At 39.6% G+C, this 115393-nt stretch overlaps 3 protein-coding genes across 7 annotated transcripts; 2 read left to right on the top strand and 1 right to left on the bottom strand.

Annotated features, from left to right (window-relative positions):
- The first annotated feature begins 3497 nt into the window (after positions 1–3497).
- Positions 3498–7421, top strand: NEUROD1 (neuronal differentiation 1). Its single transcript, XM_080400299.1, has 2 exons — positions 3498–3634; positions 4865–7421. The coding sequence occupies exon 2, from the start codon at positions 4874–4876 to the stop codon at positions 5969–5971; it is 1098 nt and encodes a 365-aa protein (XP_080256425.1). The 5' UTR covers positions 3498–3634; positions 4865–4873; the 3' UTR covers positions 5972–7421.
- A 6953-nt stretch (positions 7422–14374) lies between these two features.
- CERKL (CERK like autophagy regulator) lies at positions 14375–74283 on the top strand. Of its 5 annotated transcripts, XM_080400273.1 has the most exons (15): positions 15316–32802; positions 32888–35110; positions 36110–36198; positions 39822–40064; positions 48227–48358; positions 53846–53909; positions 58207–58349; positions 64231–64305; positions 65752–65929; positions 66201–66269; positions 66594–66622; positions 66707–66815; positions 69799–69895; positions 71116–71291; positions 72069–74283. In XM_080400273.1, the coding sequence occupies exons 3-15, from the start codon at positions 36135–36137 to the stop codon at positions 72148–72150; spliced, it is 1461 nt and encodes a 486-aa protein (XP_080256399.1). In that variant the 5' UTR covers positions 15316–32802; positions 32888–35110; positions 36110–36134; the 3' UTR covers positions 72151–74283. The 5 variants fall into 5 exon arrangements, with proteins under 5 accessions (XP_080256400.1, XP_080256397.1, XP_080256396.1 ...); XM_080400272.1 differs by having other exon boundaries at positions 32888–36198; XM_080400270.1 differs by lacking the exons at positions 15316–32802; positions 32888–35110; positions 36110–36198 and adding an exon at positions 14606–15302.
- Positions 73941–114105, bottom strand: ITGA4 (integrin subunit alpha 4). The gene is made up of 28 exons (XM_080400258.1): positions 113142–114105; positions 112915–113036; positions 105859–105965; positions 105634–105763; positions 104240–104307; positions 103502–103631; positions 99927–100012; positions 99534–99593; positions 99306–99443; positions 98194–98305; positions 95074–95168; positions 94655–94745; positions 93250–93295; positions 92711–92865; positions 90598–90752; positions 87217–87366; positions 85866–85942; positions 83009–83159; positions 82169–82267; positions 81656–81735; positions 81237–81323; positions 80586–80676; positions 79776–79883; positions 79383–79502; positions 77890–78009; positions 77291–77389; positions 76969–77088; positions 73941–76126 (listed from the first exon to the last, which is right to left on the bottom strand). Exons 1-28 carry the CDS (start codon positions 113324–113326, stop codon positions 76034–76036), a joined length of 3075 nt encoding a protein of 1024 aa, XP_080256384.1. The 5' UTR covers positions 113327–114105; the 3' UTR covers positions 73941–76033.
- Positions 114106–115393: the final 1288 nt, after the last annotated feature.

The following is a 115393-nucleotide window of genomic DNA, read 5'->3' on the forward strand; positions in this document are numbered from 1 at the left end:
TTATCAATATTTAATTCAAATGGAAATGCATTTGTTCAAGAGGAAAGAAAACACTTTATTTAAACAAGGTGGGACTCTGGGGGTAAATGCCTGGATCAAAAATAATTAGATTTTGCAGTTATAACAGCATCTAAATCCCGTCTGATAAGAATCCTTTTTCCTAATAACAGAGGTGGTTTGACACCGATAGTAAAGACTGCTGATGTTATTTAAACTCTAGCTCAGGCCTACCAATACAATTTAGACATTTGCTTTAATGGTACGTACTTCTCTGATTTATTTTTTTTAATCAATTTGAATTATATTTTAAATCTATTGTGATTTCATAATTGTGTGCACTTGACTAAGAGAGTAATTTAAAAAGCTGATAATTAAACCTCGGTGGCGATGTATTTTCCATTAACTAAATAGAAGTTTACATTTGTAGAATTAAAACAACAACAGCATTTATCTAACGGGGAAAGGCCCAATAAAATTAATACACTGAGTCTTAAGAGAAAAAAAAGAGCGGAAAAGGCACCTTAACCACCCGCATCCGCTCGGAGCCCAGCTGTACGCGCACCCCAGGGGGACGCTGGGAGCGCCCGCCCGGTACCGGGGCGCGGTTGGGGGGCGCCGCGCTCCGCCGGCGGTGCCGAGCCGGGGTGCGCTCCGCGCTGCGGTGCGGCGTGGTGCGGTGCCCGCTGATGCCATCCCCGCTCTCGCCGCAGCCCTCCGAGAGGGGCGAGCGGCGCAGCCCCGCCACCGGGCCGGCCGGGCGAGCGCAAGCCGGCGGTCCCGGCTCCGCGGTGTGGCTGGGATGGGGTGGAGGGGCCGTGCCGAGCGGGGCCGGGGGACAAGGAAGCCGCTTAGGGACACTTTCCTTCCTCTTTTTATTCCCCTCAGGCTTTGTGCGGGTGCCTGGCTGGAGACGGAGGGAGCGGGAGACGTGACAGCGAAGGGAGAGAGCCCGAAGAGCCCGGGCTGCCCGGGCAGTAAATCACTCGCTAAATTGCGAGCGCGGCTTCCCCTCTCCAATAGCTTTAAGCTATTTGGGGAGGCTTCCTTCTCCCGCACTCTCGCAGGTGCAATATGAATCAATTATCTTAATTAAGATAATGCCGCAAACCCAAGAGATTTCCTCGGGAGCGGATTTCGCGCTCCGGACAACTGTATGGCGTTTCCCCAGCGTTGCTCCCCCGGCAGCAAACCCCACTCCCGCCCCGTCGTGCCAGGGCTCAGCCCCGGCGGCGCCCCGCGGAGGGGCCGCGCCCCCGCCGCGGCACCGGGCCCCAGCCGGCCCCGGGGCACCAGCTGAGGCGGGAGCCGGCGGGGCAGGGCCGCAGCTTTGTTGGGACGCGTGCGGTTCGCGTGCCGCGCCGCGGGGCGGGGGGAGGCAGGGCGGAGAGGAGAAGAAAGAGAAAAAGGGAGTTAAAAAAAAAAAAAAAGGGATTCGGGAGGAAAAATAAGCAGAAGCCGAATTAGGAGCCAGATGGAGAAGGAGGAGTCTGTAGGTCAGAGAGGAAAAAAAAAAAAAAGGCTTGGCGCGATAAAATCAAGCTGCTGGGGAAGAGGAGAGGCAGGGAAGGTGGGAAACCGCAGCCGCGGAGCCGGGGGACGGCCCGCGGGGGGATGGCAGAGCCGGCCGCCTGCGCGATGTGGGGGGAGAAGCGGTGCCGGAGCAGCGGCAGGAGCGGGCGGGACGCAGCCCGAGTCCCGCTACACGCCGCGCTCGCCCCGTCCGCCGCCCCGACGGGCCGGCCCCGGGAGCGCCCCGCGCCTCCGCGGACACGCGTGTCCCCGCGCCGGGCTCGGCGGGCTGTAAGCCTCTCTGTCCGACGGCCTGCCCCTTCACTTGTCTGTCTCCTCAGCTGCCTACCGACAATTTGTTGGCTTTATTTTGCTGTCGGGGAAGCTGCCTGTGCTGAACGCGCTCGGAGGCACACGGGCACCCCCAAAGCCCTCACCGCTCCCCGGCGCTCCGCTTTCCGCCATCGCCCTCCCCCCGGGGGGGTTGCCGGTGCTTCCCCCCGCGCCCCACGCTCCCGGCTGCATTCCCAGCCGGTCCCATGCAAACGCGGGTGACATTTTCCAGCAGCCCAGGCACGGCTGACCCAGCCCCATCCCTCTCCCGCGCCCTCAAAACCTGTTGGAAACCGAATCGCTTCCGAACCGCGTCCGTTAACGGGGTGGCGCTCCCGAGGGGGCGGCCGGCTCGGCGGGACGCAGTGCCCAGCCGCCCGGGGCACGGCCATCCCCGCCCCGGGCCCTGCCTTGAAGGCTCCTCCGCGGCCCGACAGGGGCTCGCCACCGGCCGGGGCTGCCCTCGGGCCGCTGCCGGCGGGCGGGCGCGTGGGCACCGGCGCTGCCCCTCGGCCGTGCCCCGGGGAAGGGCCGCAGCCTCCCGGTGACCCCGGCGGGCCCCGCTCGGCCGGCCCGGAGGCACACGCCGCGCTGCCGGCCCTCGCTCCGCACCGGGAATCGGCCAGCTCGGAAATAACACAAGGCAGCCGGTGGCCCTTCGTATTCGATTACCGAGAAGGCAAACATCCCCCGGCGCTCCTCCTGCCGCCCCGCCAGCCCCACGGCTATGTAGGTCACGGACAGGAGAGAAACATTTTAAAAATAACCCGACCTGGAAAAATACCTTTCGAATCTGCCTCGGCAGGGGGGAATTATTGGATTCGCATTTAAAGCCCAACATGGCGAAAATAAATTATGTTTTTTTCTTTTTTTCTTATGGATTAAATCTCCGGATAACGCGTGCCGGTAGCAAAGCTCCCCGTGTTACCGGGGTGGGGGGGCAGACCTCCCTCGTTAGAGCGCGTTTCTGACGTTTGGGTTTGCAAACTGTGCCGAGGCGTTTAGAGACTCCGCAGCCATCGCTCGGCGCCTGTCTCTGCCGCCCGCCGTTAACCGGCGTGTTCCCACCAAACAGCCGGGCGAAGCCCAGCGGCGTTTGCTCCAGGCGCCGGGGCGGACCCCGGGGCACAGCAGCCCCGGGACGCCATTTCCGCCAGCACCGGAGCAAGCCGCGGGGGGCGGCGGCGGGGGAGGCTCCGGGGGTCAGCGGCGCCCGTTGGGGATGCTCGGGGGGGGCAGCGGGGACCCGCGGAGGCCGCACCGCGGAACAATGGGAACAATGCGGCTCCGCGGGACGGCGCCCCCCGCCCCCGCCCCGGCGGCGGCGGAGCGGGCGCGGTGCGCAGAGGAGATGCCGCTCCGCACCGCTCCGCTCCGCCGCCGGGGGTTGGGGGGGGTGGGCGCCCGGTGACAGATGGCGGCCGCCCGGCGGGCCACAAAGGGCGTGGCGGCTCAACGGGCGGGCGCGCGGCCGCATACAAATAAGGGGTGTCACGTGGCGGGGGGGGCCGGGACGCCGCCGCGCCTGACGTGGGCGGCCATATGGCGCGTGCCACCGGGCGGGGCGGGGCGCGGGGCGGGGCGCAGGCGCGCTGGGCGGTGGCGATCGCCGCGGTACCCAGGTCCCGGTGCCGGCCCCCCGCCGCGCATCCTCGGTCCCGCTATATAACGGGGGAGCCCGGCGCTGCGCAACGTCGGGAAAAAAAAACAGCACCACGCGGCGCCCCCTCGCACGGAGAGCTGTGCCGGGGTTATGAGACCGTCACCGCGCAGGAGAGGCTGAGCAACGGAGGTAACGGGAAACCGGGTTTCTACCCCGCCGGGAAAGGGGGTTGGCGGCGGCTACCGGGCTCGGGGCGGGCGGGACGGACCAGCCTCTGCCGGAGCGGCTTCGGTTTATGTTGCGGGCACGGGAACCGGCGGTCGTGCCTGCCGGTGCGCGCAGGCAGCTGTGTGCGTGCACACCTGTATCCATCCATCCACGCGCACACACACATATATATGTACGCACACGCACATATGTGCGTGTACATATATCTGCAAATGTATACGTGCGTCCGTACACACACGTATATACATGTAAATATACCCCTGTACACACACATATTAAATATATATATATGTGCTCCCACCTATGCGCCTCCCAACTTCCCGCTCCCTCTCCTCCGCGGAGGGCAGCCGCCGCGGTCCCACGGCAGGCTGCGCCCCGGCGGCATTGTTCCTCCCCGCTGTACCCGGTGCCACCGGGGGACGGTCGCAGCCCCTGACGAAAGGCCCCCGCGGGAGGCGGAGGGACGATGCCCGTCGGAAAGCGGGGGCCCGTCCCGCACCTGTTACCGCGGGCGGGGGCCGCGCAGCCACGCCGGTCGCCAGCCCGCCGCGGGCACCCAGTGGCGGGAGTCGGCTCCGGGGGAGGGTCGCCGGGAGGGGTCGGGCAGGGCCGGTCGGGGGAGCAGGGTCGGTCGGGGGAGCAGGTGCCCGGCGCCCGTCGGGCGGTGCGAGAGCCCCGTGCAAGGAGGCGGCGAGGGGGGAGCCGCCGGGACAGGCGTCACGGGCGGCCATCCGTCCCTGTGGGGGTCTTGGGTGTCCGTCCGCCAACCCCCCCACCCCCACCCCGCCTTTCCCCCTCCTCTGTTCGGTAAAAGTGCTGCCGTTTGGGGATTTTGTTTTGTTTTGTTCTGGTGGGTTTTTTTGTTTGTTTGTTTTTTAACTCGCTCGGTCTGGTCGCGGCGTGCCGCCCGGGCTGCATCCCGCACGCGTAATCTTCTTATATTCCCGCTAATATCGGCGAGTTACATAATGGCATGTGAGCATATGTCAACTTAATTATAAAGCAGGAGTGCGGAGACAATTAAAAGTTTGCGCTGGCACCGTGCGGCAGCCGGGGCTTCCCTGGGGAGGGGCCGGGGGGAGCGGGGGGCCGGGGGGGGCGCGGGCGGTTTCTCCCCGCGGGTGGCTGCGCGGGGCCGCGGCCGCTGGCCCGGTGCTGACCCGGCTCTTTTCTGTCCCCTCGGCGGCGCAGAGGCTCACCATGACCAAGTCGTACAGCGAGAGCGGGCTGATGGGCGAGCCCCAGCCGCAAGGCCCCCCCAGCTGGACGGACGAGTGCCTGAGCTCCCAGGACGAGGAGCACGAGGTGGACAAGAAGGAGGAGGACCTGGAGGGTTTGCACGCCGAGGCCGAGGAGGACTCGCTGCGGAACGGCGAGGAGGAGGACGAGGAGGACGACCTGGACGAAGAGGAGGAGGAGGAGGAGGAGGACGACGACGACGACCAGAAGCCCAAGAGGCGCGGCCCCAAGAAGAAGAAGATGACCAAGGCGCGCATGGAGCGGTTCAAGCTGCGGCGCATGAAGGCCAATGCCCGGGAGCGCAACCGCATGCACGGCCTGAACGCGGCCCTGGACAACCTGCGCAAGGTGGTGCCCTGCTACTCCAAGACGCAGAAGCTCTCCAAGATCGAGACCCTGCGCCTGGCCAAGAACTACATCTGGGCGCTCTCCGAGATCCTGCGCTCGGGCAAGAGCCCCGACCTGGTCTCCTTCGTGCAGACGCTCTGCAAGGGCCTGTCGCAGCCCACCACCAACCTGGTGGCCGGCTGCCTGCAGCTCAACCCGCGGACTTTCCTCCCCGAGCAGAGCCAGGAGGTGCCGCCCCACGTGGCGGCGGCGGCGGCGAGCGCGCCCTTCCCGGCCCACCCGTACCCCTACCAGTCGCCCGGGCTGCCCAGCCCGCCCTACGGCACCATGGACAGCTCCCACCTCTTCCACCTCAAGCCGCCGCACGCCTACGGCGCCGCGCTCGAGCCCTTCTTCGAGAGCGGCCTGGCCGAGGGCGCCAGCCCCGCCTTCGACGGCCCGCTCAGCCCGCCCCTCAGCGTCAACGGCAACTTCTCCTTCAAGCACGAGCCGGCCGCCGACTTCGACAAGGGCTACGCCTTCACCATGCACTACCCCGCCGCCGCCGCCGCCGCCGCCGCCGCGCTGGCCGCCGCGCCCGCCCACGCCGCCATCTTCCCGGCCGCCGCCTCCCGCTGCGAGATCCCGGTCGACGGCCTGGCGCCCTACGAGGGCCACCCGCACCACGAGCGGGTCCTCAGCGCCCAGCTCAACGCCATCTTCCACGACTGAGCCTCCCCGTCGCGGGAGGGGAGCGGGGAAGGGCCGAGCCCGGCCGCCCGCCGGCGGCCACCGCCTTGTTTACAGGGGGCTGCGCCGCCGCCCTCGGGGGGCGGCCCTGCGCGCCCCGTCCGGCCGCCGCCCGGCGGAGCGACGCCCTCGGCGCGGGGTGGGGGCACCGGCATCGCGCCCAGTACCTGATCGGGATGACAAAATCACAAGCAATAATTAGGATCTATGCAATTTTTAAACTAGCGATGGGCCAATTACAAAATATATATGAGATCTCTATTTTTCAACCAACGTTTTACTACTTGTTACCTTTCCCATGCTGAATTATTTTGTTGTGATTTTGTACAGAATTTTTAATGACTTTTTATAACGTGAATTTCCTATTTTAAACCATGCAGCTTCATCAATTTTTATACATATTGGAAAGGTAGAATTATATCTAATTTATACAAAATAATTTAACTAATTTAAACCAGCAGAAAAGTGCTTAGAGAAGTTATGTTGCCTTAGCACTTCTTTCCTTTCAAATAGTTGAAGAAGAAAAAACCAACAACACAACAACAAAAATGCACAATCCGGGCAATTTCTTTCCCATGAAAGTCTTTTTTTTTTTCTTTTGGTTTTTTTTTCTTTTCTTTTCTTTTCTTTTTTTTTTTCCTTCCCCCCTTACGACAAGAACCAGATCCCCTAGGTCTTGAGAAGATTTAAGAACGAGAGACTTATTTTCTATTAAAACATATCAATTCAACACATTACTTGCACAAACTTGTATATAAAGATTATAAGCAAATGCCAACATCCTTTTTAAATCGAAAGCTGCTTGACTATCACATACAATTTGCACTGTTTCTTTTTAGTCTTTGAACCCCTTGGCATTCCGTGGTTTGGTTATGGTTTTTTTTTTCTGTTTGGGTTTTTTGTTTGGTTGGGTTTTTTTAAGAGAACTTGAAGATGTTAATGTTTCCAGGCGATATAAATGCATGATTTTATACATGTTCACACAATCCGTGGTTGTCATATGCTCATCTTATAAATCGGAACCTAAAACTAATCAGGTTGTTAAAGTCGGGCTATATACCTATTGTAGTCGATTAGTACGGTAGTTTGAAACAAATTGAAACCATTTAATCCGTAATTAGAACAATAGCTATTGCATGTACAATGCAGTCCAGAATAAGTGCTGTTTGAAATGTAACGCTGGTTCAACTGGAATCAATCTGTACTGTAATTTTGTTTGTAATCCTGTATATTATGGTGTAATGCACACTGGGATTTTAGAAGAAACATCCGTCCTTTGGCAACGACATAGTATTGAACATTTGGTCGAATGTTGCATTTCTCCTTAAATGTGATTATTACTTTTTTTTTTTTTCTTAGTGTAAGTAATTCCTATGGGATTATTGTTTTATTCGGATAGCTCATGAAAGGTGCAAGACTTATTATTTGTAGAATAAAATTGGACTAAAAAAAAAGACGCGGATTCTTTGCTTACCTTGAGGGGGTTCCGGGGGAAGGATTTTGTTCGTTAGCTTACAGCGAAACCGGCTGTCTGCAACGCGCCGTTGCTGAATCAGGGAAGCGGGGGCAGGACGGCCGAGCGCTGCGGCTGCGGGTCCGCGCTGCGCCGAGCGCCCCCGCCCCGCACCGGCTGCGGCGCCCCCCGGGCAGCCCAGCCCAGCACCACCGCTGCCGCCCGCCGCGTCTCTCCCCTCCCGCCGGGCCGGCGGGGGTCCCTCTGACCGGCACCCCGGCAAAACGCCGTTTCGGCCCCGCCGGCCAGCCCGGGACCCGGCGGCGCCGGTTCGCCGTCTGTCCCGCTTCCCAGACGGGAGACGCGTGTGTGCCCTCGTCTGCGCCGCTCGCTCTGGGGCTTGAGGCTCCCGGCGGCGCAGCCTACGGGAGAGCCCTTCCCCTTTACGACCGGAGCAGCTACCAACAGGTCTTTGCCTCCGACCGCTGGGCACGTATTTCAGACGTTCCCTGAAACACCTCGTAGGAAGTCTGTCGCAAAGCGCAGGTATCATAAATAAATGCTTCTCCTGAATCCAGCAGAACGCTAACAGGCTCCTCACCCTGTGGGCGAGTGCGTTTTTCCCCAGGAGAAATCAAGCTCTTGACGTCTATTTTAAAGGTGGTTATAGTTACGGAACCCCCAGCGCTCCGAGGCCGTAGGGGCGGCACCCCCCGCTCCGGGGCTGCTGCTGAACCCCAAAAGCAAGAAAGCAAAAGGCAACTTTTCAAGCACCCGATTAACCTTTCCCCATCAGTGGCGACACAGCTAAATACACCCCAGCTAACCCGAGGGGGGTGGGGGGTGGGGGGTGGGTGGGCCGGGAATTAATGACAGTTTTTCCAATAACATGGAGCAAGCCGACCCAGCCTTGCTCGCCTTTGGTTACACACCTTCTTCTCCGGCACAAGGATTCTTCTAGTCAGTCAAGGGGCAACTCACATGCCACCATCTTTTATTCAAAGGCAGGCACAGATGTTCCTTCTGCAGGGGAGGTTTTAATTTATGAAAATGATATTGTTTATGCATGAATGCACTCTGCATAACACACAGTACTTCCATCTGATGAGAGAAATGCCACAGAACCAGTGCCAATGTCAGGAACATATTCTGCAAATTTAGTCGCTTAAATGTTTAATGAATATTTGGAAGGCATTTCCAAACCACAAGAAACCTTTTCAATTACCTTTTCTTTTTCCACAGTTAATAACAAAATTCAAAACCTCTAGCCAATGCAATTTACTTAAAAGAGCTATCTAGGTTATCTGAATGTTTGCTACTGTGGTACTTTAGAGAAAATAATATTTTAATGTTATGAGCAACCCAATAAGGAAAATTAATTAGGCATTTTGGTAACTAGAGGCTCCATTTTACAAATCACTTGTGAGATTTGTTATTTCAATTAGTTTAGGGTTTTTCCCCCTACCACTCTTATAAAAAAAATATTGGAGATCTTCCCCTCCACCATCCCTTTGCTGCTGCTTATGATGCCTCCCTGATATTTATTTTTTCTTACTGTTAATATTATGCCAGATCTTGAAATCTCCATTCACGTCTCCCACAGGAAGGTCTGTCAAGGTCTCTTTCAAAGGAAAGAATTGCTCACACTGTTCCTCTCCTATGAACACATTGCTAGTTAACTAAGGCTAGAGTGGGATTATCTAATTTACATGTGGAAGAAACTCTGGCTTTGAGTCATACCCACACATATACTGGGTCATTCCAGCACAGGCCTACGACTATTTTTATGGCTTGTTGGGACCAGTGGCCTTTCCCTTCTTTATGCTGTACTTGTGACAGCAGAAATTGTTCTGCCACCAGTACGCTTGAGAAGACACCGGTGAGGTCTCTGCGGGCACAGTGCATGAGTAACAACCATGATTTGCAGCTTTTCCCTTCTTGGTTTTCTGAGTCAAGAGCAGAGGGTCTGGGGGCTGTGGACCCATCGCTGCCTGTGAGACAGCTGAGACCCCAGCTGCGGCAGAGGGATCTGAAACAGTGGCACTCCAGGTTACATCCACAGGATATCTGAGGGACTGAAGCCTCAGGTTTTACCTCACCCCAATGAAAAACTTGCCTGAACAAGATCAGGCTTTGGCCCAGTGTCTTCAGGAGGTCTTCTCAAGTGAAGAGAAGTAGATTCAAGGAGAACCAAGAATCCTGAATTCACCAGAAGAAAACATAGTGTTGCTTTCTCCAGAAGATACTGTTCCAGAATTTTAATAAACTAATATTAAAAAGCAATACACAATTCCAGAGGTAATAGGAATTAATAGAAATAATTCTAAACTAAGTCTTGAGAGCAAGTAAACCAAATCTTTTCTATCATCTGTAACAGCAAAAATTCTTGCAACCATTTTAGTATTGTAACTGATCAAAACTGGATCCACCATGACCTGAACAATTGCTTTGGACATATTAAAAATATGATGAGTCTCCTTTTTTAAAAAAAAAACCAACAACAAAACAACCAGCAAACCAAACACAACACAGTACTTCTGTACAAAGAACCATCTTGTCAAATAGTTTTAGAAATTACAGAGTCAAAATCCATTCTCTTGTTTATATATAAAGTACCTAAAGATAAAAAAACACCCAAGTAAAACTGGCTCACTTCTTGCTCATTCGTAGCGAGGAAGAGCCCACAGAAATGAAACTTGGAGATCTGCCTGGTATAGTATCAGTGAAAACATGCAGAAATTGGTCTTTTGTTTTTATTGACCAAGATGGGCTGTGTGGTAATTATTTCAGAAATTATAATGGTCTACACTCCGCCCTTTGCTGAAAATCCCATACGACAAAAAGCTTTGAAAAACACAGTACATGAATACATGTCGAAATAGTGAGCTGAAGATCTACAAATAGACGGCTATTTAAATAAGTACATAAGCGTTTCTTAAATAATTCATATTGTGTATTTAAGAAACTGTCAGAAGCTATGCAATACAGAATTAAAACTGACAATGCTCTGAAAGCATTCTCGTAAGTATTTAGGTTGCCTACAGGGTATGTAAAACATAGGATACCAGCTCTGGCTTTCAGTTCCCTAGCTTGTAGTAGTTTGCAGCATAGAGTTAACAGCATTTTCTATTAATAAAATAGAAGCAACTGAAATTTACACTATTTGCCAACATTTTGGTGACAGAAAAACAGAAAACAAGATTCAGAGTAAAACTTAATTACCTTAAAAAGATAGCATATCAGCCTTAATGCAAAGAAAAAAATGAAGTGTCCTCTAATCAACACATTCTGGTTTTATAGTCCTTCCCATTACCACATTTTCTTCTATTGTTCTGATTAAGATCAGTTTCAGCTTGTGGAAGTTTCAGCTTCAGACTTCATTCTCACAGCTTCTTACTCCTGCATAATAATTTCACTCGTTCCTGTTCTCTTTTTTTGCAGAGACGTGTCCATCTCCACAACTTCAGACTTTATTTTCCTTACTTGCTCTTCTTTTTATGCTTTCCTTCTCAGACATATAGAAAGATGTACAGTAATAGTAATGCTCTTTTCTACAGACTATTGATGCCATTTTTCTTTAGAATAATTTATGACTTTGTAAAAGGTTCAGTGTTCTGCTTGATGTCTCTTCTTCGAAGTCAAGGTAAACCAACAAAACAGAGCTGAATTAATAATGAGAGCTACAAAAGATTCTTTTTTAGAGCAGCAATGTAAGAAGGGAATGTACTAATGTACAACATAAGAAGGGAGAGCTAATATTTGGGAATGAACAGCTGAAGTATAACTGACTACACACTAAACCTTCATTGTATAAACAGGCACTGTAGCCAGAAAAACATACAAGCCAAGACTATGCTGCCAATATCAGAATTCAGGTTGCTTCAGAAGTAAATCCCCATTAGCTGCTGAAACAAGCCAGCTACTAGAAACGGCCAGTTGAATCCTCCAGACTGGGTGTAAGGAATTTTCCTCGCAGCATCTCTTCCCATCTTAAATCCCATTCCTTAACTTCAGCATCACATTATTCATGAATCAAAAACTGGCTTTCTCATTTCTTGCCTGTTGACATTGTTGCATTTTTCTACCCATTTTTCTTGAGGTAAGAGGATTTATTTTCCAATAGCATGTTCTACCTGCCTGCTCTCTTTCCGTAAACACTAGCTGTACTTCCCTCACTTGCTGTTTTCTGCCAGAGATTACCCTACATCTTCTCTTTCTTCCCTTCATGAGGTTCTTCTGGAAAAGACTTCTGAGACTCCCACTACTTCTTAGCATCTAGACAGCAAGAGATTATTCCTTCAGCCAGAGAAAAACACTGCTAGTTAAGGAGAGGTTAGCTCACCTCCTTATTTTCTACTGCCTCTTCACCAGACCCAGAGGATGCTCCCCTCTCCTAGCTCATCCACCTGCGCTCAAGGCCAGCACCCTGGCATGGAGCAACACCTCCTCCAGGTCCAGACTGCTGAGAACAAGTTCTAAGAAACCACAAGGACTGTTTAAGAAGAGGCTCTCACCCCTGGTACCTGCCTTCATGATATTGCAGCCATGTCTGTACCTGGCCATACCCAAACCCTCACTCTTAGGCCTTGTGCTATCCTTGCTTGACCTTGGACCTGCTTTGACAGTATAGCTTCCCTAGTGGCTGCTAGGCTAGCACTGACGCTGGTTACTGTCGCCAGACCTGACTCACTGCTTTTCAGCTTCATGTAGGATTTACCTCATTGCAACAGGTTTATCTAGCTATCTGGACCCTCATGTGAGCTTGACTACACACAGCTCTGTTCACCTTGGCCGGGCACAGACAGCTCTGACTCATGGTGGCTCCCAGCTCCACTTCCTTTATAAAGAGACCTGCCCTTACTGCTCCTTAGCATTTCTCCTTCTGTGCTTCTCACTGCTAAGGTTCCAAGGGGCACTACTGAGCCTGAAAAACCCTGACAAGCCCACCTGCAACTCCCCCACCCCAACTCCGCCCCAGGACCTGGAACTATTTAAGCTCAGATGCTGTAGGATGCTGGGTTTCTATTCTGCCATGGTCCTGATCTGGCTGTGACCATGGCTGGTCCAGATCTGCCCTATTGCTGTGATCCTGCCTGATAATTTGGATTCTTGGGGGAGTTAAGCAGTCTTCCCTGGGCTTCCTTGCTTGGGTACCACCAGGTGAGTCCTAGGCAGGAAGGTCCCTGACTTGCTAGCTGTGGGTAGCTGTAGTAGATAAACCTGTTGTTTTTATCTACTACCTTTTATTATCTAAACAGATACTGATATAAAACACCTTTCAAGTAACATCAATAAAAGGGTATTAGAAGTTTTAATGATATCAGTTGAAGGATATTACAAGTCTCTTAGGAACTGTAATAGTCTTCCACTGATGGTACTGAAAATAGTATTATTTTATGGTTCTAAGACAGTTATCAGCTTTTGTCTTCCTGTACCTTATGAAACATTATCTGGTGACGATAAATACTATACATAGATGAGACAGGCTAATAAATTGTCCCAGAAATAAACACTATGACTGCAGAGGATTATAAAGGGTATACAGCCTCAAAACTGATTCAACTATATCCAGTTCCATGTTGTGCTTTATCTCCTAGTTAATGATTGAGCTTTCCTTTTGAATGACATCAGTGCAAACACATTAAAATCACCGATGCCAAATAACAGACACAAGTATAATTGGTCCATCTACTGTTGTACCAGAATGATAAATTGGTAAAGCAAGCTTGTTTGTTTGGCTTGCAGTTTTTCCTGCCTTGTCACTCAGTTATGTTTAAAGGAAAATAAAATAAAAAAAAGAATTTTGCACAAAGCTTCCACAGTTTACACATAATTTCCATTATTTGTACTTTATTTTACCTGATTACCCTACAGTCCAGATATTTATATCCCAACAAAGAAGATCTAAGGAATAAAAAATTTTGACACAAAATTGGAATAAGACTATTGACATTAACAGCTTTGAGCAAGCAGAAACTTTACATGGTCATGTTATGATTCAGGAAGGCAAACTGGTGAAGGCTACATTTCAGGGAAAGCTGTGTCAATGCTTTGATACAAACTGAAAAGCACTTATGGGTTGCATATTTAACAAATATCCAGAGCATGCTTTAAATGTGGCAAAGCGATAGATGGAAATAAATATCAAAAAGCTGTACCATAGTGACTTTTTAAATGTGTCTTAAAACTGTCTTCTCAGCTACATAATTAGCAGTTTGGTACAAGTTTTTATGGAACTGTTATGGAAAGCAGCTTACCAGTTGTGAAATCATGTATCATCTCATGGAGTCATCTGTTGGTTTGGCTGCAGAAATCAGGTTTCCTTACCTGCAACATCATTTCTCTTCTAGAGAGGCGAACATCACTGGAAGAGCCTTGGATATTTTGACATGTGGTTTGAACTGTAATTTGTATCAATCAGCAAAAGGCAGTATTTTTAATTTATTGCTTTATTTCTCAGAGGAACATTGTATATTTGTCTCATTACAAATACTAAAGATAAAATCACTAAACCACTTGTCTAAAAACATCCTTTTTCACGCACTGATAAGCCTCCATGACATTACATGGAGCTAAAAAAGCCCTTGCTGTTTTCCATCAAGTTAAGCCCTTACAGGCTCAGGAGCACCTTACAAGTTGGAGCTGATGCTGGAGCTCCAACACGATTGTCATCAGTGAATCTTACAGCACTTGTGAGTAAAGCCGTCATACCTCTGAACTGTAAAACCTGTACTTCACAGAGCAGGAATAAAGCAGCCGTCTGCCCCTTCTGCAGTTAAGGTTTGAGGGCAAGGAATAACGGTACAACCTGCTGGGCAGGCCTCCTGCCTTGGCCCACCTGCTACAGACCCCTGCCACACCAGTGTGGGCCTGATGCCCGGCTGCCCTGCTCCGTGGCCGCCGGTGGGCACCCCGGGTGGGCACCCCGGGTGGGCACCCCGGGCTTACGGCAACAATGCTCCAGCTTGCAGCACCAGTGCCAACGTGGCGTCTATCTCCAGGCTGTGCGAGGGACCCAACACTTGGCCTTTTTAGCTCGGAAGGGCTACCGCAACTTCACGTCATGGTTTCCCAGAGCTAAGTAACAGTAATATTACTGCTTGATAATGGAAAGGCGGCAGACGCGTGGGGCTCTGGCGCACGCTATGCGCTCCCGCGGCTGGGGCGCTCCCCCGTGGCTCTCCCCGGGGCGGTAAGGGTAACGTGGGAGGGGGAGCCCGCCTGCTGCCCGCCCTCGCTGCCGGCTCAGGAGGCGCCGTACCTCAGCCCGGGCCCCGGGCATGTGCCGGTACCCAGCGCGGCCCGGCTCCAGGCGCCCCGGCGGCCTCCGGCAGCGCGGGGGTCCCCTCGGCGCTGGCAGGGGCTCGGCCTGAGGGCTCCTCTGCCACCGCTGCCCGCGGGGATGCGGCGGCGGCGGGCGGCCAGGCACCGGGGCCCTCCCGCCGGGGGGCCGCGGCTCCGCCCGCGGGGCGGGGCGGGCGCTGCCCTGGCAGCCGCCGGGACGCCGAGCGCGGCCGGTGGTGCGGGGCGGCGGTGCTGCCGCCATGCTGGGCGACGCGGCCCCGTTCCTCCGCCCGCAGGGACGGCCCGGGCCCGAGTGCCCGCCCGGCCGCCCCCCGCGGCGGGAGCAGCGCGCGCAGCCGGTGGCCGCCGGCGCCGCTCGCTCCTTAGCGGCGGCGCCCGAGGAGCGGCGGCAGCAGCGGCGGCGGAGGGTGGCCCCGCTGGCGGCGGCCCCGCCGGCCGAGGCGGGAGAGAAGCCGCTCCTCAGGGGCATCTTCGAGATCAGCAAGAGGAGCTGCGACGTGGTGCTGAGCGCCCGGCGGCTCCGCTGGAGCCCCATCCTGCCCGAGAGCCCCACAGGTGGGACGGGGCGGGGCAGGGGGCGTCCGCCGCGGGGCCGGGGCGCGGGAGCCGGGCCTGGGCCTAGGCCGGCCCCGGGAGCGGGAGCGGCGCCAACCGGGGCGGGCTGGGCCTGCCCGCGGCGCTGTCTGGGCCGGGGCCTTGCGGGCCGGGCGGCGGGGAGGCGCCGTGACACGGGTTTGCAGTGAGCTAAAGTCCGTGGTGTCGGGCGTGCCTCTTCCCCTTCCAGGTGACTCTGGTGATTAAAAAAATAATTGTTCATAAGGCGAGGGCTGTCTTGTACCTGAAACAGGCTCTCGCCAGGAAGTGCTGGACTACTTGGCGGGCGGTATGAAAAAGATGAAATGTAAGTGGTAGCGGTGTTATGGTTTCTTAGCCCCAGGCGCAGCAGTAAGAGGATTTGGTTTTGTTTCTGCTGCATCGTCTTTTCTCGGCTTACTCTCTGTGACAGATATGCAAACATACAGGCAGGTATGTTTTTGCGAGAAGTGCCTGAGTTTTGGGATGAGGCTTCTGTGGCAGGTTGTCCTTGTGCTGTGCTTTTCCCATAAAGCAACACACTGTGAGAAAGTGCTGTTACGAAGGATTTAATCCAGTGAAACAAATCATGCACAAAAGTTTTAGAAGGAAAGGAATGCTCCTTAAATTATCCAAATAGTCTTTTTTTCTCCTAGAAACTGTGAAAACATAAACTTGCTTTCAAAACTACATACTCTTAAAAGTGTTTGTTTACTGCAGTGACCTCCCAGTGGTCACGTGAAGGGGAAATCAAAGTGGCATTCAGGAACGCAGAGTTTCCGGACAGCATAGTTGCCTTCTGGTATGGCTCAATTAGCCTGTCCAGGTCTAAAATACCAGTTTTTTTTCAGTATTATTTTGGACAGAATTTAAAACATCATATGGGTTAAGATCCAGCACCCATAAATTCAGCATACAGAGAAACAAAATTTCTTCTGTGTACCAGTTTTTCTGTGTTAGGATAATCTGTTCCTCTTCAAGGTGGTCTGTTGCACTGCAGAGGCTCAAGAGCAGTGTGGAAACCTGTGATTCCAGTGCTGCTGCTGCAGAGAAATACTCAGATGTTCACAGCGAAGTAGTTACGTTTCATTTCATGTAACCGTTACCAAAATCAAACTAATATGGTTCCGTGCACAGCTGTTGACTCATATCTTCCAAATAGTGTTGCTGTGTTAATGCGGTGCTGTGCTAGGACTTAGATTCCTGCTTTTCATCAGGATGGTTGAGTTGTGATGATGGCCGCACTGATGTGCATACGGTCCTTCCTCTTGTGGAGCTAGTCTGGGTGCCTTAGCAGACTATGCAATACTCTGGCCTCTCTTCCTTCCCTTTTGGGATAAGCTACAGGTCTCTGTGTATGTGTTCTGAAGTGTGTTTTATTTACTGTTTAGTTCTATGTGTGGTACTCTAATTTGATTGCCACTTTATGTTCTGACTGCTTTAATGTAGCTTGAATTGCCATGTATCAGGAACTAGGGTCCATGATTGTCTTTTAATTGTCACCAGTGAAAGATTTTAAGGTACAAACAGGAAGAATGAATTTCAGTACATACTGCTCCATGCTTCCAGGGACAGGAATATATTCTGGGGTGGTTTTTTTTTTGGTTGTTTTTTTTTTTTTTCCTAGGAAAAATCCACCACCCCAAATTGCTACTTTTGCGTAAGAGCTTTTTATCCTTCAATTACTCATACAGACATCAGGAGCTTTTCTGTCTTAGTTCCTGTGAGGTAATAAAGTATGCAGTGCTTAAAGTCAAGCATACTGCAGGTGGCAGAACTTCAGGAGTCTTACGGAAAGCAGCACTGACAAGTCAGTGTCAATTATGTCAGTATTTGGGCTTTCACTGCATATGTTTTAAATATATGCTGATATGTCTTTGTTCCTGACAATTAGGTTTTGTACTATGTAGTATTGAGCTGATGAATATTTTGGTTTCTGAGAAGCTCTTAATATCCTTCTTCTTTACTAGCTTCAGTGGAAAAGGCAGTGGTGTCTTCCCAATGCTGGGTTTTTCCTGAAGTCTGTGGTAGGCTATGAGTTTTTACAAAAGAATTTCTGAATTCTTAAATGTTGAGTAGTGAGATTGAAGATAAAGGGGTATTCAGTTCCTCTGTTGGTATAGATGCCATCTCTCTGTCATCTGTGGCTGTTCCAGGATCTCTTTGAGAATGCAATAATTTTAACAGGAAAAACTATTAGGTTGTTTCTGAGACCTTTCTATCCTTCTGGCCACAATGTCGTGGGAACACAACAGTCTACCCGAGCAGCATTCAGAAGAATACTTGTGACTCCTTCCTTTGGGTCAGTGTGGCTCTACATGTGCCTGTCTGGGACTGCAGAAGTGCTAAGTAGGAGCTGAAAATTTCACAGCCTAGGGCTTATTGCCCTCGCAGGGATGAATACAACACAGCTCTTGCCTGTTTTTCCTTCCATCTTGAATACAGTAGGCCAGGATGGTTTTACCTTTCCAGTTGCAGAGGTCAGACAGGAATTTCAGAGCTTGAATGTTTTTTTCTCTCCCACATTCGTGGATCCCAGTAGCGATTACCCTGGGACCTTGCAAGTGTGTGACCTGTACTGGTGCTGGGGGGAGCTGTCTGTGTTATGGCCTCATTCGGTGTAACAGAAGTACAGGAGTGCAGTGCTTGGGCTGAGCTGTCAGTAGGTACAGGAGGTGGTCAATGGCTGTCTGGACAAGTCTATTCCACTGGGATTTGGCTTAAGTGTGCTTTCTCTGAACCAAAAGCTTTATAACATAGTTTGCCTTAGGCTCTAAAAGGTCAGGTCAGGTCTTCACACTTCGCCAGTGATGCTAAATGTCTCCTGTTTGGACTTGTACATAGTAATTCTTCCTATGTTAAGACTTTTCTTTTATGGCAGTCACTCCAGTCTGTCAAGTCAGAGAACTACCAGGCTGTTGCTTTCTCCCCTTTTCCCTAACCTCCCACCCCTAATAGTTTCCCAGAAGCGTTCCTGTCTTGCTGAAGTCATCATGTATCATCCACAGTTCTGTGGTTCCCATTGTATGTTCTTACACACGGTAGCTTTGTGCAGCCTTGGCTCCTTCAGCTTCTAAATAGAACTGAAAGCTCCAGCTTAAAGTTCCCAAGCAGGTGACATCTGCTGTGCACTGGGCTCAGTCGTGTCATACTGCACTGTTTCTGTGGAGCTTTTGGCAGTGTGGTTATCAGGCAGACATCCTTCTTTACTCTCTGACTTCTGCAGCTTTTGTCTTCTAGAGGTTTTTGGTCACCTGTGCTCGCTGAGGACTTGCCATAACTTCCTTTGTTGATCGCTCTCCAGACCTTCTAGTAAGCTCTCCAGCAGTCTCTTCTCCCCTCTCAAAAAAGTGTGACCCATTATGAATTTTGTGTGTTCTTTGTTACAAGAAAGCTTTGGGCAGACCTAAGGCCTGGGCAGGCAGCTGGATGGGGAGCCTGGGAGAGTGAATGTGTCAGGTGGGAGTGTGGGCAGTGCGGGGCATGGCTCGGCTGGCCGCTCCGAAGCACTGCAGTTACAGCCTGGGTGTGCAGCTCAGCTGAGCCTTTTCTTCTCACTGGAGCCCGACACCGTCAGACCCACAGCTACTTGCTTGCTTTTAGCAGTGCAAGAGGCGTTGAGCTCGCAGTCAGTAGTTAGTAGTTTTTTCTCTAGCTTCATTCTGTGTGGTTTTCCTATGCTATAATCATGGAAAATAAGAAAAAACAAGACTTCTTGCTCTCTATTAATAATCCAGCCCCAAACTGTAGGGCTTCTCATTTTGGATGCTGCTTCAAAACCATAGCAGAGAGCACTATCTTAAGTACAGATTTGAATATTATATGTGATTTTTAGAAGTTCCAATAAGATAATAAGAATGACTGAATGATGGAGGGGGGGAAATATTTACATTTAAGAACAAATGCTCAGAGTGGTTTGTTTGGTTTTTTTTGATGTGGCTAAAGTTTAAAAAATAATGACATGTTGGGGGAGTTAGCAGCAGTGTGTGTGGGAATCATTTGTATTTCAGAACAGTTTCAGTATAAATAGGGCCATTCAGTCTTCTTTATGCTCTTCTTCCTTGTTTTTTGCTGCTGAATGAGAACTTTTAATCCTGGTATTTCTTCAAAGCCTTCAGCATCTTTTTAAAGATTGCCACAGAATTTCCCAATTTACAATAGCTGCAGTTTTTCAGCAGATTTCTGTCAGATAGGAAATGGAGCAAGACTAGCATTCACTTGGTGTTTTACTGGTATGTGAAGTCCTGAGGCTTTTGATCATTATGAAAAACTTTTTAAGTGTTGTTTTCTTGTATGTGTAGTGTACTAGCCTGAATGGTATAAGATGTTCTCTGACAGCATGTAGGCTGGACAGAGTATTTGGATAATAATAATAATAATCTGAATAAAATTGCTTGTTAAATGTGAGTAATTAAACATAATATTTTAAATTAATTGGCCAATGAGAAAGTAAGATCTCTGGAGCAATCCAGAGGTTAATGTGTTATTGAATATATATTTTCATAATGAAGTAAAAAAAAATCAGTGTGTTGTTTAAGTATACTATACTTTATATATAGTATATTGGAGTTCTTGTTATTAATTTAAAATGTAATTTATAAATATTCTATATAAGTGCAGCAACAAGGAAAAAAAATCAGTGATGTATTTCAACTGTGAAAGAGTTAGCAATAAAGGACTTAAAATTAATTCCGAGTGCATAGTGGCCTGCTGCCAAGGCTATTTAGGAACAGATGTGGCTGAAATAGATACCAATAGTCTGTTTGGGATCTCTAAAGTAAGACATCTGTCAGTCTATCGGTCAGTCAGGAATAATGGAAATGGGAACTGGCTGTTACAAAACATGAATTACTGAAGTTCCACATTGGTCAAATTCAAAGCTTTTGATTCTACTTCTGACATGTAGAGAACATAATTTCTGTAAGTGGCTTATCTATTGTCCAAATAGGAAAACTATTTGTAAGAAAAAGACATAAAAATAAATAATATGAAGTGTAACTGAGAGTGGGACGTACATGTATCACACTAATATATGTCTTTAAGTTGCAAACTCAAGGAAGAAAGCATGCAGTCTTAAAACAATCCCATGGTGTCTGAACTTGTAAGACACTCAAATTTTTTTCAAGTAAGTCCATAAAATTAATGTCTTCTAGATAAATCCTGCATGAAACTGCATAAGAAGTTATTATTTTACAACTTTTTTGTGAAAATTTAAAAATATTTAAGGAAATGGGGTATACTTATTAAGAGTCTCTTAAAATTTGTTCTTTATTTCAGGTGATTTTTAGACATGGCTTGATTCTCTGTGTGTCTTCTCTGCTTTATCAGCAGATCAATTCATGGCTCTGTGTTTGTGGAACAACTGACATTGTTTCATGCTTTCTGGCGTTTTTCTTGTATTTCATATATTTACACACCTCTCTGCTTATGTTGAAAGGGATTAACATACCCTGGACATCTGATAGTGGCTTTTAAATGTACTCTAATTCTCTGCCTCCAAAGAAAGTGATCAGATGTTTAAATCTTTGTTCCAGAAAGTAAGTTTCTATGCTAGCTAGGTCTTGCAAATTGTATTTGTATGTGTTTGGGTTTACATACATGCTAAGCTGCACATGTGTTAATGAGTTTGATTCTGATGCCACATGAATTTGAAATAACAGGATTTATTTAGCTTTCACCCAAAGTAATAACTCTTTCTCATGGCCTTTTCTTTTTAATGCAAAACTATTTCTATTGGTGATGTTGTGGTTTGTGTACTCTTAAAGCTGTTGTAGGCTATAAACCAGCAAGTTTTAGACTTACCTAAAGATGATGGGGTTTGGTTTTGTATTTTTTTTTTTCTTTTTCCTTTGTTTCTCCAGCGGCGCTATGTAATAATTAGGCCTTGACATGTACTCTTACTATAGACAAGGCGATGTTCTGCTTTATTCTGCTGCTTTGTATCTCCTCTGCCTGCCTGGCGAGCGAGGGATGGTGGCTGGCTGGGTGCTTGGCGTATCATGCATCATCAGGCAGTTGGCACACCAGTAACAAGCCAGACGTAGCTGGTGCTGGATTTTGGCCACTGAGTAGGCCAATTGAAGGAAGAACGGTTGGAATCAAAGGGTGATGAAGAATACTGCAGTGGGGCTGAGCTGATGTATTAAGTGAGTGTAAGTGTTTGGTGAAGTGCCATATGGGTGTGGGAGGGATTTGGTGGTACTATGGAGGGGGTATGAGTGAACAGAGGGGAAGCAGTAGCTGCTGTTGGGCAGCTAGGAAGATATGCAGGGTGGTGCTATTACAGTGCATGAGGTATGCGTGATGCAGGGTAGGGAAATCACTGGAAAGTCAGACACATAATGAAGTGGTGAGGTAAAGAGAGGTGGAATGCAAGTTGGTTTAAAAAAAAAAAAAAGTTCTCAAACTTCCATAATTTTCCTATTCATAGAATAATTGCCAGCTCTTTTGACTATGCTTTCTGTGCAAAGGTGTGCAAGAATAAATTGATGGGTTTGATAATATAGCACCATGGAAAGAATTAAAAAATGTGTATTAAAAAAAAAGCTGATATACTAACCAATTTTTGATGTCCATGCTAGTGCTATTTTCATGTCTGTGATGGTGCTGTAGGGCCGAGTCCTTCCTCAGTGTAAATTACTGTTCTTTTTAAATATTTTAAAACAGTCAAATCCCTTATCTAAACATAAATCTTGTATCTCATTTTCTGAATTGCCCTGTTCTTCAGCCTTTGAGTAAGATTATTAATTTTTTTTAACCCTCTTTCATATTCTAGATGCTGTTCTAATCTGTTCTTGGTTGCCATTTTACCATATCATCCTTGAATTTGTAGTCCTCTGCTATGCACATTTATGTCTTTTCTGTTGCATCAAATGTTGCCAATTTATCTTGACTTTTGAGTGTAGTTTATTGGAGAATATGTGGTTTCTTTCAGGCAATTTGTTAAGTTTAGAAGTAGTGCTCTGGAAATGTCCAAGAAGTTACATAATTCCTGAAATCCTTTCCTGGTTCCCCCCCTCAGTGTCTACAGAAAACAAATACAAAATCTGATGAATAGCTTGGCCGCTTAAGAGTCTGAGACTGCTGCCTGCTTGCTTTGTTGCTGTTTCTCTCCTGGGACTGTGTGTAGGGTCTGGTTCTGTAGCACCTTGTGTGGGATAGTTGTGGGGATCATGGTGCCTAATGGGGTCTTCTGCTAATTGCAAAGCCATATAGCCTTGCTTTCATAGTTGTAACTCTTCATGGTAAGAAATGGGCTAGAATTCAGAATATGATGTTCTTTTGCATTTTCTTGTTTTGTATCTTGGCAAAAGACATGCTCATATTAAGGCATTCCTATCTTTACTTTACAGTTAGGAAACAGAAATAAAAATAAAGCAGGAAAGTCTGTCATCTGCTCTTGTTGGAGTCAAAATAAACAAGACTTAGATAAACAGGTTTTCTTTCCTTGTAGATATCTTGTTTGTTACCTATGTCACAAAAGCAGCAGGTAAATAATAGATGTTGTTGCAATTATGTAAAACCCGAACAAACAGGTATTGGATAGAAGGAATCCTGTTTTGTTACTGTTTCATTTAGGTGTACCCACCTATATCATGCATTGCCTTTAGAAAGAAATTTTTACTCCAGTACATGCAGTACTCTAAAAATATTTTGATTCTTCTCAATTTATGAAAAAAATGAAATGACTGAAAATCTGAGAACATAAAACCTAAAGAATTGAGTACTCTTTGTGTACCATAATGTTAGTGAGTCGTGGAACTAATGTTTTCCTTTCAAGGAAATCGGTGGTCCTGGTTTTTATGACTTGCATTGTAACAGTATGTGCAGACAAAAAACCATAATGTGTTGAGTATCTGATACATGTATTACCATATTGCCATAAGGAACTGCTATTATGTTAGACACCAACTGATTTTGTGATAGTGTTGGATTTCTCTCACATATGCTTATGTTTTTGTACAGATGATCCTTTAGGAACATCTGCTAGTTTTGTGGTGGTATCTGCTGTTTCCTTTCAAAATTTGACCTTTTTGTCATTTACTACTGGGACTGCTATAGAATTGCATTATACTAAGATCCTTTTCTGAATTGATTCCTGTCTCATAGACATTAACTGTCATTTTTTTGAGTTGTGTTACCATTCTCTGACATACTACAGAGTTGAGTACAACTGTAAAGTTAATAAATTAGCCTTTTAAAATACCATTTAATGATACATTTTTTTAAACTGTTAGCTTGAAATGACTAGCGCTTCCTCCCTCCAACTGTTCAGGCGCTCTCAAAAATACTTGCATCTGTAGACTAAGTGTAAGGATAGTATTTCTCAAACTTTTTCACAAGGGAAGTTGTTTTGGAACTCCCTTCTTCCTGTTTAGGAACCTTTCCCCCTTTAGTTGAAATGCAGATAATATCCTTTGGACAGTGATACAAGTTTAGGTTCATATCTTCAAATGTAGCTGAATAAGTAAAAATGCAATGATGTCTTAAAAACAGTTGTGCATGTGGCACTGCAACTGGCAGGGAAGTCGTGACCCCGTAAATGCAACCAAAAATGGGTTCTTAGTGTTTTGGAAACTCCGCCTCTTGGATGAATTACCAAAACATATTATAATCTCTCTTTCACATTTAGATGTTATCTGGGTAACTGGATTTTTATGTAGCTATGATGAAGAGTTGAAGACAGTGGTATTTCCTACTTCTGCACTCTGGCTGAGCATAGAAATTGTTTTTGTAGGACTCCAGATTTTACTGTCAAACTATTTTGCTGTGGGCCTCTGCAGGAAAAAAAAAAAGGTGCATTGATTTTTTTGTAATTTGGAAAAGTGTTTAATTATTTTGATACCAACATTTGATGTATTCTTGTATAGAGAAAGTTACTATCACATAATAGTATTCATGGTTTTAAAAGCTAAATGTGTATTTAAGCATGCATGAGACTTAATATTTTGAAAAGTAATTAGGCTTCTGGTATTTCTTTAGCTTCATTTATTGATACACATTGTCATCTAGTTGTATGTATTAATTCTGAAGGTGATCTTGAAATTAAAAGTAATTGACTTCATGTTTTTCAGTGACAAAGCTGCTAAAGGAAAAAAACCCAGTTAATTTATCTAAAATGTGTTGATGGCTTACTTGGTTGAACCTAAATTTCTTTATGAACATATATTTTGTTATTATCAAAGTATGCAGATTAAAAATACACTACTGAATGAGAACACATTGCTTCCCGTAAGGTCTCAAGGTAACCGTTTTCCTGTTGTGTCTCCTCATGGAGTCACAATCCCTCCCCCTCCCAGTGTAAGTTCAGCAGAGCACCAAGAAGTGTCCCACAAACTTGGAAGTTTTTTGATGCTAGAATTACCAATATTGCCAGCTCTTCTTTGAAGAAGAATAAATAAGCTGTGTTTCACATGACATCCCAATCCCCATTATTTAGGTGCAGTTATCAGGAGTGAGTTGTTAATGTGTAGAATAGTATTAGCTGCATTTATCTCTTGGGAATGAGTTTGGTGCTGGGAGATGAGTGCATGTCGTTGAAGCCTTGAGCTGTATCTGTGCTTTTCAAGAGTGTTTAAAAATGCTAATGTAGGGATTGAGAGGCTGCTTCTGATTTTAATCCTTCCCTAAATTTTCTTAGTTTGTTTCTTTTTAGGATAGATGTATATCATCAGTTTATATTTTGATGGGTGGGTATTAGATTACAAGATTTTTTTTGTGTGTGTGATTTATGTTTGTCATCTTAGCTGAATATTGTAAAATATTTCAGCATACTATTGTACATGTTAAATATTGAATGTTACTTTGTGAATGTTAGAAATAAAACAAAAACACAGCACAGAACTCATGTCAAGCTCTTTACGTATATCAATGACAATATAGCTCTTAGCAACTTCGAGATTGATGCAATAAATATATAACTCCTTAAGTTACAAAACCAAAAAAATGCTTCAAGCCACACTGAATTTGGAGGTCTTGTAATATGACTGTAAGCCAGAGCATGTAGTGTGGTTGTAAGACACATTGCTTGATTTTTGTAAAATTGGAGCTCAGAAACCAGAGTAGATCAGAAATTATTAAAATGATCCCAGGATAACTTGTATAAGAATTAAAAATTTTTCAGACCTACTGTTGGCTTCATTTTACAAGAACAGTTAGTTTTCCTTACTGGTAGTGTGGAAGCTGCTGTTTTCTCTGGTGGTCTGTCAGTGGTAACAGACACAGATAAATATGTCTGTTTAAAAAAGAAAAAAAGGAAGATAAAAGGTGTTTAAAAACAAATAACAATTGTAGATCTGAATTTTCCTGTGAACCTTCATGTATGGTAGCCTTGCTGTAAGGGATTTGATGAAACAAAATTCTGCTGCTTAACTTTAAGATCTGGTGCAACTTTCTCCCTCCCCTGGCTTCTTATTTAGTTGTAGGTATAGGAATCTATTAAATCTCTGACAAGAAATGTACGGTAACTTGGTTTCCTTCACAGTTCTCTAATCTAGCATGTGGCTGTTTGCCTGTGTGTTGCAATTTGAAACAAATAGTCAGATCATGAATAGAATCCAATGCTGAACTCTGAATTTCCTGGCTTTTGTCTATTTATGCTATGTAAGATGGTAGTTACTTAGATGCTTGTCAGTACAGAGTAGTTGCTGTAGCTGTTGGTCTGTTTGAACTGTGACAATCCATCTCTTCTGTCAGTCCATACACTCAAGTGAATATAGGAAAGTATGCTTTGCAAAGCTTAGAAAATGCAAAGCAACAGATGTTATGTACTGCACAATTATACGTATCCTGGAAACAGATCCGTATGCAGTGCAGCAGTCTTGGAAAAACAAAATTTGACATACAAATGATGAAGTTAAGGGTGACAACAGTAAATACTTACGACTAAATATAATGCTGTTTTGCAGAGAACTGTTCTGAGTTTGCGTAATTAAATGATCATAATTTTATTAAACCCACCTATTTAACACGTTTAAAATCGTGTTTATATTTTTCTTTATTCTTTTAGTAAAGTATAGTAGAAATAGAGTAAGTATTCTCACTTAAAGTGTTGCAGGAAAATGGTTTTTAAAAAAGCTTATGTTATTCTAACTTAAGCAAAAATTCTTGTAAATAAATTGCTAAAAGTAAATAGGAAAAATTTCAAGATAACTTGCAGGTTTTCTGAGTGAAAACAGCACATCTTTGCCTGGCTGATCTGTTGACTGTGCTGAAGATGGCTCAAAATGAGATTGCTCCTGTCCAAGTCCTCTCCCTGGTACAGTTTGTTGCAGGGCCTTTTGGAGACTTGTCAAACAGCTCTGTCAAGAAAGGTACTGAAAGATTTCATACTTGGATGGTTTTGGACTTCCCAAAGGCCTGCTCTGTCACATCTATGTAGTGTAACTGGGGGTGAATTAATTAGTTAGGGGTCAAAATTCTCATAGCACCAGTGAATACACTAACAGTTAGATGGCAATAGAGGGTGGTAATTCATGTCCACGTCGAACTTTGAACAGGTTTGTGGTTTCATTGAGTAAATTCTGCATTTGACACATTCCAGGGTAAATCTAAATATATCGATATGTTACATTAATCAGGAGAAGACTCTATATAGATGTCTATTTTTAACTTGGTATTGTTTTTATTAAAGGAAAAATAACACTTCTGAATATTTCATGTGAAATGTAATGTTTATTGGCCGCTTGTCTGCAACACACTTATTAGACAAGGCTATGATTAAACTAAGAATATCCTCCAGATCCTTTTCTGTTCCACAGATCTTTTGTGATGGAAAAATAGTAACTACGTTTGCTTTAGGCAACAATGCTTAGCAGAAGAAAAGGTAAATACTTGTAGTTTTCTTTTTTTAACTGTAGTACAAACAAAAATGAAATACAGAGGAGGCTCTCCCCCCCCCCCCCCCCCCCTTGCAATGCTTGAGGAGTTAATTATTTAAAATATGATAGAAACAAGCAGGTGGTGTTTTTGAAATTTTGTCCCTAGGTCTCACTTGTTTTATGGAAACCATTTGTGGAATGTACACACAGAAAATCAGTACTGAACTTAGTGTCATTTATACATATATGCTTGTTTATCTTCCTTAAAGCAGCTACTGCTTTTTACATTTGCAAGTTCAACAGTTTAGCGATATTAGTTTGTAAGCAGGAACTAGTAAAATGAACTTAAAGTAAAAAGAAAGCTGTTCTTAACTATGCTTCTCAGATTTATGTTTCTAATACTTGCTTTCTTTGTCTATTTCATGGAGTGAAGGCTGCCTGAAAAGTTCATAGTGCTTTTGGTATATTAAGAATGTGGGCTGGAAGAAGTATGGAAGAGAAAAAATGGCATGGAATAAACATGGAAGAGCAGAAATGCTGAATTTGTTTGTTTGGGGACGTTTAAAATAGAAGTGGAAAAGGTTGTTGAGATTATGTTGTTATGTCCTACAGCACAGCTTCAGAATCACGGCTGTTTTACAGATTTGACTAGGCAATGTGACAGAGTCCAAGAGTTGATATAATTAATCATAGAGTAATGTATTGATCTCTTATTTGAATGCCATCAGCTTTGGATGAAGGTCAGGAGCTGTAGCTAGACCATTCCTAACATATATGATTATAGGTTTATTATGTGGAAAGTGTCACCTATCACTTGAACAGTTGTTAGGATTATTATGCTAAGGATCATTAGAACATAAATAGAGACTAAAACAGATGTTTGTATGCTCTATAAGCGACGGTTATTTAACCACATCTTGAACACTGTGCAGTTTTGATGTTCTCAACAAGCATGATGTGGGACTAGAGAAGGTTCAAGGAAGAGGTGACAATGATTAAAGGTAAGGAATAGCTCCTGGATGAGAGTGATGGACTAGGCTAGCACTTTTTGGCCTGAAAGGGAGGCAGTTGAGATGGGGCCTGGACAGAGTAGATGGCAATGGTCTTCTGTCTTCCAAGGTAATAAATATGGTGCATCTAATAAGGTGAAGAGGAACCAGGCTCAAAACAAAAGGAATAATTGTGCAGCAAGTAAGAGAACTGCAGAACTTACTGCCAGAGGATATTGTTAATACTAAAAGATTTTGTGGATTCAGCTGGAGGTAGAAGGCCTCATTGGAATGCTGTTAAATGTGTAGAAACTGGAGTTAGTTCAGGGTGCCCCAAATGATAACAGGTGGGGAGTGGAAAAGTATTAGTGGAAAACAGAATAAATACTTGCTTTCTTCCTTCTCATAGCATTTGCTTATGACTGTGGTTTGACATAAGATACTGGGACAGATGGACTTTTGCTTTGACCTGGTATTGCTGGCCTGAGTACAAGAAACCAGTTAATTTATATTTAAACAGTATTTCATGTAAAAGCATACGTATCACTAGTCCTGTATTTGCACTACTACGCAAGCTTTCTTGGTAAAACTTGAACTTCATTTTGCCTAGCCTTCCATTTGCGAAGTACTGAGGGTGGTACTTATTGGTTGATCGCTATAGTTTAAAGAATGAGTGTTCTTTGCCTCACAAAACATCAAGAGGTTAATTTTATTAAATGTTTTTAAGAATTACAATACAGTAGCAGACTGTATAGGAATTACCATTACAACCCATTCCAGAAGAGTAATTAGTTTCGTCAGCCTCAAGATTAGGAAAAAGCGCAGCTTCAGTATGCTTAGCTAGTATTTTTCCATAAATCTCTTTCAGAAGATTTCTGATGTTCACAGGATAGAAGATGACCCTCGGTGTAAAACATCCATTCGTTATGGCAACAGCTTAAAGATGTGTGCCAAGGTATCTATAGTAATTAATTCTTGAGCACAGGTGATAATTTTCTTGCACTGATCCACTTCAAGGCTAAGTTAAAGATTATTGTCTGATTTGTAATGTGTGACTGGATATGTGTAGAAGCTCAGATTTGTTACATTTACTTTTAAATGAGCAAGGTAAGTTTAATATCATGATAGAGGAAAAGTTATATAGAATAGTAACAATAACACACATACTGTGCAGTGCCTGTTGCAGTCTAAAGAGGCATCTCTGTTAGTTGCTGTATGGATGCTATGAATATGAATCACTCTCTGATCCTGCAGCCATATGCAGGGTCTTCATGCTGTGAGTAAAATTCTTAGGATCTGCAAGTAAGGTATTTACTTCAACCTCATAGTGGTAATCCCCATATGTATCTGTCCGTTTGGTGTAATGCTGCCATTTAAAAGTCTGGGGGAGTAAAATATTTGTATGTGTTTATGGGAGGTTTGAACTGGTACCTCTGTCATCTGACATGTTTCTTCAACAGTGAAAACTTACCTGAAATTGGTGTTTTTCATATGTCAATCAGTAGTCTTTCTGTTTGATTTTAGTACTACTTAGTACTAGGATTAGTTATAGATATGTAAAAGTGGTGTGTAGCTACAGTTACCATACTGGAGTTGAGTAGACGTGAGATATCAAGGATTGCTTAAAATAGATAGGAGACTGCTTATTTGAGGCTATTGGTGCACACAAGGTTGCAAAGCATACATATGTTGTGGAAAATTTTGGGGTGGTTTTTTTTGTTTTTTTGACTAGTGGCTGTTTTGAAGCAGTTGATATGCCTGTCAAAAAATAAGTACATTTCTGTATGTAACAGTATACTAATGTAGTTTGATGTAAAAGTGAAAGTTATTTCTGTGCTGATAGTTATTTGAATTTCATGGTACTTAACGCTCAAATTTTATTCACAAAGCATATTATGGATTCTGCATGTTCTTTAAAATGCATTAACTTATTCTACTTGATGCACTGTTATTACACAAATCAAAACCAGGATGGAGATCTTTTGATTTTTGAGAATGTTGAAAATTTTAAATAATGTATTTTAAATGACTCATTATCATTTGTTCTTATAACTCCTGAACTGTGTAACAACACAAAATGTTAAACAAACTCGAAGTACTGGCTTTACCTGGTAGTTTGTGAGTGTATTTTGATTTCTAAAATAGCGTTATATATAATCTTCTTATAGTCTAATTGGATATTGCCCTGATTACAGAATGTTTTCCAGAAAAAAATTAGTTGATACACTATATTAGTGTCTTATGTACATGGTTTGAAATTTAAATTAGCTTAAAGACATTTATCATTTACAATTTTAGTTTTATTTCAACGTAAGCATGTTGCAATGTGTATTCAACAGTTCTGGTGCTAAATGAAGTAAGCATATACTTAGCTTGCTGTGCAGATACATGGGCACAGGTGGACATCTTGGTAGTATGCACCATGCAGTGAAACACATGGCACTACACAACATGGGGCAAAGAGCACGCAGTTTGAATTAGAAGTCATTTTATGGATACCTTGTAAATTTGTGCTTGTTCATATGTAGGCTGTAATTTCTAAAAAGGTTGTACATGTTTTTATAGTGCACATTTGTGATATACTCTTCACTCTAGTGTAGTTGTCCTTACTTTGTGGAGAGAGGCAGTATTGTATGAGTCTGTTTATGTCAATATTTTAATAATTTATCTTTATAACTGCTTTTGTCTATATTTATAGTAACATTGGCACCCTGTGTACAGAAGATACAATCAGTGCTGAAAGGAAACTTGCATCCATCTGGAAGCAATAAACTTTTCTAAAAGACTGCACAGTGTTACTTAATCCTGTGATTTCTTACTGTGACTGAAATTAAGGTTTGGTTCAGTTGTGTCACATCATATTGGTATCAAATCTGTTGTAAGAGCTTTGTCATAGTGTTAAGCTACAAACAAAATTTTAAAATTGATGAAAGTCTGAGAATGTAATTTCCTCAGTCACAGGATTATGCATCACTGCAAATGTTGCCAATTACATATAATAACAATAATTGTAATACCAGAAAGCTTCTGGAATATTGCATTTTGTAAGCTTTCGCTTTATATGAAGGGCTAATTTGTATGCTGCACCCTTACATTTTGCATTGTGTTCTAAGTAATTTTTGTACTATACATAATAATGTAGTATAAAGTATATTTTTAATATACCAAAATATTTTACAAAGAGAAATATGAACAGTTCCCCTAAGAGGAAAAAACCCATGTATATTATAAAGATTATCTAATAAAATTCTGTGGGGTTTTTTTTTTTTGTTGCTTTTCTTTTAAGCCTATTAACAAGTGTGGTGTATGTGAACCAAATAGGATGCACTCATTCCTGCAGGCAAAGTGGTGTGACTTACATCCTTCCTATTCCTATGTGGCAACTAAGCCGAAGAGCGTTGAGGTGAGGGAAGGATTTATGCTTGTCAGAGGATTCTAGTGGTGCTGTTGCCATCTCTTACCTCTGGGCTAGTTTAGAAGGTACAGATAGAATGATACAAAGGATGGCTGAGTTTATGAAGAAGGCTCCTAAAAAAAAAAATAGAAAAATATATAAAAAAAGCAAAGATCAGTGAGGATAAAGTGAAACTTTTAGCTGTTAATCAATGAGAAGTTCATGGGTGACCTTATCTAGCAGCTGATAGCTATGCTTCCAATACCTAAAGGCATGAATCGCTAATATACGTGAATTACCAATAGCTTATGGAAGGAAATTGTCCTGTGTTTAGAATGGGATGTCTCAGTTCTTTTTTCCTGAAGAAAATGTTTGCTTGATTTTTTTTTTCCCAGAAAATACCAAAATTCAGGTATTTGAGGCATGTTGAGAATCTGAAAATGAGACACTGATACTTAGCAGTACGATAGTTTATAAATCTATATTTGAGGCTGAAGCAAATCTCATGCCAGTGAGAGACCAAGTAGAACTAATTATTAACTTGTAGTTAATCAAACTCAGTGATGCCATGTGGCCATAAGAGGGTATTTGATTCCCCGCTTCCCCTTATTTTGTGAAATGACAGAAGTAATTGCCATGGTTGTGACATAAAATGGGAGGTTCAAAACAGTGCCTGTGTGTTAGATTTTTTTCAAAGGAATGTAAAATTAACCTCAGCCTTCCTCTTTGGGAAGCCTTTAGTATCTTTAAGCTCTGCTAGCCCATTGTATTAAGTCATGTAAGCCATTAGATCCCAGTATTCTGTTTTATTTCAGAAATCTCTCTCTTTAGATGAATTCCATTGTGTGGTGGTTGTAGTGTTGGTCTGTGTAGGACTAGTCATTTAATCTGATCCTTGTGTTTGCAGAGGTTTTACAAAATGATGGAAATAATTGATATTTGTTACCCTGTTGTTACTCATCAGTTTATGTAACTCCTTTCGTTTACTACATGAAAAGCCCCAAAATTTCAGATACTCAATAAAAAGTTTGCTGTGACTCTTCCAATCATGTTATGAAATTAGGCAGTATGTGGGCCATACTCTAAGCATAAAATGTAGAGCTTTCTATAGCAAATTTATGTTTAGTGGTGTCTTCCTTGGTGTGGTGTTAATGAAAAAATGTAACTATTTAAAAAACAGTCTTTGAGGAATATGTCCTCTCAAATGCTTCAGTTTCAGAATCTCTCACTGCCTTGCTTCCTTTCAGCTAGCATTGTTGTTCTGTATAGTGTTTTTCTCAGTAGATATTCTTGTTAGATTTTTCATTTAATCATCTCCCTCAAATTCTCTGGAGAAAAGGAATGAAAGGGAAACTGTTCCTTAAGGTGAAGCTTCTTGTCTGGAACAGCATTAGGCCTTGTGCTAAGCTTTAATCACACTTTTCCATGGAGGCCTTTATTCAAGAAGCTATTTGGCTTCTTTTCAAACTACCAGTTTTGGTATGTCTTTCTGACAAAGTTAGTCTGTAATTAATAAGGAATGTACTTCACTATTCTCAAAACAGAGGTGGAAGCTCTAATGAAAGCTTGATAGATAGGTGTCTAATAAGCTTCATTACAAGGAGAAGGGCCCTGTCCATGGCCTGCTTCGCATCATGGAGATCCACGATGCTGTCCTCAGATCTGACCCCTCTTCAGGGGGAGTCAGCTGACTAGCTGGGTGACTCTGAGTAGCCACGATGACTACTGAACGGTACTAAATTCTACCCTTATGGTATGGGATTAATTGAACTGTTCCCATGTTTGCTCTGCCAGTTGCCAGCATCATCTTTCATTTTAGTTCAGCCAGGACTAGGCAGTTTGACAGTGGTGGTTGTTTGTCAGAAATTTGCATATTTCCATCTTTTAAAGGTATAGTGAAACTTAACCAAATGTTAAGTCCTTGAGTATGGTGCAACTCAGGACTTCAAGGACTACACCAGATGTCCCCTGAAGCTGCTTTTCCTGCAGTCGCTGTGATGATGTGGTGCTGGGCACAGGGCCGTGTATTTGCAACAGCCCGCTTCATTTGATGAGGATGCTCAGAAGAATGAGGTCTAGTTTTTAAAAGATATGGTGGAGAACAGGGGTTAGAATCAGGGGGTCATGGGGGAGCGAGCCGTTTGAAACTGAGAGAGACAAAAGGGGAGGACAAAAGGTAGGAGGTTGCAGTTTTAGGTGTGTTTACACATGCTGTGAATATAGTAAAACTGTCAAGTAATACCCTGAGCAAAGAATGAAAAAAACTTTTCACTTTTTGCAGAATTGCAACTTGCACAACACTGCTGAAGCCAGTTTTATATTGTTTTCATGACATTTTGTCATCTTTTTTTTTTTTTAATTCTTTGTGAGAATTACTAAACAGAAAAATACAATAGTGTAATTTCTATTATCTAATATAAACCTTTATCTTGTGATCTGGGATTTGCAGTGAAAAATTACTGGGGGTGTTGGTTTTGAGTTTTTTGGGCTTGTTTATTTTTTGGCTGGGATTGAGTTGAAATATTGGAGCCTGAAGTACAGATTTGTTCAAGAGTATTATATTTCTAGTACATAAATTATTTTTCAAAATAATCTTATTTTTAGAGATAGCTGTCTGTCATAGTAGTTTAAAATAAGATGACTTCTCTAAGCAGGAATAGTGAATAATGCCTTTTACTGCTGTATTGAATTAGTGTGTAACTTCCTACCCAGCGAAACTAACTTAATGTGTCGTTATAGGTTTGCAATGTGAAGTTTAATTCTGAGACTTAGAATTTTTTTGAATTGATAAGATGTAAATAGAATTCTAAAAAATTAAGAGAAACCATTGTGCATCTTTCCCAGTTCTTGCTGAGTCCTGTTGTTCTGTGTTTGTGTGATCTTTGGGGAGTTAGCAATCGGAGGTGAGAATGCACAGCAGATTGGCTCAGGCCATGTTGAGCTCCTGGTGATGAAAGGAGACAGGCCCAGTCCTTGCTGCTTCCCTGCTGGGTATTTTCGTATCACTTTGAAGCATCTCTAGTTTGTAGGACTTGTGTTGAACTGATTATATTAAACAACTTGTCAGAAGGCTAAGCCGGGGAAAAGAAAAAAAAAAAGTGGACAATCTATGTTAGTTTGGGGAATTGAAGTGACTCAGCTTGGTTTTGCCAAGTGCCAGACATAAGGAAAAGGGCTGGATTACACAGGAGAGTAAGGGTAGGTACATGTATCGGGAGAGGGATTAGCAGCAAGATATTGCATTGGCTTGGCAAAATTTATCCCTTCACCCTCAGATTCTCTAGAGAAGGAGAATGAAAATGGGTTGTATTCCTGTCAGATGTTTTTAAGCTCAGTTTTCTGCCCTGAAGGAATACAGCTGTTGCTGCAAGTGAATAGCTGCCATTAAAAGATTAAGTTAGTAGTTACATACTGCTTTTCCTCTCCAGCTCTGGAGGAACTGTGATGCATCTCTTCAGCACTTTGTAGTACTGTCTGAACGCCTTGCTGTTCCCAGGGAGGTCCTTACACACAGTCCGAGAAACGTTTTCCTCGACTAAGGCCTTGGTTGTGTTACGCTTCTCTTAAAAGGACTAGAACAGTGTAAAGGTAATCTTCAAAGAAAAGCCAGCCCCTCTCCAACCTGGCCCTTGCTGTACCTTCCCCTCAGCTTACTGTTTAATACTCTTGGCAAGCAGAAAGCGCCATTCTGTTTTCTTCGATTGCAGAAGACATAGCAAGGGGCATCACGTCACATTTTGCCAAAGTTGTTGCATGACCTATCTTTTTGAGGAAAAAAAAAAAACCCAAACCCCAAAACCCCTTGAAAATTCAGATGGTCTGAGAACAGCTGTTCTGTCTCATGTTTAGTCTTTAAATTAATGTTAAATAGCCTGACAAGCTATATTGTGATTCTCAGCTCTTCTGGCAAGAATGATCACACTTGCTGCTTTATATTTCTTATTGCCGGTTCTTCTTAATCAGAGTTGTAGCTGAAAACTGTAAATGTTTTATGAATCAGTTGCACGTTACTTACTGTACTTTGACTACAGTAAAGGAAGAATGGGCTTAATAATTAATGAGTTAATAGTTGAAGTTTTATGTGCAATGTGTATTAGACATTATATTAATCTTAAATATTTCCAAATTTGTAGACATATTGTCAAAACTAATTTAATTTTTGATTCTATTTATTTCCTTTTTGGTTTTATATGAACACAGTTATGTTGTATATCCTAAATAGTTATTTTGAAAATAGTTTTCATACAGTGTAGGATAATCTATAACCAGTTCTACAATACCTGCAGTTGATCGCTGTATTTTCTTTAGTATAATCTTGATGATTTTTATTTCTAATTATTTCTGTTATGTTACACTGCACCCACCTATAGCAATCAACTAGTAATGAAGTAAACTTTGAAAGCATAATGGGACAGAGAGCCTAAAATCTGTAAGAGATTTATCCATTAAATGTAGTTAAGTGGGGCTAGGTGTCTTGCCAAAGGTCATAGGAAGAATTTATGACCAAGAGAGTATAACACATTTTCCTTCATGTTCAATTCTTATACATGAATTATACAGTCACATTTCATGTGTATTTTCTACCAGTTTTCATGTACTCCAGATATTTGTTATGGAAATTAAGTCCTCAAATACCACTTCTAGATGTTGGGCCTCTATGGCAGGAAACCAGTCCAGTAAGTGTTGTGTTGTTGAAGTGTTGGTGTTTATATTTTAATAACAGACTTCTTTCTACAAAAAGTTCTATTTTTTCAGTAATACTGCTTTTTTCTTTGTGTATGTTTTCATCAGGTTTGCTGTAAATATGAGCGAATATATTTCTTTAAAGCCTAGTTTAACACTCTTAATTAATGATAATTTGGTTTGCTATTTACAATTAAACTATATTTGAGTGTATTAGGTCTTCAGTGTTTGATTTAGCTTAGTGTGGTGTATTTAGACATATTTTTTTATTAAATAAGAGATTAGACTACCATAAATAGGAAAACTGTAGGATAGTCTCATTGCTTGAAATCAGTGAGAGGATAAATAGGGGCATAAAACTTCCCAGAAATTCATATATCCAGGCAGACTTTTTTTCATGCTGTATTTGGAGGAAAAAAAAAAAAAAAAGTGGACATGTGCAGAAACTGAGTACAATTAGCGTCAAGCAGATAAATCCAAGTCTAATCCTGTTTACGGTCTACATCAGACAGATGTGCTGAGATTGATTTAGACAAGCCCTTGGCTTATAGTAATTTTTTTTTTAGTGCCATATATTCTGTTTTTGTTAGATCTTTGTTAAATGTTAAGTGCTGTTAGTTTTACTCTTCCCTAACGCCTGTAAACTGCTTTATACAGGTTCCCTTTCTGCTCTCATGATGACAAAGCAGTCTGGTAGAAGAGATTATCTTTATTCCTTGTAATTAAATTGACTTTTTTTTTTTTTTTTTCAGAAGATACAACAATGGGAAGTGGGTACTGAATTAAATAAATAGCATGATATCTAATAGATGTATACTTAAATCTCTTGCAAGAACAGATGGTACCCAATATCTTTCTAAGTAATGTGAGAGGACAGTTAATGTCCTGAAACAGCTAGCAATAACCAGTATTATACTAACGAACCAGTAGGTTTTTTGAAGTTTAAAAAAGTGTCTCATCCAAAATATACTTTATTTTTAAAGTAAACTTGGTCATTATCACATACTAGAAATATTTTATAAATGTAGCTCATGACTTAAATTATCTGATTGGTTTTATAAAATTTTACTGCATTTGTGATAATCTTATTTTCAATAAAAATAGAAGATGAGAATTATAGAATATGCCCAGGGACTTTTATGTGGCTTTGTTTTCAACTTTAGTAAAAACTTGTTGGCCCAATCCTACTAGCTAGTTCAGTGTTTCTTCTGCAGTTTAAAACTTGAGGATGATGCTTTCATACCGTTCAGTATTCCTACAGTTTATATGCTTTGTGAAACTGTATCTGGAAATGTATTCCAGTAGAATAACTAGAGTCAAATACTGTTTTTGAAAGTGTAGTGCTGCCTAGTAAGAGTGTATTATTTTGATTTTCAGAAGTTTTAATGTGCATCTGAGCAGCATGAGAATTTGATAAATACAGAGCAAGAGGAAGATGTAAAAGCAAATAAAAATCTGGCAGAAATAGTAGCATGAAAAGAGAAGACACGCCTTACCTGGCTGGTTACTAAATGTCATTCTATGGAAGCTAGTGGGGGAATAAGAAGTATTTTAACAGGCCTTCATTTTACTTGATTCAAGCAGGACAAACAGGCTAATGTTTGTAACTTACAGTTACATTTCAGGTGTCTTTATGTTTACCCATTTTCTTAAAATGTTCCATTTGCATGCTGAAATTTTCACTGTTCTGTATGTCTGACGGCGAGATTTTCAGGCTAAAGATAAGCAGACTCCCTTGAAAATGCTCTTTTTAAAATCAAACCAAGTTTTAAATAAAAGTATTTAACTATTTAGTTCTAGGTAAGTGATTCAGGATATCGTAAGTGTTTCATTTAGGGCCTACGAAGACTATTTAGCCCCAAATGTTTAAGAACAGCCATACAAAGTTTGAAAAAAAATAAAAATCTAGACCTTGGAGTTTGTGATGTTAGTATTATGGTTGTTTGTACAATGTCCACTCACACTTTGAGCCTACACAAAATAATAGTTAAAATGGAATAATACATTTTTATTTTTTTTCCCCAGTCCCCTGGTTTCATTCAATGTATCTTACAGAAAATAATTTTAAAACAATCATTACAGTACTTTTTTTCTATTGTTTGGTGAGTTTCCTCCTGTTTATTTGCTGCGTACTTCTGAAAACCTGGACAACAGATAATTTCCTGTGTACTAACTCAGTGCACACAAACATGTACTTGTCACAGCATTTCTGCTAAGAATGGAATGATTTTACTCCAGTTTTACGTCCTAGTAGCTGATATATGGAGTAATTAAGATGATAAAATGTAACAAGTTGGAAAAATCCGTGGGAAGTGTAGTAAGAGAATGCTTTTATTTGCAGTAGTTTATTTGGTATGGAACAGGAAAACAAATGGGTTGGTTGGGAATTGTCAGGAGAGGTCATGCTGACTTGAGCTTTAGCTGTGTTAGTATGGCTCAGGTGTGACCCTCCAGGATGTCGGGAGAGTAGGGTGATCACTGCATAGTCTGGTTCAAGAAATGATGATGGGAAATGCCAGCGTCAAACTGTTACAATTGACAGTGGTTTCTTTTGCTTGCTTAGAAAAAGTATGACTTTCTGAAGCCCTCAGCTTCAAGCGGTGTAATGAAATAGGTGATGTTGTTTGCAGTCTCACCATCTTTCTTGCAGTACCGTCCATTGTTCCCAGGAAGAAATTAAAATAGACTTTTGCAGCTTCTCCCTAGCACTTCAGTACAGCGTGTGGCAACTATTAATCAAACAGAATCTGTTACGGCCTTTGCTATTGAGTAACCACTTGACTGAGCTATTGCTAGTTTTGGATAAGTCTACTTGTTTCTAGCTTTTCTTGCCTTGGGCTGCAAGGGGACCTTTGTTTGTCTAGGATATCAAACCAGCTGTAATTACAAAGAAAGCAGAGAAACTTTTATTTCTGTTTCCAGAGTATCTGACACCTACAGGAACGGTGACATTTTTTCATCAGTCTGTATATTTGACTTTGGTTTTGAGGAATCAGGTGTTTTACAGATCTTGAACCGGTACAAGAACTTTTGAAACTGTTTCTTTTGTCTTCTAAAGTAAATTCATAACTCAAAAATCAAAGATAAAATGGGTGACATGCTTTCGGTTTATTTTTCTATTTTTTCTTAAGTATTTTCTGGTATGTCTAGTCTAAACTCAAAATGCAGCAGTTTATGTACTTTTTCATTTCATATGAGCATATATAGTCAGCTTGGGTCATAGCACACATTCTGATCTATGATTGAGGAGAATATAGCTGCTACGATTGCTGTGATTTAGGAGAATAGAATGAAGAATTTTCTTTTTGAATGCAAATTAAAAGAAATGGCTCACTGTTCTCAGAAGCTGCAGTTTTATTAATTTTTTTTTAATATAAGAAAAGGGATTAAATAACCATTTTGGAATATTGGTATTTCTATAGCTGGATACCTGACCTAAATATCAGAAAGTTGGTAAAATGTAAGACCAGTGATTAAGGCATATAATATGCAGTAAGTTTCATTGAACAGATGCTCAAGTGAAGCTAGAGATGAAGCCACCACAACGTGTTTTTTTTTAGGTATTACTCCTAATCATATTGATAACACTTCTTTTTTTTTTTTTCTCCCCCTACAGGTGATTCCAGTATGGTTTTACAGGCTCATGAGGAGATTATTGAAATGAAAGATGTATTTTCAGTAAAATTGAAACGCCGTTGTTTTGTAGGGCAGAAGAAAGGTGGTACTTTGCTGGGTATCACAATTTTTAAATGCGTGAATAAAGAAGAGAATAAACTAACAGACTGTGCTATCCATTTAAATAACTTAAGTGAAGATCATTGTCATTCATGGTTTAGACATCTAAAGGAAATTTTGAATGGTAAGCATTTAATTTACGATGATGTCATTATTATTTCAGACTTGTTTCTATTGACAATACATAAAGTTGAGTGAAGCTTGAAAAATATTTTGTGTGGAAATTAAGACACAGATGTGTCTGTTTATTGCTGGAAAATGTTTACTACTGAAGTTTTACATGATGAAGTGTAAAATGTAGAACAGTGACAATAAATGACTAATGCATCTGTAAAAATTTAACAATTTGATGCTATTTTTTTGCAAGTGTTTTGGAGCTTACTGTATTCTGACTGAAGAGTCTTCTGTGAAACCTGTTTCTTAAAGGAATAAAATATTTTGTTGATGTTTTCACTTTGAATTGCAGCACATCTGATAGTACTGCAGTTGTTACAGTCCTGGGAACTCTTCCCAGTGACTGTTTAGGAGTTCCCACTTGAGACATGCAGATTCTTTAAGAGACTAATGGGAAAGGCTTTCCCCTTTTCATAAATTCACAGGTGGAAGTGCTCTTAAGGTTCTGTAGGACTCTTACTGTATCATTTGATACAAAATATATTGACACTAGCTAGTGATGAGAGGCAATTATTTTAAAAATATCTTTCTGTGTTTGCCCAGGCTAATGCTAGTTTCAGGATGCTTTGTTTAACCCATTGTAGGTGCATTTTTTTCACAGCAGCTGTATCAACTTTAAGGAAAAAGTATTCACCGTTTAGGGAAAACCCCACAAAAAATCAAAACCTTTCACTGTAATTTAATACCATCAATACTGGAAAGACAGAATATCACACACTTCTACTTTTTAAAAAAACCAAAACAACAGAAACTCCTATAAACCAAACTCTCTGATTGAGCTCCAAAACGTGTCTGTTTAAAGACTATGAGTTCGTTTACTACAGAAGCAAAACAATCCATCTTGTAACAGACTTCTAAAACTCCAGGTGAATTGTTAATACTGTGCCAGGTTACAGAATTCAAATCTTACACATCTGTAGTGTTTGTAACAACACTTTCAGTAGGGATTTACAGCGTGCTTCTAGTGAAATGACTTTGTCAAGAGCAGATACTAGACAAAGTAAAATATGCATTACTAATGGTGCATTCTTACATTGTTTGCTTACAATATGCTTTGGATTTTCCAAATAAAAAAGTGTATTAAAAAGTGCCTTCCCTTGCCCCTGTTTGAAAGACTTTATCATGAATATCTGAATCTGCAGAATTGCCAAGATTCTTGCAGATCTCCAGCTACCCATAAAGGCAAGGACATTTGCATAAGGAGCAAATGTCTGTTTTGTTCCCAGATTACCCTCCATCTATCAGGAGCAGTGATACCATATGTTCACGGAAAAAAAGCTGCAGTATCTCTTGCTCAGGTTGCCTTGACTTCGAGGTGCAGTCTCTTGTTTTATAGCTTTGTAATTGGAAGCCACCTGAACCTGAAAGAAGCATTCTGTGCAATGTTGCTGTTTCTAGTACTTCCTTCAGCTTCTTTCTACAGAGGCTCAAACCTTGTGCAGATTTTTCTTAGTCTATAATCAGTACATTTTTCTTCTTTCCTTGTACTTCAGGAGTAATCAGGACGCAGAGGGGAAAAAATAACCAAACACAACCCCGAAAATATCTTTTACTGATGTTTTATATTGGTTTAAGATCTGTAATTACAATAAAGGTATTTAACAGGCAGTTGCATTTTGAAGTTTGGGTATATACTCAAACTGCCTTTCTATCTGGAAAATCACCAAAAAAGCAGCGTTATTTCTGCATTCAGTGTGACAGAGACACATTATCAGTAATGCCAACAATGGCAGTATAGTAATGGTATAATTCAGAAAAAAGTCTGATTTATAATGTACCAAATGTTGGTAGGAAGTTCCCAGTGGGGTTCAAGTCTGGACTAAAAATATAACATGTGGATAAATTCAGTTGATTCCTCAGTAACTAAAATCTCAAAACGCAAGTTGATATATCTCTGCTGGAAACGATGAATTTTCGTAGGTTTTTGTTGCAGGTTGTTTTCATCATAGTGTTGGTGACATCTTTATTCTTTGACTCAAATTGGCTCCTTTTGGGTTTCCTTATGAACTACAGGGTAAAGTTAAAATTTCATCCTCTAAAATAGTAATAATTTACATGTACATGTTTTTTTTCTAATCTATCTGATCACAAAATAAGTTTTCATTAACTACTGCATTATTTACTTGAAGTTTTTTTTATTGCTTCAAGGCTGGAGCAAATGAAAAGCAGGTGATTTACCGAAGTAGAGTGTATATGTGCTTGGGTATGGCTGTCAGTAAATATGTACTTTCATTTGTCAGAATGGCTAAATATTACTAGCAGATGTGTCTCCTTTGAAAATAAATGCAATTTCTATTTGTTTACCTTACTCTTTGACAAGCTTTTAGATTTTTATGCATATACATTAATTAAGGAACAATAATAGCAAGTTTATAACTGATGATGGGAGCTGGAGTTTTATCTGGAGATTTGTTCTAATGGAGATTTTTTTTTTTTTCTGAAATACTGTGTACGGAATTTCCCTTTTACTGTCTGTTTTGCGTCTGACAAACATTTCTTGAATGGTTCTTGCTGTTCATTCTTACTCTTTTTGTCATGAGTATCCTCTGTTGCTTTGAATTTGTGTTCAGAGTACTTTGATTTAAAGTTTAACTAGATAATTTTTTATGAAGCCTGTCATCCTATAAGTAAGCATACAAATGTAATATAGCTGTTTAGAATTTAGCTACAGTCGCTGCTATTGTGGCTTTTGTGTGTGTGTGTGTGACAGGGTAACAAAACACATGCACTACCATCTTCCCACTTCTAAATAAGTTCTTATTTTCTACATAACATCGCTGCTGTTGAGATGCATGCCAACTGGGTATGAAAAGCTTGCTCAACGATGATGTTCAGGAAAGATGATCTGTGTATCGCTTATTTGTTAAACTGATGTAAAATAACCACTGCCATTTTAAGGCATGCGCCTGTGGAGCCTTGGTTCTGGACTGGTTCCTGGAAAGCCCCCCACGGCAGCTTAGATAGGTTCTAGTGTGCTGTTGCTCTCATGCCAGACTGTTGTACACCTGAGACTTAGTGATTTCCATTTATACATCACATCATTTTGTACTGGACTTAGGGGCATGTACAGTGGGGACATACTGTGTCAGTGGAATTCACCGTTTAATTTAAAATCCTCTGTGCATGCAAATGCCCAGTGTATCTTAAAGGGTTAAGACAGGCCCAGAAATGAAAAAATGTGTGATTATCAATGCTTATCCATTTTTTTGGTATTTTCTTAGCAAGATAAGGCTGATTGATGGTTGATTTGAAAAAGTTTTACTTAAAAACTCTGTAAACTAGCAGGAGACAGTAAATAGGGTTAAGAATAAATGATGAACTAGCAAAAAAATACATAAAGTGCATTTTATTTTTAGCTATTATTCTGTAGTATCTCTCGCGCTGGGATTTGATGTGGATGTCTAAAACTTCATGCATGAAGTTTTAATTAAACCATTAATGTTAAACATTAACTTTGGTTGGTTAATATTAACAGTAGTGTCTCCATAGTTACATTAACAAATCTATCTCGTATTATTAGTTTTCCTCATGTATAATATTCTTGCTGTTGTATAAAGAATTTATAAATGTATGTAGTAATGCCATGATTCCAGGCTCTTAACTTTTGTAACATAAACCCATTTTCATAAAGCCAAGAACTGAAAGCAGCACAGATGTATGTCTGAGCATAGTGTCTCCGCTGCCCTATGTGCCTTTGTTTTCAGAACACCCTGATTGACCCACCACCCTTCATGGTTCACTGATTCACTTGATAGATCAAGTTTAAACTAGTGCATATTAGCACATTTGTTAGTACTAGAGGAACAGTTGGCCTTCCTGCTTTAGGCTGCTGGTTCATTTCAAATGGAGCAGCCACAGAAAACAATTAACAGAATACCAGTTAGGAGAACACCAAAAGGCTGACAGACTGAAATCGGTTGCAGACTATAGTAAATGACATTGATTCATTCATATAGATGTTGTTTAAAGAAAATTAAAAAAATATTATTTAAAAATACTTCCTAAAGAAGTTTCACTGTATAATTGTGTGGAAGTTTGATCTTTGACTGTTATTGGATATTATTTCATTAAACTCAATCGTTTGGTGTGTTATAACATGTTCAGTGCACACAGGGAATGATAAATAGTAACTTTTGTCATGATCATCCTTTCATGTTGGTTGGCAATCATTTGGCACAAACAAAACCACATCAGTAGTGTACCGCATCTCTGCTCAAATGCCTTGTTTGTGATACCTATTTCTATGAATAGAATAGTTTACCTTTCTAAAAAAGTAAATTGTTTTTCAAATAGTCATAAAGAATATTCTAACACTTTTTATTCTCTGAATTCATTTGGTTCTTGAAAAACTGACTAGGGTTTATGTATTAAGTTTGATCTACTTTTCATGAATAGCTTAATATATATAATGGTAAACACAGTTCCTGGTTTAGAATCACTTAATGAATTAATTTTTAGTTAAAAAATAAAATTCAACTGTTTAATTAGAAATCTAGGATCTTTTTTTCCCCAGCAGTTGAAAACTCAGTATTCTTTTGCAAGCTTATGCTTTCTTTTAAAACTTTATATTGCTGCTTGGGGCTTATAAAACTCAAAAACAGTTAAGTGAGTTAGTAACATTTGCTTTTTTTCCCTTTAGTTTTCTCCTGATGGTGGTTTAGCGGTATTGTAGCTCACACTGTCTGGGTAACAGAATGTATGCCACTTCATCACCTTTCTCCTACAAACTTCCCTATTCTTTCCCTCTGCTTTGTGTATTATATAGATAACTTTTTTTTTAAGGTTAAAGTATGCTTTACTTACAAATCAAAGACTGTAGTCAGTTTTTACAGTTTTGTGGCTCTGGGTGTTGGGGGGGGGCTGTAGGCCAGCTGATCACAGGTAGGAGTTCCTGTAGAGAAGATAAGAAACATGACAGCACATTCATAAATGTGGCTAAATCTTTTTTCTATCAGGAGTCCTTATTCTTGTGGTGGTCAGTTTAATTTCGTTTGGTACTTTAGGCAAAGTATCAAGTCACAGAAATTATTTTTTTAGTCTTAATATTTTTATGACTTCTGAAAGACTGTAGCAATACCAGATAGCAGGTTTCCATTAAGTGGCTTGAAAAATATTATTATAACATCTTTATGATGATGATTTATGTGTTTTAATAGTCTTTGGGAACTTCCGTGTAGTCTTGCTTTGTTTGTGTTGTAATTCCTAAGATTAGAAATTACCCTACAGTGCATATCAGCCGTGCTTGTTCCCAGAGAACCAAGTATATTTTAGGTTGGAATGGACCTCTGGATATTATCTGTTCCAGCTTCCTGCTCAGAGCAGGTGAGCTTCTAAACAAGATCAGGTTGCTGAGAGCCGTGTCCAGATAAGTTTTTTAAATCTCTAAGGATGGACATTCCACAGTAAAGTGGCAATATGATCCATGGCTTAACTGCCCTCGCTGTGAAGTGTTTTTCTTTATTTCAGACTGGAATATTCCTTGCTGCAATTTGTGTCTTTTGCCTTTTTGTCCTTGCACCTGCGAGAAGTCTGGCTTGGTGTTCTTTGCTACTCCTACAGTAGAAATGTAAGGGCAGCATTTAGGTAGATTCTTTTCTCAAGGCTATGGAAAGCCAGCTACCTCCGACTCTGATAGGTGGCCTGTTCCAGCCCCTCATCGCAGTCATGGGTCTCTGCTGGACTCACTCCACTTTGTCAGTCTTGTGCTGGGCGGCCTAAAAGTGGATGCGGTTTTTTGAGGTTCGGGCTCAAAAGCTGTTGAATACAAGGGCATAGTGAAATCCCATCTGCCTGTTGGAACAAGTCCAGAGCAGGGCCATGAAGGTGATCGGGGGGCCGGAGCCCCTCTCCTGTTAAGGCAGGTTGAGAGAGTTGGGGTTGTTCAGCCTGGAGAAGGGATGGCTCTGGGGAGACCATACAGCAACCTCCTGGTACCTCAAGGAGGCCTACAAGAAAGCTGGAGAGGGACTTTTTACAAGGCCATGGAGTGACAGAACAAGGGTTAGTGGCTTTAAACTGAAAGAGGGTACGTTTATATTAGGTATTAGGAAGAAATTCTTTACTGTGAGAGTGGTGGGGCACTAGAACAGGCTGCCCAGAGAAGCTGGTGGATGCCCCATCCCTGGAAGTGTTCAAGGCCAGGTTGGATGGGGCTTTGAGCATCCTGGTCTAGTGGAAGGTGTCCTTGCCCATGCGAGGGGAGTTGGAACTAGATGATCTTTAAGGTCCCTTCCAACCCAAACCATTCTGTGAGCCTTTGAACTGCTGGTTGTTTTCTTATTAATGCAACCCAGTAAGCACTTGGCCTTCATGGCATCAACAGCACACTGCTTACTGATGTTCCAGTCCTTGTCCATCAGAAACTTCGAACGCTCTCTGAGGTGGTGCTGCATAGTTGGTCAGCCCCTCACCTGCACTGTTAGGGTTTTGCCGGGCCAGGTGATGGACTTTGTATTTATCTTTATTGAACATCTTGAGGCTTTTTTCAAACCTTTTTTGCAGCTAATCAAGGTCCATGTGAATAACAGCCCTGCCCTCCAGCACATCATCTGTCCTCACAAAGTTCCCTGTTTTCTTTTTGTCCCCCTTTTAAAGGAGATACTTTTAAACATAGGTGCTAAGGCTTATTACTGAAGATATTCTGGATTCATCAGGCATTAAGGATTGATTCATCAGGATTAATTTGCTGTCCAGTGACATGGCACTGTATATAAATTCTGCCAGAAATAAATACAGAAATCTTAGGGGGTTTTATGTATGCTTTTAGGTTACAGCAGCAAACTGATCCAGAAATTTCCTACAGCATCTTTAAGAAATCTTCTAAGATTTACTAACACAAATGGAATACAGTGCTATTTTCCATTTCCAGGTTCTTTGGTGTGTTTAAATAAGTGAAAAAGCAATCTGTGGGACTTGTATAATTGTTGTGTTTTGATCTTAAGGAGTACTTTCCCCTTTGATGCTGAAATTGTATTTAGCTATAATTTCTCGAAGGAGTTGTTCCTGTACAGTTGTTGAGGTAAAGTAACTGGAAGGAGCTTCAGGAAGTCTCAGCTGATGCTCTGGAGCTACATGTGGCTGTAAAAATTGAAGTAATACTCTAAGCGGGGCAGGAAAACATGCTTTCACTCTTGGTTCCTTTTGGAGTTATGACCTACTACTAATTTTGTTCTTGAATGTTGGAAGCAGTATACTTGCCAAATATTCTAACCTGATTAAAAGAAAATTTAGAATTGTTCAAATAATATATTTTAAATAACTACCAAAGAAACAGCAGTATTGCATGACACTGCTTGCTTTTTGTAGCACATCATTCTTACTGAATCATGGCAATTGTAGGAATTATAGAAGAGAGAACCTGAAAAGTAACATTATTGTTTTAGTATGAATCATTTCCTGATACAACAAATGCCATATTTCAAATAATAAAATTGCTTCATGGGACCAGTGTGCAAGACAAGGCACTATATGCATAGCAGTGCTTCTCAGTGTTGTTCGCTCAGCATTCATTACTTTGAAGACCTAAATGTAACTTTTAAAAAGTAAAATTAACAGTAAATCTTAGATTTATGAATGATATTACCACCTTTTCTATTTCTTTCTATTTCTTCATATTTCTTTGGACCTCTTTCAAGATGAGGTGATTTCCTTTGCACTATTTGATTTGCAATCACAGAAAACAAAAGTGTTGGATTGTAGTATCAGTTTTGTTGGGTGTTACATATCTCCTTGGAGTTTTTCATATTAAATTCCAGCAAGGATATGTTTTGAGGTTTGGGTTTTTTTGTTGCCCAGTCTGGTAACTTCTCCACATTCACCCTGCTCCTGTACCAGAGTTTAACTAGGTTATGATGTATACTTTTTTTTTTCTGGTTCCTACAATGTTTTGTCTAGTGTGTGATTATTTCTACTGTTTATTTGCTGTACACACAAAAGTAATCAGTACCATATTTTTAAGATAAATAGTGCACATCCAAGAAGAAATTGAGACTTTCTAGACTATAATTTAATTATCCTGTACAAGTACTGTAATGGTTCTAGTATTAAAAATTCATTTAACCTTTAAAAATAGCTGGTATGTGTAATCTTAAATATTTTGTGTTTGCTTTTTAGGCTTTCAAAACAGACCAAAATCCTTAAAAGTGTTTGTTAATCCAAGCAGCCACAAAAGAGAAGCCACTCATGTTTATTATGACCAAGTTGCACCTCTTTTTAAGCTTGCTAACATCAGAACTGATGTCACAGGTAAGTTCCTTCAAAAGCAGTTTAATCCTTTGTGATACTTACTTAAGCATGCAAGACAATTTGAATTTACTGCTAATCCTTATTGGCTTTGCCTGCAAATAGTGCATTTGGAACTGTAGTTAATATGACACAATGTATTTTTATTAATAAAAAATATTTTTGTAATTATGTTATAATTGAATATTTTCCCCATATAGCTATTAATACTATTAATATTTTTTTTAAAAAAATCAAGCATTCTATAGAAAGAAACAAGCATTTAATGTCTGACAGTTTTGTATACGCTTGTTAAGAGTTGTTCCTGCATTCTGACAAACACATGTCCTTAAATATTACTTCTCTTCTGGGAATATCTATTGGCCTGACATCATCAGAGGGGCTTATTCGAAGGACACATTATTTCTGGATTCTGACTCCGTTTCAGGGATGACCTGAAAGCCTAAGTGATTAAGTTCTGTGATGACAAGGGCAGTTCTCACGCGGCACATGGGCATGACTTAATGTCTGGAGAATGCAAAGGTACAACTTTAATGCTGTAGTGATGCTGCCTTCTGGTCAACAATGAGTTCCTGAGAGCAGGTTTGGATTTAAGGCCCTAATGTATGCCAGTGTTCTGCTTTATGTCCTGAATTTGCCCTTTAACTGCTTAATTTGATTGACATTTAATAAGAAATTTAACAGGGAAACAATGAATTGTCTTAAAGCAGTAAAATATTAATGACCTGATCGTTAGTTCTGCCTCCTTCTGTGAAAAGACTGAAATTTATGCTGTATCAGATTTGGTCCCAAAAACTACCCAAGTTTACAGAGAAATTATATTAGTATTTCCCATTCAGTTGTCATCTATAGGATTACAATTCCCTTTAATACACTGCTAATTTTTATTATGCATTTCATATTCATGTGAATTTTAATACCAAAAAGTCTTTTTCCTGTGTCTGCTGTAATTTGCTTGCAAAATAATCAGTTCCAGCTTAAACAAATGATGGGACAGAGGGCTCATCCTACACTTGTCCCTTAAAATTGTTGTGAAATCATGACTAGTTCAGGTTACAGGCCAAAAATAATTCTGAGAAAATCTGATTTAGGCACGAGGATATAATAATGCAATAAGTGTTTGTATAGGAGATTTATCTTGCTGATTTTGTTAGCTGTATCTATGCATTTTTTAATTACTTAACTCAAAATTTGAAGTAAAATCATTTGAAGAGTGAAGACATGTGAGAAAAAGTGTGAAAAAGATTGTCGGTGTAGGAATCCTGTAGTGGTAATTTCTTAACTTGCCTTAGTTGATAAGGGAATGCCAGCAGCTTATATAAAGCTTTCATTCTCACAAACATATTTTTCACCTGCAATGCATAGATGATAGTGTAAACAGATTAATAATAATGCTATCATCTTAGAAATTGAACATAGGCTTGTTTGCTCACAAACATTTTTAAAAAATGGGGTTTTTTTTGTCATGCAAACCTTAGAGATGACTGACTATGTCATATTGTTAAATTATTACTTCACATTAAGCAACTATTTAAAGACAATTGCCTCTTAAAATTATTATTCCTCACTACTGGTTAGTGTTTCTTTTATCTTTACTGTGGACATTAACAGAGTAACAAACTAGGTTGAGGCAGCATTATCATTAACCTGTGTAAGATTAAATTTTTAGCTATGCAATGTCACCTGGAATCTTAAAGCTGAACTAACAAGCCAAATCTGTATCAATAGATTTTTAGAATCATTAATAGAATTTAATATAAGCAATGAATATAATTTGTTGTGGTTTTAAAATAATTTTTCCTAATTGAATAAAAACACTTTTAAAAGTTTGGGTTTTTTTTTTTCTTTTAAGTTTTGAAAAGAAACTTCTGGTTTTAGCCAGATAAATGTTTAATGGCTTATCCTTAAAATAAGGTTATTTTGGCAGTGTCCAAATGCTGTTGTGCTTATTAGCTGCCTAACACTCCTCCTACAGGCAAAATGAGAAAACTACATTACAGTTTCAAATGCTAGTAGAGAACTAAATAATTAAGACTTATGCATTTAAAAAAAAAAAAAAAAAAGAGGGGGAGGTGCTGATGTCTCTCTACTGGTACCATCTTCTAATAAAACTAAGTGCCTAATGTATGTAAATAAGTGAGTTCTGAAATAGCATTTCCTTTCTCCAATTTTAAATCTTTAAATTTGGTAGGGTTTTCTTTTTTTTGACAAACTACTTTATACGCTACAGATTTATTAATTTCAGTGAAATTAACCAAAACTCTGAAAGAGTGGATTGTGTTTTGTTGGGGGTTTTTTTGGGTTATTTTTGTTGCAGGGAATAAATGTCTGAAGTGCTTCGTGCAATAGAAAGTGGGAATTGGCAAATTTAAACTGAAACAGTACTTCAACTTTACTATAGATAGGGATAAGCAATACTTAAAAACTGCTTGCATGGACAGTCTTGAATGCTGCAGCTGGGATATGGCAGTTAGGAGAACGGTGACTCTTTAAAAATCTGGTTCAACAAAAGCTCGCGCCTCGTTTGGTATACCTACAAGTACTGGGAAATAGTGATAATTGGAGCTAGTGTTTTAGAAATACAGTAGTAGCTTGCAAAATTTTATACATACTAAAAAATAAATAAAGATAAGCCCAGCCCAACAGATTCCTAGCTTTTCTCAGTTCTCTTCATAGTTTTGACTTTTCTGCTTCCGTTTATGCCTGATTACAAGCTGGATGTTTAGGCAAAACCAGCCTTCTCCACACCCCCATTTGTAGTGCAGAATCACAAAGGAAAAAAGAGAGACACACAATTGGACAAATAACATTGCTTTGAATTTACTAGACAGTAAATAACGTGTGTGGTGTTTGGTTGTTTTTTTTTTTTTTTTATCCAGTGTCAACACCAGTTAATCTGTTGTTATCATTAGCAGTTTTTAATCCTATTGACATTAGTCTGTGACACAAGTGCCAGTATTTATGTGTCATATGGAAGTGTCCCATGTTTTGGAGTGTTGAACTAATTATACATTGCTTTTTCTATATGTAGGGGCTGAACCCTTAGTTTCTTGTGGGCTGTGTAAGATAGGGTGTTACAATGGCTTGGAGTATGTGTGACTTCAGATGAGCTGCACTGTCAGTGCCCTTCTTTCAGAATGCTGTTACTTGAAGCATAATGCATACTGGAATTTACAAGTTGGGGACACACGATCTTGAAAAAGGGAAAAGACTTAAATATGCATTAGAAATGGTTGAAAACAGCATTAAATAGTATTTCTGTATTAATATTTTTGCCAAATATGTAATATGAATCCTTCTCAAACAGTGAAAGAAGGTCTGTCTTCCTCTTAACAAAATTTATTGTGTGGTGGGTTGGGTTTGGATTTGGGTTTGGGGTTTTTTTCCCTTGAATTGGAACAGGACTAAATATTCAAACATTGAGCTTTTTTCCAGCTATCAGAATGACTTTTATGTGTCCCTCTGGAGCTTGTCAAGCCTGCAGAAAACTTTTTAGACGTGGTCTTTTATGTCTTTGTTGGATTTTTAATTTTTTTTTTCTACTTGATTGGTTTTCTGTATGTTCTCATGAAGTTTTTTCGTGGAAACTTATTTTTTTATTACTTTTTTTTGTCACAGTGTTTCAAAATAGATGGTGTATACCTCTGTCATTCTTTCATCAAATTTTAAATTTCTTGAAGTTATCCCTATTGTTAAGCCTTGCAGTAGTCATCCTGTGTAATTTCCAAACAAGCTATTACATGCAAAGAGGAGACCCCATCAGTCTGGGTAACACTAGTCATTTTTGCTGCCTTTTATTGATTTCTCTGTAGATATAAGTCTTCTTTATTTTCATGTCCTTGTTCTTTAAGTGAATTAATTTTGTAATAGTAAACATAACTTAGATTAGGAAACCACTGGTCATGTTTTCTTTTACAAAATAAAAACTTATTTACTGTGCCATTTTAATTAGACTGTACTTATAACTTTCTAAATGGTACTGTGTTAATTTAAAAAGGCGTGTAACCTGGTAACCAACTGCATGTTTTCACGGAAAGAGTTTCTTCCACAGTGAAGCAATGGTGAGGCATTTGAAACTTTCTGCATTTTTGCATGATGCACAGTTTTATTGGTCACTTTTTTCACAGTCTGCAGATAGTGATAAAAGAATAGTTCCCATCGGTAAAAGCAAAACTGAGTATGTGGTAGCTTAAATATTGTGCTTTGGTCTTCCAGAAGTGGACCTGCGTGAAAATAAATTCTGTAAATAATTTCCTAAGGCTATTATAGTGATAGGTATTTCTGTAGCAAAATGACAATTCTCTGCCTTTGATGCAATCAAAACAACTCCAGTTTTTAATTAAGAATTTCCCAAACACCAAGCACTAGTACTCTGCTAGTACTGGTTGGGAGATCTTGAAGTTGTATGCTGATATACAGTTGTTTAGTGTGAAGTGTAAAAATCTTATCACTGTTATTATTTTTTTTTTAAAAAAAGAACTTATATATACACTCACTATATATATGTGCATTCTTGTGTATGTGTATATGTAAAGGGAGAAAAAGAGGAATTTTCAATTCTTGTAAGCAGTATTTGAATAGTCTGTAGAAATACTGTTATAACAGGTAAGATATGGAATGATGGTTTTAGACACCAAGTCTAATAATTTTAACAGTGTTTAGAAACACTGGAGAAAAGCCTTGAACTGTGCTAGCACCAGGGACAGACAAGCATGAAAGATTAATGTAATTTTGCATATAATGATGCACATTCTTACACAAAAAATGCATCTGCAAGTGTCGTGGCAGTCAGCAAAAATCTTTGATGGGTGGCTGCAGCTGGGCTGTCTCTTCTGGCAAAGCTGGCCTAGAAAATGCTAAATGTAGTTATGATGCTTTGTGCCATCTGTAGTATGCCAGTTTATCCTGTCTTCACTGGCATTTACAGTACTATGTAGGGTATCAGTAAACACAGAGACATCAATGTAGAATGACAGATTCATTTCCTCCAGAGGCTATGAACTCTGGTGTATACTTGGGCCACCTTCCTCTGTGTGTTGCTTTCTATTGTCACTGGTATTTGGCTTGATTTCATACTTCTGTGTTTAACTCCTTGTATTTTTGATTTAGCAATTTGCATATCCTAACACAAAGGCAATTAAATTTGATTGATACTGAAATAATTCAGTCTTCACTGAGGATATGCTTACATTTTCCTGAAGTTTACCAACTGCATCAATGCTAAAACTTGCATTTTGATGCAACAAACATCTTCACTAATTCTCTGAATTTAAATGCACTAAATAGCCACGTGTCTGATGGCAGCTGAATTTTAATGTGTCTTGCCGTTTAGGTAGCATAACTGTAAAACATAGCTTCTCATACTTTTCATGCATTTAATGATGTAAAAAAAAAAATCTGAACTGAATTACTGTATGTTCCTTATGTTAGAAGGGGGGAAAAATCCTTTTATCTAATCTTCTGATAATTAAATAATGTTATTTTCCACAGTAACTGAATATGAAGGACACGCTCTCTCAGTACTTAAAGAATGTGAACTCCAGGCATTTGATGGGTAAGTTGGTTAGTGACAATGAATGTTAGTAAACTTCATCACATTAGTTATTATTTTTATTCCATCCAGAATTATGCTAGTAGGTATTTCATGACTTACACTGTTTCACACATATATTAAGCCTGAGAAAACCAGTTCTCATTAGACGCTTTGTTTTTATTACTTACTGACAATAGGTATGTATTTTAGGTTCATAAATAATGGTAAATAAACATAAAGCTTTCTTAAATATGCTTTATGAAGGTTTTGGTCTCTTTATTCGCAAGAATGGCAAAAAAAAAAAAGTGCCTTGTATTTCATTCCATCCATTCAAATAGTTCTTAAGGAGAACATTTTATCTAACTTGAATGTTTTTTCTGTTAAAAAAAAATAACACTTAATTGAAGTCAAGAGTAAAAATGCTTGCTCAAGACCTTTTTAAAGACCTTGCTATGTGGGTTAATCCTGAAATCTTTAATATTTGTACATTAATCATTCAATAATAAGATTCAGTATTATATAAGAATAGTTTTGCGTAATGTGGAAATCTTACAGCATTCTTGCAGCTCTTACTGGAATATGCAGTGAGCTATACAGGAAGGCTTAAATAGTATTTTATAGTCTAATCAATTTCTATTAGTTCTAGAAACTCACAGAATTAGGTGAGAAAATATATCTGAAAAATGTATGTCTGTATTCCAGATTGAGGATAATTTATTTCCAGTTAAGGCATGCCTTTTGGGGTGCTAGCTGGAGAACCAGTTTGTCCTAGGAAGCAGGTATGAAGACAAAGAAAAAGCCTGGGTTGTATCTTCTTGCATGACCCTCTTTACTCAGAGTCATACTTGAGTTGCTTCATCTTTGATCATTGGGTAGAGTCACTGGGGTACTGCCCCTGCAAGACTTTTCTCCAGTAACCAGAACTAAGGGCGAATAGGAACAGAAGAAGCGGGAAGAATATAACCCTTAAGTCAGTATGATGCTAGGATTTCCAAAGTGACAAGATCCCTGTCCTTTCTGAGATAGCTATTTAAATGTTGTGGGGGTTTTTTTTGGGGGTGTTTTTTTTTTTTTTTTAATGTGGAAATTAAGTAGCTTTTATTATCAGAGGTTATGAGCAAAATTGAAATTTCTGAAGTGTTTGAAAAATTAGTTTTATAACTTCTCCAGTAGCCTGGCCTCCATCTATGTACTCATTCAATAAAGCACAACACAGAAAAACATCCTATTGAATAGCTAACTTGAGATGCTTTTTGATATAAGGTCATAGGGCAGATGAGTTGCAAGGGTAACTCTTTACACCGATGTACCTAGAGATAGATATCTTATTTGTTGTTTTCAAGTAAAATCTTTAGAGACTGATAGGGTGAAGTCAGCATTCACATTATGCTAAAGGACTGATACTTTGAAAAAGAAAGTTACAAAACATCACTAATTTCTCTCTTCTCCATTATTTTTAGAATTGTTCTTAAGAACAGGAAGAGATTATTTGAAATTGGGATTTTCTTTTTCAAATTGTTTAAAGGCTTATGGTGTACTTTTGAGTATGTTCCTGTGAAGTCCTTTGTGACTTCCCCATTGTTGTCTACCTTAAGAATTTTTGCCATATATATTTTCTACAGGCCCCTCAAACCACCTCGTCGTTTCCCAAATAAAATTGTAATGACAATTTTGGTTTATTGAAAATTAAACCAGAAAAGTATGGGAGCTGGTTTGAATTAAAAATTAACTCCACAACAATGTAATTGTCCTACTGATGAAGAATCATGCTTTTAGCAATTCTAGCAGCCACCTGACATAATATCTTTCCACTATTTCCAATAAGTCTTGTTTATTGAGAAGCATTGCTTGTGACTTGGCAGTTCGTTCCCATTTTGCCTGGCTTCCTGTCCCATTTTGTTCAGGTCAGGTACTATATCTGTCACTTGGTTTCCCTGTTTAGAAAACAGAAGAGTACTTCTGTGCTTCCTTTTATATGCGGAAGACACTGTATGTGGTGGTAGTTTTTGTGTTATTTCCATGTGGCAGAGTTCACGCAGACCTGATCTGCCTTGCCCGAGCTAGGGAGTGACTGGAGGTGAGTTAGGTTGTACTGAAGGTCGTGCCTGCATGCATGAGCCTGCTGCTCTAACTCAGCTCGTGCTTTTCAGTGTTGCCTATTTCAGATTGACTGAGAGCCAATTCCAGTAAAAATGTATAAAGGGCAAGACAAAACAGACTATAGTAGGTAAGCAGTATAGCAACGTACAATTTCTGATTTTTAATTTCTCTCTAGGAGAGTTATGTATGGTTCCTTACATTTTAAAGAGCATGTGAAGTAAACTGAAGCTTACGATCTGCAGTAGTAAATTGGAAGTTTGTATCTCAGTGCTTTCTGTAAGCAATACTGCTGTGCGTTAATTCTTTGAAGCTCTTGCTTTCTCTATATAATTTCTTTTCTTTGATTTCTCCAGTTCCCACTCTGTTTTGCAAGATTGTAGGTGTATGTCATGTATCTCATATACTCCACCTTTGTTGCTATCCACTTTTTTTTTTTCTTAACGACTCTGGAAATTTAGGTACCTCACCAGCTTGGCAGTGTACTTTTTTTCCCCTGCCTTGGGGCCAAGCCTTGGTGACAAATAGAGGGAGTGCATTTGTGATGCTGCTATCGCAGCTGCATTTTCTTGTTTGCACCGTGACAGAAATACACAATATACATGCATGTATTTCTTCCCTAATCAGGAGCTGAAAGTATCATGGATCTTGTTTAGAGTAGCCTGGGTTAGTCAAACTTTAGTGAATAGTTGATTAAGAAACTATTGTCTGATGGTTAGGCAGGTGTTTCTTCCTCTGAGAAGCCTTCTTCAGGGTCTTAGTCAAATCTGTTTGCTCAAGACTTTCTACTCCTTATGCATAGCAGATTCTTGCTGCTTAGCTTTGGAATCCCTGGTCCCTGATAGTACCTCTACTTCCAGCCAGAAATGCAACTCTTGATGATTAATGCTAAATTAATAAAAATTAACAGTGTTTTTACGTTATTCCTTGGACTCTTCATCTGTTTTCAATAACAACAAACACAGCCTCCCAGAATCAGAATAATATATATCTGTTTTCAAAGTTATAATAGCCAAAAGACAATCCACATAAGTCCTTCTGTGTGTACAGTTGGTCAGACTACAAAGATTAACTGTTTTTGCTGCTGTGGCAGAAATCTTTAAGCCTAGGAATAAACCAATCTAAACCAAAAATGAGACAAAAGGCAGGACATGACTCCTGATTACAAGCAGGAGGAAAATGTACTCCAAACTTCTGCTACATACTTTCATTTATTTTTAATGTGTTTAGCTAGATAGAGGAAGCATTCCTAAAAATTTAGAAATTAAAAAATAGCTAGGGAATAATAATAGGAACTGAAGAAAAATGCTAAAGGAGCTGAGATAATGTAATGTAAAAATTTAATAACAATGAGTCTTTTCTTATAAAGAGCTTATCAGTTTTATCTGGTTGAATTATTGGACATAGTTTCACAACTGTATTTGTATAGATACGTTAAAAAAAATATTAAGTGTCTCCTAAAGGAAATCTGATATTTATATCGTAAATGCTTGGAATATGCTATTACTTATTTTTATCTTTAAAATTTGTTTACCTTAAAAATGTTTAACTTTCAAGCATCACTAATTTGGAGGATCACTTTAATAGTTACTTAAATAAACAAAAACAGAAAAAAAAAAAAAAAAAGATGTTTGCTGTAACAGAGCTTTTACAGACAAATTCATTTCTCTCTATAGCCACAGCAGGTGGGAGTTTAATTACAGGCTCCAGAAGCAGTGATTAAGTACATTCATGCAAAGGATTGCTGGCACTAGGATTTTCTACCTTGCTAAATCCCTCAACTGCCTGCATAGTGTGTGGAATTAGCTGTTTTCAAGTATTTTTAATTGTAATATTTGGTGAGTTGTTATAATAAGGGCAATGAAAAAGTATTGGGATGCTTGTGTGGGTCAGCATGGGAAGATTTAAAGAACTTTTCCACTGAGGCACTTGAGCATGTGATTAGCTTTTCCATCTGATCAGTTCATGTGTGTAACTTGTGATAAGGTAAGAAACACTTGGTAAGTTGGTAAATATACTTACTCCTATTCAAACAGAAGAATGCAGAAATAAGGTTGCTTACATCTTGTTAGTTAACATTTAGCTTGTTCTTAAAGAAAGAACGCTTCGTAGCTGTTTGAAATATTAGGGATATGGGGTGTGTGATAGTCACCTTCCACTATGTTGGCCATCTATGGGAAGACTTTGTTTTGAACTGTTTAGCATTTTTGTTTTGTAATAGGGTAGTTTGTGTCGGTGGAGATGGATCTGTCAGTGAAGTTGCTCATGGTCTACTACTTAAAGCCCAGATAGATGCTGGAAAAGATACGAACTATATAGCAACGCCTGTCAGAGCACCGATTCCTCTTGGAGTAATACCAGCAGGTGAGAATAAAAGGTACCATTATGTTTTGTAAGTCGTCTGTTTTAAGTCCCTCTACCGTCTTACAGTTTTGGCTACTGAAGGCAGTTCTTGGTTCTAAAGCTTCAGTTACTTAAGGGAGCTATTGAATAAATGTCCTAAATTATTGATTTAGATTGATTACAAATGACTAGATTTTAAATCATTATGATAATTTATAATAATGGCACAGATGAGCTCTTTGCCTAAAGGAAGAAGCTCAGAAAGAAGAAAACTAAAATAATTTTCAGCTGATCTGTGCAAAAATCAAGTTTTGCCTTTATTTGCTGCCAGAAATGATACCAATGAAAACTTTGTTTCCTAGAATTTCCTTAATATGTCATGCTGTTTTGCTTCTCTCTCCTGTTTTCTTGGCAGCATTCTCAATTGGATTCATGCTTAGGGTCTATTTTTAAATGGTGTCCCAGGAATACATTCTGTGGATTATAGTTAAAAAATAAATTAATATTGTGCACACAAATCTGCTTTTTCTCCTCTTTACTTCCACAGACTTGAAAATGTATGCATCTCTTGAAAAATCTTGGACCTGCGTCTTGTGGTGTGGGGGTTTTTTTGGTGTGTTTTTTTTTGGGGGGTGTGTGTGTCTCCTCTCCTCACAATTTTTGTGTCTGACCTTCACGGAGTACAACTTGGGCCAGGCGGGGAGGCTTAGCTAGAATTAGTACACAAAGAGTTGATTCTGGACTGGTCTATGAATCGCTGCTCTTTAAAAGAGGAGGGGTGTTTCTGCATGGACACTACCTGCTGGTGTGGATGTTGATGTGATGATATAATTTCTCAGAGATTTTTAACTAGTAAGGAAAAAAATTCTTTCAGCCAGGTGAACATTAAATAATTGTGTTCAGTTTTCTACAAAAAAAGAGTAAGTCACTTCCAAACCAAGCAAGCAGGTTTTAAGTGCTCTGACTTGCCTTGCACTTCTCAAAGCAGTGTTAACACGGGGACTAGTTGCTTGTAAAAATGCAAGATTACACTAGTTTTTTTCAAGTTAGAAAAAACCTTAGAAATGTATTGTTAAAAGATACAGTAATCTCAAAGACATGAAGTAAATTAATTTTAGTACAGCAGTTGGACCATCACTTAGCAATTCAGTTGCTGTGAATATCTTGGTGTTGAGATGGAATCTTTCCAGCACTTAGCACTTGACTCCACGCTGTTTGGGCATGCGTAGGTCACTGTGCCTCATCATTAGTGCTTACTCTCTTCAGTTTGAGACAAATATGTCATGATCAAAAAGGATTTGTAAACCCAAAAGAATGCTTTACAGCTTGTGACATGGAACGCCACGGACTTTGTTAAAAGAGGGTGAGAACAGTTTACAGAATGATCCTGTGAAAAACTCCTCAGTATATTCCTAAACATAATCCATAGCTTATTTTATTTCCATATTACTGATATTCCAAAAAGTAGTCAGTTAGGAAGCAGGTAAGTACGATACTTGTGTACGTGGAGAAGATGAGACTTAATAGTCAATTAATTCCGCCTGCCCCCCAGAAATCCATTGTACCAAATTGTTAGGTTTTTCCAGCTGAGTAAAAATAGAAACCGTTTTACGGGATAGCATTATCTGAGTGGCTTAAAATCTGGTTTTAGCCTCTCTTGTAAGTAGTTAAGACAGTATTTTGAAGTTTCAGCGGGCTTGACAGGAAGGAGCTGCTCTTTAAACAGTTTACCTCCTGAAGAGGAAGGTCCAGAGGGGAGTGTGTTTTTGCTAAAATACTCTACTGAGCTGCCTTGTTGTGGTCCAAATCAAATGGATGAGATGTGGGGAAGCCTGCAGTCGTACTGCTGGCCATTAGCAAGAGTGTTTGTTGCTATGGGAACTACTGCTAAGGAGCTGTACGGAGGGGGAATGGGAGAAAGGGGAGGGGGACCTGGAAGGACATTAAAAAAAAAAGCTATCCAGTGGTTACAGAACAAGAGACAATCTCTATCTGATAGCTGTGAACCTTTTGGTACTAAATGGTTCATTTAAATAAATTCACGATTGCCAATTAATTCAGAAAATAAAATATTACTGAGGGATTGTTAATTTCTGTGATGTTTCAGGCAAAGAACCAAAATGTTGGTGCAGCTTTCATCAGAATTTTAGCTATGCTTGACTAGGAAGTCATTACATCACATTTATCTGTTTGGATGTGGGAGACATTAACAGCCTTATGAATATTCATGTTGTCTGGTTAATTAAGTTAATTGTACTGCAGAAGTGCTTGCACTTCCAAGGACAGGTTTTTTTCTCTACAATTTGTGTTTGGTACCTTCATCAGTCATGCTTTACATGACCTGCAGATACTTTGTCCTTACTGTGATGCTTTTGCACGCTTCATAGGAAGGAGGTTGGAGGAAGTTGTTTGTTATGTCAGGAAAATGGGTTAATATTTTGAACAGAACTATAATTCTGGACTAATAAAATCTTCATTTCTGTTAAAAAAAGTGCTGGTGACAGAGATGCTGGAGTTATTTGGGTGAAACCTTTTTACAGTAAATTGAGTAGTTGGAGCGAGATCTAAAAATGTGACTGTTCGTAATCTGCGAGGGGTGCAAGCGCATACATAAGCATCAAAGAAGGTTATTAGTCTCTGAAGTAATATGATAGTGTTCAGGGGAACCATCTTGTTATTGATAAATAATATTCCAAGCTTACATAGGGGAGGAAAAGATGACTTGGGAAGATGAATACTGGCATTAAAACCATTATTATTGAATCACCATTTAGCTTGTATTACAGTTTTTGTATGAGAACTTTATTGTTATAAGCTTTTTTGGTGTGCTGGCCTGCTTGTATAGGACCCAGCTAATGAGACACATTATTCAGTCATTACTTGGATCAAAATACTGTATTTTGATGTATTAAGAGGGTGATGGTACTTGCGACTGCAAAACTGCGCTTGGTCTAGATCTTTAACTTGTGGAAGGGTGGATGTAGTACTTGGCTTTTGAACACATATCGAACTTTATATTCCCCAGAGTCATTGAAGGGTGGGGTTTTGTCTTGTTTACTTCTGCAAATGTTAATGAGCTCCGGAGATTTAAGAGAAGGATGCAATTACTTGTGCCTATCCTGTTTAGTAAGAATGAGATTTAACTCTTATTAAAGTCAGTATGAAGCTTGGTATTGACTTCAGCTGTGGTCAATTGTTATCTGGCTGCCATCTGTATTGGAAAATTACTCTTAGTTAAAGGAGGAATCCCAGTTTTAAGATGTACCAAGCCTGATCTTCAGAAGTATATTCCACCTTGTGCTCTCTTATTAGCCTGATCTTCAGTGTAAAAATTGTAAAAACATGTAAAAATTTGATCAAAGGAAAAATTAGAGTATTTTTAGCTGCTACTTTAGCTAGCTTCACCACTGGCTAAGCAGAATTAGTTGGATATAGAGGTTGGATCTCATGAGTTGTTCAAACATGAAATGGTATTAGGCATATATTTGTATTATTCTGTGAAGAATTGCTTTTTAGGTCAAACTTTTTTTTTTTTTTCCCCAGGATTTTTCTTATAGAACTGTATTTTATATCCACTGAATTGAAAAACTCACTATTTTGCATAGTAAATGCTATCTAGAGCTACAGTTATGCCTTTTTTATGGGTATTGTACAGAAAGGAAAGTTCAAATTACTTCTAGTTGAGTTGTTGGATATAAATTGTTGGATATAAATGATTGAAATTGTAATATTCTTAATAAACTAGACTTCCTGTTAGTGTAAGTAGACTTACTTTTTTTGGGAAAAAAAAAAATGAAGACTTGCATTTAACTTTTCAAGCTGTCAGTTTATTCTTCTTTCAAAGTACTTCATAATCCCTTTTTTTTTTTTATTTAAACATTAGTTATTTTAGGAAAAGGAGAATGAAATTAATAGTATAGTCACCTACAAAATTATGAGAAAAATATGAAGGCAACTACGTGTCTTTTTGAATATAGAATAGAACTGTACATACATGTACCACTGGAGATGTAACATTCAAAGGATGTTTTATATCTCTTACCTTAATAGATGGACCTCACTTTTTTCCTTCACATAGTAGGAACCCCGAGAGCCTTACTCAGAGCTCCCCTATGATGTTATGAAGGTTTTCTATGAGGATCTGAATAGTCTGAATTACTTTCAGAGACTAAGGTGCTCTGTGAGATACTGAGATACAATTCCCGGTTATTTTATAAATTTTTTTTCAGAGAAAATATTGGGAAAAAAACCCTGAAGCATATACTCGTGAATAGGAATGCCAGGATGCCCTTGTGCATCAGTCTTTCCAAATTTAGGTATAATAATGTGACATCAAAGTCTGCGGAGTTTTGGGATTAACATAATTTTTCAGTCTTGTACATGATGCTTTTAAAGTGATTATTTAAATATTGAGTGCCTCTTGTTTGGAATGTTATAGCCTTTCCCTTTCCTCTCTTCTCTCCCCCACTTTTGAAAGACAAGTTTAAATGCTTCCATAAAACTTAAGGCAAATTTAGCATCCAGAATTGTCTGTTGCTGTTGTAACATATTAAATAATTCAACCACCAAGAAAATTATTTGAAAATCTAAGTGAACTAATTCCTTTATGGAATGTTAGGTTTTACATTGTTCTTTTGTAATTTTTGTTATTTTAATTAGTCTGTTACTGAATTATTCATCCCTTAATCAGCGATATGAAGCAGCTCAATATTTTGCCTGCTTAGTGGCAGGCCCTGGTTCTTTATTTCTGCAGAAGTGAATCCTGTGGCTCTGCTGCTTGGCTAATTAACACCAGAGACGTGATCAACAAGAAAAATCAATTTGAAATTCTTTTAAAACTATACCCGTTTAGAAAAGACACAACTGTTCCTTGCAAGGGTTTTAAAAATAAATTGGTTTTTAAAAGTCAGCTGATACACAGTATTTTATGTCCTATACATTAAAGCAGAAGGGCAAAATTTACATGTATATCCATGTTTCTTACAGACCTCCAGAACCATGTTGCTTTCTTTTACAAACTGATAGCATGTTTTCCACTCTCTTCCAATGCCACGCTGACATTGCTGGTTATTGCCTTTTTTTTCCTATTTACCAGCTGATTACTGCTCATTCCCTTGTTTCAGACTATATTACTCTCTTTTACCCAGTGGCTAGTAGTACAACTGGGCTGCCAACGTCCCGGCAGTGACAAAGACAAGTTAGATGGGTCAGTTTTAATACACTGAATGCAAGCCAACAATTTGTCAGGCACACGTCAAATTCTACGTTCTCTCTGTTTTTCAGTCATTAATGTGTTCTGACGTGTAAAGCTCATGTGCACTAATTAATTTTATTCACTGTTGCTTCTGAGAATGTAAAATGTAGCCTGCAAGAGGCACAGCAGCTATCTTAGACTAGATCCAGCAGAATTCTGTCTGGGAGATGCACAGGTTTAAACTGGCTGGGTATTATACTGTTTTTCCAACTGAAGAATATTCCCCAAATAGACCTTACTAGATAATCTGATTCTAGTACAGTTCCTCATTACAGCCCAGAGGTATAGAAGTGATTTTGAAAGAGATGGTTCAAGAAAAAAAGGCAATTTTTGCAAAGCACTCCCTCCCCCATTTCCACACACACACACACACACACACATCCAGACACCCCCCCCCCCCCCCCATTTTTATGGCATTATGAATGAATTTACAGAGATGTGAAGATTTTACAGACCTCTGGAAGTTTTAATGGTTTTAATTTGTACTATTCTACATGTCTCTGTTACCAAGATTAAGTAATGTGTGTGGAGGCTTTCTTTTTTTTTTTTAAATGTAAATGTCTCAGTTTCTTCATTCAAAATGTTTTATATTTTTTCTTTTTATTCTGTATCTCTTATTTTTAAAACAGTTTGTGTTCACTTTTACAGGTACTACTAATATTTTGGCCCATACTCTCTGTGGTATTAAGCATGCAGTGACTGCAGCTTTGCACATTGTAATGGGTAAATATTTTTACACACATTATCAGATTTTAAATAATAAAGTAGCATTTAGAAATTTGCCATAACCAGTTGTTTAATAAAGGCATAACATTATGCTATATCACTGTAAAATGTATTATAAGACTTCTAAACCCAGATTATTCTATCCTGATTTATACTGTACTGGAAAGGTTATGAATCTTTGAGTATAGTTCAGTAGCAAAGCTTGTGGAACTCATTTTCTGGTAACTACAATCTGTGATGGAGTAATGTCTGATTTTGGCATTCATGCCCTATTACTGATGGTCTTTAAATGCAGAAAGTAACCTTTTCTAGACTTGATAATGTGAATAGTGTTACTCTGTGTGTGTTACCTTGCAATGATTGGTTGCATAGTCACTTGATTATTTTAATTTGATGTACTTGCTGAAGACAACAGGAAAATACACAATACTTTCAGCTTGAGGAAGTGGTTAGGATTGGACTTTACAGGAAAGTACTGTTGTATTTCTGAGAAAGTATAATTGTCTTTCTAGCTCTGTGTGCGTTTCTTTTAAATACTAACAGTTTCTATAGGAAAGCTTTATTAGTAGAAAAAACTGTATCACTTCCCATTTGATCTGCATAATAAATACGTTTTTGAATGTGAAAATGTAATTAGGCTAAAAGGAAAAACTAGGTTGTAGTGCAAACCTTATTTTCAGGTCTTAGGAAATGGCAAATACTTAGTCAAGCAATGTTAATATTCCTCTCAAAGCAGTTTTTCTTTAGGACACCCCACCCCACCCCCAGTTGAAAAAAGAGAGTAATGGGGAATGTCCATTTTGAGTATCTATTTTCTAGATCTTGCAGTCAGCAGTGGAAGCCTTTGCTCTATTTCTTAGGCAGTAACACACAAGCCTTTACAGGCAAAATCTAAAAATGTCTCTTTTAATCAGAGACAATCCAATGGAAAACACCCAAGTGGTGTTCAGAAAAAAAAATCATGTACCCTATCTTGAACAGAATTAGATGCTGAAATTCTATAACTGTAAACATAAATACATTTAAAACCTATATTTAGGAGTTCTCTTATCTCCTCCAGTACAATGTTCAGTCATTACAAATATTTGGTGAAATGGTTACAAATATTTATGTAGCAATATTACATTTTCTTCGATACTAATTGCTGAATATCTGAATAAAATTGTCAGACCCTTTGCAGTCTCAAGTAGCTGCATTTTCACCATAACTTTTTTAACATTTTGAAGCATCTGAATCTTGTTCTCTGAAATGACTACTTTTATAGAGTCTTAATTAAATCTAGATTGATTCTGGTTTCTGTTAGTAAAACTTGACTTCCTAAAGAGCAAATGGTCTGGAGTTTTTTCCTGCAGCTAAATTAGGTGAAACAGAAATGGCGAGTTGTATTCTGTTTGAAATACAGATGTTATTGGTAATTTCTGATCTTCATCTTTGAAATTCTAGGACATATTCAACCAGTAGATGTCTGTACGTTCAGTACTCCAAGCAAGCTGTTGCGGTTTGGGTTCTCAGCCATGTTTGGTTTTGGTGCAAGGACTCTAGCTTTGGCTGAAAAACATCGTTGGATGCCCTCCAGTCAGCGGAAGGATTTTGCTTTCATCAAAACACTAGCAGATCTCAAGTATGCCATGAGCTGTTATATTTTTCTAGTATTTCTCTTGTTCTTGAGGAAAATGTGATGATTAATGCAGTAAAATTGTAGATAGCAGTAGTTGAGCTATCTTCATTGCAGACAGATTTAACCAGATGTGATGTATATTACTCTTACAAGTTAAAAAGGAGATAAACTCTGTATGTTCAGTATCTCCTTAAAATCATCTTAACTTGGATAAAAGTCTGTCTAGTAGTCAGAGTATTGGTTTACATGGTAGTAAATATCAGTACTTTTCTAGGCCAGAGGAATGTGAATTATCATTTCTACCTCTGCAAATTCCACAGGAAGACTCTCATGAGAATGACAGGTAAGTAGAACTGAGTCAAACAATTAGAAAGCTACAAAAATACGTGTCTTTGAAGATAAAATTGTACAAATCTTTAATTTTCTTCAAATTTGATCATCAGGTAAGACAATCCTAAAAATATATATTTTTTTTTGACAACTGCAAATTTGTACACTTTGTAAAGTATTCCCTACAGACTATATAGGATTTGTTCTAAAGCACTCTCCCAGTCGGTATTATTGGTTTATTCAGTTCTATTATCATCTTACTTTTTTCTAAAGTAGATGTTGTTTAAATGTGCTATAATGACTTTAAATTGTTTTACCTATGTTTCCACCCTTTTAGAAAGAAGAAAGAGAAAATAAAAAAAACCGGTGAGTTTTTACTTTTATGATTATTTAAAAGCAAACTGTGGCTGGCTAAACTGGAGTAATATAAAATGACTCTGTTATATTTAGGTAGCAAGGATCAATGGCACCAAATTCAGGGTCACTTCCTGAATGTGAGCATTATGGCAATCCCTTGTCTGTGTTCAATGGCACCAAGAGGCTTGGCACCTAATACGAGGTCAGTAGGGGTTTAGAGAATTAGTCATGTCTATAAATTCTGACATCTTACCTTAAGACCTTGGCTTTTCCGAGAATATGAGCCTATGTTTAGGTAGTCTAGTTCCTCTGGAATGGGGGAGGGAGCATGGACTGCAGCAGACTTGATAATCCCAGGAATTATAATCAGTTTTTGGATCAGGCAAATAAGGTCAAGCAGTCTAACTAGAATAATGAGTGGATAATTGCTGTGATTAAATTAGTTGGCAAGTCTGACTTAAGTAGTAGTCATTGAGCAGTCATCTGTCATAGGATTTGACTATATGTAGAACCTTCGTTTGTGGATTTTATTTTATTTTTTTCAAATATAAAGGTGCCCCTTGTTTTCTGCTTTACAGCCAGCAAAAATGAAGTATGAATCTTTTGTAATGAAGAACTGAAATTTACACTTTTTTCTGTCTCTTCTTTTTTTCTTTTTTCTTTCTTTCTTTCCCCCACCCCCCTGCCCCTGTTCTTGGGAAATGCAGCTTCTACATGTAGGGTTTTGGGAGACAAATGAGTATGTAATCTGGTTGTTGACGCTGACTCATTTTGTCTTTAGCTCATTGTCAAAAGCATGCTTTGTGGTGATCAAAACAGTTACCAGGTGATAAATATTTGTACTTGATGTATCCAGTTGACAATTAAACAGAATAGCAACTCGTGTATATATATATGTGTGTGTGTTTGTGACTGTTGTTGTCTATTAAAAAAGTAACCACCACCACCACTCAGGGAAGTTTATGGAATGAGTCTTTTTTTGTTTCATTTGATTATCATTAGGCGAAAATAGATGCGCCTTTGAATTGATCAGGTATATTTCTTCAAAATTACTGGCTGATCTCTTGGAAACAACATAGAAACCAGTGTTTTTGATGAAACTTATTGAGCTGTATGTGTATGTATGAGAAGTTTTCTTTACTACAGAGGTCCTGCTAAGCCTCATATACCTCCAGATAGTGCCCTGATGCTGTCCCCTCTTAGGAACTTTGTTCAGTATTTACTGTGTTATATATCAGTCAGTAGAAAAATTCTGACAAGAATTGAAGAAATTATTATTTTTTAGCTTTGCTTTCTCTTTTCATCTGTTCTGGCACCTGTTTCTTAGCGACAGGGAATTTTATGACAACTCCATGCAGTTACTGTAGGTTTGAAGGAGCCTGTTTATCTCACAGTGTAGTTTGCTCAGTGGATCCTCCTATCCTTTCATATGAGGACATCCTTTTTTCCCCTCCTTTCTTTTTAAAAAGAATCTTAGGAGTGCAGGCAGCCAGCAGGGTAGGAAGAGTAGGCTCTTCAGACAGGTGCTTCATTTCCCATAGCAAATAGCATCTTGACTGTAAGGCTTTTCAACATGGGAAACATAAAAGTTGCACTAATTGCTAGATACTCAAGACCCATTATGGTCTTAACAGCTAAAGTCATTGATGCTCCTTCACTCTGTCCTATGTTCCTCAAGAGTTTTGCGCCATGTGTAGATGTTTGAAGTGGAATGAAAGCTTTGAGTGGTGCCTGTAACTCTAGTTATACTAGTCTAAACTCACAGAAACATGCTAAGGCATGTTTAACTGTCTGTGCTGTGCAAGCCATGTGGGACGTTTGTTTCTCACAGCATAAGTGGTGCCCTTCTCAGAAGATTGGATTTTCAAGAGAATTAATGAAAATTCTTAGTCATCTCTAAAGATAAAAGGCTATATTGCCAAATGCATTGTCCAGTAGCCTGCTGTGCCCTTTTTGTCGCAGCAAATACAATAAAGAGGCAAATTTTTCAATTTTACCATCACTGTTTTCTAAATCAGCAAAATAATGCTATGCCAGGTGACTTGTTTCATGGTTATGTAAAAATTATCTTCCTATATTGTGCTGTATCATAGCCTGAGAACATTCCTGATGCAGTTAGAGAACTATTAGTGGGGAGAGATCGGTGGTGGTAGGCTGGAAGTATTTTTTTTTAAAAAAACATTCTTAACACATTTTCCAAGCATACATGCTGAATAAGTAAATACATGTGTATGCATATATAGTCAGAAGATATGAAATACAACATCTCTGTACAGAATACAATCTCAGCAGTGATTGTCACGTTCATCAGATACTCCTGTTGAATGTTGATTTGCCCCTATAACTTAAAGGGGGCTCAGGCATGATTGCATTGAGATTCACATTCTTGGCTTCTGTGACAAGCTACAGTTCCATTAAGGAACCTGTGAACTGATACTAGCTTATTGTCTGACCCAAGTTCTCAAAGATACTAAAGTGCCAATGGCAACTGGATACCTAGGGCCACTGAATGTTGGCGCTGCAGGGTCTTGATTAATCTTTAGTATATGACTGTTTTATCTTGTACAAAATTCCCTTCGCTTTTAACTTTTATGTGCTTTGTGAAATGCTTAAGTAGAACTGTACTGAGAACTGCTGAGAGAGTTTGAATCATAGCATAGTTGAAGATCAGGGCCTTTGTTGGGGCAGCGTGTTGATGGGAGGAGGTGGGCGGACCTGTCTTTCCTGGCTTGTACGGTGGGGATGTGCTTGCAGGCGTCATGGGGATGGTTTCTGGGTAAAGCTCTGCCTCACCACATTTATGGCTACCATTATACTTTGCTGGAGAGAAAAGCACAAAGATAAATATGGGATCCCCAATGTTTAAAAAACATTTGTTAAGTACAAAAGCAGGTGTTGGTTTTTTTTTTAAATTGTGTGTATTATGTTCAATAAATTATGGATATTGATAAGAGAGTAAAATTTTATTATTACAGTGTAGTTATAAACATATCGAAGCTAAATAAATTCAGTTTCATACTTTATATTGATCTACGGGGTGTTGGCAAAAAGACTTAAAAAACATTAGGACTATTTTATTAATTTACTCTTGCTAGTTTTTTGTTTTGATTTAGACTATTAAAGAGCCTGTTAAATTTACAGATTAATCGATTTTCTTTTGGCAACTAAATTGGTCTGCTTTTCAGGTTGAATAATGGAAGCATGGCTCTTATTGTTGTACAAAATACTTCTCGAACAGAGTTTATAAAACATCTGAAAAGATATGCCAGCGTAAAAAATCAGGTACTGTTAATTTCTTTCTGGTGATTATAAAAAGAACAGTTAATTGTGAAGGCAGACATGCTGCAAGAGTTAATGTTAGCATCCTCATAAGGAGACTTAGCTTCCTGTCAGAATACATTAGCCCCCTTTTTATCTGATTTTTTTTTTTTTTTAAATCACTAGACTAATACCGATTAGCCTATTTCAGCCCATCTGTTGTGGTTTAAATTGTATTTGTGTTGTACCATAATTTTACGGGTGTAAAACCCCTTTCACCATAATAAAGGAAATGCACACTGTGCGTAAATTTTGTGTAGTACAGAGATCCAGAACGCAGCCTCGGGGGGCATCATGCAGCTCTGTCAGAAATAGGTAAAGTTCATAATTTCAGCAATCACTGTGTGCTGTGCTGGCAGCAGTGGATCATGACCACTGGTTTTTCGCAGGTATGCATTCCATGTAGTTAATGAATGTTTGCAGAACGGCATTTCAAAATTGTGGTCATTATTCTGTCTTTGAAGAAAGAAATGAAACATCCAAACACAGTGCCGTATTGCTGGCCTAGAGACCTGATGCGTAGCCTAAGCACACTGGTACTCATTCAAATGTTTCGGGATTATCCCTTTTACAAGAAGGCTTAGGTTTGAATTCATCAACAGTCAGGGAGTTTGGGGGAAGAGGTGGATGACAATTCCATGTGACAGTACTAACAGCTGCATTTAGGAAATAGTTTACGCTTTCCAGTCAGGCTTTTGGAGGGAGGCTTTGCTTTTCTCTCTGCTTTTGTAGCTAGAAATTAGACAAGTGGATGTGGACCCTCCTTTAAACTCAAGATGACCATTTACTAGAATTCTAACTAGCCTTGTTTAGGACAGGATTAGTGGTAATGATGAACAGAGCACAGGAAGAATCCATTTGGACTTTCACATATTCTGCAAGCATGTGCCATTTTGGTCTGTGCAAAATATACCACCTCACCTGTATATTGGGCAAGTCCGATAACGGGAATGCAAATGGAAAACTACTCTTCTTTCTGAAGGACTATTTAAGATAAAAATAGCATGTTAATCTATAAATGCTAGCTGGAATATATAATGCCTCATGTGGTCAAAGCTTGAGTTAAGTGTTCCCATTTACTTAAGACAAAAAAAAAAAGGCAAGCTTTCAAGTAATCCCGTTCGTTGCTAAGCTACCACCTGTATCTTTCATCTTCATTTAATACATGTCTGTGTTTGGTTTAGTTCAATTTTCCCTTTGTTGAGACCTACACGGTTCAAGAAGTAAAAGTACAACCAAGGCTTAAAAGTGGGCTTGATGCCAAAGAAAATACCTATTTGAATGCTGCTTCTGCAGAAGGAAATTACCCTTGGAATATAGATGGAGACTTAATGAAAGAAGCATCAGAAGTTCACGTTCGGTAAGGCTAAGTATTGTATTTATGGACTGTATACCTGTAACAGATTAGTACTGCAATCTTAAATGTATTCCACCTGTACATAATACAGATGTCACCAAAACCGGGTGTTGTAAATGCTGCAGGAACAGCGCTGCTGTGCGCTGTGCAGCCAGGCCCTGGTGCCTTGTGCCAAGCTGTGGGAAGGGTTGTTATGACCCATGTGGCCTTTCCATTCTGGGGCTTCATCAGCTTCCAGCTCCAATTCTTCTCTTCTCTCTGCCTGTTAGTTTACCTTTCTGTCTCTTAAGAGGAGAACAGATGTATAGAAAGGTCTGTGACTCCTGGGAGGATCTTCTTCTGGGATAAGGATTCCTGCTTGGAAAGCAGTGTGTAAGGTTAAGAAAACATTAAGTTTTCCACAATTGAACAATGACATGTTGCTTGAGAATAGTCTCTTTATCTAGGCTCTGAGAAAGAGACTATGGGTACATCGGGAAATAGGAGGATTATCAGTGGAATTAAATGGGTGGCGGCTCATTCTTCTGCAATGCATACAGGGATAGTTGAAGGCACAGGGCTCACAGTAAGAGTCTGGTAAATGTAAAATGAAAGGCAGATCATGTTAGAGGATACATACTTCTAAAGATTACCCTATAGGAACTGTCAAAATGTAATTCACCTGACTGTATTCCATACAGCGGTTCATTCATCTTTGTTCTCCCCCCCCAACCTCAAAAAATGGCACACCCATTGCAAGAGTTAAATAAACTGATGAAGTTTTACTTCGTCACTTCACAGGGTGCATCCTCAACTTATTGATCTCTATGGAGTGAACACTGATGACCTGGAGAGTTCCCAAGCAACATGCAATTGCATATAGAAGGGACATGCTGCAAATTCTGTATTAAAGAACCCTTTTCTCACCTCTATGGAAGCTTTCACAGCCCAGTCTTTCACTCACTGAATCCAGTTGTTGTAGCAGAAGCTTAACTGGGATGTTTGTGGTATTTCTGGGCTTAATTTTTTATTAAATTACATATTTTTATCAGGTTGTATTTGATTGTAAAGAAACTGTTAGACTTAACAAGAAAAAAATGAAAATTGTTTATATTGCTGTCTTACAAATTTGGGGGTTTAGAAGTGTCCATCAGAATAGAAGAATATATGTGGGTTTTTTTTCTTTAAAATTATTCTAGCATTTGCAATATATAGTATGAGATACTTTTAAGTCTGCTGCTGCTATCCATGTCAGGTAACTCAGGTCAAATAGAGCTGGTGAGTGGAGGTATGGTACCAAAATATAGATCTATTTTTTTAATCCAAATACTTCCATTTCTAATTAGCATTTTAAATGTTGCCTTAATGTATGGGCTTTCAAATTGTTGCTAGTCAAATGGTAATACAAAACAATATGCTGATCTTACACAGCTTTTCTTTGTAGGAATGTAATTTAAAGACTACTCTTTGTACAAAGTAAGTATTTTAAAATATTTTATCTATCCTAGAACTGAAATGATATTCAGCATAGTTTTTCTTGTTGCTGAGAATAAAGTTATGATAAATAACTTGACTTAAATTTTTGTAACTTCCTCATAGAGCACAAACATAATTTTTATGAGCGTTTTGATTTCCCCCCCCCCCCTTTATTAAATATTTAATACAAGTACTTGACAGTAAATTAAGACTATGTTCTTTCTGGGAACTGGCTTTCTCTGAGGTGATGAAAAGCAGCAGACTGACAAGTTTGTCCAGATACAGGACCATGGGGGTAATGAAAATTTTCCTAGTCACTTGTCTAGGAATTGTTCAGAAGGTGGCTGACAAATAATGGTATGAAAGCTGCATTGTCTCGTGGCTAGAATGAGTTGCTTGCTTTCTTTAGTGAGCAGTCAAGTATAATGTGAAATCCAGTCCTTTTAAGATTTTGTCAAATCAAGGACCTAAGCCTTTACATGGGATCAAGAACTGCTGTATTTTATTTGATCTCAAGTACTACTTGTGAAAAATTCTTACCTGTGATAAATACGCAAGAGAAAGTAGTACTGAAGATGATTATTTGTCTCCTAAGAACAAGTCGTTACTTTTGGAGATCTCATGCAGTTTCTGAGGACAAACCTGGCCAGTAGTAAAGGCCAAATTCACAATCAAATTGCCTCTTTCATAGGCCATTATAGAAACCTTAGAGCTAGTCCTGCTCTTTGCACCGAAACTGGTGGCTGCAGAGTAGGATGAGACACAGCTGCCTCCAGGCTGGCGGGGCCCTGGCGGGGCTCCAGCCCAAGCTCCTGCTCCGAGTGGGGTCTGTCTGCAAGGTCACACATCTAGTCCCTCAGAGCTTCACCCAGTCCAGCCTGGAAAACTGCAAGGATGGAGACGACGTGGGCTCTCTGCACCCCTGCTCCGACACCGGGCTGTCCTCATGAGGAAAACTGGTTTCCTCATGTCCGGTTGGAACCTCATTTCGTACCGTTGTCTGAGTCACAGTGAGTAGTCTCCAGCTAAACTACTGTAACTGACAGTAAATCACATCTGATATTTTTTAACATTAAGACAATTCAAACTAAACTTCCTAAAGCTGTCCCAGAAGGAAACTTCAGCTACATTTATGTTTAACTATTATTACATAACTGAAAATTAACAGAACAGAACTTGCAGAAGAAACGGCATTCATGTGCTTAACTTGGGGTTCTTTTTAATAAAATGAAATTGAGTGATACTTTATAACTTTGCCACCATCAGAACATTGTACATTCATTTTTTGTCAATAATGAAATCTGAATAGGAAGTATACAATATCCAGGCCAACATTATCATATGTAGTGACTTACATAAGCTATTTCAAAGATAAATCAAATGCTTTAGTTTCACTTTTTTGCATTGTTTGAACTAAAAAGAATATTAATGCTTCTTCCAGTATTTGAGGCACGTTTTTCACAATATGCTGTAACATCAGAGATATTTTGGTTAAAGTGCAAAAATTCACTAAAGCCCTTTGGAAGATAAGCATTTTGTGTATATTTTCATAGACTTGCAAGAAAATATTTCATTCTTCACATACTTTTTCCAAATATATGCATATTCATTTGTCCTTACACTGCAGAAGATTTTAGAGAGAAAATTTGCTTTAGTGATCCATGTCTTTGGCATAAAATGAAGTGAAAGGGAATTAAGAAGTGGTCCCCCACCACCTTTAGAATCTGTGGACAAAGTGGCTTTTATGGCACCAACTACTATTAGCCAAAATGCTTGTTGAAGGCACTCTGTATCGCTTTTGAGTCTCGGGCTAATTCCCATATGATGGTGCAGCTTCAAAACATACGTACGTATTACATTCATTTCTCCTTGCAGTTCAGAAAGACATCAAAGGCACGGCAGGAAAGGCCATATCGCACGCTGCTGTTGCAATAAATTCAGTTATCGAAGAAGTTGTACATTCTCCGGTTGTACTGGGGAGCAAATGAACCTTTTTCCCCTGGATTGTACTACTTCACCAAAGCTAGGTGGCAGTGCAAACTTATCTAGCTGAAGAAACTTCCCGTAGTAGCAGAGCAGTGGTTTGAACCATGTTTCTATTCAGTCACTTGTCTTTCTGCTGAGTGGCTTCTGAGGATGCCTGCTGGGATGGCATTTAGCTGACAGCTTCACAAGAACCCAAGCTAGCTCTCCTAGTGACATCCTTCTTAACTGCCTTCAGGCAAAGGGTGGCACAGCTAAAGATAAAATTTGGCCCAATAAGGTTGGCAGTTGGAGTCTTTTGGGTATGTGTTTCTCTGTTTTGTCATCATGTGAAGTCATCTTTTTTTTTTTTTTTTCTGAGGTCCTGGAAGAATGGCAGTACTAGATACTACTACGCTAAGTACTATAGAAAAATCTTCAAATAAATAAAAATAAATACTTGCTTTAAAAAAACCCCACATAGAAATATTTCATTGGCGAGGTCCAAAACATCATGGTAACAGTATCTGAGGAAAGGATGAAACAAGTAATTCTGTTGTGCTTGGAAGTACCAAGTACCATGTTAAAGATGACTACAAATTAGGATCTTCAATACATTAATTACTCTTTCTACAGCTGGGAGAGGATTCTGTGCTGCATCTCCAGGCTGCCCCACAGAATTCCCTGCTCTGAATCCACCTTTGACCTTCCTGGTTCTGGCTTGCCTGGCTGTCTAAGTCTCTGCAGTGTTGTGGCTGTGCCTGTGAAGCCAAAGCTTATGAGGTTACTTTCAGAAGCTCAAGAGAACTTCCGATAGCTGTTTTCAACATCCGTGTGCTCTACTTACAGTCCTTCTATTGGCTTAACCTAATTTACCCTTGTAAAACTGACGAAGCAAGATGAGGGAGGATTTCTTCTTGAATGTCTAATCAAAAGATTATTGAAACTTGAATAGAGTAACTCATGCTAATGGTGTTTGAGATCTTATTTTCCAGGACTGGCTAAACATTATTACTTCCTAGAAATCCTTCTTTCTGGTAAGTTGTCTTCTCTTTTATCTTTAGTGTTCTTCTGTCTATTTGAAACTAGATATGTATATGGCATTGCAAATATTACTGTGAGACTTCAAAACAAACTCTTCTACCATTTTCATATTAGAAAACCAACAGAACTCTAAAGGCATAATCCTCCATACAGTTCAAGGAAATGAAAGTGTATTTTGTAAGTGAGTGAGCTCAAGACCAGTTTTGTTGTCACTGATGTTTCTCCTGTGAATTAACCCAAATCTTAAATTCTTCACTTTAAAAATCAAACATTTATTTGTCATCTTAGTTATCTTTGTTCCCACTTGTAAAACTCCAGCTGTCTCTTCTGTTCTTGTCTTGAGGGACTGGTTTGTATTGTCTTTTGAAAAAGCCGATCTGAAATAGATGATTTTGGAATCTGTTGTCAGCAAATCTTTGTTACCAAATCTAAACCATAGAAGTTAACTAAAATAAAACACATATATATGGTGTTCACGAGTGATGGTATTTGCCATTGCTTTATCATACCAAGTAATCAAGTATTACTCATCTATCAAAAAAGAGTCTGCTTTTTCAGAGGCTAATACTCTCCTGCAGGGAGTAAGGACATGTGGGCTTGTGAACTCTTTAACAGTCCACAAAATCCATTATTTTTCTAAAATGTGAAATGGTAATACAAATTTCCTATCAAATATGTTTCATTTCTACACTTCCCTGGGAAAAAATGGTAGATGGATAGAGTCTGCATGTAGGTAAAGAAATTAACCATTTCTTACTTGCTTGTCAGAGAAGCTGCATCCTTCATAGTTTTCTTTTTTACTTATGCACAGGATTTTTTTAGCATTAATGTTGCAGTTTAAAATCTTAAACACTTTATTCTGGGATGAAACCATGTTGCAGACTTATTAGTCATCATGTGTCAAGTGACAGCATCATCCCACAAAAATGATCCATTTGATATCATTGAATTATATAAATCATTTGCAAGCACGCAATGCCATATAAAACGTGGGAAGGGGGTTGTGGTGTTGAGTAACAGAAGATGTAGAATATGCAGAAGATAAAAAGGAGGAAAATTAAGAAGTATTTTGAAAGAACACAAGTTACAGGAGGAATTCTGTTTCTTTAGAAAGGATAGATCATAATAAGATATTATTTATCCTTTAACCTAGATCCAAAGATCCACCAACACTGTGAATTCCTGAGTTGAGAACAACTGAGAAATACTGAAAACCTACCTTCCATAATAGGAATGAAAGAAGCAAAAACAAGGTAACACCAACTATTAAACCTATTCCAATAATTAGCACAGTAACATGGTACTTCGGCTTTTGGTGGTGCACTCCTTCCAAATAGACCTGGAAAGCAGAAAACAAGCTCAGTGCTAACAGATTATTTTTTTTCCCCTAAAAGACACTAAAACAAACTAGGAAAATTAATTACATTCTTATGTAATTACACAGGCAATAAATATAGCATTATAGAGATGGACAGAATTCCACAGTTTTAATTGCTGTGCATTTTTCTACTTTATCACAAATTCATTACAAGAATTCTTACATATGCAACTTGCTTGTCCTTGTGGAGTTCAATAACTTTTGCATTTTTTTCTGGTGAGGCTGTTGCTTTTACCTCAAATTTCAATGCTGATGCATCATCCTTAAAAAAAAATTAAAAAATTTTAAATCCCATCTTCTAAAGAATAACTTCAACACATTAATTCCTACCCAGCAAAAATGGTAACGCAGCTGCTCACAAAAACAGAATCTCACAAAGATGCAATGCTGCCTTTTTCTGATCACAAAACAAATTAGTACCAGAATCTGGAATGAAGCCCAGCTGGATTTTACCTAAGTCCACATCCACGCTGCTTTTCTTAGGATTTAATTTCAACTCCTAATTGTACTTCTCTAATTCTACATAACCCAGCCAGAAGAGGCAAAGCAATACATACTATAAAGTGATAATTTAAGATACGTATTTTTCAGTGGTTTTCCTTTTTCATGTATCACCTTGAGACTTAGCATTGAAAACATAAAATAACACCTAAAAGATTTGGATTTAATCATACTGTTTGCAAAAATAATATTAATACCTAGAATTTATATGCAGAGAATACTAGAAATATGCCCCTCAAGTATGAAAAATGCGTGTATTACCATTTCTAAAAGTGAAGGAGTAGCTTCCAGTTGCAGCTGAATGGTTGCTTCTTTTCCGCTTTCCATGTTTCCAAGCTTGCAATATATTTGTAAGCAAAGGCTATCATTTTTCATGCAGTACTATAAAAGGGAGGGAAAGATTAAGATGATAAAGTTGATAAGTTTTATCTTTAAAGACACTTGGGAACTGAGTAACAGAAAAAGATCCATGTTTGTTCTTGAAAAGTCAGGATGGAACTAGGTTGTCCTCCATCACTGTCAATCCATAGGTTCTAAAGGAACAGTACAAGGGACTAACCTAATTGTTATAGAAGACAACAGGTCATTTTTCTTAAAAATTCAAATTTTTTTAGACTGAAAAGTAACAATTGTCATAATTCGGCTGTATTTTCTTTTCCGCTGTTAATTCAAATTAGCTATTATCAAAAATGATAAATGACAATGACTATATGATATCCAGTATAAACAGCACGATTGCCTGATCCTTACGCTCTACACTGACAGCTAGCACCATTTCACTCAGCTGTGGAGAAGACAAAAAAGCAAGCCTGCACATGATTATATTTTTTGTCCAAGACTGCAGTGCCCAAGTTCTGATCTGATATTCCACTGCAGGCTGTCTCTCAATCATTAGCTGATGCTCCTTGTAACATGCTTATTTAAAGTCTCAAGTTGACTTATTTAAAAATGTCCAGCTTCTCTTAAGATTAAACAAGACTGTACTTTATCAAACACTAGTTTCAGGACACAGATTTCTGTAAGAACAAACCCCCTAAAATGTAACACTCGGATAGCAGTTCTGGTTTGGACTACATAGTCAAGTGTCTGATCTCAAGCAGGGTCCATAAGCAGGTACAGAAGGACGAGCCTGAACAAGCCAGGCATGTATGATACTCTCCCAGCCCCCCCGATATTTTTAATAAGAACTTCCTGAGCCAAAAAGTATTTCCATATATTATGTAATTCTTAGTGATTTTCAGTCTCATTAACTTGTGTAGTCTCGCTTCCCTTATTTTTAGCATTCACAACATCCTTCAGCAAGAAGTTTCCCCATGAGCATTACTTTCGTTATTTTTCTCAACCTGGTTCCTATTAGTTACATTTGATGGCACTTTTTTATGTGGAAAAGGCAATGAATATTTGATCTGCCCACTTCATGTAATTAAAATTAAGACTTTCTCCCCGCATGCATCATTTTTGATTTGTTACTGCATTTCATCGGCCATTCTGTTTGCCCACTCATTCAGTTACACAGCCCTTCGGCTGTTCTTCGTAGGTGACTGTCAACCCCACTGACTTCAGTGACGTGCCATTAATCACCTTTCTCATCTGACTTCCCACCTCTGTCACTGAAGTCACTTATGACTATGATGAACTTATCACAGGTCCCACCACAAATGCTCTGGTGACCTCATTAGATAAGATATACTGTTGTCTTAAGGCTCATTCATATAGTCATTTATTTCCCACTGATGCCAAATGACAGACCTTACCATTTGTCTCTTAGCAGGCTTTGAAAAGAAAGTGACAACATCCTTTAATATGTTTTCATTTTTTTCTGCTGCACTACAGTTTCTGGGGTATTTATTATAGGAACACTGTCCAACTGTTGTCTGGAAATAAAAACAACATCATCACTGTTAGAATTGAAACATCAGATAATAATCACAATACAGATTTCTGAAAGGCAAGAAGCTCAAAAGAAATGTAAATTTTACTTTCAGAATTCTAAAACACATAGGGCTGAAGATCATTCTGTTCTTGTTCACTCTGCTTCGCTGTAGCTAACAAATTGAACACACAGTGCCTAGTTCTGCTGTGCTCTACTTCTCTTTTTCACAGAATTCATACAGCTAATAAAATTATATTAAGTAGCCCATACTTACCTTGACATCCAGTGTGTTGAATAATTTGAAGTCATGGGGTGGAAACGCGTTGGGTATCGTTATCTCCAGGTTTGTATTTGGAGCCATGCTTGGTCCTGCACTTATAACCTTGTGGAGCAAAATGTTATACATTTAAAGGTTTGATTCATGGTAGCTATTCAAGTAACAAAAATGTATATATGAAGTGTAAGTACAGAAAACTTCACAGAATGGGGTGGCACTTGCATTGTTACGCTGTCATGAAAGTGGATTCTGCTAGGAGTTGTAACATTTTCCTTAATTCATTCTGTAGGCATATTGAACCCTTCGCTTCTCTGAACCAAATAATTAAGTACTGCTAATCTACGATGACTACGCTGAGGTCACACAGACTGCCTTCCAGGGGAATACGCAAAAGGAACTAGGAGAGACTGATGTCTACCTTCTGCTTTTAATCCATTGGAGACAAATCTGATACCTACAAATCCCTCTTATAAGGAGCTTCTAGTTCCTTTTTCTTATTGTAAGACAATTCCTTTTAAGGTGTTTGTTAATGGAAGAAGCAGCAAGTCAAAACTGCTCTACCACTTTCATGGTACCTGCTTGTGCTTTTTCTCTGACCATTCAGCAGAAGATTGTCCAGGCCAAAAAAGTGTTCAAAGCGTGATTAACAGCCACTTCCCATCACTAATGCACAAAAGTTGCTCACCACGCCCTTGTACTCCTAAGAAGTTTCCTTACTGACTGTGCAGACTGCTGTTAGATACACTGGAAATCTAAGCATTAACCTTCCAAACAAGGATAATAAGGTATACAAAGAAAAACTCTTACATGGAAAGTGAAGTTAATATTCTCCTTCATACACGTAACTGGTGAATCTTTCTCATTTGTTCCATAAATGAACGAAGCTGGTGATACAAATCTACAATGGTTTAGAAGTTGTTAATGAACAGAATTGCTATATGTCCTTAGCGTAACTTTCTGCTCCATGCCATCTCCCCTAAGATTGGTTCTAAGAAAATACCCAAGTTTGCATTTAAGTAAATCTAGGAACACTGAATAGAAGTCCTCTGCCTTTGTACTCTTTCCTTTGTAAAAGGGCAGATGAATCTGAAACAGTCATAAATCCTCACCCAAAACTATGCCCCACAACAAACGCAGAATATGGTCATTGTTAAGAAAGGGATCTGAGAACCTGCTGTGCTCTTATTAAATATCTTTCTACAAAAAATATTCCAGTTCTTAAAAAGTTACTAGTCTGTAAAGACACAAATTCAAAGCACTATAGGTGTCACTAGCCTCAACACAGAGCAGTGGAAACAGAATCTTAGAAGTCTATGTGTCAGACTCCAGGACAGCTGTGCCATCTCATTCCCAGGAGTTTTCAGCTACCTCATGCTTCTGCTTAAAAGCTTAAAAACTTTGGGAATTTAGAACAGTAACAGTTCTACGGATGCATAGGTATAGCAGTAGCTGACTTACCCATGAGCATTTAACTCGATCTCATATTTTAGAGGTACAGCTAAAGTTAGCATGTTATCCAGCAACATGTTTCCATCTTCGTTTTTACTATAAAAACACAATGAGAGAAAAATGAGTACTGAAGGCATCATCGTATGCTACGCACCATTTCTACAACCAAATATTAAATAGACCTTTCAGCTTATTAAAACATTTTATTGGTAACAGCATGGCAGGCAGTAAAAAGAACTACAGGCAGAAATTTGCCCATTATTTAAATATCTATTATCTGTTTGGTTTTTTTAAATTTCCCTTTCTCTACAGATTTGCAACCAATGTACTTTCTTGCAATTGTGCTTTGCTGAGTCTTTCCAGTGTTCCCTATTCTGATTTCTAAAGCAAGTAGTATTTTTCATTGAGCAGTTTTTATAATACTTTACCAGGTAGCATTAATGATGATGTTGAGGTCATCTTCTGCTCTGGTAAATGAGCTTGCATCCAAGAGGAAACTAAAATCCAGCTGTAGAACAAATAAAATTTTCTTTATATCAAATGATAGTGTGTCTTAACACAGTTAAAGTATTTTATTAAAATAATTTAGGATTTCCTGCTCTAAAAGAATCTGAACGAAGAAAATCCTGGATTTTTGTGGCTTCTACTCCCTTTCTATTGACCAAACACATCTGTTCATGGCCTCAGTCAGCTCACTCGCCTAGGAAGCCAAGCACAATCAGTTGATACATAATACAAACAATGTTGCCCCTTAATGAATGATTCCAGAGAGTGTTTAAGCAACTAATTTTAAAAATAGCAGAGAGATTCAGTTAACAACATGATAAAAGACATTCGTTGGGAATAAAGGAGAGATACTGAAACCTGACATTTCCTGCACCCCCTTGAAAATCCTCATATTTAGGGTGGTTTTAAAGCCAGGAACTTGAAACTGAGCTTACCTTTGCTTTGTGATCTACATATAAATAACCAACACTGCACACAAGTTTCACGGCATGAATTTCTTTATCAAATACTTCACAATGTATCTGTTTTTCTTCCTAAAATAAAGGACGAATTATTAATGATTAAAATAAAATTGCTTTTTCAGACATTTCAGATTACACGCACACTCTGAAACTGGGTGATTTATATTTCCCTGCACTAGGTGTTTGTTATTTCACTGAGGCAAATACACGGAACGCCTGTATCATTCATGACTACTTTAACATATCCTTGTATCGAGTACTGTGTACTGTTAATTCATCTTCTGTTTGCCAGTAGTGGAGCTAAGGTGCATGCACCAGACCCAGACCCAGACCCACTCAAGCTTTAAGCCAGCCTCTGGAAGGCATCAGGGGAATTCTATACAGCGAACAGTATTTTAAGAAGGCGGAAAGAGAGAACAATTAGATTTGTGACTTCTTCACAAGGTTATGTATCTGAGAAAGAGCAGATTCAATGACATATTTGTGATCCCTGAAAAACATGATCATCAGACAAGAAGTAGCAGTAACATCCTGAAATAAATTTAGAAAACTTTTTTTTTTCCAGTTGTTACCATCACTTCCTGTTATTGAAATGATTTAAAGCTACCTGTATTGATTAAATTGCACAGGGGTTAGGTAGCTAGAAGTCTGAGAATTTAAAAAGTGGAGTTTTGTCAGCTTTTTTGGGGGGTGGGTGGTGTAGGTTGTCAGTATCTAAAGAAACTCAAAAATCCATTAACTTAATTTGAAAAATGTCTGGCTGAAAAATAAAAATATCAAAGGAATATTCTTAGACAGATTTTTTGTTCTTACCGATTCTAAAACTCGGATGAAATAAAGACCTTTGGGGATCTGAGTTTGGAGGACAGTTTCATATGCATCATCTCCAGCATTAAGCAGAGAAATGTTCAACAATACAGTCTTCATACTTCCAACAGCGAGGTAAGTTTTCTTATCATAAGGCCTGTAAAAATAATTATCATAATGTAAGTGAAAAGTAATTCCATATACAGCTTGTATGGAAAAAATTTCCTGCACTGTTCTATTAGTTCATGTCATTCAGTTCTGACAAAGCTCAGCTGGAGATCATTCGGAAAGTTTTTACTCAGTCCTGTAACTGAAGGTACTACACCAGTTATATGATGGTCAGCCCCAGTACTGTGCTTTTAAGGCCTGAGGTTATTAATGAGAGAGCAAGAAAATTGCTACCAGAGCAGTCTTGTTTCTGGCTCTTACAAGATGGGTCCTTCCCTGTACACACTAGAATAAAAATGTGCTACTGCTGCAGTATGTTCAGACATTACTTTAAAATTCATTGTTTGTACTCAAACTTATAGGATTGAGTTAATATGAAACGGGTCACAAAGAGGGCAAGTGAGCATGCCTATCTGGTGATCTGGGTGGTGTTCTATAATCATGTTACAAGTACAGACACCCTGTGGGGGGCTAGAAGTAAACTTCAGCTTGACATTAAAGTTTAATTAAGACTTGCAGAAAGGCTTCCTAGAAATAGACATTTATCAGATATTCTGGCTTGAAACCAAAGCATTAGTCACTGAACACCTTTGGGAAAGAAGCTGGCAGTTAGAAAAGCAACAGAAGGTAAAAGCACTGCATAAGCAGATAGTTTCCGAGACAAAAGCGAATTAAAGAAAAACACAATGTTAACATCTCAGTAGCCTGATTAAGTTCAGGTTAAATTTTAAAGTTGTTTTGCTAGTTATATGCTTACGTTCAGTCCTCTTACACACATTAAAGGCAAGTTCATTAACAAGATGCTGTCACCAAGATGCCTCCCAGCTTAACACACAAGTACACAAAAGCACCAGGTGCACATCTGGGACTACAACAAAGCTGAAGTAGAGCTTTTCCCCGGTAATCATATTTCATTCTTCATTAAGAAATGCATGATGCAGACTAGAAATATACAGAGCAGGCCAAAACCTAAGCAATTGAAACAAAACATGATAGCGTGTACCTGAAGAATCACAACTCGGCAAGTAAAGCATCACATTGACACCCCTATTTGATTTCATTCTTTTAAGACTAAAAGTGTTTGCTTTGCTGCTCAAGGATAACGAATGCATTCTGTCTAGCCAAAATAAATCAACGCTTCACAGCTAACTAGTTTTTAATTGAGATTCTAGGGACACAATGTAATTTAAGGTGATACTTCACACTATCAAGATGTTTAGCCTATTTATTTACACTGAAAATCTGCTACTGGTACCTAATGCCAAGCGGGTATGTTGTAATCTGTTTTCCTTTCTTAGAGCTCTGAACTGCTTACAAAACTGCATTGCTCATGTCACAAATGGAAATGCTGCACAGTCTTTCCTTCTGAAAAAGTTCACAACCATTCCAATAAAATGACCTTCAAGCCTAAGAAAATGAAAGAGCTTAAGACTCAGGCTACAGGCCACGCGTTAAAAGAAGGGAGAAAGAGACTAATCTTATTCTGAAATTATGAAGACGAAAAAGCTTCTGCTCAGGATCACATGGGTGTGATTAATCAGCATTACGTGATTGTCACCATCTTGCGGTGTCATTTCAGGTTGTTCACCTAGTATCCTGATCAAAGTAGAATCAACTTTAAACATGATAAATCACACAGGAAAATCCAGGTCACACACAAAATACCTAACTAGCTGAGATTCACAACAGGAACATTTTCTCTTTTTTCCTGACCAACAACCCAGATTTGTTGCTTTGAAGTAATAAAGGAAAAGGATGAGATGAGATGATAAAATAGAACTTAAAATTGAATAATTAAAATCCATTCTGAACAGAAATGATGGTACATGGCTTAAAACTTTCCAAAGATGATGCTAAATAGAAATATATCTCAAAGTATTGCTTGCTGTAATACACATCCTGCAAGACAATAACTGTATTGATATACTTTGAAAGTGCATTAATTACCTTACATAATAACAGGATTTAGACATGATACCTAATTGGAAAGAATGGGAAAAATGGAAACATACTAAAGGGCATTATCAAAAAAAATTAGCGATGTAAATGAAAAAAAATCACAAAACAAAATTAATTGTGGAAAACGTGAGCTAATTCATGTAGAGAAAAGAAGTCTAAACCTCACATAATACTCAACCATCTGGTGTCTCAATCAGCAGTATAAAACTGAAGATGTAATATTCTTAAGTAAATGAGGAAAAAGAGCCACCTAATTATTTTATAATTGAAACAATAACTATAACAATGTCTCAGTACAAAACTGAAGTATCTTCTTTGTACATTGCAAGAACAGTATCTTCATAAGAGCAGCAGAAATAATTGATAGCTTGTCAATTTAACAGTAGTTATGTCTACACATTGAGTACGCATTGTGCACTGTATCTTGGCCCAGTTATACATGAAGTGTAGAATACAAGTTTACCTTTTTGTGAAAAATGCACATTTTATGAGCTATTAAGTCTTATAATTATGCAAGAACAGTTCTTCAATTCTATACATTTCTGTTACATTTCCTGGAAGATTTATGATTTCAAAATATTCTTAACTAAACACAGCTTTACTTCCCCTATTTTCTCAGGGAGTCCGTAGTCTACTTTTGCAAATTAATGTTCTTTACATACAAAAGATTAAGGAATAATTTACATAAAATCTTTATTGACCCTCTTTCAAAACACGAAAGCCACATTATACATACTTCAGAAAAGCAACTTTTCCAGAAACTCTCAGATCAGCAGAACAATTTTCTTGGGAGCAAAATCTTGCAAAAACAAACTATAAACGACAAATAAAAAAAAAAAGAAAGCACTTTAGTGTGTCATGCATATTATAGTGAGTAAAAGTATTTCTAAAGAAAGAAACCTACCACCTTGTTACCAAGTATCTGGAATTGGCTAATGGCTTTTGCTCCCAAAAACAATTCAATCAGGCCATTTTCCAAACATGTTCTGTGCACCCAGAATAACGATGGAGAGGCTTTCCAGGTTCAGTCTCTCACAGTTAAACCAGTGGGTATATATGTTCAGTTGATTTTTTAATAGTCGTACATAAAAAAGGCTGAGTCTTTCAGAGGACCCAGAACTGAGGTCTCTGCAGTCTCTCCAATGATACAGCACATTAACTTTTGCAAGAGAGTTTCATTACGCAGACTTTAGTTACCATACTGTTTGTAAGGTTTGATGAGACTAGACACCGTGAGTTGCATGTGTCCGTGCCTTGGTTATCAGTATGCTACAGAGCACATATATGTCACTATGTTCAACAACACCCTCTTCCTCTCTGCAGTTTCTAAAACAAAATTCTGAATTAAGATGAAACGGAAAAGTATGCCATTTAAAAGGAGCTTTTAAGTATCTCAGATTTCTGATAGCTGTATCTGAATTACATGAAGCTTACTGTTTGTGACAAGTCATAATATGTTTACGACCATTTGGTAGTTAAAAATTCATAGAATCCTGACATTTGCTTAAGTCAGAGTAAAAGTCTATTAACTCTTAAGGGTTTTCTTTGAAGAAAAGTTACTTTCATACTCATTTCAGGATACAGAATACACTCTCTTTTTCCCCACAGACTATGTGTTTGAAGACACAAAGCAATACCTTCACAGAACTAATATTTCAGCAACATGTTTGAAACACTTCAAGATTAATACCAACACTATATTGTGCATTTACCACAGAATTAATCTTAAAGAACAATTTTATACTGGAAAGTGACTCATCCTGTGTAGTTTTTTTAAAAGACTGAATATTTCAAAGAGTGAATTTCATACCTGTGTGTTCTGAGGTATATAACATTATATATTCTTGCAAGTTCCCTGCACATAACCTTTTTCTAAAAAAAATATAATCATAATACAAATTGTATAACAGTTCTGCAGAGATTTATTTTTTAGCATGCTGATTTATTAATTAAGGTCAAGGCACTAGATGCTGGTCTGGAAAATGCATTACTTCACATGCTATAGATGTGTGAAGCTTTTTTTAACTGAAGATTAAAACGTGAGCATTTACTTACTGCATTTGAAAAAAGAGAACTCATACACTAACCTTGCTTTTTAGAACATCTTTTTCTTTCCTCTGTTGAAGAACAGGTTGAAGTGGTGAAAATTCTTGAGCATTTCTTTTCTGTAGAATGTGATGCCCCAGATGATAACTTGCTTCAACATGTACAGGAGTCAAGATATCCCTTACATCTTTCTACGAAAATTTGAAACCTAATGAGTTAATCATATAAGACAAGACATGTATGCTTATGTTTTAAAGATTATAAGGCTCCCTAGAACTAACTTAACCAGGAATACTTATTTTTTTAACATATAAGTTAATTTCATATGCCATATGGCTCATGTACTTTTCTGGATATCTTTGTCGCTGAACGAGGTAATCAGAAACACAAAAGCATACTACATTCAATGACAGCATCAGGTATTTCAGAATGGAAGATTCTATTACTAAAAGAAGTCTTAGTGAACCTATTTCTGTCAATAATACCGCCTTACACACCTATGAAATGCTGCGCTGCCCAAATAGAAAATTAGGCAAAAGTTGGCTAAAATGGAGAAAGTTAACCAGTGGGATAATTCCAGGCAAAACTCATGGGTATTTCTGTATGAAATGAAAAGGAGTTATCCCACACACTACTAAATCAGGTCATGACTGCATTTTATTTTTCTGTCTCTATTTCCTATTCTGTGTTAAAAAGATTAAACTCCTCAATAAATGACCATTTTGTACATTAAATTGGCTGTGTAGGAATGTTGCAGATCACAGCCCAAACTACCTACTTGTGAAAACTGAACAGCTTGAAGCACCAAGTACTAACAATAGCAAACCTGATAAAATTATTCCCTAAGTGTAGGAGAGAGACAGACACTGATTGTCCCTCCACATGTCCACTACTTTAATTCTTATCTGCAAGCTTGCTGTGGCCAAATCACATATTATCTAGCTCATAATAATCTTCCACAAGGTCTTCTCTGCATCTGCTTTATATTACTTCTATTATACTAATTAGCTATTAATTAGTCTTTACTCAAAATACATAAAACATAGATCATCTCTTGCAAGGACTGTACTTGACAGACATTCACACTTGCTTAACTTCAGGAGCTTTGTACAAGTACAGACACCTCAGTGGGTGGAAGGAGATGCTTATAATGCTATTAATTAAAGAATTAGAAAGAAAACTGAATTATATGGAAGAAAAAATACTAATGATAGACTATAGGAAGTGATGAGCCAAATCATATCCTTCCTCCTACACAAATACCTGCTGATGCTGGTGCAGCAATCTGTACAAGGTCGGTTGTCAGCCAGATCTCTCTCAGCTTACAAAACTCTTATAAGTAAGTGGCAATTTGCCATTGCTTCTGTAAGTAACATTCACTTAAGTGCAAATACCAGTTGAGATGCATCTGGGCAATTTTCCAGTAGATAACATAAGCTTTCCTTTCTACCCTGAAGCTTTATTGTGAAGAATTTGCTTCTAATGGTGTCATAAACAAAAAATAAGTAAAAGGATAGAAAAAGAAAAATACATGCAAGACTCTTTCCCTGCAGGTTTTTGTGTAGCTGGAGAAAACTGAGTCTGTTTCCCAGCCTCTGTGCAGGACCAGCTCCAGTCATCATCCTAATAGATGTTTGTTTCAAAAAGTCACAGAATTGCTACCTCGAGGATTTTAAAAGAATGGACTGGTTTGCCTAGCCTTTTCTTTATTACACTTGTTTCCCTTTACATCTAAATATTCCCTGTTGTTAGCATTTCTTTAAAAAATTATTTCACCCCTTAGATAAGGTCTTACAGGAGATTAGTCAATTTTTTCCGAGTTCAATAAAACATGGTTTCCCTGTGTCCGCTAGTTTTTATTGTTTGATTGTGGTTTAGGACTTCCAGTTCTTCCCATTTATTCTCCAAAATTTTTGTTACAACAGGCAAGCTTCTAAGATATTTGATAAACTGAATCACTTATTCTCTCTTGTCCAGTGAATGGCCTTAAAAATATTATACCCTCCCGGCTGCAGTTGCTTTTACTTTCAAGACAGGTCCCTCATTCATCCCTCAGAGAGATACATCAAACATGAATGCAACACTTCACTTTCTCCAGGGCAACAGTGACGTTAAGACTACTTAACGTCTTAACTACTTATCTATTGCAACTAGGATCTCACTGACCAGATTCTTACGAACTTATTTTCAAGTCAAGTACTATCCTCAGTTTCAAAGGAAGGTTGCCACAGGATCAAACTCTACTTCTGAAGAAACCAACAGCCAACTTCCTCCTGCTGAGCAGCTGGTACCATCTCTGTTACTGGTGTTGACACAGACCTCCTGGGCTAGCTGGCACCTTGCAGGTCTCCAACAGCCTCCTGCTGAATGCCCATTTGCCCTGGAAGCACTTCTGCCTGTCTTCTCCTCTGAAGCACTTCCACCAGCAGATTCTTTTTACAACAAAGTTGTCTCCAGTCCTTCACAGACAGAGAACTGTAACCACGTTCGCTACTAATCTGGTCCAGGATTCAGGCTGATATGTCCAGGAGAAAGACCTGTCTGTGCAGGCTTCACTTTCGCGAGCAGAGGAGTAGAGAGATCACTTCCTCAGCACGATGCACTTTCTTCATCATATTGTTCAGCTCTAAATTCATTCACGGAACTCTCGCAAGCGCTTTTCCTACCCTATTTCCACCTCTTGATTCTCTGAGTATTCCCCTTTGTGAGTGCTGCATCCTTTGGAGGAAAAAAGTCAAACAATTCCAAGCAAGCGTTCTTCTTCTCACCCTGCTAGTTTTTGGCTCCTTACAACAAACTCACAAACCAGCCAACACTACAAACGTTGAACCACGAACTCTCTTGTAACAATCATCTTCATTTCACTTCCTATGGATCAGGAATGGGTTCTTTTCTCAACAGGTGAGTCTACCTCATCTACTCACAGTAAAAAAGGGGACCAAGACCACACATGTATTATCTGAAATAGTTACAAATAAAAAACCCCATAATAAATGTTTTCTCTGTGTAATTACAAGTTTAAAGATTTTGCATTATGGAGTACATAAGAAAGTTCCATCAGAAATGTTCAGCAGAAAATATATGTTATACTGTATCTTCTTGGTTGCTCCAAACCACCCCAAGTCAACCATAAAAAATGGGTGAAAAAGTGTCAAGAGTGCTCATGTCCTACTGCACCACTGTGTTTATTATTATTATGCACATTCTCACCAACATGAGATGGCGGACCCACTCACTTCCCCACAGAAAGCTGAGAAAGCATCAAAATTAAAATACATTACCTGTGGAAGTTATGAACACAAATATCTTACTTCCAAAATGATGTCATGCAATTGTAAACAAACAGGTTCTTTTGCAGCAGGTGTGCTTTTCGAAGAAGAACAAAGGATTTACAGGGCAATATATATTGAAAATTACATTACCCTCATAAATGCTAGATGATCTTTGCAGGAAGTATTCTTGCTGTATATCTTTACATTCCCTGAGACTGTATCAGATGTTCCATTGGAAGAAAAATAAAATCTTGCTTGTGTATCCACTTTTCTGTTCACATCAACACTCAAATTATAAAGCAGTACTGCCAAATAAAACCCAAGGAAAATAAAAGTTACAAAACTTTAAGGGATAAAATTTTCATGAAATTATGATAGAAATTACATCTTCTGACTCACTTCCTTAAGTATATTCCAAAATATCCATTTTGAAATGCTGCGCCTAAAACTTCTCTGACATAAATCCATACCTAACGAAAGCTTCTAGCCCTCTGAAAATTGATTGCATCATGACTGGTCCCTGATACATGCTTTTACATCAAGGACAGTTTTGTCAACTCGTATTTATAGTTTTCTACCAGAATCTATTTAAAGAAAACCTGCTTCAGTTACTTAGAGGGCTGACATAAAATTTCAACAAACAGGTAAGTCAACAGACACTGACAAATATTATTTAACTTCACAGGTTTTTTTCTATTTAAGTTAGCATGAATTGCTATGATAACAAATTTCAAATAAGTTTCAGACCATCACGGATCTAGTACTTTTTAAGCTCTGCCAAAAGTTGAGTCAGGGTATCTAGAATTTCCTGTAATCTTTCCTATTTTAGTTGAAAAGTTTAATATACAAATTCAGCAAGGATAATCCAGTCCAACTGCTCATCTTTCACAACAAGCATGAATTTCAAAAGATCTGAACTTGGAACTTCACAGTTCATTGTTGAATGTGTTCTTCATAATGTGTTCCTGAAGGATACTGTATACTCTCATACAGAAGATGTAAGCAATTTAATTTTACCCGTCACGTATTTGCAGGGCTGTTTGCGGTTTACATAGAGCACGTGACAGGAAAGTTAAAAGCACCCAGGCAATACAGTCAAATTTAGACAGTGAATTATTTAAAATAAGCTCACCATGAATACTCCCTCCAATAGATATTGCTTCAAGCCATACCAGGTTTTGCCAAAAACAAAATATGCATTATATAAAATAAAATACAAGATGTATTTTTCAGTAATTGTGATGGGGCTCCCTCTCTTTGACATCATGTTCCACAATGGTCTTTACGATCCATGGCTTTATGAAGGGAACGTCTTTTCTTTATTGCTAAGCAGAAGACTGCATCCTACAGCACTCCCCTATGGTTTGGTCCATGTCTGGGAGGACTGCTTCTAAAGGACATCTGAATATCATGCTGAATAATCCATTTGATTCTACATTAAGAAAAGACACTCACAGCCCATTAATTCCTACCTAATTGCAAAGCAACAACCCAGACATTTGCATGTGGAAAGTTCAGACAATTTGACAAGACACTCCTGTTGGGCCCTGTGCAAAACAGAATATGGTCCCTGGACAACTACGTAAATGAAAGCATTCACAGAATAAGTGCACTCTATTTCTTTGTCAATCCTAACAGCATGCTATCTCATTTAAAAACCTATCAAAATGACAGATTATGATGATGCTATGAAAGGCACCATCTAAAAGGGCACCATTACAACGTAGTTCAAAAGTATGAGTGTGAATCAAATCACACCACTGTTAGGTAAGGTAATTCAGGTACCGGAATTATCCTATCTATGATGGTACTGTTTTAGTACCGCTGCAAAACCCACGTGAAGATACTACTAAGTGCTTGTGCACAGCCTCAGCTAAACTACTTAGTGTCACAACCCAGCTAGCTAGCTAAAAATTGGTCTTTGTCTAAACTTGTTACCATCAAAACTTTAGATTACATCGTTGATGCAATAGACAACTTGGAGTTCTACTACCTTCATCCTCACAGTACCTCACCTTTTTAATGTGACTATCTCTTTGAGGCCATGTAACTCTGGTTACATGTGTAACAGGGATGTGCTGTTATTCTAAACTGAATACAAGTGTAATGGCTCGACGTTATAAGGTAATTATGAGCTTAAAAAAACATTTTTCATTTTATACTGAACTCAGAATAATGGTCCGCTAAATGGCAACAGCATTAGTCTGTAAATAGGTGCATTTAAAATGAATATATATACTAGAATTTTTTCCAGGTAGCTTACCAATATAACCAGGTACCTCTCGTCCTGTATAGGTAAAGCATATCTTCAAATTCATACAGATGGAAGGCTGGTCATTTTCCACGCAGTTCAAATTAGTTCGATTTATTGAATTAGGATGTTTTAAAGAAGCTTCAACAATTATCACTGGTTTTGTTCTAAGAATGGAAAAAAGTGGCTGTTCACAAAACACTTCAGATACAGCTTATAGAATCTCTGCAGAATCTAACAATTTCTGATGGAATCTATTTTTATATTTTATAATTATATTTTTTTAAGCTATCTGCACTTTTCAGAATCCAAATAGCTGTATGCACATTATTTGTTGGCTCAAGAAGTTTTAGAATGGTATTTTCTTTTTCTTAAAGGCATTTACTTAAATGTTTCAGTTGTAGAGCATTCTAGAGCCTAATGACTGAAGTTCAAGACACCCAAGAAAAATACCATGAGGTTAAAACATACTACTGAGTTTTATTAAATTGCATTTAAAAATATAGTTAAATTGTATGGTCTTTAAAAGCACTGAAGTGTAGCGCACTCACCTCAGCACCACAGCAGAATCCGAGAGAAATGCACCAACTGCTACATCTGTACAAAATATTAGATCAATAAGCATAATTTGTCTATAGGAATTACTCCTCAGGTACAAGCATTTTGTAGCATATTCACCTTTTGGACAGCACTAAAACACCATTTGCCCTTTATTTATTAGGAGGCATATGCTAATGATATTCAAAGGTGTTCTCTGTCTAGGAGATGATTCCTCAAATATTGCCCACTTTCCATTAACACTGCGTGCTTAATTTGCTGGACTTGCAGATATTGGTAATGTGACAATTTGATTTCTAATCCACATTTCAAAGGCTGATACTGAAAGATGAGTTAGCTAAATAGGAGGTACTTGCCTTCTTTTTAATCCAAATATTCAATATTGCTATACACGTGCACATATACATAAGCAATTCAGTTTATATATAACTGTTATATATGTATGGAATTACACATATAGATAGAAAAAACGTATTAAATTTATTCCAAACTAACTGGAAAATATTAATGCAATAAGGCAAAAAATCACACAGTATATATACCTCTCAAATGAGGTAGCAAAAGTGAACTGTCAAATGAGTAAAGATGTAAGGTTCTGAGGATGTGACTCCCAAATCAGTAAACAACAGGTGACCTGACAGCAGACTACTTGTACACCACTTCTTAGCCCAGCATTACAGATTAACCTGGGTAACTTTTTCTGTTGACATAGCCAGAGCATACAACATGTAATTCATGAAAACTTTCTGCTTTTACACCCACAGGGGCACAACAGGCAACAATACCTGTCCTGGCAGAACACCTATCTGCAAAATGTCAATATATTTTGACAATATGTATAAAACAATGAGTATATACTTGGAACCAGCTAAGCTGTTTTGCACCAAATTAGCACTTCTGTGTCATGCACACAAGAACTCCACAACAGCCTTAATCCACTGCTGTGAGCCCTGAGTCAGGTTAATGTAATGTTCACACAGACAGAGTCAAGGAACTCAGTGACTCCTGGCAAAATCCAGACTATGTGAAGACCAGTAAGATTTTTAGGTTAGCATGCTAGTCTTGACAACAAACGCGCTTCCAGTGCCCAAACTAGCTCACTGTGACATTAGCAGATGAGATGGCTGACGTAAAAATTAAAATTATATTTTTCTTCCTCTTGTGCACTACAATCTTACTATTATATCCTTCTCAGCCCTTAAATAATAGACGACTCTGAAAACTGACTGCTTGGCCTCAGCTTTACATCTTTTTTTTTTTTCCTTCCCAAAATGCAAGATGTGACATGTCATCATAACAACAAATTTTGCTTCTGTTAAAAGTAACAAGTAGTACAACTGTTCTATATATATCTCTATTCTTTGAAAAATGAAAAATAAACAGAATTGTTTAATCTACCTTGATAACCATTGTTATCTGCATCAACACCACTTGCTATGGATTGTCCAAACATGCTTAAAGAATTACTGACTTGATGTCCTTGTATTCTCTGAGGAGGAAAAAACCAGAAGACAAAATTATTCTTGGAAAGCTAATCTTTGAGTTACAGTTTCCAATGAAAAATGTTAGCACAACCATCCTGCTGCTGAAGGCAGTTACATGCTTACCTGTGAAAGTATACCTCTGAAAATAATATTCCTCAACTACTGCAAATGTTATATCCCATAAACCCTATCTGACTGGAAATCACAGACTATGTAAAAAATTTATGAAGTCTTTTAAAGTACCCCAGATGGTCTTAGCATTAAAGGGAAAACCCTCTCAAATTTAAACTCAAGGATTTTCTGCATTTATTATTTTTCATTGAAAAAGTGTACCTGTGAAAATGACGGTGTTATTCCATCTTCCCTGCCATTATATATATAAATAACCCCTTTTAGATTATCTTCTTGTGGAGCCCCAATTGCTACATCTGTGGAAAAACAATTTAACAGAAATCAGTTGACTAGGACACAAGGAAGAGTTAAAGATATCCAAGTTGTGATGCATGCAATGCCAGACCAAGTTTATATGAATGAACTGAAAGTGCTGAAGATAGATGTAAACCAAATGGGAACAGTACAAACCAGCTCAGAAATCTGACCCAATGCCTTAAGTACTATGTTTCTGGAAAACAAGGACCAAATACAGCAGTTCTGCTCAAGACAAAGTCTGTTCATACCAATACTGACTTTGACCCTTAAGAGGTTATCATGGAGAATAGCGAAATTATCACAGTTTTCTAAAAAAACCAATAATAAAATAATAAAAAGTGCCTTGTATTTATGGAACTATGATTTTCTTGCATTCTGCTATTCCCACATGGATTAAATCACACAAGGTACTCTGCCACCTGAAAAGAACCATTTATTCTTCTATGAAATGTGCTCAGCATCTGATAACAGGCTTAAACAGGCATTTAACAAGAAAATGAAGGAATCTTGTTTGTACAAAGGGGTATGTTTTATGCCTAGAAGATTTAATCCCAGAGGGGTGTGGTGACACACAACAAACCAACCCACCCACCCTCAATAGCCCTTACCAAAAAGCTCCATGGTTCAAATAGCCGGAGGTTATTAACCAAAACGGGGAGGGAGGGAGGGAGATTAATTACATCATCTGGAAAGTCACTAGTAGAAATTAGTAATTGTAAACTTTCGTTTGCAAGTAAGCAAAACTGAACCATCTGCAAATCGGAAATACTGTATGCTGCACCAAACCAAAATCACAAGAAAAGAAGCGCTCTGACGATCTAGCTTTCCTGAACAATTCTCTGATTGAATCCATATTGATTAAATCTGTACTTTGGTGTCTAAAGCACATAAAATATGTTATGTCTCTCTATTGGCGAGATGAAAATAGGACAGTCAAGTTGTGTTAATTAAAATTACTCATATGTTCTTGAGGAGGTCAGATTCTACAACACGCACACCACTATCTTCACAGGGCTGATACTGATGGTTTAGATCATTGACGAAGTTGTCTCTGCTGGGCTTTTTTATTACTTACTACAGACAAATGGTTTCTAACACCCCATTTCTCTTTGTATTTTTCTTCCAGCTGTTTTTCCTACAAGATTTCTTTTCCTACCACCACTCCCAGTACTGCCTCCACTTTTCAATGTTTTTGCTCCCTTCAAAAGCCAATCCACTTCTTTGTTCTGCCTCCCCCTGCAGTTTTAGAATGCCCATTTGACATTGCGTCTCATACACCTACATTACTTTGCTGCTATTGATTTGATTTTATTGCTCTGTTCCTCAGCCCTACATTTGTACATGGATTTCCTATACAGTTTGCAAATGCTTGGGGGCAAAACCTGAAACTTGTGTATAAAATTGTGAAGGTAATGCAAACCAGGAGAAACAAGATTTAACAACAGTTTGAGGAACAGGTACCAAAGGGGTGGGGTGTAGGTTGGAAAACACTACTTTAAGGAAAAGGAAACCAGATAACAAAAGAATGACCATTCCAAGCTTTGCAGGTTACGGAACAGGACCAAGAACACAAAGCAAAGAGAAGAGTGAAAGGAGAACCCTGGATCATAACTGCAAATAAAATGGGTAATTCAGAAGTATGAAGAGAGATATGGCCATGGTAAAGATGCAGCCCAGAAAAAGCTGACAGCTCTTGCACAAAGGATATTAGCTCCCTGTATACAGTCCAGGTTTTGATGATGGAAAAACTGAAACCATCTATGAATTTTTTAACAGCAGAAAACATCTGTCACGTTTTTATCCTGTCCCTATGCCTGTCCTTCTGCTGGAGGGGAGCACGCGCCAGTGTTTCAGACAGGAATACTGGCCATTCCTATTTGCTTGAAACCATGACAAGATGAATGAAGCACTGGGCCGCATCCCTTCTGCTTGTCTTCAGACTAGCTGGAGGCCTCCCAGTTGGCTGTGTTTTTGCAGGCTACCTGGACAGCTGGTGAATGGTCTTAGAAGGAAAGAAGCTGAGAGCAGTAAACCATAGGGCTTTCTGCAGCAAATAGATTTCAGGCAGTCTGACTGGAAGCAGAAGGGAAGTAGAAGGTCGTGTGAGTCATTCTAGGTGTTATGACACATCTTACATCCTTTCATCTGTTTTCTGTAACTAAAATACCTTTTATCTCCAACTTTCACATGGCATTCTCTTTTTGGTCTCTATTACTTTTATGCTCATTATGGAAGTTAGACAAAAGTCTAGAGACTGAATGTCTCTGCCCTCTGAGCTGCTTCCACCCAAACAACATCAGTGGAAGCTTCCACGCATATCTCACCATATTTAGAGAGGGTGTTTCAGCCTGGGTGATGGGACAGGGAGGGAGGATATTCTCAGTTTCTGTTTAGGCATCTAACTATAGGTGGCTGAAACAGATGCTCCTGTATAGACAACAGGAAGAAAAAGGTCCCTCTGAGCCCCATTAACATTCTGAATTCAATACTGGGGCATGGCCGTTAAAGTCCTTCCCTGTGCTCTCCCATTGCTCTGGGAGCCCATGCTAGGCAACTCATGAGGCACCTAAAAGCCTGACTGGGAAGCAGTCCCTCAAGCCTTCCACCTTGCAGGTTGTTTTTGATATCGCCATGTGTTTAGTATTTCCTGTTGGTGACACAGAAGCAGATCTTGGCTTAACGTGTGATTTTTATTTATGATGTTACAAAATTGCCAGAGTCTTCTCCAACCATTGTCTCACATGTCTAAAACAGGATTAGGGATTCCACTTGAGGTCCAGCAGCCTAAGTTACAGACGATGTTATTACCTTATGCTCATACTCTTTGTTAAAGTGACAGAAACTAATCTCTTGGTATTACACATCAATGACTGTGAAACAGCTGTATTTCAAACCAGTGGTGTAGAAAAGAAAGGTCAAGTCACCAGCTGAAAGTATTCTCAGACTTTCATAATCCTTCTGTATATTGTAACGGTTCAATGCTCAGAGAGCATTAAACCCAAGAGGTTTTCTTTATATACTTACCTCCAAACCCATCGTTATCTATGTCTCCTAGACTGGCTATGGACTCTCCAAACCTGGCTGCATATGAGTCACTCCCACTGAGCTCTATGTTCAGTTCTACCATCTTTGCCTCCTAAAGGAAAAGAGAGTCAACAGCTGATTAACAGAGCATCTTCCAGGTGACTTGGAATATTAGTCAAAATATTAAAACTACTTTAGATGCCAATATGTAATCCTGCTGAACAACTTGGTGCAGAAGAGAGCATTATCAAAGATATTTAACAGTATTTAGTGTAAGAATAATAAAGAGTCAGAAAGTGGTTCTTTAGAGAACAGCAATGTGTTCCCATAGCAGACACCTGCAAACAGCAGCAAACTTGTATCAGAATACAGGGGCTTATGGCTCTGAGAAAACCCTATTTGCTAAAAAAGTAGTAACAGTAGATGCTTCAGAGCTATTGTTTGGGCCTTAGTTAGTTGCAGGTATCCTGGAGTGATAGTTATCTGCAAGGAAAACATGTTAAGGGAATGTTAATTGCAAGCTTATATAGGAGAATAAAAATACATTGGTGCAAAGAGGAAGGAAGGGAAATAAGATACAAAGATAAAATTTACAAAGCCAGATAAATTCAATTGCACACAAAAAATAGTGATTACACTTTCACTTCTGATCCTTAAAAAGAATAAAAGGAAATTCTAATGCATGAACTGTCCCGTTACTTTATTTGCCAAACTGAGGACTACTAGTCTCTTTCCTGACTGCTACCACTAACTGCACACAAATTCTTCACTTCCCGTTTGTTTCCAAAGCGCTAAATAAGTTGCTGTTCACATGCCAGCTCAGTGGTGAGCATGATAATGGAAGAGCCTGCAAAGAGTCTGTAGCGCCAAGCTGTCACCACCTGAAGTTACAATGAAACAAAATCAGTCTGTCCTCAGTTCTAACGCTAGTGTAAGTAATGATGCCATTACAGTTTATACAGTTAGCCTTTGCAGGTATGCTGCACAGTGCTGCTGGGACTGTCATCACGGTTCTACAGTTGGTACTGTATGATAAGAGAGAGGAAATCTCTTCTTAGCTTGTTATACTACAATGACTGTGTTATCATGCATTTTTAAGAGAAAATACTTACAGAACCTGAATTGATATACACATAAACTCTTCCTTCTTCTCTGATGGTACTTTGCATTGGAGCACCAACTAGCAAGTCTGAGAGGCCATCTGAATTCAGGTCTACAGCACAAACTGCAGCTCCAAAGTAAGAGCCAAGCTGTGTGCAAACAAGAAATCACATTAGTTTAGTTTTTATGAAGACATGCTGGAAGTTCTAAGGTGCAGAAAAGTAGTATGAAAGATTTACCTTTTTACCCCTCATTTCAAACAGAATATTTAGTTGTTTATCAATGCTAAAGATGTATGCCTAAAATGAAAAGAAAATGTAAGTGGAGTTCAGTAAACTGTAATCTGAAATACTTCCCTATGCTTTCTCTAGAGGATGTGCTAAAGAATCAGCAAAGCAACACACAATATCACAAGATACAGCTATTTAATATTTCCTATCTGTTCCCTTCTTTAACGCCACAGTTCACAGCAACATTATGTAGACTATCTTCCCTCATTCCTTTAACTTTTCTCCCCAGGAGAAATCATATCTATCTGATACTTGTTTTTAAAACGTTAATCTAAATAGGAAAAACATGGGTGGGTATGCGGGGGTATATTCTTCAAACCAAGAGTATAGACAATCTCTTACTTTACCAGTCTGCTCCTGTTGGGGAGCCCCTCCAATTACTTCTGTACTGGCTGGCGTCAGAAAATGTCCAGCTCCAACAGAGTATCCTGTAAATTAAAAACGCACTAATCAATACTGAAAATGCTATATAAAGAAAAAAAAAAAGGGAGCATGACGTACAAAAGCTGTCAACACCACAAATTATTGTGAGTCTGACATTCAGACCTCACGCAAGTTAGCAATGAAAACAGAAAATAAAGATTTTGAAATACAAGCAAAACATCGACACAATCAGTAAGACACAGCAAGCAGAAAAATGTGTCAGAAACACTCATTTCTTCCCAGGATCTCAATTACCTTCCATACTCTAAAAGACAATAAAATAAATTGCAAACACCTTCTGCAAATGCATATAATGCACTTGCTCAGTGAGTCCATATTGTAATACAAATAAACCCAATCAAAACTCCATACAGTGCAACGTGGAAACACCCAATTCAACTGTTACCCTGACTATTGTAACTGGGCTGCAAAGAAATAATGAAATGTAGCGCTACTTATATGCATGTGCACATATACATACACACACACATATGAAAATGCCAGAAATAAACTGGAGCAAAAGCTTGATTATGTAATAAGAAACCATTGCATCAGCTTTTTTAAATGAATCTACGTAACAAAGTATTGTTGTATGTGGAGACACCTCTAAACAAATAGGACCATATTTTGGTGACAGACATCCAGCCAGAGAATTGCAAACTGAAGAGTAACACCTTAATCTATAGCTACACAAGTTATGCTTGCTTCTTCCAGAATACATTATAGCTAAGTTGAAACAGCGAAGACAGTTAACATATTCCGCTACTCTTGCATTTACTGAATCAATGTTGATTTTCACAGCATGCAGGAAAAAAGGAAAAATCATCTTGGATCAGATGAAAATGAGCCTTAAATCTTTCATCTGTGAAGATAAGTGTCTAGAATTCAAGTTCTCATTAAGCCAGCTTTTTCTTTTCATATTTTAAGCCAGAAGAGGTGAACAAGGCAATTTATCATTTAAAGGTCAACACCTAGTTTTTACTTACTCAACAAAAAATTAAGCTTAAGTGGATGAAACTTAATTTACCTCCTCTGACCTTTATCTTCTATTTATTTTGGTTTTGCTGAAGTGTAAACATCAGTAATTCTAATGACCTTTTTTGATTTTTAACAACAACAAAAAACCAAAAAGCCAAACACACACACACACACACACAAAAGTACAGTAATCAGGTAGCCCTCATTTTTATTGTGGTATAAAAATACTACAAGTGGGTGTGGCCCTGGGAAATCACATAATTGACATTGTAAATTTAAATGCATAGTCAAATGAAATTTTCTTTCCAACCCCAGACTTCTCTCCTCTTTGCCATTACTAAAGTTATTCAGTTTTCTGAAACGTAATTTGCAGTTCTCAGATTCCTAAAAGAAACTGTCAATTACTTTGTGATTTCTTTAAGGCAGTTTGTTCGGTGCCTATGACTACTCTTTCACCAAGCTCAGCTGATTTGAAAGACTGACATTTATCTAATTTTTTTAAAGAAGTCGGTTATTACTCTCTAAGACACTCTGAAGTAGTCAAGGAAATACTACCAAAAGTTATGTATTACCAGCTTCTCTTTCCATCTTTTTTCTTTTAATTGTCTGGTACTTAAAACAGCTTTGTTTCTTCCAACTTACAGAAAATGTTACAATACTTTTGCACACTATTCCTGCAATCTCTAATTTTTAATTCACTCTTTGACAGTTTAATGAAAATATGTAAATAAAGAAACCACATTATCCTTCTTGCAGGGATAGTTAAGTAGATAATTATGCCTAGTCATGTGCTTGAATTATAGTCAGGTCACAATATAGTTCCACCACATGGAAAAGATACTTTTGTTCATTATTTAAGGGAGAAGCAAACTCAGATTTAAAATAAAATAAAAGTCTCTGGTAACAGAATTGACTCTAAATAGATTTTGGCCTTAAACAATGCCAAGGATGGGATAGAACAGCAGAAGCTGAGGGAGGGGAAAGAAGGTACCTTTACATCCTTTCAACCACATTATGTATTATTATGAGGGAACAAAGCGGAGGTTTAAGTAGCATGGAACAACACAAAATTTCAGGTTCATCACAGCTGCTACTGTAGACACACACAGGTGAGCTAATGGTTCCTTTCTATACTTGACTGTAGAAAGGGCAAGTTTAGAGTAGCCTGCTGAGCTACCATTCTGGCTGTTGCAGTTGCACCAGGTCACTGGAGAAGTATTTGCAAAGCAAACTCCAGCTGATCTCAGGTCCTAGGTGGCCAAGTAAACTAGAAAAGACCACACATGCATGCAATGGCCTTCCCTGCACCCTCCCCAGCAAAGTCCTTATGCAAGCTTTTACCTGTTTGCCTGTATCTGGTTTTTGGCTATTAATAAATTGACTCATTCATTACAGAAATTCTCACTCTTATACTTGTAGGAGCAGAAATCCGGAATAAGCTATTTTTTTCCCCAGACAGGTGCAATATTTTTTCTGCTGATTGTTACTGAGAAGCTGGAACAAGCATTCTCTGAAGTTTTTCGTTTGTCCTATAAAAGGACAAATAACCATAGTGATCTGGGTATCTGACCACCTTTTACCAGCCAGTGTCTCTTTTGCTTGAGTTTCCCACAGAGCCCAAGTGCAGCCTTTGCAAGGCTCAGTACTGAATTCTGAAGTGTTAGCCACTTTGTATTTCATAACAGTTATTTCATAATGTATACCTGCTTCCTACTGTCAAAAGAAGTGAAATAATAAACAGGAAATGTTTATCCACGTGAACCAGATCTGTGAAAGGGAAAATGCAAAAACCAATGGTCACAGGCAAAAATATTCTTGCTCAGGAGTTCAAGAAGGACAAATAAGCTTTTCTTAGTGTGTAGTGAGAAAACTAAAGCTGCTGACAGCTCTTGGCATAAACACCTGCAAGTTCTAGCACTAAATTCAGCTAACTATTTGGATATTGGTACTTGAGTAGGAGCCTCATGGCTGTTTTTGCAGACATTTGTAGATAAGATTTGCCTTCCCATGTATCCTGACAAAGATACAGTCGGAACAGAAAAAAAACCCCAAACCAACAAAGACTCAAACCTATAAAAATACACAATTGGAGGTAGGTCTGTCTCCTAAGGTCATAGCACACTTCCCCTTACTGACAATGTAACTGAGACTTGTTTTCACTGTAACAGAAATACAAAGTTTGTTACACGTGAAACCATTATGTCTTTTGCTATGAAAGCCCTTGGCAGCATTTCAGACTTAACAGTGAAGTGTAAACCATTGCTAACCAGAAGCATCTCTCTACTTTTTAAATCAAAAAATGATAGAAACTCAGTGGAGAGATGAGAAGCTTCCATGTATAAAGAACAGACAGGAAACCAAACGATTTAAATTCTGATGTTAACAAAATCAGAACACATCTTGAGAACCGTTGCTTCTGTGATTAATAAAGCAAGCACTGATAAACACTTTGAGATCAGCTATTTAGCTAATTATTTGGCTTATAATTTTGTAAAGTATTAAATGCTTTTAAGTACCTAGATAACTGCCAAATTTCACTTGGTTATTTGAATCTGTATAAGCATGGATTGTATTTGCAGTTGTATTGTATACAAAAACAGAACCAGTCCAATAAAATGATCCAGGGGCTCCCATTATAATTAAGTCCTAAAAGAAAAACAAAAGAAAGCCATGTTATTCATATTTAAATTTTCATGAAAATAAGCAAAACAAGTCAAACACTTTTCTTTAGAACCCCTGTGAATTCAATGAAATGCTACTGGAGATGCATCTGGCTCAGTACTGGAGGATTACCTCTAGATCACATTTTTCAGCCTTTCTAAAAATATGTTTATTAAAAACTTTCAGCTGTGAACAACTTAAGAGAGCAACAAACAGGATACTATCTTCTCAAAAGAGTTTTTTAGAAATCATAATCTTAGGGTGAAATGGAGATTAAATAATACAGAACATTACTCTGAAAGCAAGAAGATAAGCGTTATTAGTGTTAAAGTTACATTAAACACTACTTTAAAGAGACTAATAAAACTACATACTCTATTAAATTCATGCTCTTTTTCCAGATGAAAAGTAACTTTGGATTAAACAAGGTGTAAAAGTATTCATGTCTTATCAAGATTCAATTAAAAAGAAATGAGAAAAGTCTGGTTTTATCCTCCCACAATAAAAGACAGTGTTAATGTTTGCATTTACATATACACTTTTATGTATATATATGTATAAGTAAGTATAAATTTGGTATCTTTAATACACACCTCAATGTAAAAACTTGACATTCCAGCCTGGCATGACCCATGGTTTTCTCCAAACTTTCGCACATGATCTGGGGATGGGCAAGAAATATTAAAAAGAATAAGCAGCACACAGTTTCAGAACTTTTTACCAGGTCTTAAACAGAAGTTGAGACAAGTTAAAAAAAAAACCAAACCAAAACAATGTTGGTTTTCAGTTCTGCAATACAATTAAAATCACTGGATTCCACTATATAGCCTTTAGCTTCAATATAATATTGTAAAGAACTCAGAGCACTATGGATCACTTGATCACAGCTGCCTTTAAAATCTTATGACTTTAAAGACTCTACTTTTATTTTTAAATTGTTCTGTGAATGAAATAGCACAAATAGTTTGAGCAGCACAGCTAGATAAGCTTCTCTCCCGCTTTGTATAATTCAGGTGTAATCTGACTGACAGGTTTACGTATCTTGATAGGTGTAATCTGACTGACAGGCTTACGTATCTTGATAGGAGTTGCCCTGATGCTCCACTAGTGCTTGTGCTATGGCTACTTTAGACACCCTTAGTAGCTGTTGTTACATCCAACTCTCCCAGTTCTGTTTTCCTGCTGTTCTTTGCTAACTGCCTCCCAACAGGGTTCCCTTCATCTCATCCATACAGTTGTTGACTTAAAAAGTCACCAAAGATAAATGCATGATTTCATCAATGCTCGTAAACATCTCCCAAAGCCAGCAGCAGGACGTTTGATGGCGTGACTTTATCAGTCTGCACAGAAAGGCCTGATCATCAGCTCATCCCTGCTTTGGCAAGGGGCAGGGTCATGAGATTGTTCCCCTGGATGGGATGTAGGTATGAAAGGAAGGTAGGGATAGACTTGTTTATAACTTCAGGTCTTGACCCTCCTAAAGTCCTCTGAGGAAGGACCACTGAAGGTCTCACGCCACAGCAGTGGCCTTGGCAGGAGGCAAGTGAGAAACAGGGACACACACCCCATGTCAAGGAACTGCAGCAGCTTTGGATCAAAGGCTAAGGAGCAGGCAGCAACAGTCATTTACAGGCATTAGTGCTGCTCTGCTGGGAGGCACTCTCCTGAGCAGAGCAAGCAAATGACAGAGTAAAGGAAGGATGGATGTCCTCTACCAGCCTATTTTTGAGGAGCACACATCCTCCGGTGATCCAGTCCAAGGAGCAAGTATCTTGACGCCCTATTTAAACTATTTCTTTTACCTGTTGAAAGCAGCTTTTCTATGAAGTGATTAACATCTTGCTAACAAATTCACATCATAAGTTAGACTCGTATCATCAGCACTCAATCTTCAAACCTTTGGCTGCAGAAAGCCTGCTCTTCACAAACTGCACCATGCAATTCTGTACGTTACCATTTCTATAGAGGGCCCAAGCCTTCTGCTTACCTATATAGCAGGGGCATATTCTTCTGCTCAGTTCAGTTCGAAAATCAGAAGAGATGGCGAAACAAATACCATATGGGAGTTTGTGTTCATTTTTTATGTAAAAGATATTTTTCCACCTATGTCCACAAGCCTACCAATAAAAAAACAAGATGTTTGACACAGAAGCATAAGAAAAGTGAAGGCCGTCTGACGCACAGACATGCAGCTCCAGCGGTTAATACATACAACGACAGATCCATTTTCTTTTGGCTGCCTTGATAAGCTGACACCCAGCCACTGATTATCACGCTCTTCCAAACAAGTCTTCCCACAGCGCTCTCCACTGGGGTTGCCTAGAACACAAAGACCACCACTCTGAACAGGGGGACAAGCTGAAGGGCCATGTGGGGGGTAACAGAAGCACCCAAGAACTCTATAGGGAGACTACAGTAACTCAGGTTTGGTTGATCTGACCTCTATCTCTGTCTTACAGAGGCCATGTAGACTTTTTACTTTCTTCCCAAACAAAGGTATGATTGCACGTAGCCAAAGGGAGCATTCCGGTTCTGAACATGATAGGTTGGCAGTGAGGACTGGCTTCTCTGTCATTATTGAAATTAAGACCAAAAGTAACATTAAGCTCATTGTGGTGAAGGGCTGGCTTTGCAAGTGTTCTTCAGCCTGAAAGTTCATAAGAAACACAAGTAATACCCGTGAGGCTACCTAACTCTAGCCTGATGCAAGCATCTCTCCAGCTAAGTATCTATTGGTAGAAGTCCTCAAAATGATCTCTACTGTAAACGTCTATCAAATAAAGGGTGTATAACTGCAATCCCTAGTGGGGATGTCAGATCATTGTGTATGCATGCCCTTGCACTGTTGCAATTATTTAGCAGTACCTCTTTGTTTTTGTCCTTAAGGAGAGGTAGTTTTTAAAACCTAGTGAAATTTCATCTAACCCCACCAAAAGGCTACAGTATTGCCAAGTTAGCAAATACCTGCTTCCTTCTAGAAAGCAGTAGCAATACCCATGGTGAGGAGAAGCTACAAATTTAAAAGTATTCCAAGTTATATAAAGCAAGCTTTTAATCTGTAAGATGTTCATATGAATAAACATTAAGAAAATTACTGAACCAGTATTTTCTATGCACCAGCATGACACAGTTTATGAAAAAGCTTCTTACAAAATAAGGAAATGCATCACATCGTTCGAACAATCACTTCTGCATAATTCCTAAGACTTCCCCAGATTCAATGCAGTGACTGGTGAACCGAAACTTTTGATGTTTAAGGGGTTGGAGTCACCCAGAAGACGGTGCCAGCACAGACCCAGGGCACCAGCGCTGACCCAGACATTGTCTGAGAGGGAAAATAAATAAACCCCCCACCCTGGCAAAACTGTACTCACATCAGAGCTAAGATTTATTACTGTCCTATGCATTACAGAGTTTAAATAAATACACTTCTAATTTAGCAGACTTCTTCAATTTCTTTTACAGCACAAACAACTGCACAATATTGACTAAATATGGAAACAGAATAAAGGATACATCTAGTCTACTCAGTAGCCAGGAGAAAGATGAATGAATGTGGGCTTTGCTACATATATTCTCACAATCAACACTGACTTAAATGATTTTATAGCTAGAATGTCATGGGCTTTTTGAGAGAAAATGCCAGATTAATGGAATCAAGACAATTCTTTATCACACAGTAAGATAACATCAGGGGTGGCATTTGTAGGAATAAAACCCAACAACCATCCTTACTTCAGAGCTTGTTCCCTGCTGTTTTGCGACAGGCCTATAAATTGACATTTATCCGAATAAACTGCTGGAGCCTTCATTTCTTCTTCTTCCCGTACTATCTCTCCACTTCTTCCAAACATCACGCTCTCTCCCTGCTCTGATGGACAGACCAGAGTAGTGCAGTGTGGAATCAGTCACCATACTGCAGAGAGGATGCCACACCCTGCAAACCGCAGGTGTACTCTACCTGCTTCCAAAACACCCTTCACAGGGTCAAGAGACATCTGACCCTCCTTCATCTATTTACTACTTCCTCCCCCATGTGCCTTTCCCTAAGACATCAAGGAAATAGTATGCAGAATTTAAGTAAATAGGAACCAGCCTTAGCACTCATAATAACATGATATTCAATTGTCTTTGAGCCAAGAGTTTTATTTTACTGTAATTTAACAATTCCTGTAGGTCACCTGAGGAACAGTAATTAAAACCATGCAAGCTTTTACCCCAAGACAAGCACAAAGTAAAATGTGCTACTTGAAAAAAACAGAAAAAAAAGTTGATTGTTCTGCAGGTTGTCAGTTACAGAGATTTAAGTGATAAGCTTCTGAATTCTCCTACTTGGCTAATGTCAGTGATGTGAACTTCCATGTACTGAATATACATCATTTTCAGACACATGTATGGAATTCATTTTTAGACTTATGTCACATAGAACTCCTCACTTCCTGAGGGAGACATTTCCATGGTTTGCATGAATTACAGAGCATGTTAATCTGAATGAAATCTCCTCAGAAACAAAGTTCCATTACACTCCCACTTGTAAGAATTAATCCTCCTTTGAATCACAAAAGGCACTTTTGGTAACTCCATTCTAGCAATGCCTTCCTTATGACGATAACTTACCTTGGGTTTGCTTTATAGGGTTTGTGGTTTTGCAGGAAATGGAAGAAGTGGAAAAGACCGGTGTCATAAATTTAGATCTCAAGAGGTTTTCTGAAACTTTCTATCAATAAGTCAAATAAGACCAAACAAAGATGACATGAGACATACAAGTAAGTTTCGCTCATCTCAGTGCTTCATTCCTGTGCCTATTTTAGAGGTCCATAACAAGAAAAAGCACCATCATTCCTTCATGCTCCTTCAATTGTACTCCCCTTTTCCTTGGCTCCAGCATACCTTCTTGATTCAGGTTCACTTTGGCCCTCTGCTGACCTGCTGTCTTACATCTCCTTACTTTCTCTGCCTGGCAAGTATTCATTGAAAACGATAGGCCTTTGTGGGTAAGAGAAGCAAGGGCTTGACATCCCAGACGCCATGATGAGCCCCTGCTCAGTGTATGACATTGTGAAAGCTTTACTGAATGAGAAGAGAAAATGCTATAATCTGCACAAGCAATAGAGCAACACTGCATACACTCAAGAGGACACGGCAGCTTGGTTGCCTCAGGGAAAAGGAGCAGGCACTGTCATAAAGTCACCGAGAGATAAGTAATTGCCCAGCCTGTGTACATTACACAGCTGGAAGATACACTTCTGCTATAATCCCTGCTGCACACATCCACAAAAACAGCACAATCGCATACAAATCAGGTCACAACTTATAAAGCCACTTCTAGCTTTGGCCTCAAGGACTCCAATACAGATGTTTGCAATGTCATCTGAGAAACCAGTTTTATATAACTTGCTCCAGTGCTTTCCATGTCCAACAGCCTCCCATGATCCTATTCATCCCCCTAGAACTCCTCTGGTCCTATTGCTAATTGATTCAAACTACGAAGTCAACTGCAAAGATGACAAGCCTTCTGATACCCTGCTCCTAGATGTCAGGGCCTCATCAGACTCTTTTTTCATTCATCCAAGGCAACCTTTTCTCTTTTCACAGATTTCACAGGTCTTACCCCTCTTATGTCCTTCAAACCAATACTACCCAAAACATTTTAGTTAAATGCCAGCTGTTTCCATAACTCTTTAACAGACCTAGGTCCAGAAGGTCCTGTCTCCTTTGGAATACTATGGCTATTTCAAAGGAGATCACTGGCAGGGTATGAGCAATGCAAGTGAGATCAAAAAGCCAATCTACCAAAGGCAAAACTTACTGAAATAAAAGTTGAACAAATACAGCTCAGCCTTCTGGGGAAAGCCATTAACTGTTCACTTTTCCATTGTAATGATTCAGCTGGGGGAGCTAGAGGGCAATTTGTTCATAGGTTAATTGTAGCAGGGACTTAAAGAGTGGAAGGCTGGAACTGCAGGCAGAGCTTTCTGGCCTTATGAAACAATATGTACTGAATTTACTGTGTACATTTGTACTTAAAACTTCCCCCTCCTGGACTATACGGTAACTTTTATAAATTGTTTCCTGTATTTTTAGCTAGTAAATCACTCCGTTTCAAATCTGAGAGCAATTTTGTTGAAGAATTTCTAGTGTTTTGCAAGTCCAAAACGTTAACAGGTCAAAACATCTAAAGAACTTTGTGCAAGTTCTGCAACAATTTATGACTACCCCAGACTGACATGGGCAAGGGTTTGAAATTCAAAAGATTAGAAGACAGACATCTAGTGCTCCAAATAATAAACCTGAAGCACTGTATTTTGTATTTGTGCCTAGAGCCTGATTACAAGTCTCTGCATCTAATGTAAGTAATCGTTTAAAAATACCCCAAAGACAAAAAAAAAAAAAAAATCAGCAGTCTAGAATACTTGACACCATTGACAGAAGTACTAGAACTAGAAAAGAAACTCTCAAAACATTACTCCTCTATTTAGCAACCGGAGAGAGACTTAAAAAGCGCCAGTGAGGTGCTGGGAAGACAAAGATTTCCTAGTGTATCTCATGTCTCCTCTCAGCTTTTAAACCAGACCCAGGCCTCTGCAACACCTTGAACAACATTAAAATTCTCTAAAGAATGCTGGATGAGTTATTTCCAGATGCTGGGATGACTGCAGCACAGGACTATTCCCAGCAACTCTTTCTCTACTGAGGGAGCAGATAGGAACGTGTGACATAAAAAATACAACAGCAGTTTTGTGTGATCAGAGCCTTCCTAATTGTGCATGAATCCTTCATTAATTAGTCATGGCAGTTTCAAGGCCACTTTAGTGAAAAATAGCAACAGAGTGTTTTAGCATATTTATGTCTCTAAGTAATTCACATCCACTTATTAGAGGCCCAACATTTGGATAAACCCATTGCTATTGCCTCTTGTCACTTCTACATTTCTATGACTCATAATTAGAAACTTGTTACCTCAAAGATTCTTTTACTGAAAGAAATGTGAATTCAAGTATTTAAGAGGAAGACAGAAGTAGTTATTTCTCAGTTTGCCTGTCCCAGCAACGTAACATATCCACACACATTTTTCAAAGGAAATTATGCTATTCTACGAGATCAGAACCCAAACTGGTCACTGGCAATAATCCAAGCAGAACGAGGAGGCCACTGACCAAAAGACACAGCGTGGATAAAAACATTACGTCCAAAAGTTGCTGACAGCCTGAATGAGTTAGACAAGAGATAATTAAGTTCAGCTTTGCAATCGCAAGTTCCCTTGTGTATTTCTGTGAGGCTCGGCAGGATGGCAGAGACTTAACAAACCTCAGATACCATCCTACTTCATTTACATCCCATGCACCACAGCTGCCTTTGGCTTCTTCATTGACCTCACTGACCTGTTTAACAATAGAGCACTTCTTTCCAGTATCTATTGAACTTCAGGAACACTGTAGAAGTACCTTAGTGATGTAAAGATGTCATTTAGCACTAAGGGAAACAAACATTTTGCAAAAATCTCTAGCTGTATCACTATTTTTAAAAGTGCGGAACAAGATAGTAAGCACCACTGAGTAAACCGCGGCCTCTAAACCCAGGAACAGAAGCTGGGTTAAATTAAGCCTTTGGAACCACATAAACATTTTCATTCATCTGTTGCATCATTTAATTTATAATCCCCTACGCTACTGAGGAAAAGCCCATCAAGTTAACTGTGTTAGAGCTTTTGTTTCTCCGCTGCGTAACTGAATAAATTGAGAAGTACTGCAAATGCACGTAGCTTTCAAAGAACCTGAAACTTTCTACCCTTCCCCTCCTTCCCTTCGCCCACACAGTGAAGGACTATTTTTACCTCAAACACAGGAGCAGGGGCTTATTGCCTCTTAGCATACGCTATTGCACCACTTTAGCTGACTTATTTGACTTCTGCAAGCCTTCTCTTACAGACAAGCAGTTGGAGAAAAAAGCTCTTTGTTATGTATTGTTTTTCAATAGGTCTAATATTGGAATGAAATTACTCAGAAAAAGGAAAAAAAAACAACCCTACGTGGGCTGGAATAAGTTTAATTGCCATTATTTCCATGAGCAACTGCTTGTCTTTGCCTTGTGTGGCTACATGTAAAGATACCCCTTTAGTTTTTGTAGCTTAGAAAAAATAACTCTTATTTCTATCTGTAGGAAAAAAATGGATAGAACCTGCCAGTTCTATGTGTTATGCATAGATGTGTAGAGAAATAATTGGTTTAGCATTTTTGTCACAGAATGCTGCGCTCTGCCCTGAAAGCCCATCAGTCCATGGCGTGCTATTGCTTTGTTTCAAGTATTTTGAAAACCCTTTCCCGCGCTTCTTATCCTTACTGGGCGGCAAGCTCACAGTGGTAACGGATCGGATGGTCTCAGTCACAGAAGGATAGAAAGTTCGGGAAGCTTCCTGTGCATAGCATAGGGATAGAATGAACAGCACTGTGCAAGGAGGTCAAGGAGAGAGTCCAAAGCAATTTATGCACAATGACAGTGACCTGCTGCAACGTGTTCTCCTTTCTGCCAAGTATCAAATGGTTGGAAATGGAATAAGTGCATCCAGCTACATCTCCCACGCATGGGGACTGGGGAGGCAGAGAGGAGTTAGGTTAAATGCAGGAGCTGGAAAAAATGATTCAGTCAAAGATAGCTTTGTTCCCTGAAACTCAATTTTTCAACAAATGGGGAAGCAGGGTGACCCCATGCACAAGAGGACTGGTTCGGAGTTACTTTAGGGTGGCTTCTACAAAGAAGGCTTTGCAGGAAAGACTATTTAGGCACATACCTCGAACCCACCCACACCCCCCCATCCCTGAGCTAATTGCATCTGCCCTCTGCTCTGAATGCCCAACTAACTAGCTTTCTGCTGAGAAGCACGACACAGGCCGCAGCTCTCCCGAGGCTTCTTAACTCGGTGCTGAAAAGGTGCGAAAGCAAACTGCGGGAGCGGCTGCCGGCACGCACAACTTCTCTAGATTAGGTTTTCGGGCATTTGGTTTCTGCCTACCGAAAAAAAAAAAGGTGCCGCCGTTGCTTCTCTGCGGCAACAGCGCTGATCTCGCCCTTCAGTGAGAGATGGACGACAGTGTAACAAGGAAAAGCCCAGCAGCAGCCGCCCGCAGCCCGTCTGCTTGAAGGCGGCGGCAGAAGCGGCGCGGGGCGCGCGGCCCTCCCCGCACCATCCGTCCCGTCCCGTCCCGCCGCCCCCCGACCCCTCCGCGGCCCAGCGCCGGGGGTGCCCGCCCGCGCCCCGCCGCCGACTCACCCAGCTGGAGCTGCTCGCACCGCCCGCGGAGGTTCCTCCCGATCCGGCACCGGAAAATGGCCCCGGGGCTGACCACCGAGCTGTTGGCGGGCCAGCTGGCCCGGGGCGCGCCCGCCACGAGCCTGCGGGGCAGAGACGGCAGCGTGAGGGGCCGCGGCCGTCGGCGCCGGGAGAAGGCGCGGAAGGGGGAACGGGTCCCCCCGGGGGCGGCCCGGCCGCAGACTCACCAGCTCTCCTCGCCGTGGCGGTGCAGGAGAACCGAGTACCCGAAGAGGGTCCCGTTGTCCCCCCGGAAGAGCAGCGGGTGCTGGGTGTCCAGGTTGTAGGGCCGCGCCGTCGGCAGGCACTGCCACAGCAGGAGCCACGGGGCGGCCCAGCCCGCAGCCCCCCTCGCTCTCCCGCAGCTCCGCATGGCTCCGGCCGGCCACAGGCAGACGGGCGCCCGGCGCCGGCTTCCTGCCTCGCTCCGCTACCCGGCTCCGCGCCGCGCCCTTGCCCCAGCCCTGCCCTGCCCTGCCCCGGGACGGCGGCACCCCGCGCCCTGCGCTGCCTCCTGCTACCGGCGGGCCGGGCCGGGCGGCCTCCCCGCAGCCCGGGTGGGGGTGTCCCCTCCGGATGGGGGAGTCGCACGGCCGCGCCGCCTCCTCCCGCGCAGCAGCAGCCCCTCTCCCTTCCCCGGCGCAGGGGGTCGGGTTTCTCCCCGCCCAGTCCGCGCCCACGGGGCTGCTGCAGAAGGGGGCACGGCCCGCGGGACCCCGTATCCCTGGGCAGGGCACGGCTTTGCGGGATGCAGCCATCCCACCGCCCGCGGGGACGGCGAGGGAGCCGGCCCCCCTCACCTCACCTCGGCGCAGTACACCTGCCCGGAGGCGTGGCGGGCGCTTTGGCGGCGGCGGGGGCAGGAGAGCCAGCAGGCTTTCCCTAAAACTGCCCGCCGGCCTCCCCACCGCACCGGGCCCGCTCGGTTCCCGGCTCCCCTGAGCAGCGGCCGGGCAGCTCCCGCCAAGCGCGGGCCTGTCTCCTGGGCGGGAAACTGTGTGGCGAGACTTGCGTTCTCCTTTCAGATGTGGGAAAAATCCCCAATAACCCCTGTGCTGTAAGCCTTCCTGCCGTCGTTGCACTGAGGGGTCTTCCTTACCCCCCCGGTGGGGGGGTATTTGTGCCCTGAAAGCAGCGCCCTGGCAGCAGAGGACAGCCCTGAGCCCAGCCTACCCATGCTGCGCAAAACTGCTCACTGCTGGGGAACTTCCTTCTGCGTGGGGGGAAATCAGAACAGCCCCACATCACCTTTTACTCATTTAAGAGTAACTTTTTCATGTTCCTTTTGAGTTCTTCAGATGCTGACAAAGTTATGTTCTCCAGACAGCATAGGAGCAAAGCAAAACCTGAGCATCATGCAAGGGATCTGGTATTCAGCAGGCCTCAAAAAGTCTCCCTTGATCTTGGTGAGGAGCTTTACTGTGTGCGTTTTCAGAAGTCAGCCACCGACTCTTGATTTAGCTTGTACTTAATTGTATGCATACTAAAATAAAGGCTCTTAATTCTACCTGCAGACCTTGCCTGCTAAAGTCCCTGGAATACCAGGGCTTCCCTGCTGCTATGATAATCCATGAATACAGATAACCTATGTATAATGGTATTTTGAGCCAGAGGAACAAGAACATAGGCACTTCTTCATAATGAAAAGTTTAGTTACAAACATTACTTTGGCCTAAAGATCTGGAAGACAAATCCAGTATCATTTCAACTATCAAATATTATACATATTAGAAATAACTGTGAGATGATAGAGTACCATCCCCTAATGGAAACTGAGAATATAGCATTTTAATCTTCTTGAAATAAAACCCCCTTTCATTTCCATTCAGTTGTTTTTACACTTCTGGAAGTGTAAACACTAAACATAAATAAATAGATAATAATAAAAAAATAAACCCCAGAGGTTTAACGCTTCTGGAAAAGGCTGAGCAACTACAAGTACAGGATACTGAGGCAATGCAGGAGTGACACATCTTGCCATCCTAACTGCACGCAGATGTGTAGGCCCTGGAATAAGATCAGCACATTGCAAGATCTGACAGTTTGTCAGTTAGCAGCGTATCTTTTTTTGAGGCCTCATCTCTAGAACCAGAGGGCTTCCCTGAAGCACACTGATGTGGAGCAGTGACTGTTTCGTGTAAAGGAGTTAAACAGCTCCTCAGCTGCGATTCATCTTGCTTCCAACTACTGACATCAAAGGAGTTACAAACAATCAACAGCAGCTGTGAATCTGCATTTCTACCAGTCAAGAAGTTTTCGCCATCATTCTGAAAGCAGCAAAACAAGCATGATTCAAAACTGAAATGCTAAGTGGTGGTTTAGTTGGTGGGAAACCATAATGCTGTTTCACCGCCACCCTGACCACTTAGCCAGTTTTGGGGGACTTTCAGACTTTTCTCCAAAAGATCATTACAATTCCTGGGTTCATTTCTTATTCACA

Source organism: Falco punctatus, assembly GCF_963210335.1.
Source record: "Falco punctatus genome assembly, chromosome: 8".
Taxonomy (NCBI): Eukaryota; Metazoa; Chordata; class Aves; order Falconiformes; family Falconidae; genus Falco; species Falco punctatus.

What these genes read in the sequence shown, in the direction of transcription:
- NEUROD1 (XM_080400299.1), top strand. Translation starts at nt 4,874, where the DNA reads ATGACCAAGTCGTACAGCGAGAGCGGGCTGATGGGCGAGCCCCAGCCG.
- CERKL (XM_080400270.1), top strand. Translation starts at nt 14,987, where the DNA reads ATGCTGGGCGACGCGGCCCCGTTCCTCCGCCCGCAGGGACGGCCCGGG. An exon ending in CCTGCCCGAGAGCCCCACAG is followed by an intron (nt 15,303 to 39,821) that starts GTGGGACGGGGC and finishes CTCCCCCTACAG; the next exon opens with GTGATTCCAGTATGGTTTTA. An exon ending in AGCTTTGCACATTGTAATGG is followed by an intron (nt 64,306 to 65,751) that starts GTAAATATTTTT and finishes TTGAAATTCTAG; the next exon opens with GACATATTCAACCAGTAGAT.
- ITGA4 (XM_080400258.1), bottom strand. Translation starts at nt 113,326, where the DNA reads ATGCGGAGCTGCGGGAGAGCGAGGGGGGCTGCGGGCTGGGCCGCCCCG. An exon ending in GAAATTTGGCAGTTATCTAG is followed by an intron (nt 100,013 to 103,501) that starts GTACTTAAAAGC and finishes TTTAATTTACAG; the next exon opens with GATACTCTGTTGGAGCTGGA. An exon ending in ATCATCTAGCATTTATGAGG is followed by an intron (nt 87,367 to 90,597) that starts GTAATGTAATTT and finishes AAATTTTCGTAG; the next exon opens with AAAGATGTAAGGGATATCTT.